At 41.5% G+C, this 130844-nt stretch overlaps 2 protein-coding genes across 6 annotated transcripts; one reads left to right on the top strand and one right to left on the bottom strand.

Moving 5' to 3' along the window:
* Positions 1-9769: 9769 nt before the first annotated feature.
* LOC137335190 (phosphatidate phosphatase LPIN2-like) lies at positions 9770-93988 on the top strand. 3 transcript variants are annotated; one of them, XM_068000385.1, is made up of 20 exons: positions 9770-9967; positions 45919-46119; positions 47383-47478; positions 50278-50576; positions 52257-52358; positions 52439-52559; positions 53240-53741; positions 61488-61587; positions 64977-65164; positions 66250-66343; positions 69528-69597; positions 75271-75360; positions 75830-75909; positions 77826-77970; positions 78964-79112; positions 81119-81205; positions 85369-85521; positions 86835-86949; positions 87497-87600; positions 90691-93988. In XM_068000385.1, exons 2-20 carry the CDS (start codon positions 45928-45930, stop codon positions 90854-90856), a joined length of 2853 nt encoding a protein of 950 aa, XP_067856486.1. In that variant the 5' UTR covers positions 9770-9967; positions 45919-45927; the 3' UTR covers positions 90857-93988. The 3 variants fall into 3 exon arrangements, with proteins under 3 accessions (XP_067856486.1, XP_067856485.1, XP_067856487.1); XM_068000384.1 differs by having other exon boundaries at positions 52254-52358; XM_068000386.1 differs by lacking the exons at positions 87497-87600; positions 90691-93988 and adding an exon at positions 87208-87261 and having other exon boundaries at positions 52254-52358.
* A 1798-nt stretch (positions 93989-95786) lies between these two features.
* Positions 95787-128327, bottom strand: LOC137335191 (EMILIN-3). 3 transcript variants are annotated; one of them, XM_068000388.1, is made up of 8 exons: positions 127805-128327; positions 127214-127339; positions 121376-121539; positions 116989-118875; positions 106045-106077; positions 100620-100751; positions 97742-98089; positions 95787-97322 (listed from the first exon to the last, which is right to left on the bottom strand). In XM_068000388.1, the coding sequence occupies exons 1-7, from the start codon at positions 127978-127980 to the stop codon at positions 97752-97754; spliced, it is 2856 nt and encodes a 951-aa protein (XP_067856489.1). In that variant the 5' UTR covers positions 127981-128327; the 3' UTR covers positions 95787-97322; positions 97742-97751. The 3 variants fall into 3 exon arrangements, with proteins under 3 accessions (XP_067856489.1, XP_067856488.1, XP_067856491.1); XM_068000387.1 differs by lacking the exon at positions 95787-97322 and having other exon boundaries at positions 97372-98089; XM_068000390.1 differs by lacking the exons at positions 95787-97322; positions 106045-106077 and having other exon boundaries at positions 97372-98089.
* Positions 128328-130844: the final 2517 nt, after the last annotated feature.

Below are 130844 nucleotides of genomic sequence, written 5' to 3'. Positions count from 1 at the left end.
TTATGATTAGAATAAAGTAAGCAAAAAATGAAATAAGTAAACTCTGTAGGTCTGCTGTGTGCATGGCCAACTGCAGACTCTTAAATATGTTTTTGCCTCCCTCCTGGTTCATGGGACTACCCTGCAACATGAATATGGCAGTTTAAGAAGCAATAGGCAGCAAATTTGTAAGCTTAGCTTGAATCTGAATACTTATCAAGGCTCAGCATAAACATGGCATTATGGTTGATGATAGAAATGGAAATGCAGTAGGGCGGATTCCTCTGATGTTGGGCTTAAGCACTGTTTTGATGCAGAATGCAAGGAGTTTTACTCTCTGTCTGAATCATGTTGCATTTAACTGGTGTCAGCTTGATGGTGAAATTGGGTCCAAAAAGTGGAAAAATGTTTAATTACCGAGCATTGACATCTGTCATCTTTCAATTTTGTACATTCAGAATAAGCACAGTTCATCTAAAAACTGTATGTTTATTGAAAAATAATTGCATTGTTTAGATTCACTAATGGGATCACAATCACCAGATATTTTCTGCAATTTGCCCTTCCCATTTTCTCTGCAAACAGGATGAGTCCACAGATGAAAGCAAATTAAATGACCCCTAATCCAGGCAACTGAGAGAGTGTGTGATTGTCCTTATAGTCAAACCTTTTGTAACTTTTTCACTTGAGATTCAGAAGTTTTAGCAGTACTTGTATTGCATTTCTTAATCTTTAGGCTGCCATTGAGGAGTTATGTCCAGAGTTATGTTGTTGTCAGGGTATGTTCTGGCTGGTAGGGCCATCAATAAGATAATTCATTCAGCAGTGATATTTCCATTTTTTGTGCCAAAGTTGATCTGATCATGTTGTAGATGCTCATATCAACCTTGACTTTTCCAGACTTAGATTGACTACAGAAAAAAATCTGTAGCCAGTTTTTAACCTCAAACGTCAATTCTGATTATGTGGATCCCATCTTAGTAGCTGTCTTTATATTGGTGTCAGTAGGATGCTTATGCCATTGGGTCCTTAGTTATGGTGTCACACAGCCGATGCAAACTTTCTGAATTCGCTAAGGCCAGCATCCAAATAGAGATAATAATTGGGAGAGAATTTTTTAAAAAAATTAAATTGAGTTTACTTTTGTTTTTTAGAGTTAATAATGCAATAGTAAGGCTGATATATGAAGAGTTATTTCTTAATTGTAATATATTTATTTGTTTCAAACTCACAGCTGTGAACTGAAAAGTTTTTAATAAATAACAGTTCAGGGACATGAATTTCCCTGAAGCTATCATAAGACAATGGTTTAAATTTAAAAATATATATAAATAAAGTGACACAATTGGAATATAATTCCATTTAAGGTCTGGAAATAATCTGAAAACATGACAGCAAAGCATTGGTATCAGTTTCAGTGTACCTTGTGATTTGCCCATTTCTTGACATTAAATGATTGCACATTCAAGCTTCCCTTCTCTGAATAAACTGAGTTTTATGTTAAAATCATCCGATTCTTCTCATTTTTTCAGTAATTACCTTGTTACATCTAAAATATGTGTCCCTTAATACTACAATCCCAAAAGACAGAGTAATGCTCTTTGATCTGGTTCAAGTTCCCAAGTTCTTAAATGAAAGAATCCCCGCATCTAATAGGAACTTATATACAGATCTGTACCCATGCAGACTGGTAAGGTACAGCATCGAGCTCCGACCCACTTCCTGAATGGATCAATTCAGAACACAAAGTCTGCTATGTGCTGGAAGTTCGGAGAGCCTGACGACACTTCAAAGACTCACTTCTCCGTGGGAGTAATTGGCTGTAACTTCGCTTCCACTGATCAACGCGGAGAGCCAAATTCCCTTCTCAATCTTTGTTACAATCCAGAATCTTTCAGTCAGCCGTAGGTTAAACTATGATGGACTATGATGAGTAATTGAAAGGGAGCGATGTTTCCACCCTTCCGGCAGCATTAGAGCAGAAACAATCAGCCGCCATCTAGGTCTCCTTGCTCTATGCGGCAGTAAACTTAATTTACAAAACCATTATATCCAGCTACATACAAATAGCATGTGTGTTTTGATACTGCAATAGTAGTGATTTGTGCTTTTAATAAAAGCGCTTTTAGAATAATAGTTCATTAGCAAAATCTTTGTAAAGCTCACAAACTGCAGCCAGTTTATAAATATTTATCAATGCGGAATTTGTACATTATGTGCAATAAAGACTTTATGTGACATTTTAGCAAGTGAATGTGTTATTTCCACAATTAATCACATCAAATTGCTACAAATCAACCTCACTACATTTTATAATAGTTGATCAACATGTTCCAGATTAAGTGCAACAAACTATATGGATTGATTGCCTATATGTTTAAAATGGAAGCATAGATTTCCCACTTAGCTCAACAGGTTTATCCAATGAGTGGTTGTATCATACAGATGAGAAAAATCTCGGTTTCCATCTCTATTCTGAATTAAGCATAAAGATCTCAGCCAGAATGTTGGCAAGGTGTGCCAACATTCTGGCCCCAGCACTCCAGGGTTAGAGAGGTAAAATCAGCACTCCCGAACGTTATCTGTTGACCTTTGCTGAATTGCACATGTGTGGAAATAGGTTGAGAACACCATCAGGTTGGTTATGATGTTCACTTGCAGTTAAGTAGGCTGCCAACACTCACCGTCAAGGCCCACATATGCATCATGGGCAATTGGGCAACATTCCAGAGGCCTCTGCAAATATACCACAGCAAGGTATCCACAGTCAGCACTTTTAGAGGAAGAGGTGAGGAAGGAGAAGCTAAAATGTAAAACTGAAGCGTTGCCACTTTCAAGGCAGCAATCAAGTATTTATTCTTAATATTTCAGTTCTTAAGAATACCATATTGGAAATGAGAATTGCATATAAAGGTAAATATTAGATGGAACTAAATGTAAATGCATATTCAGTGTTTGATAAATAAACTAATAATAATGAGTATTACACAGTGCTATCAAACATTTAGAAACAGCTCCATTGGATCCGTTGGTGTGCATTGCTAACACCCATGGACACAATGCACCTCCATTGGACCCCAGATCAGCCTGTTATTTTTTATAATATTCGTTCATGGGATATGGGCGTCGCTGACAAGGCCAGCATTTATTGCCCATTCCTAATTGCCCTTGAGAAGGTAGTGGCGAGCCGCCTTCTTGAACCGCTGCAGTCCATGTGGTGAAGGCTCTCCCACAGTGCTGTTAGGAAGGGAGTTCCAAGATTTTGACCCAGCGACGATGAAGGAATGGCGATATATTTCCAAGTCGGGATGGTGTGTGACTTGGAGGGGAACATGCAGGTGGTGTTGTTCCCATGTGCCTGCTGCCCTTGTCCCCTTTTAGGTTTGGGAGGTGCTGTCGAAGAAGCCTTGGCGAGTTGCTGCAGTGCATCCTGTGGATGGTACACACTGCAGCCACAGTGCGCCGGTGATGAAGGGAGTGAACGTCTAGGGTGGTGGATGGGGTGCCAATCAAGTGGGCTGCTTTGTCCTGGATGGTGTCGAGCTTCTTGATTATTGTTAGAGCTGCACTCATCCAGGCAAGTGGAGAGTATTCCATCACACTCCTGACTTGTGCCTTGTAGATGGTGGAAAGGCTTTGGGGAGTCAGGAGGTGAGTCACTTGCCGCAAAATAGCCAGCCTCTGACCTGCTCTTGTAGCCACAGTATTTATGTGGCTGGTCCAGTTAAGTTCCTGGTCAATGGTGACCCCCAGGATGTTGATGGTGGGGGATTCAGCAATGGTAATGCCGTTGAATGTCAAGAGGAGGTGGTTAGACTCTCTCTTGTTGGAGATGGTCATTGCCTGGCACTTGTTTGGCGCGAATGTTACTTGCCACTTATGAGCCCAAGCCTGGATGTTGTCCGGGTCTTGCTGCATGCGGGCACAGACTACTTCATTATCTGAGGGGTTGCGAATGGAACTGAACACTGTGCAATCATCAGCGAACATCCCCATTTCTGACCTTATGATGGAGGAAAGGTCATTGATGAAGCAGCTGAAGATGGTTGGGCCGAGGACACTGCCCTGAGGAACTCCTGCAGCAATGTCCTGGGGCTGAGATGATTGGCCTCCAACAACCACTACCATCTTCCTTTGTGCTAGGTATGACTCCAGCCACTGGAGAGTTTTCCCCCTGATTCCCATTGACTTCAATTTTACTAGGGCTCCTTGGTGCCACACTCGGTCAAATGCTGCCTTGATGTCAAGGGCAGTCACTCTCACCTCCCCTCTGGAATTCAGCTCATTTGTCCATGTTTGGACCAAGGCTGTAATGAGGTCTGGAGCCGAGTGGTCCTGGTGGAACCCAAACTGAGCATCGGTGAGCAGGTTATTGGTGAGTAAGTTCCGCTTGATAGCACTGTCGACGACACCTTCCATCACTTTGCTGATGATTGAGAGTAGCCTGATGGGTGGTAATTGGCTAGATTGGATTTGTCCTGCTTTTTGTGGACAGGACATACCTGGGCAATTTTCTACATTGTTGGTACGATACCAGTGTTGTAGTTGTACTGGAACAGTTTCACTAGTTCTGGAGCACAACTCTTCAGCACTACAACTGGGATGTTGTTGGGGCCCACAGCCTTTGCTGTATCCAGTGCACCCAGCCGTTTCTTGATATCACGTGGAGTGAATCGAATTGGATGAAGACTGACTTCTGTGATGGTGGGGATATCGGGAGGAGGCTGAGATGGATCATCCACTTGGCACTTCTGGCTGAAGGTGGTTTCAAACGCTTCAGCCTTGTCTTTTGCACTCACGTGCTGGACTCCGCTATCATTGAGGATGGGGATGTTTACAAAGCCTCCTCCTCCTCCTCCCGTTAGTTGTTTAATTGTCCACCACCATTCACGACTGGATGTGGCTGGACTGCAGAGCTTTGATCTGATTCGTTGGTTGTGGAATCGCTTAGCTCTGCCTGTGTACTGTTGCTTCTGCTGTTTAGCATGCATGTAGTCCTGAGTTGTAGCTTCACCAGGTTGGCACCTCATTTTTAGGTACACCTGGTGCTGCTCCTGGCATGCTCTTCTGCACTCCTCATTGAACCAGGGTTGATCCCCTGGCTTGTTGGTAATGATAGAGTGAGGAATATGCCGGGCCATGAGGTTACAGATTGTATTGGATTACAATTCTGCTGCTGCTGATGGCCCACAGCACCTCATGGATGCCCAGTTTTGAGCTGCTAGATCTGTTCTGAATCTATCCCATTCAGCACGGTGATCGTGCCACACAATACGTTGGATGGTGTCCTCAGTGCGAAGACGGGACTTCGTCTCCTCAAGGACTGTGTGGTGGTCACTCTACCATGGACAGATGCATCTGTGAGGACGAGGTCAAGTAGGTTTTTCCCTCACCACCTGCCGCAGGCCCAGTCTGGCAACTGTGTCCTTCAGGACTCGGCAAACTCGGTCAGTCCTGGTGCTACCGAGCCACTCTTGGTGATGGACATTGAAGTCCCCTCCCCAGAGTACATTCTGTGCTCCTTGCTACCCTCAGTGCTTCCTCCAAGTGTTGCTCAACATGGAGAAGGACTGATTCATCAGCTGAGGGAGGGCGGTAGGTGGTAATTAGCAGGAGGCTTCCTTGCCCATGTTTGACCTGATGCCATGAGATTTCATGGGGTCCAGAGTCAATGTTGAGGACTCACAGGGCCACTCCTTCCTGACTGTATATCACTCTACCGCCACCTCTGGTGGGTCTGTCCTGCCGGTGGGACAGGACATCCCCAAGGATGGTGATGGAAGAGTCTGGGACGTTGGCTGAAAGGTATGATTCTGTGAGTATGGCTGTGTCAGGCTGTTGCTTGACTAGTCTGTGGGACAGCTCTCCCAATTTTGGCACAAGTCCCCAGATGTTAGTGAGGAGGACTTTGCAGGGTCGACTGGGCTTGGTTTGCCTTTGTCGTGTCCGGTGCCTCGTGGTCCGTCCGGTTTTATTATTATGACTTTTCTTAGCGAGATTATACAACTGAGTGGCTTGCTAGACCATTTCTAGAAGGCAATTAAGAATCAACCACATTGCTGTGTGTCTGGAATCACATATAATCAGACCAGGTAGGGATGGCAGGTTTCCTTTCCTCAAGGGCATTGGTGAACCAGATGGGTTTTTACGACAATCCGGTCGTTTCATGGCCACTATTACTGATACTAGTTTTTTTAAATTCCAGATTTTATTTAATTAATTGAATTTAAATTCCCCATCTGCTGTAGCAGGATTTGAACTCGTGACTCTACATTATTCGTCTAGGCCTCTGGATTACTCGTCCAGTAACATAACCACTATGCTACCGTACCCATTCACGGTTCATGGTTGACTCTCCACTCCTCCTCAGCCATCTGATTCCATTGGACAACACCCACCAGTGCTCGCAGTGATACTCTGCCCCTGGATCCATAACTGATTCTTAAACTGGGCATTCATTAGCAGACACTCCAAGCTGACTCCAGGATGTATACAAGTTGACTTCATCCCACCGCAGAGCCTCAGACTTTAACTTTGAACTCTTTCATATTATCTCCTCCCTGTCTTCTTTTTATAATCAGCTCATGTCTCTCCTAATCTTTCCATGCCTATGCAAACTGAATTATCGGTGTGTCTATTCGCATGCGCATTTTGGCTGTCACTCTGGACCTGAGCCCATTATTTCTATTTCCCTTTTTTTCCCTTTTGACCTCTCTCTGGCTTTTCTCTCCTCTCCCTTCCACTTTTCATTTCTCCCCTCTCAGGTTCTTTGTCCTCGCCCCAATCCATCACTACTCCTCTGCCTTCTAACTCTCCTGCCACCATCTCAGGCTTGAATCTCCTTTGAGTAAGCCTAAAGCTAGCCCCTGTGCCTCCCTTGGCAATGCCTGAAAGGCTCATCGAGGGATCCGTCTGACTCCTTCGGAGCAGCAATCTCAACTGCTCCATTCTCCACTTTTGCTGACTTAACCAGCTGGTCCCAGCTAATTCGTGGATTAAGTTGACCCTACTTTATCTTGGCTGCAGTTTTCATCAAATATTGACATTTTATGAGACCACAATCTAGAACCACCGCAAGGTAATTTGGGAAGTCCTCATGACCTGAGTTCAGTGCCACAGAAGGGACCACTCAAGCCCTTCTGTACATGCCGTTTGCTCAAATGAAATACAGAGACAAGCGTTTTCTGAGGATTTGGATGAAGACATCACAGCTTATATTATTCCTAAAGTATTTTCAAGTCTTCTGCAAATGTGCACTCTGCTTGGGCAAACGTTATCACTTGGATGGCTATCACAAGGTCATTTGCATATCCAAAATGTCCTCGACTGGGTTGGTGCGATATTACCGATGTAAATATTAAAAAGTGATTGGGCCAAGACGGAGCCCTTTGTTCAGTAGTCAAGGTCTGCTAATCTGTTTCACGAGATATACACAGAACTTTCTATATTCACCCTGAAAAAAACTCTTTCCTCAAGTCAATTACAACTGCACTTTGAAACACCCAACTTTGGTCCATTGGCCCATTATTCACTAGGATACTCTAAAGCCATCGATTTGCTCAACAACTCCCTCACCTCCACCTTTAATGCCCTTGACCCCAGCAAAACATAGAATAATATAAAATTACATAGAATGTACAGCATAGAAACAGGCCATTCAACCCAACAGGTCTATCTCGGTGTTTATGCTCCACACAAGCCTCCTCCCTCCCAACTTCACCTAACCCTATCAGCATATCCTTCTATTCCTTTCTCCCTCATGTATTTATCCAGCTTCCCCTTAAATGCATCTATGCTGGTCACCTCAACTACTCCTTATGGTGGTGAGTTCCATATTCTAACCACTCTCTGGGTAAAGAAGTTTCTCCTGAATTCCCTATTCGATTTATTGGTGACTATCTTAAATTTATGGCCCCTAGTCCTGGTCTCCACCGCAAGTGGAAACATCTTCTCCAAGTCTACCCTATCAAACCTTTTCATAATCTTAAAGACCTCTATCAGGTCACCCCCCCAGTCTTCTCTTTTTTAGAGAGAAGAGCCCCAGCCTGCTCAATCTTTCCTGATAGATACCGTGATGTTCCCCAGGGGTTGGCATTAGGATCATTGCTCTTTTTGATATATATTAATGAGCTGAACCTGGGTATACAGGGAACAATTTCAAAGTTTGCAGATGATACAGAACTTGGGAATGTAGTAAACAATGTGGAGGGTAGTAACAGACTTCAGGAGGACATAGACAGACTGGTGAAATGGGCAGACACATGATGAAATTTAATGCAGAGAAGTGCAAAGTGATACATTTTTGTCAGAAGAATGAGGAGAGGAAATATAAATTAAATGGTCCAATTTTAAAGGGGGTACAGGAATAGAGAGACCTATGGATGTATGTACACAAATCTTTAAAGGTAGCAGGACAAGTTGAGAAGGCTGTTTAAAAAAGCATACGGGATCCTGGGCTTTATTAATAGAAGCATACAGTACTAAAGCAAGGAAGTTATGCTAAACCTTTATAAAACACTGGTTAGGCCTCAGCTGGAGTATTGTGTTCAGTTCTGGGCACCACACTTTAGGAAGGATGTCGAGGTCTTACAGAGGGTGCAAAAGAGATTTACTGGAATGGTACCAGGAATGAGGGACCTCAGTTATGTGGAGAGACTGGGTTGTTCTCCTTAGAGCAGGGAAGGTTAAGAGGAGATTTGGTAGAGGTATTCAAAATGATGAACGGTTTTGATAGAGTAAATAAGGAGAAACTGTTTCCAGTGGCAGAAAGGTCGGTAACCAGAGGACACAGGTTTAAGGTAATTGGGAAAAGAACCAGAGGCGACGTGAGGAAACATTTTTTTCACTGTCTATGATCTGGAATGCACTGCCTGAAAGGGTGATGGAAGCAGATTCAATCGTGACTTTCAAAAGAGAATTGGATAAGTACTTGAAGGGAAAAATTTACAGGGCTATGGGGAAAGAGCAGGGAGTGCTGACTTAGGCATGATGGGCTGAATGGCCTCCTTCTGTGCTATAACATACTATGATACTCTGAACATTATCTGCAAGCAGTTGTTTATCTTCTGCACCCACAATGAGAGCATCTAACATTACTTCTCTCCACCCCCCCACCCTCCCATATACTGCAATGCTGTTGCTCTATTATTTATAATATAAAAGCAGAAAATGCTGGAGAAGCTCAGTAAGTCAGGCAGCATCTGTGGAGTAAGATACAGAGTTAACGTTTCAGGTCAAAGACCTTTCGTCAGAAATGAAAGATGTTAAAGTGCTAACAGTTTTTAAGCAAGTACACAACCTGGGAGGGGAGGAGAGGAAAGAACAAGGAAAGTCTGTGATAGGGTAGAGGGCAAGAGTGATCAAATGACAAAAGGGATGATGGTGCAAGGGAAGGAGGGTGGTAATGGGACAAGTAAAGAAACAAAAGATGGGTCTAGAGGAGCTGTAAATGGCAACAGCAGAACCATTATCAGCAGCTGCAATGCCACAAAAAATGGGAGCAATGGTTATGATCTGAAATCAGTGTTGAGTCCAGGTTGTAAAGTGCCTAAAGGAAAGATGAGATGCTGTTCCTCGAACTTCCGTTGAGCTTCATTGGAACAGTGCGAGAGGTCGGAGTGGGACTGGGAATTATCTCTTCTGTAACTTGGTTGTTCCTCCTGATCACAACCATCACCATGAAGAGCTTCCCACTTTCTGCCCCTCAATGACACATCAGGGCGTGACGCTTAACCAGCGGGATGGCGTCATCGGGCGTCTTGCCGACGCTCACGCATGCGTGCTGACACGAGCGTGGTGGCCAAGAAATGTTGTTTTGAGCCCCGTCCCCGGTCGCGGACTTCGGGCTCCTGTTACCCGAGTGATTGGCGACGGTCCCCGCCGACAGCAACACTCAGAGGGGTTAACCTTCTCTCGCCACTTGCGGGCGGAAGCTCGCTGTCTGCCGCGCGGTTGAGGGAACTTTCGCTGAGGTGCCGCTCGGCCGGCGGTAAGTGTGGCTCTCCTGCTGCAACTTTGTGCCTTTCCCCAAATGTCAATAAACAAAGTGCAACAACATGGAGCCGGACAGAGTGGGGTGGGGTGGGGCGGGGTTCTGTTTGTTGGTTCCTAACAATGTGAAATGTTCATGAAGAATCTTGTCTGCTGAATTCCTGTGCACTCCATGCTGCGATCATCTGAGCTGTTGTGCCAGTTGCTGGAGCGGTTGGTGACACAGGCGCCAGTGGCCTATTGGTTGGTTGGTGACATGAATGCTGGTGGTACCCAGATCAAAATCTTGGTGCTGGTGACCTGGTTGGCCGGTGTGATGATACTGATGCTTGTGGTCTGGGTGCCGATATCTGCACCAGTGGTGATGAGTGTCGGGAGGCACAGGTAGGTTGGAATGTTGAGAGAGGAAGCTAATTGCCCAGAGACTTGGTGTCGTGATGGACGGTAGTGGTCCAGGGTCCTGGTGATCGTCTAGTTTGGCGCTTGTAGCTGTGTTTGCTGTTTTTGTTGTAATTTGTTCTCAGGATGTTGGTGACTTTGGCATGGCTGTATTTATTGCCTATCCATAGTTGACCTGAGATGGGCCTTCTCCTTGAACTGCTGCAGTCCTTGTGATGGTGTGGCCACAACGGTGTTCGGTAAGAAATTCCAGGCAATTGACCCGGTGATAATGAAGGAACGGTGATATATGTCCAAATCAGGATAGAGTGTGAATTGGAGAGGAATTTGGAGATGATGGTGTCACTGGATGACTCCTGCCCATCTTGGTGGTAGAGGTCGCAGGGATGGAGGGTGCTGTTGAAGTTGGTGAGTTCCTACAATACTTCCTGTACATGTAGCTAAAGTGCACCCGTGGTGGAGTGGGTGGATATTGAGTCCAATGTCACGGGGACTGGTCCAAACTACTCTGTCCTAGATGGTATTGGGCTCTTGAATATTGTTACAGCTGCACCCATCCAGGTGAGTGATGAGTATTCCATCACACTCCTGACTTGACCCTTGTAGATGGTGGAGAAGCTGTGAGGTGTCAGATGAGCTACTTATTGTAGAGTACCCAGCCTCTGCCCTGCTCTTGTGGCCACGGTGTTGATATGTCTGTTCCAATTAAGCTTTTGGTCAGTGGTGACCCCAAAGGTGTTGATGGGGTCTTGGCACTCAATGGTGGTGTAGTCAAATGTAAACGTTACCTGCCACTTGTCAGCCCAAGCCTAGATGTTATTCAGGTCCTGCTGTCGGCTGGCATGGCCTGCTTCATGGGGTGTGGTGATGGGTAAAGTAGTAGTCCAGTGCATTCGCGTGGTGATGAGGACACATATTTCTGTGCATTTTCAAAGTTATCATCTTTAAGCTGTACAGACTTTGCTCCTGGGTTAGATAAGGGACTATTGGCTGGTGTTCCTGCTTCTTATTGCTATACAGTGATCACTACTGGGTGAAGACAAGATCAATTTTGGTTGTGATGTCCCTGTGGTCAAATAGCCCGACAACACTCATTGTCAAGCCTCATTTGTGAATAATAACTTCTTGGATGGGTGCAAGAGTATGCCCAGCACCCATACAACTATGCCTTAGTAAGAACAACAACACAGTGCATTTATGTAGCACCTTTAAATTGGAAAACTTCACGAATGTAATTTCTCAAAAATTGATACTGAGCCAAAGAAGGAGATGTTCAGAGGGGTGACTAAAAGAGGTAGGTTTTAAGGAGAGTCTTAAAGGAAGAGAGAGAGGTTTAGGGAGGGAATTCCAGAGCTTAGGGCCGAGAAGGCTGAAGGCACGGCCGCCAGTGGTGGGAATAATACATGCATCATTTTTATTTTAGAAACAATGCCAGTAATTCTTTTGGCCTAAAGGAGAGCTAAATGGCAAAACTAAATGTCTCTCCAGATTCAGTATTGCTGTTAAATGCAAAATTTTGTGAATTATTCTTTGGCAAGAGTAATGTCCAATTCCCCCCCCAAACACAGTCTCATTTTGGTTTTAAACGCAATGTTGTCATGATTATTGGATAAAAGAACGCAAATATTTTTGAGATAAGTGATTCTGCAGTGTGTATAACCATTTTTCAGGCATAATTTTGTGATTGACTAGTTATCCTCTCCTTTCAGTCTCTTATCGTAAGACCCTTCCTTACCGCGGCTAATTTAAGATTCCCTCTGTGTCTGTTTGCATGTGCATCTTGGTTGCTGCACCTGATCGAAGCCCCCTGCTCCCGTATTCTCTTCTTGGTCATCTTGGCTTCCTCTGCTCTCTTCCCCTCTTCCTGTAGCTCAGTCATACCATCTTTGAACTCTCCCCTTCTCCGCTACCTTGGTTCTTACGATCACTTCTCCCACCCATCACTGTTCCACAGCCTATCTTCTTTCCTCCTGCCGTACCAGGCTTAAATCCATCATGAACAATCCCGTAACTTTCTTGTGAGCATATCTTGATTTTTGTCACCGTGTCCACCATGGTACATGTACCTGGCCTCCCAGAGCACTAATTCCAATCGCCTCTCCGTCTGCTCATGGCAACCATCTTGCCCAGTCTATTCCTTACGCTTAATGTTACTATCGTCCTCCCCATACTGCTTATTTCTTTCACTTCTGACCCCTCCAGATGATCACTGTGCCTCTTCATATTGCCCACCAGAATCTTTTCTTCCTCGCAAACAAAAACAAGGCTATTGATATTCATAACCTCATGTGGATGAATCTATTGACACCCTGCTACTAACAAAGACACTGAAATGTCTTAATCTGGCACTCTGCTACTTGTCCTGCCTTAACTATTGCCGTGTCATTGCCCTTATCACCAGGTCATGCCTTGGCACTTCCCCTTTTTCCTTCTTCAAGCACCATATTGCCCAATTCCACCTCACTCAAAATCCTCATCAGTTCTGCACTTTGAAGCCCCATGCTGACTTCCTCACCGAGTAGCCCTTCTTTCTCTCCTCCCTTCGCCTCTGTCATTTTGACCTAAACCAAACTCCTCTAGCCCTCTCTCCTCCTTTACTGTCTTATCCTCACTCAATCATATCCTTCATATAAATACCTACCTCCCCCATATCCTCTCTCCCCCTTAACCCCTTTATCTTTTGTGACCGTTCCCCTCTGACAAGACTATCTCTGACCACTTAGTTGTCTCCCTTACCGGCTATATTCCCAATTGTATTTCCTCACCATCCTCCTATGGGGGGGGGGGGAAAAGCCCTCTTGAGCTCCCTCACAAATTCATTGACAAACTCCCAATTCCCTCTCCTCTGGCCCTTCACCTATTATCATACCTCTTGCTGTTGTTGACCTGGTAAACCACTTTGTTGCCTCTGCCTTCAATGCCCTTGTTCCCAACAAATCAGCCACCATTTCCTGCCCCTGACATTTCCCCTGCTACAGCCCTCATCTTTTCTGCCTTAAGTCAGAGTAGTGCAAACTTGAGCATCACTGGCCTCGGCATACGTCATCAGAATTGGCATGAGGATTACCGTGTCATACAATCTTCTTCGTACTACTCTTGGAAGGCAATCCGAAGCTCCTTTTCTCCAAGACTAACTACCTGCCCAAACCCCTTTCCCCACCTGCTCCACCCTCACTTCCAATACCAAGTGCAAAGAGCTCTTGGATTTCTTTCCGAATTAGAGAAGCCGGTGAAGCCTAGATTGTGCCACAATTCTGTTTATCCTGATTATATTGGCATGTGTTAATTGGCACTGGCATGGAACCTTCTACTAAGCTGGGGCTTATTTTAAGCTTATACTTGTTCACTGTGCACAAAATCATCAGGGTATTTTAGATTTTGGATATAATCTGTCCTCTAAAATGCAGTATAGGCCACAACAATAGTGCTTTCCCACACAAGGTACTTTGAAAACTTCCAGAGCCTGTACTGCCCAACACAATGCATTACTAACATACTGTATGTAAACAAAAAATACTTAAAGAATCTTTCTGTAATCATTTGGCACTGTATTTCACAATAATTCACAATAATTGTCATTATTGTGACTCTTTCCATAAAATTTGAGAAGCATTCTGGGGCATAGCACTCCCGCTGTTTCACCAGAGCTGCTGTTTTGTACGTGATAGACTGCAGTTACACGTTCCCACCCATCTGCAACTTAACCTCATTTTCCAGGAAGAATGTGGTACAGTGACAGACCTGACAGATTCACCCGCAGGTCTGCCACTCCATCTGATCTAGAGTACATGGGACCAGCTGGATTAATTCCCAAAATGAATTGCAAAGGAAAATCTCCTGACGATTGAGAATTTATTTGTTTTACAAAAACTGCGTTAAGCTTTTTAAGAAACAAATAGTCTGAGAATCACTTCAATCTTCCAGCCAAATGCATATTTTTCATAAATGAGAATATACAAGGGGGACTTATTGCTAAGGTCAAGGTGGAGAAGACACTGCTTATGATAGAACTTATGTTTATGCTGAGACTTAAAAGCTGCTTTTATATTGGCCTTTGGCCACTAGCTCCTGTTATATAGTTCTTGTGCAATCAGAAGCCACATGAAAATAAAGCTGCTGGATTTTTAAAAAAAAAACTAGCAGTGAGGGAGACATGTTTATTACTGGTCTCCATATTATACAAAGGACACAGAGGCACTGGAGAAGGTGCAAAAAAGATTTACAAGGATGATATCAGAACTGAGAGGTTATACCTATCAGGAAAGATTGAACATGCTGGGGCTCTTTTTTTTCTCAGCTATTGAAACAGCTATTGTTGTACAGCGCATGCAGGGCTGGGGCTCTCTTTTGAAAGGAGAAGGCTGAGGGGTAACCTAATATAAGTCTTTAAAATTATGAAGGGGTTTGATCAGGTAGATGTAGAGAAGATGTTTCCACTTGTAGGGGAGTCTAAAACTAGGGGACATAAATATAAGATAGTCACTAATAAATCCGATAAGGAATTCAGGAGAAACTTCTTTACCCAAAGATTGGTTAGAATGTGGAACGCGCTATCACAAGGAGCAGCATCATTTAGGGGGAAGCTAGATAAACACACGAGGGAGAAAGGAACAGAAAGTTGGGCCGAATGGCCTGTTTCTGTGTAATTACTGTGTTTTTCTGACTGCTACTGGTCTTCCTGGGATGAGCAAACATGCTGCTCCAGCAGCAACCGCTCTCTTTGGTGATGTCATGAAGCAACATCACGACTTCACTGGGCATGCTGCCGTTCTCGCTGTCGGGACGCTGTGACGGATCATCATAGCATCATGACTCCATGCATACTCACTGTCCAAAGTGCCACGGTCAGTCTGGGCATGCGTGCAGTGAGGGGGTCTCCACAGCACAGCTGGTTTGCACATCCACGCTGCATTGTCAGCTGCACACTGTCATGCACCACTCTTTTCTCTTTTCCCCCCCCCCACCCCCCTCACCGGCCTAGTTGGAAAAGTGCTCTACAGACACGTGTTTGCATGCTTGTCCAGAGCTGCATTCTCTGGCACTTAACTCTTAATGTTATTAGAGAATGATTAGAAAGTCTGCTTCCTTCTAACATTAGAAAGATTCCACAGGAATGTTAAAAAGAGACCATAGTGCACGATTAAATGATGAGTTTTCACAAAACATTATAGAGATGAATTTAGATTATAAATTGAATTGTATTGATAGTTTTGCCAAAAAAGAATTGCAGTGGTCGTCCACATAAAATAATGACGATCAATATGGTCTTGACAGTTAAGGTATGAAAAAAAAATCTTACTAAAAGATTGTTATAAACATCAGACAATGGAATGCTTACTGTATATTACAACAGAGTACCTGTTCTTCAGCATGCGTTAAGAAAGGAGAGGATCAGTGATGTATTTTTGTTATGATGAATTTGCACCAGAGCGCATGGAATTTTTGAGGGCTGTTGCAACTTACAAGTTATTGTTAACTGTTTATTGCAAGCAGGTTCTATAGCATTTAGACACGTATTTGCTGAAAAGAGTGTTGCTGTCTTGGAAAAGCAAGGTTACAATCCTTGAAATAATATAAAGAAACAACTGCAGATGCTGGAAATCTGAAACAAAAATAGAAAATGCTGGAAACTCAGTGCCCTGACACCAGATTTAGGTTGCATTTACATTATAATTACAGCATCATAGAATCTTACAGCACAGAAGGAGGCCATTCAGCTCATCATGCCTGTGATGGCTGTTTGAAAAGAGCTATCCAATTAGTTTCACTCCTTCACGCCGTCAGTCTGAAGCAAAACTTTTGTTTTGCATCAGCACCACAGTTGTAATGTAAATTTAAGCCTTAGTTGCAATCTGAAGTCTTCAAGTGGCATCTGAGGCAAGGAAGGTCAGTTGCAAATTGTAAAGAAAGAACCAGCAAGGTGTCACAATTGTCTATGATTTATGTGTGTCCTTCTTATGAATGGGGGACAGTCATCTTGTTATCTGGTGGAATGAAAAATGTGCAGAATTGCATCTTTTGCAGCTCTGCATAGTAGTAATTCTGATTGGAAAGTGTTCTGATTTTTCCCCCACAAAGATGACTGTAGTCCTGCAGATGGCGCACTCATGTTTTTCGGTTGTTGAATTTTCCTTGTAATGGTGTCAAACCCATAACTGATAATAATAGTGCAGAACAGCACCATCTAATGGGAGCAGAATAAAATCAAGTATAAAGTAATTTAAGCTGTCAAAATATTACATCAGAAATTAAATCTAAACTGAAAGATTTATGTATTGGAAAAGATATGGTTTTGATTTCACTCTTTTTCATCTGTAATGTTGCCACCTTCCATCCTCCATAAACTTGAGCTCTTCCAAAACTCTGCTGCCTGTATCCTAACTTGCACCAAGTCCCATTCACCCATCACCCTTGTGCTTGCTGACCGACATTAGGTCTCAAATTTTGTTTGATAATGCTCTTGTGAAGCGCCTTAGGATGTTTTACTACCGTAAAGGCGCTATATAAATGGAAGTTGATGTGTTGTTGTATACCTTGCCCCCAGTACTGCTGAAATCTTCATCCATGCATTTTTTTCACCTCCAGATTTGGCCCCCTAACAGTAGCTATACCGTTGGACAGAATATTAATGAAAAAATAATAGGAGCTTGTAACAAAGGTAATGCAATAATCATGTGGGACTTTAATCTTCATATGGACTGGACAAATCAAATTGGCAAAGGCAGTCTGGAGGACAAGTTCATAGAATGCATTTGAGACAGTTTCCTGGAACAATATGTCATGGAACCAGCCAGGAAATAGGCTATTTTAGATCTTGCATTGTGTAAGGAGACAGGGTTAATTAGTAATCTCACAGGAAAGGATCCTCTGGGGAAGAGTGATCATAATATGTTAGAATTTCACATTGAGTTTGAGAGTGACGTACCTAAGTCAGAAACTAGAGACTTAAACTTAAATAAAGCCAATTACATAGGTATGAGGGGCGAGTTGGCTAAGGTAGATTGGGAAATTAAATTAAAAGGTATAACGGTAGATAAGTAATGGCAAACATTAAAAGAAAAATTTCAATATTCTCAAGGAATATACATTCCATTGAAAAATAAAAACTTCACAGGAAAAGTGATTCATCTGTGGCGAACTAAAGAGGTTAAGGATGGTATCAGATTAAAAGAAGAGGCCTATAATATGCGAAGAAGAGTAGTAAGCCTGAGGATTAGGAGAGTTCTAGAAACCAGCAAAGGATGACCAAAAAATTGATGATAAGGGAGAAAATAGAATATGAAAGTAAACTAGCAAGAAATATAAGAACAGATTGTCAGAGCTTCTACAATTATGTAAAAAGGAAGAGAGTAGCAAAAATAAACATTGGTCCCTTAGAGGCTGAGACAGGTGAAATTATAATGGACAATAAGGAAATGGCAGAGACGTTGAACAAATATTTTGTATTTGTCTTCACAGTAGAAGACACAAAAAGCATACCAGAAATAGTGGAGAACTAAGGGGCTAATGACAGAGGAACTTAAAAGTAATTAATATCAGTGGAGAAAAAGCACTTGAGAAACGAATGGGACTGAAAGCCGATTTAAAATCCCTGGACCTGATGGCCTACATTTGAGGGTTCTAAACGAGGTGGCTGCAGAGATAGTGGATACATTGGTTATGATCTTCCAAAATTGCCGAGATTCTAGAACGGTCCCAGCGGATTGGAAGGTAGCAAATGTAACCCCGCTATTCAAGAAAGGAGGGAGAGAGAAAACACGGAAGTACAGGCCAGTTAGCCTGACGTCAGTCGTTGGGAAAATGCTGGAATCCATTATGAAGGAAGTGGTAACAGGACACTTAGAAAATCATAATATGATTAGGCAGAGTCAGCACTGTTTTATGAAAGGGAAATAGAGTTTGACAAATTTATTAGAGTTTTTTGAGGATGTAACTAGCAGTGTAGATAAAGGGGAACCAGTGGATGTAGTATATTTGGATTTTCAAAAGGCATTCGATAAGGTTTTTTTTATTCGTTCATGGGATGTTGGCATCGCTGGCGAGGTCAGCATTTATTGCCCATCCCCAATTGCCCTTGAGAAGGTGGTGGTGAGTCGCCTTCTTGAACCGCTGCAGTCCGTGTGGTGACGGTTCTTCCACAGTGCTGTTAGGAAGGGAGTTCCAGGATTTAGACCCAGCGACGATGAAGGGACGGCGATATATTTCCACATCGGGATGGTGTGTGACTTGGAGGGGAACGAGCTGGAGGTAGTGTTCCCATGTGCCTGCTGCTCTTGTCCTTCTAGGTGGTAGAGGTCGTGGGTTTGGGAGGTGCTGTCAAAGAAGCCTTGGCGAGTTGCTGCAGTGCATCCTGTGGATGGTACACACTGCAGCCACAGTGCGCTGGTGATGAAGGGAGTGAATGTTTAGGGTGGTGGATGGGGTGCCAATCAAGCGGGCTGCTTTGTCCTGGATGGTGTCGAGCTTCTTAAGTGTTGTTGGAGCAGCACTCATCCAGGCAAGTGGAGAGTATTCCATCACACTCCTGACGTGTGCCTTGTAGATGGTGGAAAGGCTTTGGGGAGTCAGGAGGTGAGTCACTCGCCGCAGAATACCCAGCCTCTGACCTGCTCTCGTAGCCACAGTATTTATATGGCTGGTCCAGTTAAGTTTCTGGTCAATGGTGACCCCCTTGATGTTGATGGTGGGGGATTCGGCGATGGTAATGCCATTGAATGTCAAGGGGAGGTGGTTAGACTCTCTTGTTGGAGATGGTCATTGCCTGGCATTGTCTGGCGCGAATGTTACTTGCCACTTATGAGCCCAAGCCTGGATGTTGTCCAGGTCTTGCTGCATGCGGGCTCGGGCTGTTTCATTGTTTGAGGGGTTGCGAATGGAACTGAACACTGTGCAATCATCAGCGAACATCCCTATTTCTGACCTTATGATGGAGGGAACGTCATTGATGAAGCAGCTGAAGATGGTTGGGCCTAGGACACTGCCCTGAGGAACTTGTGCAGCAATGTCCTGGAGCTGAGATGATTGGCCTCCAACAATCACTACCATCTTCCTTTGTGCTAGGTATGACTCCAGCCACTGGAGAGTTTTCCCCATGATTCCCATTGACTTCAATTTTACTCGGGCTCCTTGTTGCCACACTCTGTCAAATGCTGCCTTGATGTCAAGGGCAGTCACTCTCACCTCACCTCTGGAATTCAGCTCTTTTGTCCATGTTTGGACCAAGGCTGTGATGATGCCTGGAGCCGAGTGGTCCTGACGGAACCCAAACTGAGCATCGGTGAGCAGGTTATTGGTGAGTAAGGGCCACTTGATAGCACTGTCGACGACACTTTCCATCACTTTGCTGATGAACGAGAGTAGACTGATGCGGTGATAATTGGCCGGATTGGATTTGTCCTGCTTTTTGTGGACAGGACATACCTGGGCAATTTTCCACATTGTCGGGTAGATGCCAGTGTTGTAGCTGTACTGGAACAGCTTGGCTAGAGGCGCAGCTAGTTCTGGAGCACAAGTCTTCAGCACTATAGCCGGGACGTTGTCGGGGTGCAACGCCTTTGCTGTATCCAGTGCACTCAGCCTTTTCTTGATATCACGTGGAGTGAATCGAATTGGCTGAAGACTGGCTTCTGCGATGGTGGGGATATCGGGAGGAGGCTGAGATGGATCATCCACTCGGCACTTCCGGCTGAAGATGGTTGCATACGCTTCAGCCTTGTCTTTTGCACTCGCGTGCTGGACTCCGCCATCATCGAGGATTGGGATGTTTACGAAGCCTTCTCCTCCCGTTAGTTGTTTAATTGTCCACCACCATTCACGACTGGATGTGGCAGGACTGCAGAGCTTTGATCTGATCCGTTGGTTGTGGAATCGCTTGGCTCTGTCTATAGCATGTTGGTTCTGCTGTTTCGCATGCATGTAGTCCTGAGTTGTAGCTTCACCAGGTTGGCACCTCATTTTTAGGTACGTCTGGTGCAGCTCCTGGCATGCTCATCTACGGTAGCATAGTGGTTATGTTACTGGGCTAGTAATCCAGAGGCCTGGACTAAAATCCAGAGTCATGAGTTCAAATCCCGCCACGGCAGCTGGCAAATTTAAATTCAATTAATTAAATAAAAATCTGGAATTAAAATACTAGTATCAGTAATGATGGCCATGAAACTACCGGATTGTCGTAAAAACCCATCTGGTTCACTAATGTCCTTTAGGGAAGGAAGCCTGCCGCCCTTACCCGGTCTGGCCCATATGTGACTCCAGACCCACAGCAATGTGGTTGATTCTTAATTGCCCTCTGAAATGGCCTAGCAAGCCACTCAGTTATAAAATCTCGCCACGAAAAGTCATAATAAGAATAAAACCGGACGGACCACCCGGCATCGGACCACTAGGCACCGGACACGACAACGGCAAAACACCAAGCCCAGTCGACCCTGCAAGGTCCTCCTTACTAACATCAGGGGACTTGTGCCAAAATTGGGAGAGCTGTCCCACAGACTAGTCAAGCAACAGCCTGACATCGCCATACTCACAGAATCATATCTTTCAGCCAACGTCCCAGACTCTTCCATCACCATCCCTGGGTATGTCCTGTCCCACCGGCAGGACAGACCCACCAGAGGTGGCGGTACAGTGATATACAGTCAGGAGGGAGTGGCCCTGGGAGTCCTCAACATTGACTCTGGACCCCATGAAATCTCATGGCATCAGGTCAAACATGGGCAAGGAAACCTCCTGCTGATTACCACCTACCGTCCTCCCTCAGCTGATGAATCAGTCCTCCTCCATGTTGAACACCACTTGGAGGAAGCACTGAGGGTAGCAAGGGCACAAAATGTACTCTGGGTGGGGGACTTCAATGTCCATCACCAAGAGTGGCTCAGTAGCACCACTACTGACCGAGCTGGCCGAGTCCTGAAGGACATAGCTGCTAGACTGGGCCTGCGGCAGGTGGTGAGCGAACCAACACGAGGGGAAAAACTTACTTGACCTCGTCCTCACCAATCTACCTGTCGCAAATGCATCTGTCCATGACAGTATTGGTAGGAGTGACCACCGCACAGTCCTCGTGGAGATGAAATCCCGTCTTCGCACTGAGGACACCATCCAACGTGTTGTGTGGCACTACCACCGTGCTAAATGGGATAGATTCAGAACAGATCTAGCAGCTCAAAACTGGGCATCCATGAGGCGCTGTGGGCCATCAGCAGCAGCAGAATTGTATTCCAGCACAATCTGTAATCTCATGGCCCGGCATATGCCTCACTCTACCATTACCAACAAGCCAGGGGATCAACCCTGGTTCAATGAGGAGTGTAGAAGAGCATGCCAGGAGCAGCACCAGGCGTACCAAAAAATGAGGTGCCAACCTGGTGAAGCTACAACTCAGGACTACATGCATGCTAAACAGCGGAAGCAACATGCTATAGACAGAGCTAAGCGATTCCACAACCAACGGATCAGATCAAAGCTCTGCAGTCCTGCAACATCCAGTCGTGAATGGTGGTGGACAATTAAACAACTAACAGGAGGAGGAGGCTCTGCAAACATCCCCATTCTCAATGATGGCGGAGTCCAGCACGTGAGTGCAAAAGACAAGGCTGAAGCGTTTGCAACCATCTTCAGCCAGAAGTGCCGAGTGGATAATCCATCTCAGCCTCCTCTCGTTATCCCCACCATCACGGAAGCCAGTCTTCGGCCAATTCGATTCACTCCACGTGATATCAAGAAACGGCTGAGTGCACTGGATACAGCAAAGGCTATGGGCCCCGACAACATCCCAGCTGTAGTGCTGAAGAATTGTGCTCCAGAACTAGTTGCGCCTCTAGCCAAGCTGTTCCAGTACAGCTACAACACTGGCATCCACCCGACAATGTGGAAAATTGCCCAGGTATGTCCTGTCCAGAAAAAGCAGGACAAATCCAATCCGGCCAATTACCGCCCCATCAGTCTACTCTCAATCATCAGCAAAGTGATGGAAGGTGTCGTCGAAAGTGCTATCAAGCGGCACTTACTCACCAATAACCTGCTCACCGATGCTCAGTTTGGGTTCCGCCAGGACCACTCGGCTCCAGACCTCATTACAGCCTTGGTCCAAACATGGACCAAAGAGCTGAATTCCAGAGGTGAGGTGAGAGTGACTGCCCTTGACATCAAGGCAGCATTTGACCGAGTGTGGCACCAAGGAGCCCGAGTAAAATTGAAGTCAATGGGAATCAGGGGGAAAACTCTCCAGTGGCTGGAGTCATACCTGGCACAAAGGAAGATGGTAGTGGTTGTTGGAGGCCAGTCATCTCAGCCCCAGGGCATTGCTGCAGGAGTTCCTCAGGGCAGTGTCCTAGGCCCAACCATCTTCAGCTGCTTCATCAATGACCTTCCCTCCATCATAAGGTCAGAAATGGGGATGTTCGCTGATGACTGCACAGTGTTCAGTTCCATTCGCAACCCCTCAGATAATGAAGCAGTCCGAGCCTGCATGCAGCAAGACCTGGACAACATCCAGGCTTGGGCTCATAAGTGACAAGTAACATTCGCGCCAGATAAGTGCCAGGCAATGACCATCTCCAACAAGAGAGAGTCTAACCACCTCCCCTTGACATTCAACGGCATTACCATCGCCGAATCCCCCACCATCAACATCCTGGGGGTCACCATTGACCAGAAACTTAACTGGACCAGCCATATAAATACTGTGGCTACGAGAGCAGGTCAGAGGCTGGGTATTCTGCGGCGAGTGACTTACCTCCTGACTCCCCAAAGCCTTTCCACTATCTACAAGGTACAAGTCAGGAGTGTGATGGAATACTCTCCACTTGCCTGGATGAGTGCAGCTCCAACAACACTCAAGAAGCTCGACACCATCCAAGATAAAGCAGCCCGCTTGATTGACACCCCATCCACCACCCTAAACATTCACTCCCTTCACCACCGGCGCACTGTGGCTGCAGTGTGCACCATCCACAGGATGCACTGCAGCAACTCGCCAAGGCTTCTTCGACAGCACCTCCCAAACCCGCGACCTCTACCACCTAGAAGGACAAGGGCAGCAGGCGCATGGGAACAACACCACCTGCACGTTCCCCTCCAAGTCACACACCATCCCGACTTGGAAATATATCGCCGTTCCTTCATTGTCGCTGGGTCAAAATCCTGGAACTCCCTTCCTAACAGCATTGTGCGAGAACCGTCACCACACGGACTGCAGCGGTTCAAGAAGGCAGCTCACCACCACCTTCTCGAGGGCAATTAGGGATGGGCAATAAATGCCGGACTTGCCAGCGACGCCCACATCCCGTGAATGAATAAAAAAAAAACACTCCTCATTGAATCAGGGTTGATCCCCTGGCTTGTTGGTAATGGTAGGTTGAGGAATATGCCGGGCTATGAGGTTACAGATTGTGCTGGAATACAATTCTGCTGCTGCTGATGGCCCGCAGCACCTCATGGATGCCCAGTTTTGAGCTGCGAGATCTGTTCTGAATCTATCCCATTTAGCACGGTGGTAGTACCACACAACACGTTGGATGGTATCCTCAGTGCGAAGACGGGACTTCGTCTTCACAAGGACTGTGCGGTGGTCACACCTACCAATATTGTAGGTATTGACAGGTGGATTGGTGAGGACGAGGCCAATTAAGTTTTTCCCTCGTTGGTTCGCTCAACACCTGCCGCAGGCCCAGTCCAGCAGCTATGTCCTTCAGGACTACGGCCAGCTCGGTCAGTGGTGGTGCTACCGAGCCACTCTTGGTGATGGACATTGACGTCCCCCATTCGGAGTACATTCTGTGCCCTTGCTACCCTCAGTGCTTCCTCCAAGTGGTGCTCAACATGGAGGAGGACTGATTCATCAGCTGAGGGAGGGCGGTAGGTGGTAATCAGCAGGAGGTTTCCTTGCCCATGTTTGACCTGATGCCATGAGATTTCATGGGGTCCAGAGTCAATGTTGAGGACTCCTAGGGCCACTCCCTCCTGACTGTATATCACTGTACCACCATTTCTGGTGGGTCTGTCCTAACCGTGGGACAGGCCATACCCAGGGATGGTGATGGAAGAGTCTGGGACATTGGCTGAAAGGTATGATTTTGTGAGTATGGCTATGTCAAGCTGATGCTTGACTAGTCTGTGGGACAGCTCTCCCAATTCACTGGATTGGCTCCTGGGATGAGAGGGTTGTCCTATGAGGAGAGATTGAGTTAAATGGGCCTATATTCTAGAGTTTGGAAGAATGAGAGGTGATTTCATTGAAACCTACAAGATTCTGAGAGGGCTTGACAGGGTAGATGCTGAGAGGTTGTTTTCCCTGGCTGGAGAGTCTAGAACTAGGGGGCATAGTCTCAGGATAAGGGGTCGGACATTTAAGACTGAGATGAGGTGGAATTTCTTCACGCAGAGGATTGTGAATCTTTGGAATTCTCGACCCCAGAGGGCTGTGGTTCCTGAGTCGTTGGGTATGTTCAAGGCTGCGATAGGTAGATTTTTGGACTCTAGGGGAATCAAGGGATATGGGGATCTGGCGGGAAAGTGGAGTCGAGGTCAAAGATCATCCATGATCTGATTGAATGGCGGAGCAGGCTTAAGGGGACGTACAGCCTATTCCTGCTCTTATTTCGTATGTTCTTATGTTTTTCAACGTTCTTCACATTCATCTCCCAAGTAGCACTGTACATAAGTTCTGCTCACTTGCCACCCTTGAACCCACTGGCTCCCCAATTCCCAAAGCACTGATTTCAAAATCTTCAACCTTGTTTACAAATTGCTCCACGTTCTCTCCCTACCCACATTTGTGACCTCCTTCATCACAGCAGGAAAGCCTGTGTCTTCTGAATCTGGGCCTTATTGTATGAATCGCAGGGCTGTCAGTGACTAGATTACAAAGTAGGTCCAGTTGCCCATTTGATCTCATTCCTCCACAAGACCAATTACTCTAACCTGTAGTCAAAATCTAAAAAATAAATTGTCATTTCTGGAGGTAGGTGGACAGGAAGAGGATTTGGGAGTGATTTTCATATAAAAGAGAAGAAAAGCAAAATAACCAAAGATGGAAGGCAAGACAATTAAAAAGTAAATGTATCTTTTCCCCCAAAATCAACATTGGAAAGAAAGTAGCGCCTGATCATATCCTTAGGATGTGCCAAAACACTTTATGAAGTGCAGTCAGTGTTGTTACATAGGCTAATGTGGCAGCCGATTTTAATCTATCAATTTTTAAAATTGAAAGACTGACAGGAGATTCGTATTCAAAGAAATGCTGCCTATAGTCACTCTTTTAGTTTGAAAGCATTCTGCAGCTTATTCCTAATTCTGAGAATTCTCATTCCTGATTTGAAGAACTTGTTTCTGGCCAGAGTTTATTGCTATTACAGTAAACAGCTGCTTCTGGACTGTCTTTTGGGGGGAATCTTTTAGGATACCGTATTTGACCCATTTCACAATCTTTAAAATAACTAGCAAAATTGCAGCTATATAAACTGGGTGTTGCTTTTTCATGTATTTTTTAAAATCCTGAGAATGAACTGTACAGGGAAAAAAAAGATATAGTTGGTAACGGCTCCAATTCTGATGTCCTGGCACTGTGTATATAATAGCTGTTGCTTAAAACTCAATTTGAAGCCTTTATTATCACCACTGTCTGAAAAGTGCATACTAATGCACTTGTATTCAAAGCTAATTTAGAAACAAATGGAAAAATTCTGAGTGGACACTTGGGTAAACTATTGCACAGTACTGTATATAAATGATGCCAATCGCACATGTTAATTGTTGTAATTTTATGGTCTGCTGTAAAATTTTTGGTTGTGATTTGGAAAAGACTGCAATTGCTAGCCGTACTGAGAAAATATGGCAATGTGGGACTGAGATTTAATTGCTACAACCCTGCTGTAAAACAGCTCTCTGTGAGAAAATCAGACAATACTGTAGATACTATACAATCATGAAATGTTGTGCTAAGCAAATCTGTTCATTTTGAAAGTGAAAGTGTGCATTAAACCTGATTTGCGTGCGTGTTGTTTAAAGAGAAGTCCGTTTGGGTGGGTGGGAGGAGGGGCTTCCTATGTGTTGTCAGTCAGGGAAAGTTGTTAGTTTACAATGTGTGTGGCACGTCCTATCCTAGTACAGGTTATGTATGGTGCTGCATAGAATGTCGTAGATGGAGGTTGTTCTGCAGATTGGTGTGTTGGTGGTAGAAATGGTAGTCGTTTTTGAAGTAGCATGACCCTTGCATCAGAAGATGCAGAGTTGTAATCAGTAACTGCAAGTAATGTCTGTGAAAAGAAATGGCCCTTCTGTTAAACAGTTTGCTCAACATCAGTTTTCTTTCAAGGCAAAAAATAATCTGTTTGTGCCATTGTCACCTTCCATTTGGGTAAGTCAAAATTTTAGATGTCTTGCAAGGAATTGAATTCATTTACTTTGACAAATATTTTATGTTTACTACATTGTAAAGTAGATAATTTTCTATTTAATCCTTCAAGCTTAAAATTCTAGAATTTTACAAGGTTGTTTGACGTTGTCTTAGCATAGCATTTAAGGAACATTTAAAAAAATATTTCTGCAGATGAATACTTTTATGCCTGAATAAAGTATAATAAGCAACATTTGATACTGAAAGATCTGACCCTTTCTTTCTATGATCTAATCTGAATACAGTCTGCTCTCCCCTCCCCATTTCATCTTTCATACCAATTTTCTCCTCCTCCCTTCTCTGCTGAAGATAGCTCTTTGTCGGGGTACGATTCCATGAGCACCAGTCTCTCTTTGGTACCTCACCCAAGTCTCCATTAGTCATGCGTGAGCTTTGGGTGGCATCACAAGTTAGCCTGAGCCTGTTCTCATCCACTGACTGTGCAAATGCAAGACCAGCAGAGATCATTAGATCATGGTCAGGAGCAGGAACCTGGTCTAATTTTCCCTTCCTTAATGTAGGGTGCTTAAGTCAAGTATGTCCCCATTGCTATAGCAGTGGGGACATACTTGACTTGGTACAGCAGAGTGTGGGAATTGAGTCTGGGACCTTATTGATCTGTGTGACTCAGCTACTTACTGGATAAACTCGCTGAACCATGAGGAAGCCCTGAATTTAACTGATGTGAGGGGGAAGAAAGGTGTAGTGAAAGTGAGCAAGCTGGGCAGCCCCTTACCTTCGGTCAAATTCATCACCGAAACACAATACACTGTTTATGTCTTGTGCGTAAGACGTGACCATAGAATGGTGTATTTTGTTGCTTTATGCCTAATATTAAGGTGAACTAATATAGGCACAGAGAATGTTTTAATACTCCATATTCTTTTATGTGAGATCCATTTCATCTCGATACTTGAAAATCCCACAGAGAGCGGATTTAAAAGGGAAGGACAATTAAAGCCCAAAACTCATTTTAATCATTTAGATCTCGAGCTCTGTGACCTTCTGTAAAATTGTAAATATTACAATCTTGGATAATGGCAGTAATGATAAAGGTCCTTTTTGACCTGCTGAATGAAGAACTGAAATCAGGAGCTTGTCCTTTTTCCTGGAAATGTTATGATTCAAGTATCTATTTCTTTAAATGTGTAATTGAAGTTCCAGTAAGTCACAGAGCTCGGAAATTAAAGTATTCCTTTCAACAGATGATGGTGCAAAATATTTTTTGGCCATACGTGGAGCTTCAGAATGGTTTGGGGAATTTTGAAGCTGTTTACAATACCAAGGTTGTCAATATAAATCTGCCTGAAGAATTATTGTTTCCTAGTTTATTATTGAACTAGCCAAATGTAAGGGCTGTTTTTGAAATTGTAACAGGCAGCATGCTGATCTAAATTTCTAAAACGTGTACAATGTATTATTCAAAATTTGAATTCCAACTCCACTGAATAAAGTGCCATGGACTCATACGTGCAGTATTGCAGTTTCAGACAGACAAAAATATATACATAACTGTGATCTTTTAGAATAATTTATCTTTCAGGGTTTTCCTTCTTCTATTTGAATGTCATATACCTGTATAGACTCCTAGCTCCATTTCTCTGGAACTCCGACCCCAAACACCTTTCCCTTTGTACTTTTCTCTCTGCCTTTAAAAACATTCTTAAAACCCACCTCTTCCACAAAGCCTTTGGTCGCCTGGCTTAACATTTCCTCAACGGTTTGGTGTCCATGCCTTTCTTCCTCTGTGCATTACCTATGGATGATTTGCTATGTTAAATGCTATAAATGCACGTTGTTGTAAATTTAATTGTAAAAGAAAATAGGATTTTCTCCATTTTTCTGTAAGGGAGCTGACATTTCATTTGTGCAGTTGGCCCATTTAGACTAAGTGACTTCCTTTGAATACAACGCAGACCACTTCCAGGTGCAATCAGACATTGCACAGTCATTATTAGTAATAATGATTATCCTTCCCTCTTAACTACAGCAAATTTTGTTATAACAGTGAGACCTAGTTACTTAAAATTTTCGACAGGTTTTAAAATTTATCTTCCTTCTTTCTCTATCTTTTTAATTTTTTTCTCTTCCCCTTTCTCTTTCACTCTGTTAATTACCTGACTGAAAGTGCAGATCCACGGCCTATAGAAGGAATAGGAAACTGGCCTGGATTGCATTCCCTTCCATTTTTTGGCCTTACGTTTATTAACGTTCCTGCTCCTGACCACTAATGATCCCTGCTGGAATTGCACGTGCAGTGTCCGTGGGTAAGGACACGCTCAGACTAATTTGTAATACCACGAACAGTCTAAATGGCCTCACACTTACCATCACTTACCATGCATGACTAATGGGGACATGAGTGAGGTACCGAAGAGAAAATGGTGCTCATGGAATTGTACCCCAGCAAAGAGACATCTTCGGCAGAGAAAGGAGGTGGAGAAAATTGGTATGAAAGATGAAATAGGGAGGGGAGGGCAGGGCAGGCTGTATTCAGATTAGACCATAATAAAAAGAAAATTTTGTCTTCAAGTGACCAAATTAAGTAGCAGTGAATGCTGCATGGCAAGTCACACATGGAACTCAATTACTCCATGGTGGGTCACCTTGATAAATAGAAAATAAACAGGGAAAGAAAAAACAGGGTGATGAAATATGTTTTTTAAAAAACTAAGTAAAAAAGGAGGAGCAGAAAAGAAATGTTGGAGAAACCTTAGTTTTTAAGAGTCTGAATTCAGTTTGCAACATTATAATCAAGCTACCTTCCTGGAGTTGTTGACTTGGCCTTTGTGTTGAAAATAATGCGTCATTTATCAGTTGATTATGTTGATATCTGACTGCAATAATTCATGATGTGGAGATGCCGGTGATGGACTGGGGTTGACAATTGCAAACAATTTTACAACACCAAGTTATAGTCCAACAAAATTTATTTTAAACTTCACAAGCTTTCGGAGGCTTCCTCCTTCCTCAGGTGAATGTTGTGGAAATGAACATTTCCACATTTCATTTCCACAACATTCACCTGAGGAAGGAGGAAGCCTCCGAAAGCTTGTGAAATTTAAAATAAATTTTGTTGGACCATAACTTGGTGTTGTAAAATTGTTTGCAATAATTCAGTTATTGCTTCACTTTCAAATGGGGAATTAGCCACTTTATGGAAGGTGATGTTGCTAGTAGAAAGGATATCTGCTTCCCTGACATTCACCAGTCATTGATAAGGACTAGGAACAATTTCCTGAGGGCCCCCTGTGCAGGTTGTAAGGTAAAATGATGACTCTGTAGGACTTTGTGGGATGCTAATTGAAGATCCTGCGGCCTGTGGCCTGGAATTTCCTGCGTATCTCTGGACGCAAATTCGCGCAATCGGTGTGCAAGGCAAATACGTGGCCTAAAAGATTGTGGAATTTTGGGTGCAAGTGAGTACGGTACGCTCAAATCTCCTCTCTCTTTTATGACCATCTGTTGACCCCTTTGCCCGATCGCATCTTCGTCCATAAAACTGGCCATGTCCCCAAGTTTCAAATTCCAATTACCTGCAGTTACGCTTGTTTGGAGGGTTTCTTCAAATTGCAATCAGATTTTCAGGCACACAGGCATCCATAGTCACCTGATGCAGGCGCAAATCAGCTGATCCAGGAAGCATTGAAGTCATAGAAACATAGAATGGTTACAGCACCGAAGGAGGCCGTTCTGCCCATTAAGTCCGTGTCGGCTCTCTGAAAGAGCAATCTAGCTAGTTCCACTCCCCCGCCCTATCCCCATAGACCTGCAAATTTTTTCCCTTCAAGTACTTATCCAATTCCCTTTTGAAAGCCACAGTTGAATCTGCCTCCACCATCCCTCAGGCAGTGCATTCCAGATCATGACCACTCGCTGTGTGAAAAAGTTTTTCCTCATGTCGCCTTTGGTTCTTTTGCCAATCACCTTAAATCTATGTCCTCTGGTTCCTGACCCTTTGGCCAATGGGAACAGTTTCTCTCTATCTACTCTGTCTAGACTCTTCATGATTTTGAATACCTCTATCAAATCTCCTCTCAACCTTCTCTGCTGTAAGGAGAACAGCCCCAGTTTTCCCAGTTTCTCCAGTCTATCCACGTAACTGAAGTCTCCCATCCCTGGAATCATTCGAGTAAATCTCCACTGCACTCTCTCTAAGGCCTTCATATCCTTCCTAAAGTGCGGTGCCCAGAACTGGACATAATACTCCTGTTGTGGCTGGACACTACTCCAGTTGTGGCCGAAACATTGTTTTATAAAGGTTCATAATAATCTCCTTGCTTTTGTACTCTATGCCTCTGTTTATAAAGCCCAGGATCCAGTATACTTAACCGCTTTCTCAACCTGCCCTGCCATCTTTAATGCTTTGTGCACATATATCCCCAGATCTCTCTGTTCCTGCACCCCTTTTAGAGTTGTATCCTTCAGTTTATATTGCCTCTCCTTGTTCTTCCTACCAAAATGCATCACAACACACTTTTCTGTGGAAAGGACGGACACGTGGCAGATGAAATTTAACACACTTTTCTGTGTTAAATTTCATCTGCCACGTGTCCGTCCTTTCCACCAGCATGTCTGTGACCTATTTTTTTTAATTTGTTCGTGGGATGTGGGCGTCGCTGGCGAGGCCAGCATTTATTGCCCGTCCCTAATTACCCTTGAGAAGGTGGTGTGAGCTGCCTTCTTGAACTGCTGCAGTCCGTGTGGTGAAGGTTCTCCCACAGTGCTGTTAGGAAGGGAGTTCCAGGATTTTGACCCAGCGACGATGTAGGAACGGCGATATATTTCCAAGTCGGGATGGTGTGTGACTTGGAGGGGAACGTACAGGTGGTGTTGTTCCCATGTGCCTGCTGCTCTTGTCCTTCTCGGTGGTAGAGGTCGTGGGTTTGGGAGGTGCTGTCGAAGAAGCCTTGGCGAGTTGCTGCAGTGCATCCTGTGGATGGTACACACTGCAGCCACTGTGCGCCGATGGTGAAAGGAGTGAATGTTTAGTGTGGTGGATGGGGTGCCAATCAAGCGGGCTGCTTTGACCTGCATGGTGTCGAGCTTCTTGAGTGTTGTTGGAGCTGCACTCATCCAGGCAAGTGGAGAGTATTCCATCACCCTCCTGACTTGTGCCTTGTAAATTGTGGAAAGGCTTTGGGGAGTCAGGAGGTGAGTCACTCGCCACAGAATACCCAGCCTCTGACCTGCTCTTGTAGCCACAGTATTTATATGGCTGGTCCAGTTAAGTTTCTGGTCAATGGTGACCCCCTTGATGTTGATGGTGGGGGATTCGGCGATGGTAATGCCGTTGAATGTCAAGGGGAGGTGGTTAGACTCTCTCTTGTTGGTGATGGTCATTGCCTGGCACTTGTCTGGCGCGAATGTTACTTGCCACTCGTGAGCCCAAGCCTGGATGTTGACCAGTCCTTGCTGTATGTGGGCTCGGACTGCTTCGTTATTTGAGGGGTTGCGAATGGAACTGAATACTGTGCAATCATCAGCGAACATCCCCATTTCTGACCATATGATGGAGGGAAGGTCATTGATGAAACAGCTGAAGATGGTTGGGCCGAAGACACTGCCCTGAGGAACTCCTGCAGCAATGTCCTGGAGCTGAGATGATTGGCCTCCAACAACCACTACCATCTTCCTTTGTGCTAGGTATGACTCCAGCCACTGGAGAGTTTTCCCCTGATTCCCATTGACTTCAATTTTACTAGGGCTCCTTGGTGCCACACTTGGTCAACTGCTGCCTTGATGTCAGGGGCAGACACTCTCACCTCACCTCTGGAATTCATGTTTGGACCAAGGCTGTAATGAGGCCTGGAGCCGAGTGGTCTTGGCGGAACCCAAACTGAGCATCGGTGAGCAGGTTATTGGTGACTAGGTGCCGCTAGATAACACTGTCGACGACACGTTCCATCACTTTGCTGATGATTGAGAGTAGACTGATGGGGCAGTAATTGGCCGGATTGGATTTGTCTTGCTAGTTGTGGACAGGACATACCTGGGCAATTTTCCACATTGTCGGGTAGATGCCAGTGTTGTAGCTGTACTGGAACAGCTTGACTAAAGGCGCAGCTAGTTCTGGAGCACAAGTCATCAGCACTACAGCTGGGATGTTGTCGGGGCCCATAACCGTTGCTGTATCCAGTGCACTCAACCGTTCCTTGATATCGCGTGGAGTGAATCGAATTGGCTGAAGACTGGCTTCTGTGATGGTGGGGATATCGGGAGGAGGCCGAGATGGATCATCCACTCAGCACTTCTGGCTGAAGATGGTTGCAAACGCTTCAGCCTTGTCATTTGCACTTACGTGCTGGACTTCGCCATCATTGAGGATGGGGCTTTTTACAGAGCCGCCTCCTCCTCCCTTTAGTTGTTTAATTGTCCACCACCATTCACGACTGGATGTGGCAGGACTGCAGAGCTTTGATCTGATCCGTTGGTTGTGGAATTGCTTAGCTCTGTCGAAAGCATGTTGGTTCCGCTGTTTAGCATGCATGTAGTCCTGAGTTGTAGCTTCCAGGTTGGCACCTCATTTTTAGGTATGCCTGGTGCTGCTCCTGACATGCTCTTCTACACTCTTCATTGAACCAGGGTTGATCCCCTGGCTTGTTGGTAATTGTAGAGTGATGAATATGCTGGGCCATGAGTTTACAGATTGTGCTGGAATACAATTCTGCTGCTGATGGCCCGCAGCACCTCATGGATGCCCAGTTTTGAGCTGCTAGATCTGTTCTGAATCTATCCCATTTAGCACGACGGTTGTGCCACACAACACGTTGGATGGTATCCTCAGTGCGAAGACGGGACTTCACGTCCACGAGGACTGTGCGGTGCAGTCTATCAATACCCTCCTCACTGTTACTTACCTTCGAAGTTTTTGTCATTTGCAAATTTTGAAATTGTGCTATGTACACCCAAATCCAAGTCATTAATATATATCAAGAAAAGCAATGGTCCTAGTACCGACCCCTGGGGAACACCACTGTATACCTCCCTCCAGTCTGAAAAACAACCGTTCACCACTACTCTCTGTTTCCTGTTAGCCAATTTTGTATCCATGCTGCCACTGCCCCCTTAATTCCATGGGCTTCAACTTCGATGACAAGCCTATTATCCGGCACTTTATCTCACGCTTTTTGGAAGTCCATATACATCACATCAACTGCATTGCCCTCATCAACCCTCTCTGTTAACTCACCAAAAAACTCAGTCATTCACACCTTTTGTTACTGCGGAAAGTCATTTTACACTCAATTTTAGAAATAAAATGTTTCTTTTGCTGGCACTACCCCTAATTTATATTATAATGGAGAAACAGGAGGAAGAGAACCAGAGACATGACGCCCGATGCGTGAAGCGGAGACCGCACCTCATACATAAGTACCTGAACCAGAGAGTGTATAAGCCTCCGCTGATGTTCCAGGAGATGTTTGAGGAGCTGACCACGACAGCTCTGCTTTGCAAAGAAGGCCATCGGCCCCCTCACCCTTGCCCCTCCACCTCTTCCTCCTGATCTCTCCCCCCCCCCCCCCCCCCCCCTCCTCCTCCACAATGACTGCCTCCCGGTGTCTTGGCTGACCTGTGGCAAGGAAAAACAGAGTATTAGAATGGATGCCCTTGCCAGTACTGAGATGCCTCTGGGGGGGGCAGGAAGTGGGTGGTGGTGAAATGAGGGTAGGAAGCCTGGGCCTCTGTCCTGTCCTGGAGCATTGTGAAATAGCAAGCGGACAGATACTCACCTGGCTCTGGACTTTTATCCCCCACAAAAAATAGAGAAAGATTAGGCTTGCAGTTGCTTGGAGTGTGTGGAACAATCGAAGGAGCTACTAGTCTGCATCTTTCTGAGGGTTTTTGCTGAAGGGTCACTGATTACCTAGTTTTACCTCAGATATTTGAGTGTGGTGACCACAGTGGGTAAGGAAGAAAGGTAGAGCATAGTGTGTGTCTTACCTTTCCTGCTCTGGCTAGATCATTGAATTTTTTTCTGTACTGCTCCACCGTTTTGACACTATGGATGTGGCACTCGGTGCCTCTGCCACTTCCACCCACACCCGCTTCCTGACTGCACGTGAGGGCTGGGATGTGGCGGAGCTGAGGAGCTGGGTCTGCAGTCTTCATCAGCTAAATTGAAAGCCCTCTTCCTGGCAACTTTCTCCAGTGGGAAGGGAAAAGTTTGGGACATTTGAGACTCTCTGCACAGCAATTTAAATGAATTAATTTAAAAATCTTGTAGTTTCCTTATTGGGTGCAAAGCTTAAGTACTGGCACGAATGGCAAAATGACAACAGATTGCTAGCTTGTTTTGCAGTGTGTGTGTGTAAATATATACATATAAAAAACATGTTTCTGCATTGTTTTATGTTGCTCTGTTTGAAAGAAAATGTGGACAGCAACTTTCTTAACTGGGATGTGGGCGTCGCTGGCAAGGCCAGCATTTATTGCCCATCCCTAATTGCCCTTGAGAAGATGGTGGTGAGCCGCTGCCTTGAACCGCTGCAGTCCGTGTGGTGAAGGTTCTCCCACAGTGCTGTTAGGAAGGGAGTTCCAGGATTTTGACCCAGCAACAATGAAGGAACGGCGATAGATTAGTGTGATATATTAGGACTGATGTAGTATAATGTGTTTAAAGGTTAAGGTATGGCTGCCAAGAAGTTGATTGAAAGATCATTCAGATTATGGAGAGCTGTGTGCTGTTTACCTTGCACGCCCCAGCCTCACTCTGAAGAAAACTTTTTTTCTGTCTCACCTTTATAACCCTCCACCCAAGCACTTTGAGGCCACATTTGTTTTGTTCCATTAACGTTTGAACCACGCAATTACGCAGATTTACACCTGTTTTACTATCGGGTGTATTCTCATGAGTGGCAAGAAATTTGAGCGTAACCTGACATAGGCAGAATTGGCATCGGCAGGATTGGACGCATTTTTGGATTGAACTACCGGGTTGCACGCACAGAGAAAATTCCAGGCCTGTATGTTTAATTTGGTGTTAGAGCCAATCTTGGCACCCCTCTCTTTCTATCCTTTCCCCACCAATCATGATATGGTAGGGAACCAATGTGATTTCTGAAGGTTTCGGGCACAGCAGCTTTCAGTCTGTGTGTCCACTTGTATGTAGTTCATCCCATCACCAGAGCAATACATTGCTGTAGCCTTTGAACGTTGTCCAGGAGAGACAGCTAGTTAAAATGTTGTACAAGTCACATAATACATGTGAAGTTTTAAAAAAAAAAGCAGGTTTTACAATTGTAGTCTATTTTGAGGCATCGCTACTCTATAAGTTTTCTGAGCTTTGCCCTTTCAATCAGTACATTATGTTTGTGGTTTTGGTTTTGAAGACATTGTTGTTGCACCAGTTATTCAAGAGATTATTTGACTGGATAATTGCTCTTGTTATCATAGGTCATATTCCAGAACACATTGGGATGAATCATAGAAACTGAAAGATATAACTGGCATGTTCCAGAAATCCCCTGTACTGTATTACATATTGTACCCTAATAGTATGTGAAGTGGCAAACAGTTGAAGTCTGGAAAGAGAACTGGAAAGAAAGCAATTGTTTTAGTAGTTTTGTTATTGGATGCAAAGCTTAAGTCTTGGAATGAATGGCAAAGAGGCACAGATTGCTGTGGTTGTTTTGGATTATTTCGATAGAAGTTTCTGCAGCGTTTTACGATACTCTAGAAGAAAATGTGGACTGCAAGTTTCTTAACTGTGAGTTGAAAAGTAGTAAAGGCACGTTTAGATTAGGAATGATGTGGTATAGTGAATTTATAGGTGGATGCATGGTTGCCAAGAGGTTGGTTGAAAAATCGTGCCAGTCTCACTGAGTAATCAATCTGAGTTTAAATCTCCTGGAGCTTGCTTGATTGCCTTGGAGAGCCACAAGAGGAATTTGCTCGAGTTGTTGCTGAATTGGTTGGAGGTTTTTTTTCCCTCTTTTTTGTTCCCTACCAGGAAGCAGTGTTGGGGGACAGTGTCGAGGGTGCACCTTGAACAGAATGGGGCAGGCTGAATGATCCTGATGGTCATTTCTTGCCCTTTTCATACATTCATTTGTAACAAATAGTCTGATTGCAGTGTTTACAAGTTTAGATTTTTTTTACGCCAAACCAACACATGGGAACATAGGAACAGGAGTAGGCCATTCAGCCCCTCGTGCCTGCTCTGCCATTTGATAAGATCGTGGCTGATCTGTGATCTAACTCCATATACCTGCCTTTGGCCCATATCCCTTAATACCTTTGGTTGCCATAAAGCTATCTATCTCAGATTTAAATTTAGCAATTGAGCTAGTATCAATTGCCGTTTGCGGAAGAGAGTTCCAAACTTCTACCATCTTTTGTGTGTAGAAATGTTTTCTAATCTCACTCCTGAAAGGTCTGGCTCTAATTTTTACACTGTGCCCCCTATTCCTAGAATCCCCAACCAGGGGAAATAGTTTCTCTCTATCCACCCTATCTGTTCCCCTTAATATCTTATAAACTTCGATCAGATCACCCCTTAACCTTTGAAACTCCAGAGAATACAACCCCAATTTGTGTAATCTCTCCTCATAACTTAACCCTTGAAGTCCGGGTATCATTCTAGTAAACCTACGCTGCACTCCCTCCAAGGCCAATATGTCCTTCCGAAGGTGCGGTGCCCAGAACTGCTCACAGTACTCCAGGTGCGGTCTAACCAGGGTTTTGTTTAGCTGCAGCATAACTTCTGCCTCCTTGTACTCTAGTCCTCTAGAAAAAAAGGCCAGCATTCCATTCGCCTTATTGATTATTTTCTGCACCTGTTCATGACACTTCAATGATCTATGTACCTGAACCCCTAAGTCCCTTTGGACATCCACTGTTTTTAACTTTTTACCATTTAGAAAGTACCCTGTTCTATCCTTTTTTGATCCAAAGTGGACGACCTCACATTTGTCTACATTGAATTCCATCTAGCATAAGCTAAATTAGTTTGATATAAGTAATGGCAGCATTTCTATGCCTCTAAACAGTATAACAAAAATTATTGTAGAGACTTGTTTTACTATCATACATAAGTTCTGAATGAGATGAGGATACAGTACAATGTATTGCAGGTTGTGAAAACCTGCAGACTTATTAATTATTGAATGGTTCCTTACTCCTTGGAACAGAGACGGTTGTGAGGAGATTTGATAGAGGTATTCAAAATCATGAAGGGTCGAGACAGAGTAGATAGAGAGAAACTGTTCCCATTGGCGGAAGGGTCAAGGACCAGAGGACATAGATTTAAGGTGATTTGCAAAAGAACCAAAGGTGACATGAGGAAAAATTTTTTTTACACAGCGAATGGTTGAGGAGTGGAACTCGCTTGATTGCTCTTGCATAGAGCCGGCGTGGACTCGATGGGGCGAATGGCCTTCTGTGTTGTAACCTTTCTATTATTCATTATATGCTGTTAGTGAACAATAAATCTATGATTGGTGTGTATTTAAATCCTTAATGTGATCATTGTGTGTAATGATGTATACTTCTGTTTTTAAGTTTTAATTAACTCTGATCCTGAATACGTTGACTTATTGTACCATTTTTCATCAGATTATTCTTGATTTTAACAATGTTTTCTGAATATAGCCTATTTTTGACAGTTTGCCGTACTTTTTAAAAAATAATTTTTTAAAAAAATTGCTTTTATGTTGCATTTTATGCTCAGGGTGCCCCACAGTACTTCCCAACCACTGGAAACATTTTTGAAGTGCAGTCACTGTTATGTAGGCAAACCACAGCAACTAATTTGTACACAGCAAGGCCCTACTATCACCTCCCAAACCTGCGACCTCCACCACCTCGAAGGTCAAGGGCAGCAGGTGCATGGGAACACCATCACCTCCAAGTCACACATCATCCCGAATTGGACAAATATTGCCAATGGGTCAAAATCCTGGAATTCCCTACCTACCAAAATTGTGGGAGCACATTCACCACACAAAGTACAGTGGTTCAAGAGGAAGGCCTACCCGCACCTTCTCAGGACAATTAAGGATTGGTAATAAATGCCTGCCTTGCCAGCGATGCCCACACCTGAGAATGAATTAAAAAGAAAACGGTATAAATTATTAGTTTGTTTTCTAAAGCCCAGCTGAAGCAAAAATCCAGTGAAGAAACTATTTAATTTTTTGGTGGCTATTAACCCCCCCCCCCCCAAAACTATGTAGAGAAACGGCTCTGACTGCAAGCCCAAGTGACACTGGACCCAATGTAAACACCTTTGATAGACTCCCGAAAGTTACTGAATTTTACTTGCACACCTCCTCGCCCTCCTTATTCTGGACCTTGTCCTCCTCGTCTTTTTCCTCGTCATCTTCGTCCCCTCCTCCAACTTGTCCTCCTCGTCCCCTCTTCCACCTGGTCATCCTCACCGCCTCCACTTCCTCATCCCCTTCTAGTCTCCTCGTCTCCCTCCTTTTTCCTCGCCCTGTTCTGATTCTCACTCTTTGTCTTCTTTCTCCCCCCTTCCCCTTCACTGTCAGCTGGAGATTAATGGTAGACTTCAAATTTGAACTATTTTTTTAAAATTGAAAACATGAATGAAGCAAGCACATTTTCTCTCTCACTCTCTTTCTGTTTAATTTACTTCTTAGAGCTTATAGAACACAAAAGGGAAGATTGAGCGGTGACCTTATCGAGGCCTTTTAAATTATCAAGGGGTTCAATAGGGTAGACGTAGAGAAGATGTTTCCACTTGTGGTGGAATCCAAAACTCGGGGCCATAAATATAAGAGAGTCTCTAATAGATCCAATAAGGAACTCAGAGAGTGGTGAGAATGTGGAACTTGCTATCGTGCCTAGATGCATTTAAGGGGAAGCTAGATAAGTAGATGAGAGAAAAAGGAATAGAAGGATATGGTGATAGGGTAAGATAGAATGGGAGGAGGCTCGTGTGGAGCATAAACATGGGCATCAACCTTTTGAGCTGAATGGCCTGTTTCTGTGCTGAAAATTCTATGTAAACAAATTAACACTATACATATATACGGGTGTGTAATCAGAACACTTTTTTCATGCTCTCACACACAAACATAATGCATACAGTCACTCTTTTTTCAAAGAAAATATTATCAATTTTACCTCAGTAAAGCTTTTTAAATGTTTCCTCTTGCTTTTCAAAATAATGTGAAGAAAACCTGCTGGGCAAAAAGTGCTGAGGGATAAAGAAAAATATCCCGTCAGTAGAGTTGACTGAACAGTACATGATGCATCCTGGGAAATTAGGTGCAGTGCACATGTTTAGACTGCACAATCTAAATTCTGCTGAGAATCACTGTTCACGCCAAGCCTCGGCTTTTAAGAGAGGCTGAGGCTTTCAACTTAAAACTTTACGAAAGGCGTTAAAAGATACAAAAATAATTCCATGGATTAAATTTAATAATGTTGAGCATGTAATATTTCTGTTCTTTTTGTTCAAACCCTTATTTTGGATATTAGAAACTTCATTTACTGAAAAGAAAAATAGCAGTGGAAGTTTTCTTTCCGAAAGTAAACCCGGGAGCTCTTTGGCCAGACATATATCGGTAATATACGTTAACTATAAAAGAGCAGCTATTGTGTGTCACACAGTGTGACAACACCTTTTATTATTGAAAATATCTATCACAGAGCCACTTTACAAGAGTAACAGTTATAAGGGTACTTATTAAGAGTTTTCACTGAGGCATGTGCCCCACATAGTGAATTTAGCACATAGTAGAAAAATAGGGTAAAAGCAAAGTGGAAACGATTCATCTGTATAAGATGTTATTGGAGTACTGTGTGTAGTTTTGAACACCCCACTATAGAAAAAGTGTAGAAAGTTGCAACTTAGATTTTCTAGAATAATATCAGGAGGAGAGGATACAGTTAAGATGAGAGGTTTGTAAAGCGAGGTCTATATTTACTCGAGCAAAGACCACCAACAACAACAACTTGCATTTACATAATGCCTTTAACGTAGTAAAACATCTCAAGGCACTTCACAGGAGCGTTATCAAACCGAGCCACATAGGAGATATTAGGACAGGTGACCAAAAGCTTAATCAAAGAGGTAGGTTTTAAGGAGTGTCTTAAAGGAGGAGAGAGAGGTAGAGGGGCGGAGAGGTTTAGGGAGAGAATTCCAGAGCTTAGGGCCTAAACAGCTCAAGGCACGGCCGCCAATGATGAAGTTAAAGGGGGTATCTAATAGAAGTGCTCAAAGCTCTGAGAAAGTAAATAGTGAACAATTATTTCCACTGGTAATGGGGGGCAAAAATTTATCATTGGTAGTAAAAGCATAGAGAGGTATCACAGCGTTTAAGACCGAATTAGATAAGCACTTGAAGAGGAAAAATGTTACGAGGTGCAGGGAAATGGGCTGCAGTGTAGAACTAACATTGGCTTAAGCATGATGGGCTGACATGACCTCCTCCTGTGCTGGAATGTCTGTGATTTTATGATTTCAAATAAGAACATTAGAAATTTTTTTTTTTATCCATTCATGGGATGTGGGCGTCGCTGGCGAGGCCAGCATTTATTGGCCATCCCTAATTGCCCTTGAGAAGGTGGTGGTGAGCCACCTTCTTCAACCGCTGCAGTCCGTGTGGTGAAGGTTCTCCCACAGTGCTGTGAGGTAGGGAGTTCCAGGATTTTACCCAGCAACGATGAAGGAAAGTCGATATATTTCCAAGTTGGGATGGTGTGTGACTTGGAGGGGAACGTGCAGGTGGTGTTGTTCCCATGTGCCTGCTGCTCTTGTCCTTCTAGGTGGTAGAGGTCGCGGGTTTGGGAGGTTCTGTCGAAGAAGCCTTGACGAGTTGCTGCAGTGCATCCTGTGGATGGTACACACTGAAGCCACGGTGTGCCGGCGATGAAGGGAGTGAGTGTTTAGGGTGGTGGATGGGATGCCAATCAAGTGGGCTGCTTTGTCCTGCATGGTGTCAAGCTTCTTGAGTGTTGTTGGAGCTGCACTCATCCAGGCAAGTGGAGAGTATTCCATCACACTCCTGACTTGTGCCTTGTAGATGGTGGAAAGGCTTTGGGGAGTCAGGAGATGAGTGACTCGCCACAGAATACCCAGCCTCTGACCTGCTCTTGTAGCCACGGTATTTATGTGGCTGGTCCAGTTAAATTTCTGGTCAATGGTGACCCCCTTGATGTTGATGGGGGAGTCACTTTTACTAGGGCTCCTTGGTGCCACACTCTGTCAAATGCTGCCTTGATGTCAGGGGCAGTCACTCTCACCTCACCCTAGTAAAATTGAAGTCCATGGGAACCAGGGGGAAAATTCTCCAGTGGCTGGAGTCATACTTAGCACAAAGGAAGATGATAGTGGTTGTTGGAGGCCAATCATCTCAGCTCCAGGACATTGCTGCACAAGTTCCTCAGGGCAGTGTCCTAGGCCCAACCATCTTCAGCTGCTTCATCAATGACCTTCCCTCCATCATAAGGTCAGAAATGGGGATGTTCGCTGATGATTGCACAGTGTTCAGTTCCATTCGCAACCCCTCAGATAACGAAGTAGTCCGTGCCCGCATGCAGCAAGACCTGGACAACATCCAGGCTTGGGCTCATAAGTGGCAAGTAATATTCGCGCCAGACAAGTGCCAGGCAATGACCATCACCAACAAGAGAGTGTCTAACCACCTCCCCTTGACATTCAACGGCATTACCATCACCGAATCCCCATCAACATCAAGGGGGTCACCATTGACCAGAAATTTAACTGGACCAGCCACATAAATACCGTGGCTACAAGAGCAGGTCAGAGGCTGGGTATTCTGTGGCGAGTCACTCATCTCCTGACTCCCCAAAGCCTTTCCACCATCTACAAGGCACAAGTCAGGAGTGTGATGGAATATGAGTGCAGCTCTTTTGTCCATGTTTGGACCAAGGCTGTAATGAGGTCTGGAGCCAAGTGGTCCAGGCGGAACCCAAACTGAGCATCGGTGAGCCTGTTATTTGTGAGTAAGTGCCGCTTGATAGCACTGTCAACGACGCCTTCCATCACTTCACTGATGATTGAGAGTAGACTGATGGGGCGGTAATTGGCCGGATTGGATTTGTCCTGCTTTTTCTGGACAGGACATATCTGGGCAATTTTCCACATTGTCATTTAGATGCCAGTGTTGTAGTTGTACTGGAACAGTTTGGCTCGAGGCATGGCTAGTTCTGGAGCACAAGTCTTCAGCACTACAGCCAGGATGTAGTCGGGGCGCATAGCCTTTGTGGTATCCAGTGCACTCGGCCGTTTCTTGATATCCACGTGAGTGAATTGAATTGGCTGAAGACTAGCTTCTGTGATGGTGGGGATATCGGGAGGAGGCCGAGATGGATCATCCACTCAGCACTTCTGGCTGAAGATGGTTGCGAACGCTTCAGCCTTGTCTTTTGCACTCGCGTGCTGGACTCCGCTATCATTAAGGATGGGGATTTTCCTGAAGCCTCCTCCTCCCGTTAGTTGTTTAATTGTCCACCACCATTCACGACTGGATGTGGCAGGACTGCAGAGCTTTGATCTGATCCGTTGGTTGTGGAATTGCTTAGCTCTGTCTATAGAATGTTGGTTCCGCTGTTTGGCATGCACGTAGTCCTGAGTTGCAGGTTCACCAGGTTGGCACCTCATTTTGAGGTATACCTGGTGCTGCTCCTGGCAAGCTCTTCTACACTCCTCATTGAACCAGGGTTGATCCCCTGGCTTGTTGGTAATGGTAGAGTGAGGCATATGCCGGGCCACGAGATTGCAGATTGTGCTGGAATACAGTTCTGCTGCTGCTGATGGCCCACAGCACCTTATGGATGCCCAGTTTTGAGCTGCTAGATCTGTTCTGAATCTATCTCATTTAGTACGGTGGTAGTGCCACACAACACATTGGATGGTGTCCTCAGTGCGAAGACGGGACTTCGTCTCCACGAGGACTGTGCAGTGGTCACTGCTACCAATACTGTCATGGACAGATGGTGAGGACGAGGACAAGTAGGTTTTTCCCTCATGTTGGTTCGCTTACCACCTGCCGCAGGCCCAGTCTGGCAGCTATGTCCTTCAGGACTCGGCCAGTTCGGTCAGTAGTGGTGCGACTGAGCCACTCTTGGTGATGGACATTGAACTCCCCTACACAGAGTGCATTCTGTGCCCTTGCTACTCTCAGTGCTTCCTCCAAGTGGTGCTCAACATGGAGGAGGACGGTAGGTGGTAATAAGCGGGAGGTTTCCTTGTCCATGTTTGACCTGATGCCATGAGATTTCATGAGGTCCGGAGTCCATGTTGAGGACTCCCAGGGCCACTCCCTCCTGACTGTATATCACTGTACCACCATCTCTGGTGGGTCTGTCCTGCCGGTGGTACAGGACATACACAGGGATGGTGATGGAAGAGTCTGGGACGTTGGCTGAAAGGTATGATTTTGTGAGCATGGCTATGTTAGGCTGTTGCTTGACTAGTCTGTGGGACAGCTCTTCCAATTTTGGTACAAGTCCCCAGATGTTAGTGAGGAGGATTTTGCAGGGTCGACTGGGCTTGGTTTGCCTTTGTCGTGTCCACTGCCTAGTGGTCCAATGCCGGGTGGTCCATCTGGTTTTATTTTGATTATGATTTTTTTTTAAGTGAGATTGTGCAACTGAGTGGCTTGCTGGACCATTAAGATTCAACCACATTGCTGTGGGTTGGAGTCACATGTCGGCCCAGACCGGGTAAGGCCAGCAGGTTTCCTTCCCTAAAGGACATTAGTGAACCAGACGAATTTTTAGGACAATCTGGTAGTTTTATGGCCACCATTACTGATACTAGTTTTTTAAATTCCAGATTTTATTTAATTAATTGAATTTAAATTCCCCAGCTGCCGTAGCAGGATTTGAACTCATGATTCTGGACTATTAGTCCAGGCCTCTGGATTACTAGTGCAGTGACACAACCACTATGCTACCGTACCCGTATGAATAGGAGCAGGAGTAGGCCATACGGCCCCTCGAGCCTGCTCCGCCATTCAATCAGATCATGGCTGATCTTCGACCTCAACTCCACTTTCCTGCCCGATCCCCTTCATCCCTTGATTCCCCTAGAGTTCAAAAATCTATCCGTCCCAGCCTTGAATATATTCAGTGACTGAACATCCACAACCCTCTGGGATGGAGAATTCCAACGATTCACAACTCTGTATGAAGAAATTCCTCCTCACCTCAGTCTTGAATGGTCGACCCCTTATTCTGCGATTATGCTCCCTAGTTCTAGACTCTCTAGCCAGGGGAAACAATCTCTCAGCATCTACCCTGTCAAGCCCCCTCATAATAAAATCACCTCTCATTCTTCTAAACTCCAAAGAGTGTAGGCCCATTCTACTCAGCCTCTCCTCATAGGATAACCCCCTCATCCCAGGAATTAATCTAGTGAACCTTCGTTGCACTCTAAGGCAAGTATATCTTTCCTTCGGTAAGGAGACCAAAACTGTACGCAGTACTCCAGGTGAGGTCTCACCTTTGCCCTGTACATCTGTAGTATGACTTCCTTACTGTTGTACTCCAACCCCCTTGCAATAAAGGCCAACATGCTATTTGCCTTCTTAATTGGTTGCTGTCCCTGCATACTAACATTTTGTGTTTCTTATCCGAGGACACCCAAGTCTCTTTTAATAGTTTCTCACCATTTCAAAAGTATGCTTTTTTTTCTATTCTTCCTACCAAGATGAATAACCTCACATTTCCCCACATTATACTCCATCTGTCACCTTCTTGCCCTTTCACTTATCCTGTCTATATCCCTTTGCAGACTCTTTGTGTCCTCCTCACAGCTTACTTTCCCACCTAGCTTTGAATCGTCAGCAAACTTGGATACATTACACTTGGTCCCTTCATCTAAGTCATTTAATACAGATTGTAAACAGCTGAGGCCCAAGCACCAATCCTTGCGGCACTCCACTCGTTACAGCCTGCCAACCTGAGAATGACCTGTTTATCCCTACTCTCTGTTTTCTGTCCTTTAACCAATCCTCCATCCATGCTAATAATATATTACCCCCAACCTCATGAGCCCTTACCTTGTGTAACAACCTTATGTGGCACCTTATCGAAACCTGACTCATTTTTGGCTAATTTATGATTGAGACCTACTTTTAATATACCATTTAATTCGCTAACCAAAAAGCAAAGCATACTGTTCAGAGAGTTCACATAATTTTCTTCTAATTTTATTGCAGTCTCAAACCATGAATTATGTGGGGCAGTTGGCTGAGCAGGTGTTTGTCACGGTGAAGGAGCTGTACAAAGGACTGAATCCAGCTACCTTGACGGGATGTATCGATGTCATAGTAGTGAGGCAACCGGATGGCTCATATCATTGTTCACCCTTTCATGTCCGGTTTGGCAAACTTGGGGTGTTGCGATCAAAAGAAAAGGTGGTAAGTTCTCTTTTATAAGCTCCATTTATTGAACTAATGTACACAGTCTGTTTTACAGGCCCCAGTTCTTGACCGAGATGCTCTCAAATATTTTTTTCTGTTTCACATTCCATAGTAAAAAAAAATCATCAATACTAATGCTAGTGATATATTTTGGTAATTCTTGTTCGAAACACTTTCTGTATTCTGCTGTTTTAATAATCCAAATGTTTTTGAATAAAGAAAATACTCACCTTTTGTGAATACTTGTGCAGAGGGTGGAAGATTCTAGTATGACAATATGTATTTGGAATTTGCTGCATACTAGTCATCGTAGTTGATGTAGTTCTATTATTTGTAGATTCTTTCTTGAGTAGGCCTGGATTTTGCCACTGTGCATTTTTCATCTGGTAAGGATTACATCTTGTTTCCAGTTGTGTGGCAGAAAATGTTGAGAATTTTCTCAAAACTCTAAGCACTTTACATGTTTTTTAATCATTGTTTTGCATGTTCAGTGTTTTGTGAAGTAATTTTTTGTCAATAGTGTATGTTGAATGCTGTATTGGAGAGTAGTAGGTATGGGTTTTGTGATGTGAAGGGGAGATATGAGGTTTGGAATGGAAGTGACATTGGCTTAGGTGAGTTAATGAGGGAACAACTGATTTAAGGTTATTCTTCTGAATCAGTGTTGTCATTGAAAACACAGAGTTTCTGACATTATTCCATTGTGGTTGAACTTTGACCGCATAATGAGCGGAAACTAGGATTCTGTACTGGTGTACAGTAATTCATCCACATGAACACCAGTGTGTATAACTTTCCCATTTTTGTGTTGAAGCTACAATGCTAGATTAAGGAAAACACAAATCTTTTGTAATGTTTTTGTCCAGCCCAGTGAGTCGGCTACAGTCTTGCAGTGAGATACATCAATGAGTGGCCATGAACTGTTGAAGCTCGTCATACATTCATGGGCAAATCTCAGGAATGGCTCCCATTTGGGCTGGAGATTTGTGTTCTTCTGTTGTAACATTCAGTGAATATAATGATAGAGACCTTAAACCATTGAAAAAGAATAGTCTTATGCTGATAGAATTCATTTTTATTGGTTGTCTCCTATATAGAAACACAGACATGCTTCTTTGCACTCTAAAATGTCCTTTGAACTAAAACATACAAAGCAGTTGCGTGCTTTTGAATGTCAGTGTACCTTTTGCCAGATCAGACTTTTGACAGGAGCAGTGAAACAGAAAAGTGCTGGCCATGTACAATGTTTCTGTTTTTCAGGTTGACATTGAAATTAATGGAGAACCAGTAGAGCTGCAGATGAAACTCGGAGATAATGGGGAGGCTTTTTTCGTGGAAGAAACTGAGAAAGATGAGGTATGCTGCTGATTTAGAAATAAGTCAGGTGACTATTGCAGTAGCTTAGACTTTGGCCTTTTATTTTTGCGATGTGGGTTCATAAACTAAAGCAGCAAAGATTTTTACTGTTCGGTGTAAGGGTCCTACATGAAGTGAGTTTGGGCAGTGGGTCCTTGTCAAATTTGTCACTAATTGTCAGTGAACTATTTGATTGATTTGCAGTTGGTTTTACCTCTTTTTAGCCCAAATTCAGGAAAAAATAAATTCTGAAAATCAGAAAGTCATTATATTAGTCAACTCCAACAAAATGTTCAAGAATAAATTGGTAGTTGAATATATGAATTGCTCTTACTTGGACGATTGGGATTGAGAACTCACTGTGTGCAGACCTGTGCTCTAATACTCCTTGGTGCAGATTATAGGAACATTAGAAACAGGAGTTAGCTGTACAGGCCCTAGAGCCTGCTCCCCTATTAAATTAGATCATGGCTGATCTGTACATCAACTCCATTTACCCGCCTTTGTTCTATATCTCTTAATACCTTTACCTAATAAAAATCTATCTGTCTCAGTCTTGAAAACTCCAATTGTCCTAGCATCCACAGCCAGTTGGGGGGGGTGGGGAAGAGTTCCAGATTTCTGCTACCCTTTGTGTGAAAAAGTGCTTCCTGATTTCGCTCGTGAATGACCTAGCTCTAATTTTCAGATTATGTCCCCTTGTTCTTGATTCCCCACCAGAGGCAGTAGTTTCTCTGTAACTACCCTCTCAAATCCTTCTAACTGTTTAACACCTCCATCAGATCACCCCTCAACCTTCTATTCTCAAGGGATTACAGCCAAATTTGTGCAACCTGTCCTCATAATTTAATTCTCTAAGCCCCAGTATCATTCTGGTGAATCTGCGCTGCACTCCCTCCCAAAACGGAATGTAGTACTCTAGATGGGGTCTGACCAAGGCTGTATACAACTGATTTGTATTCCAGCCTCCTTGATATAAAGGCCATCATTCCATTAGCCTTTTTGATTGCTTTTTGTACCTGTCTACTAGCTTTTAATAATTTGTGTACTTAAACCCTCAAATCTCTTTGCTCCTCTGCAGTTCCTAGTTTCTCACCATTCAGAAAATACTCCAATTTATCTTTCTTGGGTCCAAAGTAGATAACCTTGCACTTGCCTGCATTGAACTGCATTTGCCATAGTTTTGCCCACTCACTTAATCTGTATGTCCCTTTGCAACTTCCTGCCCCCATCTGTACTACTCACTGTCCCTCCTAACTTAGTGTCATCTGTAAACTTTGATATACAACGCACTATTCCTTCATCCAAGTCTTTAATAAATATAATGAAAACTTGAGGCCCCAGAACAGAGCCCTGGGGAACACCACTTGTCACATCCGGCCAATCAGAATACATACCTGTTAGCCACATTCTCTGTCTCCTATCTCCCAACCGATTTCCAACCCAAGTCAAAAGGTTCCCTCCAATTCCTCGTACTCTCATTTTTGCTAATAATCGCTTGTGTGGAACCTTCCGGAACCCATGTAGATAACATCCTTAGACACTCCCTTATCTAGCTTATTAGTCACTTCCTCAAAAAATTCAGCTAGATTCGTCAGACATGACTTAACAAAGCCATGCTGGCTCTCTCTCATTTGCTCGTATTTGTTTAAGTGCACAGTCACTCTATCTCTAATGACAGATTCTAGTAGCTTCCCCACAACTGACATTAAATTGACAAGCCTCTAGTCACCTGGGGCATGATTTTAGCTTGGAGCCGGGAACCCAGCCCGGGCATAGATATTCGCACGGGGAACCTGGAAGTCAAGTCAATCTGCGATCACGACTCAATTGAAGGTATGGATTTGTGCTTCGGGGTTTCCCAACGCGGCAGGCAGCCAGATTGACAGACTGGCTGCCTGTTGGAAGAGAAAGGAGCCGCAAATCTGATATGAGGGGGAGAGAGAAATAGAGATCGTGGGCCGAGGAAGAAATCGGGGGGGTGGGGAAGGAGGAAGGAAGGGGAGGGAGGTGGGGGGACGTGGACAACATTGGGTGGACCTTAGAGAAGATGCTAGGGGGGGTGGGGATCGGCTGGCCGATTGCGGGGGTCCGATCATGCCAGGTGGGCTTGTTGGGCCTGGATGAAGCACTCCTGTTCCTCCTGGCCCACAAGCAGTGCAAGAAAGAAATTCACCCCTTCTCGCCTGCTCTCATCTGACGTAAATCAGAAGCTATGGGCAACCCGAACAGGTAAGGTTAAGTTCGTTTGACGTTTCTAATACACAAAAAATTAAGTGCCTCATCTATTGCAATGAGATACATTGTCCCTTTAAATATCTGCATGCTGGCTTTAAGTGGGGACGGGACTTCTGGGTTTCTGTTGTGCATGCATCCAAACACACCTGGGTTAAACCCGGAAGTGGGCGCATTGGAGCCGGGATGCGGTCCCGCTCCAAAAATAAACTATTTTTACTGTCCTCCCACCCATTCTTGGGGATTAAAATTGCCCCCCATCCCGGCTTCTCTCTTCCACACCTCTTAATGGAGTGTTATTCGCAAATTTCCAATCTAACAGCACAATTCCCAAATCAAGAAAACTTCGAAAGTTTATGACTAACGCTTCTGCAATTTCCTCACTTACTTCTTTTAATACTCTGGGGTGTAAAACCATCAGGTCCTGGAGATTTATCTATCCTAAGTCCCATTATTTTTGTCATTACCATTATAAAGTCCTTCACAAATGGAAAGGAAACATTAATGATGTGACACCTGAGGTTGATGAAGGTACCAATTTTACTCATTTTATTTTTTTCACAGGGCATTGTCCCCACACACTTAACAACATCACCAATTCCAGTTGAAGGAGATTATTTTACAAAGGAACCAGATTTGGATAGTCCTGAATTCATTGAGAATCAGAATTTACCAAGTCCATTTAATGGCCCAGAAATTGATACCACTGTAAATAACACTTCAGCCAAAAAGAAAAGACGTCGAAGGCGGAAACACAAACCAGATAATTCAAAGAAAGATGACCAGGAGTCCTCTTCAGATGAACAAGATGTAACTGAGCTGGACATTACTTCAGAGGAACAGCTGCGATGTGTTGCTACCACGTAAGTTATTTCTCAACCTTTATAAACGTTTGCATTGACATTGTTTTTCATGCATAAGTATTAGACATAATATACTATTGATCAGACCTGTGGATTTACTGTAATAAAAACTGCCAAGTGACATCAGACTAATCCAGGAACCTAATTCACTCCTGTTTTATTTTTTCAAAAAACAAGTTCTGTTGTATATTGTGTTCATATCACATTGACACTTTGACACATTTCAATTGAGACAACATTAATGGCATTATTCTGTGAAGCTTTTAATAATTTTATATGTACAGCTGTAAAGTTTCTAATTATCATTCTGAGCATGGAGATTTTATTGTATTTATTTATAAATTCTACTATAGCCATTAATTTTTGTGTCCTAAAACCTTCTTGTGTACTTGGGTGGTATAATGCCTATTAAGGATGTATTTACACCGCAGCTGCCATTCTTATGCCAGTTTGGGTTCCAGCCAGGCAGAATTTGTTGGCTTCTGTTTGGCTGGAACTTAACTATCCTGTTAGGGAGAGAAGCTCTGTGCAATCCTGGATGCATATGTGCACAGAACTGTGTCCCAAAGAGTAGAAATTCAGATGTTTAGAGACTGGGGAGGGGAGAATCTCTAGTTTATAAACATTTCAATTCAGGGCAGGTAGGTTTACAAAGTGTCCAACTGACTTGAGCACATGACAAAGCAGGATTTGACACCATAATGGACAAATACTGCTTGCAATGTTGAACCAAATCAGTGCGAGGCTAGCCTCCTCCAGGGAATCTCCACTTTGCTTTGGAATTGGGTTGAAGTTGGATTTGCACTACTGGTTTAGCATTCATGTGAACCTGAAATTGCTGCATGGCAACAGTAAACTCGCAGTATAGATGCATCCATAGTCGGAGTTCAGGAGAACTGGAGACAGCCTTGATACTTTTGTGCGTTGAAAGAATTTAGTTGTGCTTTGCTAATAATTGATTCTGGAAGTACTTTGATTAACAGAAACATGTTCATGTATTAAATGTAACATCAAATGTATATTCAAGCAGTTCTAATAAATAAACTCTCTTTCCTAAAACTATAAAATGTGAAACAAAAAGAAGAAAATGACATGTATGTAGTGCCTTATTGCAAGTCTCAGAATTGGCTCAAAACACTTCACATGAACATGATCAATTACTTTGCAATCCAATGCCTGTGATTTTGTCGGCAAACACACATTGTGCAGACAATAAGATCCCACACACAGCGACAAAATGAATGACAAGTTAATTGGTTTTAGTGATATTAGCTGAGAAAGGGAGCTGAGGAGATTTTTTTTCACCGAGGGTGGTGGGGGTCTGGAACTCACTGCCTGAAAGGGCAGTAGAGGCAGAAATCCTCAACTTATTTAGAAAGTACTTGGATGTGCACTTGTAGGTACGAAGGTTACGGCACTTCAAGTGCTGAAAAGTGGGATTAAGCGGGATAGCTCTTTTTCGGCCTGCATGGACATGATGGGCCGAATGGCCTCCATCTGTTCCATAACTTTCTATGATACGGGGAAACTCCCTGCTCATCTTCAAATAATGCCATGGATCTTTTAATGTCAAATTTTATATAGAGGCAAAGTTTATTTCATTTGTCTAAATGAAAATTTGTCTGTAAGGTACATACAAATTAGTGTGTCATTCATAATTATTTATCTTTCATGCAGCAGTGAAATGTGCCATTTCTTTTCTGAACTACCTGATGATTCAAGCACCTTCCATTCACGAGAAATCTATCCATATTCAGACGGTGAATGGTCTTCTGTTGCAAGGTATAATTACTGAAGTTAAAGTTTTTAAGTTTGTTATCTTTGTTGCTATAATGTTATGAAACATATAACTTTTTTTTTAGCCATTCCTATGACCGACTTTCATCACCAAAAAGTGACTCTGAATTGGTTGTAAAATCACACGAAGGAGCCTTTATGGGGACGGAGTCTCGGATGCAGTGGGCTTGGGGAGGTTTTCCACAGGTACAGTATCTATTGATAAGTTTGTCAATTATTTGTACTACTTCATAATCTCAGTTCAAGGTAGTTTGTAGAAAGTTTCTGGAACTGTATAAAAATTAAGCCAGTCATTGCCCTGGAGCCTGACATTTACAAGGTGGTTCCAACTGCTCTATGATTAACCTCAGCAATTTATGAGGACTATTTAGAGCAGTGGTCTTAAGGGTTACCAGCTAAATCTCACGAACATAATGCAGATCGAAGACTATATATGAATAACACCAAGGAAGATCTGCTAGTTGATTTAAAATGTTTTTTTATTATCCATTTTTGTTAGAGCTCCAAGTGTTTTTAAATTGGCTAATTCTGTTTGCAGAAATGTTTTCAAATCATGTCTGAAAAACTAACTTCCCTCTTTAAAAAGTTTGTTTTAAGTTTCCAAGCACTTCAATATAGATCTCCAACATATTTCCAGCAAAAGGATAGCTTAAAATAAACTTTTCAGTTTTATCTTTACTAATGGAATATTGTGTTGTATTGATTTAGTGTAAATCATTTTTATTTTTTCCTTATAAAGCAATTCTCTTATTTTTGTTGATTTATAAATGTTAAAAGTTGTTCACTTATATTTCAATGCGTTTATAGTGAAAAATGTTCCAAAGCTCAGTTTAAAACTATGTAAAGAAATGGCTTTCGTCTTCTAGGTCAGTAAAATGGAAAAGTCTGAGCAACCAAGAGTAGCTACCATTACACCTTCTGAGCATACACATTTCCGAGTCATTGTGGACAACAGTTCAACAGATGCAACTGATTGTGGTTCCTCTGAAATCAACAATATCATAACCGTTTTCAAGCCTCAGCCTCGAACCCGAAGAAGTCCTGCATTGCTTGAAACGTCCATGGAACAGACTGCTCCATCCACGACGGAGCCAACTTTTCTCGAAGACGCCTCTTGGTCGTTGGAACAAACAGAAGTTGTGACGCAGAATTTAGTAACAAATATTGCAGTCCAAACATCACCATCAGAAACTACTGAAATATGTATATCAGAAGAGCCAGTTGTTGAAGTCTTTCAGTCCACTTCTCAGCCAGAAACTGAGCCAGAAACAGAAAGCCCGTCCACTTTAGAAAGCAATAATAGTCCAATGCAGCAGACATTGTACCTAGATGCCAGTGTAAAAACAGAAGAAATAGATAAAAAGAAAGGTAACTACAAACATAACTTTTGCTGTGACATTTATAGAGTTTTCAGTAAGTTATGGGTACCTTTTCTAGAAAGGTATGCTTGTGTGCAGTTTATACATTTTACCTTACACTGATTATGCAAAAGGTATATTGGTGTGATTCATATCATTTATTTTCAGGAGCATAATATGTTTAGAGCTACATTACTTTCAAAGTTATGATATTGATATTGAATTTTGTTGTAATGATGAGATACCACCATAAATGAAAACCAAAAATATTTTACTATGCCAAAATGTATACAAGATAGTGAATATCCTAGTAAAGGTGCATCATTTTTCAACAATTACAACAGCAGCAACTTGCATTTATATAGAGCCTTTAATGTAGAAAAACATCCTAGAAGCCTATCAAAAATTGACACCGATCCAAAGCTTGGTTAAAGAGGTAGGTTTTAACGAGCTCTTAAAGGAAGAGAGTTAACCGTTGAAGTTTAGGGAGGGAAATCTAGAGCATAGGGCCTAGACAGCTGAAGACACAATCATCAGCAGTGGGGCACAGTGAGTGGAGGATGCACAAAAGGCCAGAGCTGGAGGAACATAAAGTTCTTGGAGGTTGTAGGGCTAGAGTAAAATTGTGATGAAAGCAGAGCTTTTGTCCTGTGGCAGACAAAGGCCTGGGTTTTAGTTCAAATAGCATTTTAAAATAGCTTAAAATGGAAGCTGTCTTCCTTGTCAAACTTGAAAATGGAGACTGGAGCTCAGTTGTTGTTGAGACTCAGACTAAGACCAGATACTTTGCTTCATGAATTTTTCAGGGTCCAGGGTCTTCGACCTAGGTGCTAATAAAATTGTACATGGCCAAAATATTAGCCAATATGTAAATCTTGGATGAGATGTGAACAGCCGCTCCTTAGCAGGATATCATGTCCTATCCTGTTGTAGAAATTTTGGAACTTTGTTGCAAGCTCTCAAATCTTCAATTCTCACTGGAGATCTCACCTCTGAGGGGGGATTGGAAATTTGCATAACCCACATCGCAACATTGTATGACTTTCAAGCGAAATATATGCAATCATGGAATCATGGAAAGTTTACAGCGTGGAAGGAGGCTATTCGGCCCATCGAGTCCATGCTGGCTCTGTGCAAGAGCAATCCAGCTAGTCCCACTCCCCCGCCCTATCCCTGTAGCCCTTCAATTTTTTTCCTTTCAGGTACTTATCCAGTTCCCTTTTGAAAGCCACGATTGAATCTGCCTCCACCACCCCCTCAGGCAGTGTATTCCAGATCCTAACCACTCGCTGTGTGTAAAAAAAAAAGTTTTTCCTCATGTCCCTTTGGTTCTTTTGCTGATCACCTTAAATCTATGTCCTCTAGTTCTTGACCCTTCCGCCAATGGGAACAGTATCTCTTTATCTATTCTGTCTAGACCCTTCATGATTTTGAATACCTCCATCAAATTTCCTCTCAACCTTCTCTGTTCCAAGGAGAACAACCCCAGCTACTCCAGTCTATCCATGTAACTACAGTCCCTCATCCCTAGAATCGTTCGAGTAAATCTCTTCTGCACCCTCTCTAAGGCCTTCACATCTTTCCTAAAGTGCGGTGCCCAGAACAGGACAGACTACTTCAGTTGTGGCCGAACCAGTGTTTTATAAAGGTTTATCATGACTTCCTCACTTTTGTACTCTAAGTCTCTATTTATAAGGCCCAGAATCCCGTATGCTTTTTTAACCACTTTCACAACCTGCCCTGCCACCTTCAACGATTTGTGTACATATACCCCCTGATTTCTCTGTTCCTGTACCCCTTGTAGAATTGTGCCCTTTAATTTATATTGCCTCCCCTCATTCTTCCTACCAAAATGTAGCACTTGCATTTTTCTGTGTTAAATTTCATCTGCCACGTGCCCGCCCATTTCACCAGCCTGTCTATATCCTCTTGAAGTCTATCACTATCCTCCTCACTGTTCACTACACTACCAAGTTTTGTATCATCAGCAAATTTGGAAATTGTGCCCTGTACACCCAATTCCAAGTCATTAATATATATCAAGAAAAGCAGCGGTCCTAGTACCGACCCCTGGGGAAAACCACTGTACACCTCCCTCCAGTCCGACAAACAACCATTCACCACTACTCTCTTTCTTGTTACTTAGCCAAGTCTGTATCCATGATGCTACTGCCCCTTTTATTCCATGGGCTTCAGTCTTGATGACAAGCCTATTATGTGGCACTTTTATCAAACCCTTTTGAAAGACCATATACACCACATCAGCTGCATTGTCCTCATCGACCCTCTGTGTTACCTCATCAAAAAACTCTTTATCAAGTTAGTTAAACACGATTTGCCTTTAACAAATGCGTGCTGGCTTTCCCTAATCAGTCCACACTTGTCCATGTCACTGCTAATTCTGTCCCGGATTATCGTTTCTACAATTTTCCTCATCACTGAGGTTAAACTGACTGGCCTGTCGTTGCTGGATTTATCCTTACACCCTTTTTTGAACAAGGGTGTAACATTTGCAATTCTCCAGTGCTCTGCCACCACCCCCGTATCTAACGATGATTGGAAGATTATGTCCAGTACCTCTGCAATTTCCACCCTTACTTCCCTCAGCAACCTAGGATGCATCCCATCTGGACTGGGTGACTTATCTACTTAAATACAGCTAGCCTTTCTATTACCTCCTCTTTATCAATTTTTAGCCCATCCAGTATCTGTTACATCTTCCTTTACTGAGACTCTGGCAGCATCTTCTTCCTTGGTAAAGATAGATGCAAAGTATGCCCTCTGCCTCCATGAATAGATCTCCTTTTTGGTCCCTAATCAGTCCCACCCCTCCTCTTACTGCCCGTTTACTGTTTACATGCCTCTAGAAAACTTTTAGATTCCCTTTTATGTTGGCCGCCAGTCTATTCTCATGCTCTCTCTTTGCCCCTCATATTTCCTTTTTCACTTCCCCTCTGAACTTTCTATATTCTGCCTGGCTCTCACTTGTGTTATCAACCTGACATCTTTCATACGCCCCTTTTTTCTGCTTCATCTTACTCTCTATCTCTTTTGTCATCCAGGGAGCTCTGGTTTTAGATGCCCTACCTTTCTCCCTCGCGGGATTGTAGCTAGACGATGCCCGAATCATCTCCTTAAAGGCCGCCCACTGTTCAGTTACGGTTTTGCCTGCCAATCTTTGATTGCAATTTACCCGTGCCAGATCTGTTCTCATCCCACTGAAATCGGCCCTCCTCCAATTGTGTATTTTTACTTTAGAGTGGTCCATCTCCTTTTTCATAGCTATTCTAAACCTTATGATACTATGATCGCTGCTCCCTAAATGTTCCCGCACTGACACTTGCTCCACTTGGCCCGCATCATTTCCAGAACCAAATCCAGCAATGCCTTCTCCCACATTGGGCTGGTCAAGAAAGTTTTCCTGAACACACTTCAAAAATTCTTCAAAAATGCCCCTTATATTATCACTATCCCAGTCTATGTTAAGATAGTTGATGACATCATATTCCCATGTGGCTATTTACGCCTGCAGCTCATCAACCTTGTCCGGTTGATTATCAAGTGGTGTAAGATGTACATTCTAAAAAGGGTATTTTAACCCTTGTGGAGTGAAGCTATCTTCTAAATAGTGTACTCTCTATATCTTGTGTCTCACTGCTTCTGTGTATTATTCTACATGTAAATTAATCTGACTGTTAGTTTAAGCTTGTACTCATTGGTGTGACAGCTTGGTATCTTCCACCTTTTTTGAGAAAAAAAGAGCACGGACTGGACATTCCAAGTGATCTCCCTAATTGATACCATGATTTCCAGGTAATTATTAATCCAGTGGCACATTACCCCACCCATTGCATGTGTAAGGGAGCAGGGTTCGGTACATAGATGACTGTCTGCATATGGAAGCTGTCTTTCTGTGTGAGCACAAACTGTTGGGAGAAAGCTTGAACTGCTGCCACGCTTTCCTGTCTTAGTCAGTGTGCATTTTTTTGCTTTGTTTTTCAAAACATTTTCTCCCTTTGCATGAAAATCTGTATCACAGAACTCTGCAGCCATTATTTGCTCAAGTGGAGGTAAATCGAAGACATGGACTGGTTGGGATGAACGGCCTGTTTCATATTATAACATCTATGTATTTCTATGTAACTGATGGCAGTTATCCCAGTCTTAAAGAATCAATTGGAAAAATTTAAAGTAGGAACACAAAAATGAAAATGGGGCAAGACTGTATATTGAGAGCTGGGAAGAGCTTCTCTGGTGGCCTTGTGAGTAAAGGTACCCGGCTTGATTTTTGGTCTGTGCTGAATTAGGTGGTTTCAGCTAGGGTGCTACAATTGGCCTCATCTTTCTTGGGCTTGGGAAAAGGATTCCTGTTTTTAACTGCTATGCAGCGACCCTTGCTGGAATGTATGTGGACATTTGGTGAGAACAGAATTGGGTTCGGGTATGAGACATGCCACAGTCAAATAGCCTGCCACACTCACTGTTCAGACTGATGCATGATGACTAAAGGCTGCAGGCACTTGTCCAACCATAACCCAACAAGAGTGGACACATTCAAGAGAGGGGGAACGGAAATGGGGCAGGGGGTGGATGGAAGAACTGGGAGCGCATTGTGTATTGTAAAATCACTTGTGCTTTATCGTTGTTCAAACTACTCAATTTTGTGATTGCTACCATAAATTCTCATCTATAAAAGTATTGTATAAAGCTGTAAAGTGTGGCAATTTTTTAAAAAAAACAACTGTTATGAGTTTCATGATAATGCAAACTTTCATTTCATTGGTGCCACCAGGTAGAGCCCTTCAGGGAGCAGTTGACTAGTGCACATCTGGTTGATGTCAGGTTGTTGGAGTCTCGTATGTATCTGTCAAACACAAGAGTTACAGATGCAGGATAATTTTTTTTAGAAAAATGGGAAAGCAAACCAGTACTGCTCCTGCATCTTGAAAATTACAAGCAATTTACTGACCTCTAGTTGATCTCAGCTACAGTTAGACAGAAGCAGCTACAATTACATGGATTCCTTAACTCTTCCTCCTATCATATTTTAGAGATGAACAGAAGGCTTGGCAGTACCTGGCAGTCGTAAAATAAAATTGAAAATTGCAATAACTAAACTCCAAAAGAAAGTGACATTGAGAAATATGTTTAAAGGTGTTGGACAGAATCCCCCAAGATTCAGAAGACTGTAAATGGCTCAAGTTTCATGCCACATTATCTCCCAAATGTGTAACATACTCCCGATCATTTTATATGTGACTGAATAAACAATGATCATTTTTTGACCGTACAATATTGGATTTCCTGTGGTGCTGTTCAGTGGTATCACAGGTCTGGAGTATGATTGTAATAATTGGTTGGTTGCTAACCTGGCCTGTTTCTTTTGATATTTACAAACCACGATGATAGATGGGGTGATAATGGACTCGGCTGACCTGAAGAGGGTATTTAAGAGAGAGTGGTTATATTTAGAGATATGACAAATCTGTACATAATGTGTTGAAATAAAGAACCCACAAGAAGAGAGACTCACTATAACTTTGGATGTACTTATGCTGCCACTTTTGCATCACTGTAAAGCAGAACAAAAAAGATGGTCAGGTACTGATCTGACTCTGGAACGTTGAGTATTAGATCACCATTAGGCTGTCTTATGACACTTGGGTTTGACACCATATAGAATGTAACCAGTGTGGTTAGGGTCACCTACCCTAACTTCCCCCCCCCCCCCCCTATTTACTCCTGCTTGGATATGTCCGTATCTGAAGCACCTTTGGAAGTTTCACTATGTTAAAGGTATTTATGAATGTAAGTTCTTTTTGAGAGTGCTGTGCGCAGCCATAAAAATACAAAAAGCTTTTATTTCATCTGTCCTTTTGTGTTGTTATTCAATGGCTGCTCCATTTTATCATCAAATAGTTTGCTGTTTCCTTTCCATCAGCAGCTACATTCTTTCAGCCATTACACACCTGCCCTGTGGAACTCCTTTCCTTCAGCATCTCCAGTTTGTTACCTCTCTTGTCTTCAAAAGTATTCTAAGACCTAGCTCTTGGACAGTGTTTTGGCCCCTCCTAAACCTTCTTTCCTTTCTCCCTCCTGCTCAAAAGCCACTGATTCCCCTGTAAGGTACTCTGATGCAACTTTCTGTATGTGAAGAGTGCTCCAGATATGTAACTTTATTTTTTAATCTTCTTTCCCCTGTTTTTAAGTATCCTTGTGCTATGTGCCATTTTTAACAGTACAGCCAGGTGATCTGCCCCCAGGTCCTTGAGAACCATGGGTTGACTTGCCCTGCATTCTCTGCCCCCTCTTTCCCCCCCAACCATATGTGGGAAATGCCACTCTCAGTAGACTGATTGAAATCAATGTTTTAAGAATCAAAGACACAACTATCTGTCCTACTACTTTGAGGTGCAGTATGCTCATATATTAATGCATTGTCTCAAGATTGTTTTATATAAATGTGTTGAATATTGGCACTGCACTGCAGCTTAAAAGGTTATCTTCACTCTGCTAATTTGGAACTAGAACTGATCAGACTTATATTTATATATTCAAAAAGATTTTCAAGTGTAGCTGGTACAGAGTAAGAAGTCGTGAGAGGTAACAGAACATTAGTGTTAGCAAACAGTGCACTACAGCACATTATGCTCCTGGTTTATTTTAATGCGAGGCATAGGAAGTAAGAGAAGCATGTATGTTTCCAGACTGTTTTCTTGCTATACATCCTGACCTCAGTACAAGTCTTTCTCTTACCATATTCCTCTGCCCTTATGTGTCATGTGCATTCCTTTCAACTTCTGTTGTCAACCAGCAACCCGAAACTCAGGGTGGATATTGGATATGCTTGCAGGATTGCTTCGACCAATGTGTCTTTCAGCCCCCTGTTGACTCCAATCTCTATCTCTGTGTTCCCCCCCCCCCACCCCCATTGATCCTACTACAAAATGCTTCAGAGATCCTGATTGTATCAGCCCACTTACTTTCTTTGTCCCAGTCAACAAATTTGGAAGGAAAACAGATGGCAGATTTGATTTCCATCAGAAGTTTCTTGTTTTTTTTTACTTATTTTGATCATTTATCATTTTCTTTTCTGAACTCTGTCTATAATTGCAACTCCTATTTCTGGAAATTGGTAGTAGAGACAGATTGAAGTCTTAGGTAATATGTCAAAAGATGAGTCAGTGGCTTCAGCTGAGACCCTGTCAACTACAAATAAATGAAGTAATAAAGTATGGTAGTCCCAGAATCCAAGCAGAGAGCAAAAAGCTGAACCAGCTCACTAAGTCTGCATTCATATTACAAAATAGTTCAGAGTTCTTGGTTGGAATAAAAAATGTTATCACATGAACAGTATATTGACTGCACTGAAACAAAATAGCCCTTTGCATTTGGTAGATCTTTTCCAAGATGACTTTAAAAATGGGGTTTTGGACAAAGTAATTGTGTTTTGAATTGATGTGATCCATGCATCCAGTTAAAATTAATTTAAACTAGTCCCAAAAAATTTATATATAGACGAATAGGCAGCTGTTGTATTTCAAACTTCAATACTGAATATTATCCAATTTTAATATCAACACCTCATTCTAAATTAATACGTATAACTATTTTTCAAGCAAATACATGGCAGGTACTAAATCTGGAATGCAGTAATCACTTAGGTTCTAATTTTAGCTATTTATATTTTTCAAAAGTGGCAGATGCAAAGAATATAAGTGAACGCTAATGTTACATTTTCTGTGTTCTGGGATAGGTGGAGCTAAAAGAAGCCAGCATCTGGGTCCTTGTGATATCTATTTGGATGACCTACAAAAGTTGGATCCTAATGTTGCGGCTCTGTATTTCCCAAAGAGGTACTGTAATCAAAATGTACAGACAAAAGGAAGTCAGCAAAATGATTCAACAGACCGATAATAGCTGCGTTTTCATTTACTCTGTTACTTCTAACCGTAAAAGCTGCTCTGCACAGGAAATTTTTATTTGACATTTATTCAACTGTGACGTGCCTTCTTATGTTCAATGTTGTTGGTGTAGAAGATGTTATTTTTGTGCATAATTCTTTCGAATTGTGTTGACTAAACAAAATGGTACTGATATGGTGAGTAATCTGATTACTTAGGGTTACTCTGATTCGCAGTGTGGTGTAAAGAACAATATGATGAGCTATGAGGCCCTAAACATTATGTTAAACATCAAGCCTCAGTTTCTTACTGATAGTTGTAATGAGAGGCTAAGAGGAAATGGACGAAAGCTGATTAAAGGGATAGGGGAGATGGAAGAGGAGATGAAATGTAGAAGCCAACAAGTACAAAACTAAATGGAAAATGTGAAGTATGAGACTCGAAGAGTTGGGAGCTGTGGCAGTCAGAAGTAACTGTGAAGCGGATGGCTGGAAGAAACTAGGATTATTAAACTATTCACGATAAGGTTTAAGATTTTGAAAAATCTAACCTAATTTGTTTTTGGATAAATTAATTTTGTTGCATATCCTTTTGATGTACAGTGTACTGACAATTTAGATGACCAGACAAGAGATACCCTTTTGGTTTCCTAAATTGCCACCTGCGAAGACAATTAGATTTCTTTTGAAGAACTAACTGGCTCAGAAATGGACAACTTATAAAAGACGCAAAGAAGAGCAAACAACACTGAGATAGTTTGAGAGTGTGAATGAGATAGTTTGAGAGTGTGAATGATGTACAAAGAAAAATAGGGAGTGGAAGAATTTATTGAGTCTGCAGTTGGAAGTTGCAAATGACCAAAATTGTCTTATCGTTTTAGCAAAGCTCACATAGTTATTGGGTCTTCTATATTTGTCACTCTTTTTCCATAAATTATTATTATGCAGAAGTGGTACAATAAAGAACTGGAAAAAAATTCAAAATACAAACTATAAAGTAGGGAGATAAACTATAAGTCAAAAGTGTCAAGGGTCATAGATATGAATTGTACATGCTTTAACCATTCAGTCGCCTTGGGGTCAGCATTGTGAAGTCTGGAAAGTCCTCCTGAGAGACCTACGTGAAATGAGCATTCATTCAATGTATGTATAGTGTCCTCAACTGCACCGCAGTCTCCCCATTTTGCTATAGTCACTTGAAGCCTGGAGACTGTTAGAGGTAAATCATTTGTAAATATGTTAAAAAGAGTTGGAACAAGAACAGATCCCAGAGGGAGCCCATTCATCTGGATCCTCCATGTGCTCAGCTTACTGCATAACACCACCTGGAATTGTTTGTCTCGACGCATCAACTCTGTAGTTGTACTATCCCATCGAGGTAAAATTATTAGCGTCTTGACCAGTAGGCCAGTGTGTCAGACACTGGTGCTGTCAAGTCAAGAAACACAGCCCCTGTCTTCTCCTTCTGTTGGAAACCATTTTCTAAAAGGATGGTAACAGCAAGAATTTGGTCACAAGTGCTCTTATTTGATCTGAAGCCTGCTTGGTTACCCTTTAGAGCTGTGTCTACTATGGGGATAATTTTTTGACGCACCAGAGGTTTGTAAGCACAGCTCAGAGGTGAGAAAGGAGGGAGTGGTTCTTCCCTGGTTTTGTTGTAGACATATCATCCTTGCTTTCTGCCATATCTTAGGCATCTTACTCTCTTTGATGACCTGGAATTATTAAGATTTTCAGCCATTTTATGCTCTTCTTTCTTGGGTGCAGTAGCCTTAATGGCGAAATCTTGTTCTGCTCTCTCCACTTCCTCAGTGGAGAATGGCTGGAAGATGTCTTCCTCGCTCTGAGGTAGGACCAGTCTGCATCCGCACCATTTCCACTTTACTGATTCTTCAAAGAGCTCATCTCTGTTGGCTTTGTTACTCAGGTGTGTGGTGATACTGTTCAGGGAGACCTTACACTGACATATGGGTGGTGGTTTTTGTGCTGCTCCAAGCTTCTTTATGAATGACCATGCTTTTCTGCTCGGCCTTGTCCTGTCCATATCTGATGTAGTTTCTTCCCAACGTTGCAACAGACATTGAGGCTGTCAGTGAGGTGGTTTGCTATCTTCGAGTCAGTAGATTCTTCACACTGTTTCAGAAGTTCTGTACATTCCCCATCTAAACAGGGTATATAAGCCTTTTGACAACCGTGTGGGATGGATTTAATAGCTGCTTTGAAGATTGCTTTGAAGAAGTGAGTGTTTTTTACAGGAGTATTATGTTGTCTGCACACAATATACATGTCAGTCAGCTCTAAGTATTTTTTCCAGTCTGCTTTTCTGTAGTTACACCATAATCTTGTAATGGTAGTTATTATGGGATTATCACTCCTATCTGAGTAAGAATGGTGCGTTGTTGTTCCAAGAACTCCAGAGGAGGCTGGCAATAGATGTCTCCCACTACCCCTGCTGAGGTGACCCAGCTGAGGTCAGGAAAGTAGCCTTGCCTCCTTCATGCATATATGAATATGACTGGCTGTATAAGATCATGCAAGAGATATAAATCATTTATAGAAGCCCAGGCTGCAAGATCCAGTCCATTTCTGTCATATTCTCTGTAGCTGCATGAGGTGTGGTAGCTGTTGAAGTCCCCAACATAAATGGATGGATATTGAAATTTTGGTAAAATTGGGCATTCCAGGCTTCATCAGGAGGTTTATAAACATTAGCAACTTTAAATTGGTCACAGTGAAACAAAATAGTTGGTAAGATCTTCATGTTCACAATAACATATATCATATGAGTAGCTCTTCCATGTTTTCCATGAAGATTGTAACAGACAATGTCATAGCCTCTTAATGTAAGCCGACTAGGAAAGAAGGAGTCTACATGTGTTTCTTGGAAATGGATAATATCAACTTTATGATGAACCACGAGGTTCTGTATTACTGAGCGCTTTGCAGCTGACAGCCCCTCGTCACTGAGTTGAAGAATGAAAAGTGAAGAGCCAATGCAAACTCATCCAATACCACCGTAACCGGGATCTGGGTTATCCAGGTTTAGTTTGCTGTTTTCTGCTTTGGTTTTCCTTGAAGGATAATCACAGGATGCACGATGAGAACATAGCAGTATTGCACCTCATTTATAATATGTGGCTCCTATCTTTTGTCTTTTGATGATGTTGACACTACAGGTACAGGATGTATGTAATCAAGTCGCCACACTCTATGCATTACTATTAAATGCTTTGTGATTAATTTTGCTGATTGATGTTTAATGTATCATTTCAGCAAAATAACTAAATTTAATTTAATTATTTTGTCTGCCACTGGACTTAACTGCTCTTGCTTCCTTTTCAGTGAACAAGATTCGGGTTCTAAGCAATTGAATGAATCTGGTACACATTCAGAGTCCCAATCTCCACAGTCAGTAGGAAGTGCAGCTGCAGATAGTGGTACTGAATATCTGTCTGATTCGGCTAGTGAACTACCCGATGTAAATCTCTCTCTGTGTGGTGGTCTCAGTGATAACAATGAGATTTCTCAAGGTACAGTGAATTGGAGTACAGAGGCTTAAATGATCATTATCCAACATTTATTTGACTGCTGATTTCTGTAGTCTGTAATTGCAGAATGCTAATATTATTTTGGATTGCTCTGGTAACAGTTCTGCCTGGCTATTGATCACTCAGAATATTGTTTTCTTTTCATTGCTCTTTTAAAAATATTTTTGCTGTGTCTTCGACATGTCGGTGCTTAAATATTCTTTGTGTTGCTTTTAGCTAACATGTGGAAATTCTTCCAAACCTGATGCAACTCTTATTCCAAATCTATTTATGTGAATTTGGATTTTCTGCTTTATTTAAGTCAATTTCTTTTTTTTAAAAAAAGTACAGATACAGATGTGTTTTGCATTGGTGCAATTCTATTTTCATTTGCAATTTACACAAAAGACTTCTAAGCTGCCAGGTTTGAAAGCTTTCTCGCTTCATTAACTGGTAGGGAATTGCAACGGGCGATGCACCGATGATTCAATAGTACTTGGTCCACAACTTTTCTTTATCATTTGTAGGGGAAAAAATGTAAAGATCGGACCAAGAGATGGTTACTTTTGCCACCAACATAGTCAACCTGGATTCATTAAACACAATATTAAACACTGGATTTTGTTAAAAACAAACTAATTGCAGTATACAAACTCATATTTGTGTTGTCAATCTGCAAAATACATTAAAAAAATTACTTCACAAATGCACTGTGCACCCAATGTTCAACTGTTCCCAGAGAGTGTGCATAGTCACCTAAACACAATTTAAATTTGAACGTGAGGGAATATAATGTTTTGCCTCCAATATGTTTACCGACAGGAAGGCAACAATAAATGGACAAGCATCACCAAAAGAATAAAGAAAAAAAATAACATTTTTCCTTTCTTGGAACCATGTTGGTTGATTTTGTTGCACGATTTGTGCATTCTGTGATCAGCAGGTCCAAGTTCTGGTTGGTCATTTAGCTTTGTGTTTTTTGTTAAGAATTTGAGATGTAAATAACAAATTCTTTGCATGCATGGTAGAGTCTTTCTCAGCTGAGATATGTACAATATAATGACTCTTGAAATTATTAACTGCCACAGGAAAATTTGTGCAGCACATGGTTACATACCAGGAGCTGGTTGAAAATCCTGGAATTATTGATGATCCAAATTTGGTTATTGGAATCAACAAAAAGTAAGTTCATAAACTTCATAACAATGCATACTGTTATAGTGAGTGCTTGAGGCAGCTTTTTGTATTATTATACAGTCGCTTAAATTTCTGTTCACAAAATAGTAGTTTGCAATCTGGTATAAAATGTTGAATTCTCAGAAATGTGTGAAAATTGGTTAAAATAATCAAATGCATATGCAAATTTTATATAAGTAACATTGTGTTTATCCTGATTTAATATTGGTGAAATAGAAATAAAAAACCCCTGCAAACTCTGAAAATAGGAAACAAAAACAGAAAATGCTGGAAGTACACAGACAGCCAGTCAACTTGTTGAGAGAAAAATGTTAATCTGTCTTTTCTCTTTGCAGGTGCTGAATGACCTGCTGTATATTTCCAGTATTTCTTGTTTTTATTTTAGGGTGGTTAGAAGTTTGGAACTCTCTTTAGCAAATGGCAGTTGATGCTAGCTGAATTGATAATTTTAAATCTGAGATTGATAGATTTTTGTTAGCCCCGTATCCTTTATTACCTTGGGTTAAGGCGGGTATATGGAGTTAGGTCACAGATTAATCATGATCTCATGGAATAGCGGAACAGGCTCGAGAGGCTAAATGGCTTCCTCCTGTTCCTATAATAGTACAGCTATTCTGATTGTTTGTTTGTAGGTGTGTTTTTCAACAACTTTCTTTGTTCCATCCTGATTTCTTCACTCCTGTACATTTGAACTTTTCCAATCATTAATTATGTTCTGAGATTCTTAGTTTTTAGTAAGCTTCATTTATTTATTTGTATACCTGTATGTGGATTTTGGACTAATTCTGGGTAACACTAAATGGAAGCCAGCGATCCCATAAAGATTCATCATTACATGTAGCATTCTGAACAATGTTCAAAATTGTGTCCTGAACACAATAATCAGGACACAAGGTGCTGATAATCTAATTTTGATTCCAAATTGTCACCACAAAAAGGCTTGAATTCTTAAAATGGCTGTTTAGTAATGTAAATAATTTAAAATAGCTGACTGAGTTTCCTGTTGGAGAATGCTTTTTCTACCTCTAAAACCTGCTCTCTTAACCTCTGCCTCCAATTCCAAGCCTTGATGAGAGAGTGCTAGTTTAATATCATAAAAAACGGAGCCTTGTCAACCGTAGCTTGGGTGTAAACTAGCATGTAGAATGGTTTTCCTAGCTTTAAGTGGATTGGGAAAGCTGTGTCTGGCAGGAAGGAAGGAAGTGGATAACTTGCTTTATATAGGGCCTTAAAATGTTTAAAGTGTTTCATACTATCAATTAATTTTGAAGTGGAGTGAAAGCAAAATTTGTTCTTGTTCATAAAGAATATAATTGTCATATTTTTAACTTGATATAACTGGCAATTACATTATTGCAAATTGGAGGTTATAGTTTTTTTTCATTCGCTCATGGGATGTGGGCGTCGCTGGCAAGGCCAGCATTTATCACCCACCCCTAATCGCCCTTGAGAAGGTGGTGGTGAGCGGTGTTCTTGAACCACTGCAGTCGTGTGGTGAAGGTTCTCCCACAGTGCTGTTAAGTAGGGAGTTCCATGATTTTGACCCAGCAACGATGAAGGAATGGCGATATGTTTCCAAGTCAGGATGGTGCGTGACTTGGAGGGGAATGTGCAGGTGCTGTTGTTCCCATGTGCCTGCTGCCCTTGTCCTTCTAGGTGGTAGAGGTCGCGGGTTTGGAGGTGCTGTCAAAAGAAGCCTTGGCAAGTTGCTGCAGTGCATCCTGTTGATGGCACACACTGCAGCCACGGTGCGCAGGTGGTGAAGGGAGTGAATGTTTCGGGTGGTGGATGGGGTGCCAATCAAGCGAGCTGATTTGTCCTGGATAGTGTTGAGCTTCTTGCGTGTTGTTCGAGCTGCCCTCATCCAGGCAAGTGGAGAGTATTCCATCACACTCCTGACTTGTGCCTTGTAGATGGTGGAAAGGCTTTGGGGAGTCAGGAGGTGAGTGACTCGCCACAGAATACCCAGGCTCTGACCTGCTCTTGTAGCACAGTATTTATGTGGCTGGTCCAGTTAAGTTTCTGGTCAATGGTGACCCCCAGAATGTTGATGGTGGGGGATTTGGCGATGGTAATGCCCTTGAATGCCAAGGGGAGGTGGTTAGAATCTCTCTTGTTGGAGATGATCATTGCCTGGCACTTGTCTGGCGCGAATGTTACTTGCCACTTATGAGCCCAAGCCTGGATGTTGTCCAGGTCTTGCTGCATGTGGGCATGGACTACTTCATTATCTGAGGGATTGCAAATAGAATTGAACACTTTGCAATCATCAGCGAACATCCCCATTTCAGACCTTATGATGGAGAGAAGGTCATTGAAGCTGCTGAATATGGTTGGGCCTAGGACACTGCCCTGAGGAACTCCTGCAGCAATGCCTTGGGGCTGAGATGATTGGCCTCCAACAACCACTACCATCTTCCTTTGTGGTAGGTGTGACTCCAGCCGCTGGAGAGTTTTTCCCCTGTTTCCCATTGACTTCAATTTTACTAGGGCTCCTTGGTGCCACATGGTGAGCAGGTTATTGGTGAGTAAGTGCCGCTTGATAGCACTGTTGACGACACCTTCCATCACTTTGCTGAAGATTGAGAGTAGACTGATGGGGCGGTAATTGGCCGGATTGGATTTGTCCTGCTTTTTGTGGACAGGACATACCTGGGCAATTTTCCACATTGTCGGGTAGATGCCAGTGTTGTAGCTGTACTGGAACAGCTTGGCCAGAGGCGCAGCTCGTTCTGGAGCACAATTCTTCAGCACTACAGCTGGGATGTTGTCGGGGCCCATAGCCATTGTTGTATCTAGTGCACTCAGCCGTTTCTTGATATCACGTGGAATGAATCGAATTGGCTGAAGACTGGCTTCTGTGATGGTGGGGATATCGGGAGGAGGCTGACATGGATCATCCACTCGGCATTTCTGGCTGAAGATGGTTGCAAACGCTTCAGCCTTGTCTTTTGCACTCACGTGCTGGACTCTGCCATCATTGAGGATGGGATGTTCACGGAGCCTCCTCCTCCCGTTAGTTGTTTAATTGTCCACCACCATTCACGTGGATGTGGCAGGACTGCAGAGCTTTGATCAGATCCGTTGGTTGTGGAGTACTAAATTACATATTTTAAAAATAAATTTCTTTATACTGGTATAAATACCCTGGACTTTTTGTTTTTTATAGGTATTACAACTGGGCAGTCGCTGCTCCCATGATTCTCTGCATTCAAGCTTTTCAGAAGAACTTACCCAAGGTAGAAATTATACATTTGGCAAGGTGTTCTGATTCAGCAAAGGGGTTGTGCATACTTATATACTTAGAAATTACAAGGTGAATTATATATTTTTTTTATCAATAATCATTAGTCAAATTTACACTTCTTGGTGTAATTTTCCAGAACCGTAAAAGCACATGACACTGCCACCCAAGTAAAATAATTATTTCTCGTCCCTCCACTTCTGAAGACAGCAACTAATGCTAAAATATGGTTCTTTGGGTGCTGGAAGCTCTTCAATATCTTGCTGAATCGACTATTCTTTATGTGTGAGTTTGGATAATGACGATTGGTGGGCTATTTGATTATGGCATGTATTGCTGTATATTTTCCCTCACTTGCTGTTCACATCTGCAGTACCAACAGTGGCCATTAGGTAATGATTGGGAACCATAGCTGTTTTTTTCTTCCGTCTCTCCTCCTTTACTCAGAGAACAATGAGGTCAGTTGTTATACCATTACTGTCACATTGGCTGAGATCAGCTACTTCAGCATAGATCAGAGATCATTCCTGGGGCTTTCCTGGTCTGTATGACTCAGCAGTGAATCACTTGATGAATTCTGTATGGGCCAATAATGCATCTCATGGTGCAATTACCCATTGAGCAATGGGGCAACTCAGAATATAACCTTAAGGTAGAATGGGCGCTAAATTGGGCCGTGTAGTGCCATTGTTTCGGCGTTACACGGCCCCTCCGACATCCAAGATGGCGTCTTGGATGCGCACACACGTTTCCTGCTTGACATGCGTCAGACGCCATCTTGGTCTAGGAACCCCGAACACTGGAAGCATGTAAAGTAGGGAGAAATTGGCTGCAATCATTGTGCAATGCTGATTTAAAACGATACACATAATTTTGGACCTTAACACTCAACTCAACGCACAGTCTTTTGCCCGACCATCTAAACGTTTCTAACAGTGCCCGAAGGACCCTCCCACCGGCGCCATTTGAAGGGCCATGCAGGTGTTGCAGGTTAGTTGCTGGATTATTGCTTCTGGCTGCTGGAGGAGTAGGAAGTGTTTTTTGAAGATCCCTATTCTTCAGAGGTTCTACACTACTTTTTGAGAGTGCTTTGGCAGGTATTGCTTTACGGGTCGGGAAACTACAACCCTAGTGGAATAACATTCCTGACAACCATGGGCGGTCTGCTAGGGCTCACGTTGGGCATTGAGTGTTACTGGGAGCATGCAGAGAGCCCACGCCTAGCGGGTCAAGCTGCGAGGAGACGGAGGACGAGGAGGCGCAGGACACTGAGCAGGAGGCCCTACCCAATGAGGGCCTTCAGGGATCAATTCTCTTACCTCGACATGACCGAGGAGGATTGCATCCGACGCCTGAGGTTCACCAAGGAAGCCGTTACCGAGATCTGTCAACTGGTGCGGCCACAACTGCAGCCTCGGAGCAGGGCGAGGACAGCATTGCCTGTGGCTGTGAAGGTCACCGTGGCGCTGAATTTCTACGGCTCAGGAGCATTTCAGGCCTCTGCTGGCGACATGTGCAACATCTCGCAGTATGCAGTGCACTGTTGCATAAGGGAAGTCACAGACGCCCTGTACCACATGAGGAACAGGTTCATCACCTTCCCTCTCGACAGAGACAATCAGAACGAGCGAGCACGGGGGTTCGCCCACATTGCTGGCTTCCCCATGGTTCAGGGTGCCATGGACTGCACACATATTGCCCTGCGTGCCCTGCACATCAACTCGGCTGTCTTCGTCAACCGAAAGGGCTTCCACTGCCTCAACGTGCAGCTGTGCAACCACACGCATCGCATCTTGGAGGTCGATGCCCGCTACCCTGGGAGTAGTCACGACGCCTTCGTCATGTGGCAGTCCAACATGCCAGCTATCTTTCATCCGACTCGACAAGTCAAAGGCTGGCTAGTGGGCGACAAGGGCTATCCCCTCACGACGTGGCTCATGACACTGGTCAGGAATCCATGCAGACATGCACAGCAGGCCAATAATGAGAGCCATGCTGCCACACACAACATCGTGGAGCACACCATAGGCCTCCTCAAACAACGCTTCCGCTGCCTGGACTGGTCTGGAGGAGCCCTGCAGTACTCCCCTGAGCGGTTGGGCAGATTTGTGGTGGTCTGCTGCATGCTGCACAACCTCGCCATCATGGGAGACCAGCCTTTGCCACCAATGACTGCAGAAGATCCTGAGCCAGAGGCTGTGGAGCAGGAAGAGGAGGTGGAGGAGGACGCAAGGGTGCAGCAGGAACCACACGCCTTGTCTGCAAGGACTGTGCGTGCTCGCCTGATCCGTGCCCGGTATCAATAATTGGAACTACATCCCCCAACTCACCAACAGTCCGACATTCCCCACCTTTCCCCTCTCACAAGACAATCAAATCGCCCTCCATCACATTACACATTGGTGTCCCTCTCAGCTCAGTACATGAATAAAAACCACCACCAAATGCAAAATCAAGCTCTCACTTATGGATTAATAAATGAATATTTGCAAGCATAACAGAACTATTCACCCTTGTGCATTCCCTGAGTGCCTGTTGTCCGCATGCCCTTACCTCTCCTCATGCTCCTACGAGGTGCTTCCCCAGTGGCTGGAGCATGGGTGGTGGAAGGCTGCTGGCTTTCAATGGAGGAACGTCCAGATGGCCTTGGAGGATGACTTCGAGCAGCTCTGGGCTTGGAGGGCTCGGCTTCAGACTGCACAATCTCAGCACGGGCTGCAGCAGTCTGGCCTGGCTGGCCGACAGGCAACGACAGGGGCATTGGTGGAGTGGCAGGGGTGGGATCAGGAATGCTGTCGTCCTGAGAGAGGACAGCAGGTCCGACTGCCATGGCGCCACTGCCACTCTCCTGAGGCGGCGCCTCAGCACTCCTGGAGAGCGGATTGCTGGAGTGCTGTGATGCCCTGGAAGCCCTGTTCCACAGTGGTCCCCAGAACCATGATAGCAGCAGTCTGAGCTGCAAATGCAGCAGTCAGACCTTGGATGGCAGATGTTGTGCTGCAATGGATGCTGTGACATCAGTCATCAGACGCTGCATCATGGTGGGTTCCACAACTGTGCTGATGGAGGTGACCACCCATGGAAGGGATGGGCTCCGAGCACTGCGCAAAGCCCTGCGCCAAGTTGGAGCTGGACTCCTCTATGCCCCTTCTCATTATGCGCAGGCTTTCTGGCAGGCTTTCCAGTGCTCCAAGCATTTGTTGGTGTATGCTCATCAGCCGTCTTCTGTAGCCTGGCCCATCGAAGTCCTCATCTGACTCCTCTGCAGCAGAACTAGTGAGCGACCTCGCCCTCCGGCGAGTTGGGTCCTGTGGTATCCGCTCCCTCCGCCCCGGCTCTTGTGCACTTGTGCTCGGTGTCTCACCACGTACAGATCCCTCCTCTAACCTAACCTCTAAAGGACACGCAGTGTCAGCCTCTGAGCTGGTGGAAACAAGTGTCAGATCGAGTGACGGTATGGCTTCAGTGTCCTCCTCCTCTGGTGCCGCCATGTGTTCTTGGGTATCTGCAATGACAAAGGGAAACAGGTTGAGTTGTGGAGTGGGGAGAGGAGCAAGTAAGAGGTGCGTGCTGGCAGCATGTGCAGAAAAGATTATGGGAGGAGGGACATGTGGAAAAGGAGAAGGATCATTAGATATGCAGAGACCCCCCTTGACCGGGACCTCCAGCGCGGCATGTTGTAACGGCTGCAGCGACTGCCCGCCCAATGATCCTGAGCACCATCTCCTCTAGGGGGGTGAGGACGTGTAGATGGCCCGTCCAGCCTCCGGTCCCTCCTGCTGGCTGGTGCTATACACCACCTTCTCCTGCAAGACAGAGAACAGCGTGTCAGTGAGTGTCCTTTAAGATGTGTGGGTGATGTGCCTGTCATGGTCGAATAGTTGTCAGTTTGTGTGACTTGAGTGGTGGTTGTGTGGCCTGCAAGTGTGTAGTGTTATGTGCGTGAGAGATGCAGCATTGCGTATGGATGGGCAGGGTTTGTTGATGGGTAGGTGACGGGAGGTGTCGTGCATGGAGTATTGGTGCAGTTGCTAGGATGTGCAACTTGACACTTGCATTCACTCACCTTGACCACCCGTGTCAAGTCATTAAATTTCTTGCAGCGCTGCACCCACGTGCGTGCTGCAGTGCTCCTCGCATTCACCTCCTGTGCCAATGCCTACGCAGCTGTAATCTAGACGGTCTCCGGCCACCCTGCGGGTACAATGCTGCCCTCCTCTGGTCCATGCCTTCCGCCAGGGCCTCCAGAGCGTCATCCGAGAATCTTGGTGCCCGCTCTCTTGCTGGTGCAGCTACTCGTGATGCCATTTTCCCTTCTCCTCCTTGGCTGTGTATCTGCCATTAGAAATGTGCCTGCACCTTTAAGTAGTGCAGGCAGCTGATGATGTGCGCTGGCCACGCCCCATTTTCAACTTCCTCATTCTCCGTGCAGCCTCTCAGCAGCGAGGGCTGCGCTTGCTGCACGGAGATTTCAGGATAAGTAGCAGGCAGCACGAATTTCACGTGCTGCCTGCGGAGGTTCCGTTCAGTGGAGTGCGCTACCATCGCTCAGAACGGACCCTTGTCCAATTTTTCCCCCAATGTATTTATGTGATTGTCTGAGCTTTCTTTCTTTACTACTTTTCCTTTCCTACGCAAACCCTGTCCCAATATTTTAAACAAAAAACTACAGATGCTGAAAACCTGGAAACAAAAAGAAAATGCCGGAAACACTCAGCAGGTCAGGCAGCATCTGTGGAGAGAACAAACAAGTTGATGTTTCAGGTGTGGATTGGTCATCAAATATTTTTAAACCCGCTAACCAGATGAACTGAAAAACCAACAGTATTGTCTAGTATTGTTAGTGTCCATTTTATAAACCATTGAGTATTTGTACAGTGTGTCTTCAGATGGAATTCTCTAGATAGCTTAACTGACACTTAAGAAAAACATACTTCTCTTTTCCTTGAGAAAATTTCCCTAACATGTATATAAATGTGCTCTTAAATGGCACATATAATAACATTTCAAATTATTCTTTTTAATTAGAAAATAGAGTTGCAAAAGCTTATGCAAGAAGTAGCATTTCATTAATCTTCGGACAGGCATAAATGGACTTTGTGCATAATGATTAGTAATTTTTTTAAAATTGGAAAGTACATATGCTGCAGTTTAAGAATATTTACTGTCACGTTATCCATGCCCTAGTTTTCTGTGTTTTGCGTTGTCCAACTTATGTGTTCATAAATTGGAATAATGCCTATGTTGTTTTAATAGTTAATTCCTATATCTATTTTCAAAGATGAATTATTCTCACCGTCAGTTAGTTTGCCTTGCTCAACAGTAATCCCTCTACCTCCTGTAGAGAGTGGTTAGGTGCCTCCATATATTCCCAGTTAAATTTTGCCTGCAGTTAGCTTCTGGGGGGTCCTTCAAATATTGTCACAATTGAAGCAAATGAATTTGAGAAAGGCATCTCTTTGACTCAGACTCACAACTTCTTGGCTGGAAATTAAATATTCAGCTCAATAGTATTAATTCCTGTTATAATAAACTATTGAGGCGTCATCAGATTAGAACAATATGTATTTAGGAGTAGAAATTTAGAAGCTTAATGTGCATTGATTTTGGGATGCATAACTGCATTCTTGCTACTTGATCCCTTAGTGGTTATTCCTATTCATTGCAGGCTACTATTGATAAGCTGGTAAAGGAAAAGATGCCAAAAAAGACTGTTGGGTGGTGGTTCTCTTGGCGCAGGAAAAATTCTGCAAAAGAGGTATGCTTTCTTTTTTCTGTCTTTGTTTTACCATTTAAGTTATTATCTTTTAATGAAATAGTAAATGAACCAAGAACAAACCAGACAACAGCAACATAGTTAATGATAGGGGGAGTGGTACTCTATGGGAATCTGCTTGTAAATCTGCAACGAGTTTGTAATGACATAAAATTTATGCATGATTTACATTGATTCTGAGTCAGCACACATCATTTGGACAGCTAATAGTGACAAATGGAGATTAGATTTCAGTTCATTTCAGAATTAATCTGACTTCTGCAACTGTAAACACAATATGAGATCTTTTGAATAAAAATGCAGTACATATTGTTTGGATTTCATTTTTCTGATGCATTTAAGGTACAGACTGAGTAATTCAGCCAGAGACACTGCCTCTGTAATGGTTATCTTATTGCATGGCTTAGCTTCGTGCATGTACACAACATTGACGCAGTGTCTTTATTTTTAGCCAGAATCCAGTATCAAAAAAGGTGAAGATCAGAATGAAACAAGTGAAACTAAACAAGCCACCTTACTCGAGGGTTGCAGGTAATATTCAAGCATCAACTTTTCTTTTACAACCTTTACAAAAGTTAAGTTTGATAGTTATATGTGGCAACTGATTTTGTTTTGAAGTGTTAAAATAAACCTGACCATGTCTAATATTTACTAAATCATTTGTTGTTAAATACCAATGACCACAAAATATACTGGAAGTTATGTCGAACAGGAAGAAGCATTGAGATTTTACCGTCATTTACAGTATATAGATAAAATCACACCAATGTACAAGTGGCACCAGCAACGTTAAAACATATTTTGTTCTTGGGAGTTTACTGCCCATCCCTACTTGCCCTGATAATGGTGGTGGGCCTTCTCCTTAAACTGCTGCATTCTTTGTGTTGATGGTGTTTCCATCATGTTGTTAGGTCGGGAATTCCAGGATTTTGACCTTGGTACAGTGAAGGAATAGCAATTAATGTCCATGTTAAGATAGTGCATGGCTTGGAGGGAAATGGTGTTCCCATAATATTGCTGCTCTTGCCCTTCTTCGTGGTAGAGGATAATGGGCTGAGAGGTGCTGTTGAAGTAAGCTTGGCAGTTTGCTGCAGTGCATCCTGTCGATAGTACACACTGCAGCTGCAGTGTGCCCAAGTAGGTGGATACCATCGCAGGGGCGCTCATCATGCAGATGTTCCATCCTGGATGGTATCAAGCTTCTTGAGTGTTGTTGCAACTGCACCTATCCAAGTGATGTGAGTATTGTAGATTGTGGAGAGGCTTTGAGGGGTCAGGAGGTGAGCCACTTATTCCAGACCAACTTTGCAGGATGACCACTTGGTAAAAACTCATTTACAGCAGTGCATAAATTGCATCCAAAAACTGCACATGGTATCTGGGCAAGTTAGGATCAATGATTGAGAACTGTCAATTTAAAGTACGGATACAAGATAAGTTGGAAATAACTAGCTGCAGTATATTGATCCTGAGATCTTCATTTTTTATGGAATGGCTGGATGGACCAGGGGTCTGTACTGGGGCCTCAGCTTTTCACCATATTTATTAATGACTTGGATGAAGGAAGAGAGAGTTGTATATCCAAGTTTGCAAATGACATTAAGTTAGGATGTAGAGTAAATTGTGTGGATGAGAGCAGCAAGTTGTCTCGGCCTTGGAAGGGGTACAGCACAGCTTCACCAGAAAGGTTTAAATTATGAGGACAGGTTGTCGAAACTTGGCTTGTATTCTCATGAATTTAAAAGGTTGAAGGGTGAACTAATTGAGTTGTTTAAACCGATAAAAAGATTCAATAGGGTAGATACAGAGAAACTATTTCCTCCGGTGGTGGAATCCAGAATAAGAGGGCATAACCTTAAAATTAGACCTCGGCCATTTTGGAGTGAAACCTGGAACTCGCTCCCCCAAAAGGCTGTGGATGCTCGGTCAATTGAAATTTTGAAAACTGAGATCGATAAATTTTTGATAGGTAAGGGTATCAAGCATATGGAACAAAGGCTGGTGAATGGAGTTGAGTTACGGATCAGCCATGATCTAATTGAATGGCAGAACAGGCACGAGAGGCTGTTTTTAACCTCTAAATACCCAGAAGATCCTTCATGATTTTTATGTAAATCAGAACGCTCATAACATTTTTACATCTTTGAGCAGTTCCCTGTAGTTTTCCTTCAGCTACAAAATTATCGAATGTAGTGGTCCTATTTCTGTTTATACAAACTGATGTTTTGTGTTTTGAGATATGGGTTAAAGTCAGCAGGTGTTTTGTTCATTTTCAATATACAATGTGTAATCTATGTAATGCACTTACTAATTTAGACTTTATTTTTCTATTAACATTCTAATCAATTGTAATATATAATAAGGAAACCTGGGTATGACTGCTTTAATATATCAAATGTTGCCATTTGATTAACTTTTTAATACTTTATTATTTATTTATGGAACAGGCCTAAAGAAGAGTTAACTTCTAGTGATGATGACTTTAGTACCATCAAAGATCGTGCAAAGCCAGGTTCTAAATGGCGAGATTCACCTTGTCAGAGCAGTACAGCTACATACAAAAAATCCCTGAGACTGTCCACAGAAAAACTGGTAGGCAAATAGTTCTTAAATCTCTGCTTCAGCCATATAATTCGAATCATGAAATAAATTATTGATCCATTTTCATATTTAACACTTGCTGTAGCCTCGAAAGTTTACATGAAAAAGTCACTGCGTTGGGTGAATAAAGAAAGAACTTGTATTTATATCATACATTTCATGACTTCAGGATCAGCTGCTTTCTGGGAAAAATCTGATTGGCCTAGATACATTTCAAAAATAGTCATATTTCTAGAAGTGTGTGTGTATGTGATGGGAGGGAGAATGTATCCTTGTGTTTAATTATTTTTTGATCCACTATAATTACAAACTGCAGTTGAAAGTGGTGTATATTTCTATTTGCTGCCTATTTTAAACACTCAAAGTATTGGGCTTTTACTCGTACACCATTCTAATTTTATGCTGTTGCTGGCAGATCTCCTGTAGCATTGTTTACAGTTGTCCATGGCCTGGTGCGAAGTTCTGGTGCTAATCCAGAATGCCCCTTAAGGCCATTGCTCTAAATGCTGAAATCGAGTTATTGTAGTTACTTATAAACTGCTGAGGTCAATCAGAACTGTAAGTGCTTCTGAACGTGAGGTTCCAGATCAGTGACTGGCTTTCTCTTCCCACCGTGCCCCCTCCCCCCCCCCCCCCCCCCCCCCCAACCTCCAAGATTGTTTTGCACCTGTATCAAATTGTGATGTCTGATGTGAGATGGACAAGCACTAGATGCAAGACTTTTTGACATGGTATTTTAAAAATATAGATGGGCATGAAATTTGTGCACAGGTTTACATTGAGTTACCAATATAGTAAGTTAATGAATTCATAAATATCACTGTCTTGAAAAAAGTAATGTGGACAAGATGTACTTCTTCATGATTGAAGATGATGCAATTCTGTTTTGCAGCTGAAGCTTCATTGTTTGGAGCGAACCAGCAGTATCTCATTTTATAGTGTTGAATTATTCTCAATACATATTTGTTTCTTTATGCCTTTCAGAGCAGTCTGAATCTGAAAGATGGCCCAAATAATGCAGTGTTCAGTGTGACAACTCAATATCAGGGAACCTGTCGATGTGAAGGTACCATTTACCTTTGGAACTGGGATGATAAGGTTATTATATCCGATATTGATGGGACAATAACAAAGTAAGTGTGCCTATAGCCATAGTTATTTTTTGCTGAAGTCTGCGTTCATTAAACTAAATTTATAACTTAATAGAAATCCACATCTAATTTTATAATTGAATCTCACATTTTGCTTTTGATGGTAATGTGAATTAAGCCTGCCTCTTTCCATGCTGAGAAAAAGGATGAACAGTTCTTGAATTATACTCTTAACATTTGCAAAAAATAGTCACTTATTTGTATCAACTGAGAAATTTAGTGAAGCCCTCATAAATCCACATTTGGGTTAATTACACATTTCTTTAGAGTCCTGATTCTTTTGTCTTTTACTAAATGTTAAGTATTCTGGTTAAATGCACACTGGTTTAAAGCATATGCTATTTAAGAGCGCAGATTTTCATAGCTTTTGATGGATCATTCACTCACCTAAATTTACAGATTCTAATTTCATCAGCCCAATGTCTCATGAAGAGAAAATAACTTGTAGCTGCATTACTTTGTATTAAAAGATGAGCCTGCCCGAGGTATTGATAACTCTGCTTAAGAGTGCAGAGAGATGCATCAATTGTGATACTTCTGAGGAGTTGCTTGAGAAATTGGTACTCACAGCAGCAGTCAGTTTTAAGAGTAGACCATGTTAAATTCAAAAGCATTTTTACATTGGTGTTTATTTAGTTAAGATTCCAGATATGTCTGAGCTGGCTCCCCATGTTTTCACTGCTAAAACCCTTATCCCTCTTTAAATTCCAATCAGTCAAGCTATTCTTCAAGTTCTGTTAACTTCATAGCTGCGATGCACTTTACTTTTTTCTTTCTCTTCATATCAAACCTGCTCGAGCCAGGTGATCTGACTGTTGCTTGTTTTTTCTTTCATTTGTTGTTTTAATTGGTTGTTTCTGCTGTTTTAATAGAGCACCAAGTGTTGTTCTGAATGAAGGTAACAACTCATTTGCTTTATCAAAAGGAGTCTCTGACTGTTCCTGTTTTTTTATATATATTGTTGTGCTTGTCTTTTTTTTAAGAAAATAAGGAACGTTGGTTTACTTCCTTTGTGACCTCTATGTAAATTTTGCTCTGAATATTAAAAAAAAATCTGGTTTCACATGACTTATGCTTGTAGACATTCACTCAGTGAAACCTTGATTTATTCACTTTGATTTAATGCAAGATTCCAATGGAAGAGCAACACCAGCGCAGTTTAGTGCACAGGTTTTTCTGCAAAAAAACAAAATGTATTTTTAAGAAGGCTTCATAGGAAATTATTAATCCAATGGCAGGTGATTTATTCCATTTTTTACCATTATGTTACTGAATTACTTTGGTTCCCACTTTTTTTGCAATGGAATTGGACAGATTCAAAAATTCTGATGTACACATTCCTTTAAAATGCAGCTTGTAGCAGTTAATTATAAGGACACAGTCTCTAGCAGCATGTGGTGAGTGACATGCACGTGCTTCAGTGCACTTTGTTGTGGAATAATGACTCCCGATACAGTAAGTTCTTCATTTCAGCTGTGCTGGATTAAAGATACAGCAGGTTAGAGGTTTTGTAATTTTTCACTGGTAAAGCTAGAGAATTGGATGAGATGGCCCGATTCTACTTACAGGTGCACTTGTGTTAAGCATTTAAAAAGTGGCACTGATGCCCAGGGCACAAGTCTAGACCCACGTTTCTAGCTGAGCAGTGGTGCACACCGCAAGGAAGAAGATTGGAGGACAGAAATATACAAAGTACCCCAGTCAAACAACAAAATCATTAATTGGTTCTTCAGCATGACAGTAAAAGAGAGCATGATTTTCCTACAAACAACAGCTAAGAGCGATGCTGCTGCAAACTATTTTTAACCTGTGTAAAGTAGCAATAAATCCCCATTTGACCACCTTGGAGAAAATTCTGCCTCAAACTCCATCCAGACAATTTGCGCTTTGGTCCACTTGTGTTATGAACATGGATGCCCTTGAACCATGTTTCAGTGAAATACTGAATGTACATGTTTAATACCAATGATTCTTTTGTGTGTTTCCAGATCTGATGCTTTAGGCCATATTTTGCCACAACTGGGAAAGGATTGGACCCACCAGGGCATTGCAAAACTCTACCATAAAATACACCAGTATGTATTTACATCTGTTCAACATCATTCAACAGAAAGTAGTAAATTAGAAATTACTACTTTTGTTTCCCCCTTCAATTTTTTCCCATTAAACAGCAGTTCTTGCTGAAGTGTAGTTTCATAAGTGGTGTTGCTGCATTAGTACAACATGGAAACCATACTCAAGTGTTTGAATACCCAATTTTTTATTGGGTCTTAGTAAATATGGTTGCATTGCTTTCCATTTTCAAGCATGGTATACTTTACAACATTATTATCTGAAATAATAAATAGAAAGGAAAATCAGCAAATAAAGGGGTTAGTTTTAACCCCTCCTGTTTGGCAGAAACCAGGCTTGGGGAGTTAAAATGGAGTGGGGGTCTTGCCCACTCCTTTTCCACCCCAATTTGGCTGTCTGCAATTTTAAACTGTTGGCAGCAAAGACACACGCCCCAAGCCAGTGGGGTCCTCTTTAAATACGCAGATTGGGCTCTGGTGACTCATTCGGTGACTGATCTTCTATTTTAACCTGAGACCTGAGCAGGGAGCAGTGATGGCTTCCCCGCCTGGCAAAACCTGCCAGGAACAGCAGCCAGGGTCAGAAAAGGCCCAATAAGGTAAGTTTTTCAAAAAAAAATTAAAATGTTAGTTTCTTAAAATGGCAATCGGGTTCGATGACATCAATTGCACCCTGATTGCCATTTTAGGTAGGAACTGGTCAGTGTACAGTATAGGCTCTGATCAGTTCCATGGGCTTGCTTTGCCGTGTTCCCGCCCAGGAGTTAAATTCGATCTTAAAGCAGTAATCGCTGGACACACACTGGGGGGCAGGGGTGGGGGGGGGGGGGGTGATAGCCTATTTGAAATACGATAATGATAATGAAATTTCCAAATGAATTGAATGAAAAATCCAGAACGACAAAAATGACCATTTCATTCTGTATAAAGCAAATATTTCTACATGACCACAAACAGTAGTGTGTAGTTGAAGCCAGTTCGCTCAAGGCAGTGATAGATGCCAAAATATCTACAATTTCCATTACGCAAACTTTCCATCAGTGATTTTAAATTCATTTTGGAATTGGTTACTCTCATGTTTATAATTACATCTCCATTACCTGTCAGCAGATATGGGAGTAGTATTAGAAGGTTTACTTTTTTTAAATCATTAAATACTTGAGTGACAAAATTTGGTGGAAACTCAGACCTTAGTTTAAAAAAAAAATCAACCATCTTGTTACCTAACTAGGAGGCCTGGTAACTGTACAGGTGTTAATTTAGTTCATTCACCGATAACTTTAAGATGGCACCCACGTGTAGTTGAATTTTATAAAAGCTGATTGAAAGTGAGCAATGAGATAAATTTTGTGCATAATGTGTATTTTTCAAATTGCATCCACCAGGTGGTGCTGCAGTATTGTTTCAAATGATTTAAGAAAATTTCAGTTTAGACTCTTTTGTATATAGCTTCTGCTAACTGGTTTGCTGCATTTTGCCATATGGGTTCCGGATGCATTTAACTGTTCATAATTTTGATCATTAATTTGGCTGCTGGTGTATTATTTTGAAGTTATGTTTATTTCTTGTCTTAACAAGATATTTTGTTGCTTCTATATTTTTATGTGAAGTTGAAGGGCTAGATTTTCCACTCACTCAGTCAATGGGCAGAAAATTTAGTATAGAATGTCTATAAACACACATTATGTGGAACATCAGTAATGATCTACAGTCTAGTGTTAATTTAAAGTTGTTTTCTTGTGCTAAAAAATGAATTATTCAGTAATTAGATTTAAGAAATTGGAATAAAATAGTACTGGAAGCTCTTTTAGTTAAATTCAAAATCAAGTTATCCAGTAGTTTAACTGAATTAACAGGATAGACTATGTTTACTTGATTTATCTTCAAGATAGTTTCTAGTCTGGTTTGCTGAAGTAATACAGCCTAAGTGTAATCTTATCTGTTTGGATTACAATTTCTCAGCTTATGTATGCTGATATGTAATTTACACTGCTTTTTTAAAAAATATATTTGCTATTTCAGTGAATATGTGAAGTGAAGTTGAATGACTTTATCCTATAAATTTCAATAGGTAACACGTGTGAAATCTTCAAACCTGAACAATACTTGGGTTGATGGTGACTCAAATACTATCTGTGCCTGTCATGTCTAAGGTCATGCTGACATTTAGGAAGCATTGAAACTATTGCAATGAATTATTTTAAATTTGTCATGAATGTGATGAATGTTTATAGGCAACCTGTTTCCATTTGATTTTCTCTTGCTTACATGAGTTGTGCTTTTGCACTGGTCCTACATGAGGGAGAAATCTTGTCTAGCTTCATCTCCATTTTTGGCCTGCAACATTTTTAGCTCTCAGTTTCTTTTGATCCTGGAACAGTAAGTTAGATTTCTGCCATTTGATGTTCAAGCAATTATGTGAGCTATAGTTAGGTATTTCCTGGCACAGGTCACCATTGGGCCTTTTTGCGGACTGTAACTTCACAGCTGGTGAATTTTACAATTATTTCTAGGGGAAAAGTTGAAAAGTTAGTGGAACTGATAAAAGCACTGAACGCTGCCATGTTGTGTCCATCAAATTCTCGATTCTGATCGCTTTTTCCCCTTCTCCCCATCTGGGGGAAAAATCTTTCAAGAGTGTGGTTCTACATGTTTGTTAAAGTAATTAAAGCCCATCCTATGTAATGGAGGCATTGACAAATGTTTCTGCTTAGAAGAGTAGTAAGGTTTGTCAGTGTTGGGAAATGAGACATTTTCAATGCAGAGTCAACATCAATCAATTCCAGGTCAGTCGTAAAGTGACCAGAACAAAGATTTGTAAACACCGTCCAGCAATTAACCCCTACCTCGGAAGAGCTTTTATACCAGTCATTGTTTTGCCTTCCCTGGTTGAGAGACCCATTTTGTACCAGTAATTGGCCATCCTTTTGGCCTCAGTTAGATGGCCAATTTTATATCAAACTGGATAGTTTTCTGTTGTGGAATAGCTGAGTTTCAACTGAGTTGAAATTCCCAAATTCATTCCACATCGCTTCTGATAGAGACAGAGAGAGGGAGATGACTTTCATTCTATCACTGTAGGTGGAGTTGACTTTCATTCCATCACTCGAAATGGAGTTGACCTTCATGCTGCGGTGGAAAGACAGTGTGCTAACACTTCTCAGCATTCGTTCTGTCTAATGTATCCATCCTTGAAATGAATGAAATATGTATCATTGAACAGTACAGGACAGAAATAGGCCATTAGGCCAATCAAGTCTGCATAGATGTTTTTCTCCATATAAACTACCTAGTCAAATCCCACATTCCCACTTGCTTCCCATACCCTGTTAAAACCTTCACAAATTGATCAGCGTCCACAAGAAAGTTCCTGAAGTTTGAAGCAGCAAACATTTGTTACCAGTGAAAATTTCTTATCCTTCTTTACCATTCCCTTTGTCTTTGCTGGGTTCCATATGTAACTTTATTCAGTGGGTTGGTTGGCAAAGCAGTGTCGTGCACAACTCTCAATGTCAAGAATTTGGAGTGTTTTTTTTAAAAACTGATTTTCTATTTGGTGGATTAATGAATTCAAATATCTATAGGGAGAGACTGCAGAAGCTGGGGTTGTTCTCCTTAGAACAGAGAAGGCTAAGGGGAGATTTGATAGAGGTGTTCAAAATCATGCACGGCTTTGATAATAGTAAACAAGGAGAAACTGTTTCCAGTGGCAGAAGGGTCAGTAACTAGAGGACACAGATTTAAGATGATCGGCAAAAGAGCCAGAGGTGACATGAGGAAACTTTTTTTTGATATGGCGAGTTGTAATGATCTGGAATGCATTGCCTGAAAGGGTGGTGGAAGCAGATGCAATCGTAACTTTCAAAAGGGAATTGAATAAATACTTGAAGGGAAAAAATTTACAGGATATGGGGAAAGAGCAGGGGAATGGGGCTAATTGGATAGCTCTTTCAAAGAGCCAGCATAGACACGATGGGCCAAATGGCCTCCTGTGCTATACCTACTTTGATATCCTGAGGCTTGATGTACTGGTACACTTACTGAAATCATGGCATATTTTATTATGTGCCTAATCCACATAAAGTAAATTGTATTTATGGCAATTATGCAAGACCCAGGTGGAGAATACCATTATCACTGATAGTATTATTTGACTTTCTATACAGGAATGGCTACAAATTTCTTTACTGCTCTGCCCGTGCAATAGGAATGGCAGATATAACCAGAGGATACTTACACTGGGTTAATGACAGAGGAACTGTACTTCCCAGAGGACCCCTCCTGTTGGCTCCCAGTAGTTTGATTTCAGCATTACACAGGTGATGATTCTTTTCAGTATTTATATACTTTGTGAATAGCAAAGTTGCCATCATTTATCTATGCCTGCAATACTAATTGTGTTTTAAGCAACACTGCTTCATGGTGCACATACATTTAAAGGAGAAAATTCCTCCATGTGTTTACACTTTAAAATCTGTTCTTCCTTTTATAGTCTCACAGGAGACTTTGAAAAATCTGCCTATTTGGCAAATTCTCTAGTACTTGTAGCGGGGGAAATCTTGACACATGCCAACTGATGTCAGCCACAGACTATGTTAACAAACACCCCTATTGATTCAACCAGGGTGTATCTACTTATCTCTACAGCTTTCCAAAGATCTCTGTCATTAAATAACCACACTGGCCGACAGAGTTGTTTCATGATAACTAGGGGTCTCCACATGCGTATAGCATCATGCTGGTAATTTTTACCTGCAGGTAGTAAAACTAGTTTTTCCCTTTTTGCCCTTTCAGAAATGCAATTTTCAATCTTTTTTTAAAATAAAATCAAATAAAAACTGTATGGAAATTGCAATACTTGCATCCTCTTGATTTTTGCATGAAAATGATTTTACATGTTACTGACTACGCTGCTAGGAATTCCAGTGACATGCCGTTTCCAGTGCCTTTTAATTCTAAACAATAAAAGTTATTCTATAACTCTACACTATCTCGTGAGGATTAAATTGGGCTGCATATCACCCATTTTTCAGGTGCTACAAGGCCTCCTAAGGCCTCAAAATGGCAGGCAGGAAGCGTGCACACATCCGACCGGAAGTGCGTCACCTGCCATATTGGGTAAGGACAAACAAGAGGAGTACTTTACCCATGCCTGAAGCAGGCATTAGGCTGTTTGCAAATGCAAATAAGGGGCCTAATGCCTGCTTCAGGTCCCCAATTCAACATTGGTTTGCCCTGAGGCAGCCAGCACTGGTGCTGGTTGCCTCAGGAAAAGCGAACCATAAACGTCGCCTACATAACAAAAGTTAAGTACTTACCAAACCGCCATCCTGATCTCTGCTGCTCTCGATCCTGAGATTCCCTGACCCCCGATTGCTCCCTCCCCCCGAGGCTCGATCTTCCCCGATCCCAACCCAAAGCAAACTGTTCATTTGGTATGTATAAAACTTATAGCATGTTACAGAAAGTGTTCCTTGGTTAATGTGTTTCTTGAATAATGTTTTTAAAATGTAGTAATGGACCATTTTCATTGGCACAGTCTATTTTGCACACATTTATTGGGAAAGTAGAAGAAACTTATAGTAATACAGTTTGATAAAATACCAAAAAGTTGTTTTTTTCTGTTTTTTAGGGAAGTAATTGAGAAGAAACCAGAAGTGTTCAAAATTCATTGCTTGAATGACATCAGGAATCTATTTAATCCACATAGGTGTCCATTTTATGCTGCTTTTGGAAACAGGACTAATGTAAGTGAAGTATCTTTTGAAGTAAGAGTTGGATGCATAAGTAAATTACCTTACTATTAAACACCATTTTAATACTATTGCGCCATTCTCTGTGCCCATCTACCCTATGCATATACCACTCATCGCAGTAAAAACTTCTGGTGACCCCCTTATCCGTTCTGTGGGTTTCTCAGTGGACATTGGTGTCCTATGAGCAGTTGACAGGAAATGCTTGCAGCAGTAGGAAATGGACAGTGTTGGTTATTCTATTTCTTCTAGGTGGAATGTTCATTCCGCACTTGCTAAGAGTTGATAAAACATCACATTTGAAGCCAGCAAATTTCATGCATCAGGCAAGTCTGAGGCTTGGATTTGTATAATTTTAACAGTATAGTTAGCACTGTTTTTGCTAACCTGCCTGGCCAGTGTGATTCAAAAGATCATTTTTGAAAGCTTTTCTTTGTGACTGATGGATCATGAATAAAGCTAAAATTCTTTGCATTTCTTTAAATCTGATGTAATTGCTTGAAACATTTGTGGTGACTTTTTTGTTGATATTCAACTGCAGGACGCTTATGCATATAAAGAAGTCAAAGTCCAAGAAAGCAGAATCTTCATAGTGAATCCCAAAGGAGAATTAATTCAGGAACAAACCAAGAGCAACAAGTCATCGTAAGTAGCCAGCAATGTTAACCAAAATAAAATCAGTTCATTCTTAGTAAGTGAGGATAGGTTTTAAAATACTTTTTTGATGGGCATTGCAGTATCTAAAAGTAAATAGCAACTATAGTGGAATGCACAATCTTGGGATTGTAACTAAATGAATCGGGCCCACCTGTCCGGTTGGCCCTGGAGCATGCGGTGCCCACCCATGCGCTTGAGGCCTTCCTCGACCGTTGGGCACTGCAAGGAATAGAATATCTTATAGACACTAACGGTACTATGGTTTAGTTTTATAAGTTTCCTTTTGTTTTGTTGAAAGTACGTTTTATGGTTACGTTCCTTTATTACTTGTGCCCCTTTAAAGGTAAGTACTTACCACAACCGCCATCCCGATCGCTAATGCTCTCGGTCCCGAAATTCCCTGACCCCAATCGCTCCCTCCCCCCGAGGCCCAATATTCTCTTTCCCTCGCCCCCATCCCATCCCATCCCAACCCAAAGCAAACTGTTCATTTAGTATGTATAAAACTTATTATAGCACATTACAGAAAGTGATCCTTGGTTAATGCCTTCTTGAATAATGTTTTTAAAATGCAGTAATGGACCATTTTCATTCACACACATGTAAATTTGTTTGTTCTATTGATGACACTGGGGCAGCCCAGTTACTGTTGAAGGGGTAGTGAGCTCTGCTAGTACAAAATTAATTTCTTTGGGGTTCTGGGGTATTACCCCCCACCCCCCCGGCCCAAAAGAGAGATTTAGATTTTTGACCTTTTTTTTAAAATTCGTTCACGGGATGTGGGCGTCGCTGGCAAGGCCGGCATTTATTGCCCATCCCTAATTGCCCTCGAGAAGGCAATTTTGTATGTTTTCCAGCATTTTGAAGCCCCTTGAGTCTGTTCTGCCATTCAATTTGATCTTGGATGATTGTTACCTCAGCTCCATTTACCTACCTTTGTTCCATATCCCTTGATGCCCAATAGAAATCTATTGATCTCAGTCTTGTAAATTTCAATTGACCCAGCATCCACAGCCTTTTTGGGGGAGCGTGTTCCAGATTTCCACTACCCTTTGTGTGAAAAAGTGTTTCCTGCCTTCACTCCTGAATGGCCTAGTTCTAATTTTAAGATTATGCCCTCTTGTTCTGGATTCCCCCATTAGAGGAAATTGTTTCTCTGTATCTATCCTATTGAATCCCTTTTTCATTTGAAACACTCAATTAGATGATCCCTCAACCTTCTAAATTCAGGTGTACTGTGATACAGTATTTGAAGCCAAAAATAATTTATTCTGCAATGGCGTAAAAATTACTGCTGCAAAGGAATTGGCTGTGGCTACTTAATATTATGGGTTTCTTCCTTTTTCTCAGTAACTGCTATGAAGATAATGAGCTTTCTGTGTGTAGCAAATAATTTGGCAAATAGACTGTGGAAAAGCTAGGTAAAAAGAGCTTTGAGATAGAAACCTAATTGGAGATAAGAGAGCTAGAGTAGAACTGCACTGTTAGCTGTTGTACCTCGATGGTAGTTTGTTTGTAATAGTGCGTAACATGATTTTCGTGTTTGCAAACAATCTGAATATTGATGGTGTAGTGAGTTAATCTTGTGTTTTCAAGGTGTTGATTCCACTACAGGCATGTAAACTGCTTGAAAATGATCATAGTTTCTCTGCATTTCATACATTATCTTGTGACTAAGGATGGAGTTGGAAAAATATTTATTATTTTATGTTGTGGCTAAAGGACTCCACTCCAAGCATAGTAATTTAATTTTTTGCATATAACCTCGAGGATAAAACCATCATTTATGTACTGCTGTTATCTACAATCAAAATGCACATTTAACATCTGTCTTCATAAAGGATAGCAGAGCAGTGATGAAGTTATCACATTCAAGGAGTACTTCAGGACACTCTTGTAATGGCTTCATCTTCAAGTTGTTTGTTTGAAAAATATAGCTTTTTTTTTTAGAAAGTGACCAACTGATCTTATAATTTCAAAGCTTTCCTCCCAGCAGTTCCCACTACATGCTTCCTACTGTTTGTTGCTTTTACTCTTGTATCAGTTTTGGGGGGCATGAGGAGAAGAAAATGCTGGCCTTGCCATCGACGCCCACATCCCATGAACGAATAAAAAAAATCTGGAAATTGAGGATAAGTAATAGAAAACAGTTTAAGCAATGGTTAAATCGCAGCTCACTTCTGAAACGTTGTGCATGTGCAGAAGTGATGAATCACAGTGGATCGTGGAGTGATTTCAGCCAGCAGCTGATTTCCCAACCCTCAAGAATTGAGGCTGAAAAAGCTGACTATCCATGTAAAAAGCAGAAGGTTGACAACTGTATACTGGTGATAGTTCCTGTGTTTGGAATAGCCATCTAAAAAGGAAAACTCTGCAAACAAAAAGGTTTTTTTTTTAAACATTCATCTGTCCACCGTAGAAAGTGTTTCAGCAGCAATATGCTGTCATGAGTTCTGTCCAGACTTGTTCTTTTTTAAATAAGATTTTTTGTAAATCTTGAATTCAAATTCTCAAACTGCCATGGGATTTAAACTCATGTTCTTCAGAATATTAGTCCAGGCCTCTGGATTACCAGTCCGGTAACATAACCACCACACTACAATATCAGACTTGTTAATATGATGCTGAACTGGACAGTGACATGGTAAGCGACTTCTCAGCCAACCCACTGTTGCAGTGTTTAATTTAGGATTGATATGCTAAGCAGCACCGATGATGCAACTTGATGCCGCAAAGTGTCCCTATAAGCCACAGATTGTGGGGCTATTTGTAACCTAACATTATGACAATTACAATGGCATGCCCTAACTCTGGCCTGTTTCTGGCCTACCATAGTGTTTGACTGCGTGATTGGAATTGTCATGTAAAAATTAAAAGGAAATTGGAATAAGTGGTTTACGTGCCCAGTACCAATATGGCACAGATAGATTTCATTTGTGAATCTGTCAATTACTAGGGCTCTCGTGAGATGTCTTCTGTGTCTCAAGGATGACTTTGTGACATGTTTTATATGTCTGTGATGTACAGTATGGAAGAATGTTTCGCAGATCTTTATCAAAATGTTTCTTTCCCCCTCAGGTATCCACGGTTGGGTGAGCTAGTGGAACATGTATTTCCACTGATAGCACAAGAAAGAAGCTCAGCTTTTCTTTACCCTGAATACAGCCATTTTGCATTTTGGCGGGAACCACTTCCTGAACTTGATCTGGATGAGCTCAATGAACTTAAAATCACAAAAGAATAATGATATGACATTGTAAGAACTGTGAGCAACATGTGGGCCTATTGTTGCCTTCAGTTGTGTTATAGTACATTGTGATCTGTAACTTCTGATTTGAAGTCCATTGAGGTGGAGAATCTATAACCTGGTTAAAATACTAGTTATAAGTATTAATCTGAACGAACTCAAGTGGGGGTTTCAGTAGGTACCACTTGTGACCAGTCTCGCATTACTGTTTACCCATCTAGCTGCAATCGGGAAGTTCAGATTACAGGTAAAGCACTTCGCACGCTGACAGTTTTAGGAAGACTAAGACACAAATGAAGATACACTACAGACTACAAATACCACTTGCTGGTGTCTGTGATCAGGTACTGGTAGGGTATGATTGATTTGAAATTCTGAATTGATTTTGGAAAGCCATTGTCCTTAAGGTACAGCACTTTCATCTCTGGGAGAATTCCCATATTTTATTGTATTCCTGATGGGGATACAGATGACAGTAATCTCTTATTTCCTAATTTATAGAATTTCCAGTCCCCATCAAAACTGGAAATTTGATGCAATTCTCATGCATAACACTTGCTTCCAGGCAACTGATTCTCTTCTTCATTGCTTCACATGTCACTATATCGGGCCATTCTAGTGCAATGGAGACTTTCTGTGATGCATGGGAGTCTGGATAAGTTGCACCCACAAGGTAGCATCAAAGAAGCTGCCTTATATGGATGGGAGTGGGAAGGGCTCAGCAAAACAAAACAAGACATAGACAAAAAGTATTAGAAAGGAGTTGTCTGCCATAGAAATCAAATACTGGAATACTGAGAAGGGACTTTGATTTATTTCTTTGTTGAACTGAACAGAAGCCTGGAAACTGGAGGTCTAGCCACAGAGAAGTAAGGGGAACTGGAGTTGAGGTAATTAGAGGCTTGGCCATGAACAGGGAGAGGATGCTGGAGTGAGGTAGTTAGAGACCTAAACCCCAGAGATATAGCTGGAAGCCAGGCCAGAATGGGCGTTTTGAGTGAGAATGTCAAATACCTAACTACAGACTGGAATCTGGTGGTATTTCCCTGTTGCATAAGTGTAGCACAAAGCAAAGAAGAAAATGAATAGAAAAGAAAGCAAATCAACAGCAGAGGGGAAGCAAAAAAGCACATGAAACAAGCTTATGTTTCGCTAACCTTTTAAATAGTTTTGCAGGGCCTACCTAGGATTTGGTTCCTCTTGGTGTGCCTCTTAAAAAGGAGTACAGAATAATTATAGGAAATTTAAAACTGCACAGCATTGTTGGCACATTTTTTAAAAAATACTATTTTCTTCATTCCTTTTTAGAACTCGAGCAAGTAGAGCGAAAGTCCTGATATATCTCATGAAAACTACGTAGAGAGGAGGCACATGTTAAATTTACTATTCCAATTTATCTGCGAGAACTTGTGCCAGTGTAGACTGCAATTTTAGAAAATTCTGCATAAACAAAGCTTTGTTCATCACTTTTTTTCTAAATGTACCATTTACAGCAACAAATGGGATCCAAATTAGCCAGCTGTTTTTGTTGGTTTGTTCCCATTTGCTGTTATAAGTGAGATACAACTCCAATTAGGGAAGTGTAGTAACAGCAGAGAACAACTTCCATGACAAATTTGACCTCAATGCGTACTGCAGCATTTTTACCCGACAAGGTTTACTCTGGTGTGGAAGTAATGGTGAAATTACGTGCAAATGGATCCTGGTCTTAAGGGCTAGTGCAAATGAGCAGAATAAGCCATAAAGACCTTTTAATGTAATAAATTTACAGCAATTTAGATCAAAATGTCTAATGAACATGCTGACCCATGATTTGATTACAGTGGGATCCCAGTCCAAAGATGCTTTGACAGAAATGCTACTGAGATATGTGCGTTAGGCTGGTAGTTTAAGCTAATGAGCACACAACTGCCAAGCATAAGGATTGTGAATTTAATTCCTTGAACTGACTAGCCACCATTGAGTTGACTATGCTTGGATGAGCTATGAGATGGAGTGTCATGTGAAAAGGAATTTAATCTTGAGAACAACAAAAAAAATCCTGATTTTCCTGCCCAAATCATGACTCCCCTTTTGGCTTTGTTTACAGCTAGTGATTTTCCAGACATTAAGACCATCGTTCAGTCCTTGTTGGAGATAGGTGCATGATGTTGAGAAGTCTGTAAGAGGGAAGTAGCAAATCTTACAACTAAAAAAGTTGCATTGCATTATGGAACAGTTATTAGACAATATGAGGTTTTAAAGACTGGTATTTTTTTTCTTTGTTATTCCACTCTATATAAATGCAAAACTTTGTTAGGTTGCATTTTGGTCTGAATGTAGGAATTATATTGTTACCATTCAGCAAGTACTGATTGGACATTAATAGAACAGAGCATTTGAAATGTATGTTCTTTCTGTGAAAGTTCAAACATTTGCAAAGAATGACTTTTTAGCTCACTTTTCTATTTTAACTACGCCGCATGTGCTCCCTGTGTGAGATGAGCTGATTTTTTTAAGGGTTTGCTTTTTTTTAGTAAGGCACAAATTGCACAGCAGATGTTCACTTGATATAGCACTCCTGCTCTGGTTCAAGGTCGAAGCACAGTGTAGCATAGAAAGCAAATGCCAACAAGTAAGAGTTCTCCTAATTGGCCTGGAAAATATTTGGCTTCTTGAACAGTAATGCAAGATATTTATTAAACCATCAGTTCTGTGGGAGTTTTTTTTTTGCAGTTATGAATGTTGGTTAAAATAGATATGATCTTTAAGTGGTAAGTATCCTACATGCTCAATTTTCATATTCGTGATCCAAGGGAAGCTTGTTGTTCCAGGTTGTGCTAAAATAAGTCTTAAGGGCAAAGCCAGAAAATTACTCCATAATCAACCTGTAACATGGTGTGGAAAAGGTAGCAGAATTTCCAAATGTATTTGGTTTACTACATTGAAGTTATTATAATTTATATAATTGTTAAAGTGAATGTGTTTCAAAGACTGCTGTTGAATATTTCTTAAACATAACTAGAGTAATTAAAGAAATGAACTTAATTAGTGATGATATGTCTGATGTGTTATTTTTATAGTAAAATGTTTGCTTATCGGTCGAATACTGTTAAGTAACCTAGCCAAGTAATAAAAAATGTAGTATTATTTGTATTTGCTAAATTTTGTGCTCATTAAGGATTTTACTACTGGAGAAAGGATTATTTTCTGCTTTTGACAATGACAACGTCAAAGACTCTCAATTTAGGTATAAACTGGTCCAGATTCAGAGCAAAGATCTGTCCACTGTGCCCCAAAAAGTATCCCTTAATCTCAACCTCAGAAGACCACTAAATTTCAACAAACTTTTACGTTTAAAAGGGAACTCAGGATATTTAAAAATCTTATTTTAAAAAAAAAGTCAAACTTTTACTGGACCTGTCCTTAATTTCAAACATCTCTGGGCAGAGTTAGTTTGTCCTGAACTGTTGCAGAGCTATTTCACCCCATGCATAATTCTCGCCATATCTTTGTTTTGCAACCGATGGCAGCAGTTATATTTTTGGATCAAAGCATCAAACTCCTTGTGGAGCTTATAGTAGAACTTTTTAGCTCAGTAGTCTCCCAGTCATTCCCTAATTTCCTAGATCATAGAAATGGACCAAGAGTAGACAGCTAACTTTGTGGTGATTCCAGTAGACTTGGGTGTAATTTATAGTTTCTGCTGATATCTCATTGCTGAATAGTGCTTCCTTTGCAGAATGGAATCTCTCTGCTTTAAGTATCTTTGACTCTGATTTGATGAAACCAGTCAGAGACTATTTGGAGTATAAAATAACTAGATCTTTGAACTGTGTAGTTGACACTTCAGTGTTTTTCAAATGCTATGATGTAAGTCCATGAACAGGAAACCTGCTGGCAACAAGGCATATCAAACAGGCCAGAATTTAACCTGTTCTGTTTGGACATATGCCAGGTATGTTAATACAAGATTACTCTCTTGGCACAGCATGTAATAGAAAAACAGAGTATGTCCGTAAATGCCCTAGGCAGGAACAATGTGCACTTTCACATTGGACCTTTCAGCACTAGTCAGCAGATGGGATTGTGCATCTGATAGCCATCTTTTAATACAGAGAAGTGGGATGTATTTTGTTGCCACCTTTCAGAACAGGAAGTCAGAATCAGTTTTGTTGCTGGACTCAGGACTGCTCTGCTGCATTGCTCAAAGGAGTCTTTCTTTCTTAACCAGGGAATGTTACTCAGTTCATTCCTGAACTCTCTCTGGTTTAGCTACAGTTGTGCTGCATGTTTTGCATCGGTGCAGCACCTAAATCACTTTGCAGCAATGCAAAATGTGCAATTGTCCCATCAGAATTAGAGTTGCCATCTTTTGCCAAGTCCAAAACCACCTGGGTTGGATCTGAGAAATGGTCAGTGTACAGCTTGCATATTTTCACATTCTGCTTCTAAACAACAATAACTTCGGTTTTCTGATCCATTCTTTTTACATAGCCTAGAAAGCAATTTACATTTTTCCCCAAACACTGGCTCCAAAGAAAACCCTTTCCTTGCATTAATGTTGCTCAACATTGCAGTACAGAAATTTACAACAAAAATTCCCAAGAATATTCCATCCCATGAAAAGTACTGAACTTCCTTATGCTTTTATTACCAAAGCAGAGACACGCTGGTGCAATTGTAGAGCACTTTTTACAGGCATCTGTCATACGGCAGTGATTGAAATCTGAGGTTGCTGAGGCCTGTATACAGTGCCTTATTGCAACCCCATAAGCAATCGCATTACTTAGGATAAAACATAGATTGAACTTGTGACCGTCGTCATCTCTTGGGCTCTGTATTGCACTATAAGATGTTCTTACTCTCTAAACTATCAAGGACGCTCTGCATGTTGGAAATTTAAATCTAAAAAATTTGATTCTCTTAGAATGTGTATTCAGCATAATTTCAAACCATATGTTTATTGCAAACATTAAATTAAACAGTAGAAAATGTGTATTTAATTTACAGAAAATAGCACCATAACTTGCTTGTTCACAAAGTTTAGTTCCATATGTTCAAAGATGTACACTAATATACAAAACAAGAGGACTTCAAGTTCATATTTATGTTGAACAATTCTTCAATATCTGTTACAAAAAGTGACTGAATTGCAATGTAACGCTAGCATTTATTACTAAAGAAGATAAACAATTATACTTTTTCTGATTTTAATACATTTTTGGACAAAATGTTTTAAATTACTGCAAATGTTCTGGCAGTTTGATGCTTTATCTTGGTCAACTGTCGCCTTTCCCATAATAGAGGCACTTGATTAAAAATGTGGTAGGTTGTTTTCACCTGTTCAAAATTTGCATTTGAAAGTTCTTTTTTCTTAACACAGCTAATTTCAGTTAAATACACTCATCCACAAAGCAGTCCTTGACCTTTCACAACCATTCATTAACATTTTAAATCAACATGGAAGATCTAATTTTTAGTTTCTGCCACAGAATTGTTACTGAATTTTTATAGATCCAATAAAGCACCAGTTTACCAAATGGGAATGCAAAAATATTTATAGACCCATAACATTCAAACCTTGGAAGCACATGAGGAGTTGGCAACTGGTAAAAATTTATGTAAAGACTATTCATCCTGATAAAATGTTGAGTATCATTTCATTGTTAAAGACAACTGAACCAGTGGACCATGGTTAGTAAACTAGCTGAATTTTTGTAATTCTTGAACACACATTCATACAGATGCACACACACGTGCGTTCTCCCCCCGCCCCCCCTCTCATTTCTCAAAATGCGATTTATATTTGCTAGTGCTGAGCCTAGGTAATTGCTTTTCATCTCTGTACATTTGCTGTCTGAATCTTTGGATATTTAAATGAGTGGAAAAAATGCATTGACAAATGCACACAAGATTTCATGCATTGTTTCATGTGAAAACATGAGTGTTGGCACAGATTATGTACAATAGCCAGTATTTAGGATGAAGGTCAACCGACAGATTTTCATAGAAAAGAATTAATTTAAAGTTTAAAAAGAATCTGGCATCTGTATGGATGTTTTAGGCCACCTGAGTCAACATTTTTGCTATTATGAATAAAAAACCTGTTCTGATTTTATTAGCTAATGTAATGTTTAACTGGCTTACATCCTGATAAACAGACTGCAGAGCAGTGATGGTGCCAGTTTAATACAGATCATCTGTAACCAATGCAGGATATTTTTGAGCTCCAAATGTTGAGATTTGCCCCAGCAGTTGTCTTGCGTCAGGTCGTACTTGTTGCTGTTCAGTATCATGCATTTTATTATTTTATGCGGCACTTTCTTTTGAGGAAAAAATTCTTGTGGTTAAATGCCACTGATTGGAACATTTCTTTTAAGATCCTGTATAAAAGCCTCAGTCTTTTAATCCTTTGAGCACTGAGACTTTAAGCTTGAAAAGTACGTGTCTTTTTGCATGATCTATATAAAACTGGAAATTTCTGAAAATAAGTATTATAAAATAGAATTATATATATGTACAAAACCAAAGAACATTTCTTAATTCAGAGTGTTCCTAGAATAAAAATTGGTATCTTGTAATTATTTTGCAGAAATGTTACCGTAGTTCTCAAAGGGTTAATACAAGCATATCATGGGCAGTGACATAAAGCCCTTGTTTTCTGAAGATGTAACCATATTTAATTTGAATAGGCAGCAAACCAGTTGGTGTTTTGCTTAGTGGTTCTTGATTTAAAAATATAGATTGGCCACAGACAATTATTGATTCTAGTATGGTTCAGTCTACCAAATGTTTACATTTGAAATGAATAATTCCAGTTAGTTCACCGTTAGACCTACAGGAAACATTTTTAATTAGATGATAGCCAATTCCTTCGGTTCTAGCTGCTCTTGTCATTACCTGGGTTTTGTCAGCTGTGCATTGGTGAATCGTTCAGCAGAACACCACTGAATGTAGAGTACAACTCCTCTGTTCCCACGTAAGCCAATTTTCCTGACATGACAACAACACTCACTTCGTCACCAGTTTTCAGACCGAGAATTAGGCTGAACACAGCAAGGCCACCTCCAGGATGATTCTCAATTTTATCCATGGCAATTTCTAATAGTTCAGTCCTGTAGCCAGCTGTGTCCACTTGTGCAACACTCACATTGGATACAGTCAGCACTGCCTCAATGCGCTCATTTCTCTGCGGAGTCAGTACAGCGCTAATGAGGTACTGTCCACTGTATGGAACGGTAAATATACCTGCAAAACAAATGAATTATAAACATTTATAACCTCATGAGCATGCAGTAATGGAAAAAATGTTGAAAGAATCTAGCATAACAACAACAACTTGCATTTATATAGTGCCTTTAGCATAGTAAAACATTCCAAGGTGCTTCAAAGGAGCATTATCAAACAAAATTTGATAGTGAGCCACATAAAGAGATATTAGGACAGGTGACCAAAAGGTTGGTCAAAGAGGTAGGTTTTAAGGAATGTTTTAAAGGAGGAGAGGTTTTGGGAGGGAATTCCAGAACTTAGGGCCGAAGCAGCTGAAGGAACGGCCACCAGTGGTAACGGGATGGAAATCGGGATGCACAAGACGGCAGAATTGGAGGAGTGCAATGATCCCGGAGGATCATAGGGCTGGAGGAAGTGACAGAGATGGGGAGGGGCGAGGCCATGGAGGGATTTGAACACAAAGATGAGAATTTTAAATTCGAGGTGTTGCTGGACCAATCCTCATTAGTAGAACATTTTAGTTCTATGGTACTAAAGGTTCTTTTAGTACCTAATAAATGGTGCAATGATTATATTCACTAGATTTCTTTTTTCAATTTGCAGAAAGGCATTTGTCAAGAATCACTTAGGGGCTTTAGATGAGCAGTTGAAAACATCGTAGTTGCTTGGACAGTGGAGAACGTCTTGTCACCAAGTATGAGATGACTGACTAATTCCAAGTAGACATTTCATCAATGCCTGATTTTCAATCAATCACTTGTCAGGCAATGGAAGTGATTGTGACTCAAACAAGTTGTGCTGTATTATTTTGGCAAAGAAACAGCAATTATTGACTAGGAAACAAAATCTTGCAGGGAAAGGAAGCAATATAGGAATTGTTATGGGCCACCATAGCAAAAGGATAGAATCAATGTGGAATTGTTTGAGCAGATAAGGAGTGAAATGGCATGATGAATTGCAATTACCTGGAACTGTGTTGGATTGAAGATGGAGACTATCCAGAAGAAGGAGGTAAATTCATGGAGCTAATGCAGAACAGATGTTTCCCTCTTGTCTGCCTGAGGCAATGACTCAAAATGAAGTGGACCTATTCCCCTCTGCACAGAGACTGAAGTGGTTCAGTATTACTCACCTGCACAGAACTTCCCCATTGATTTCTGAAGTCATGGGAGCCAAAGTAAAATTTTTTAAACTTTTGTAAAACTGCACATGCACAAGCCTCTGCTTTTTCCAGATGGGCAATTTCAAAATTACTCTTCAAAATAACTATTTGGCTTCCATAACCTCCCCAATGGCTTGGTTTTGGTGAATGATACTGACACCTCTTCACTCCCTGTATGAGGAGAGCTGCTGTGCTTTGGCCATTCAGTGTGGCAACAAACATGGTTCTTGCTACCCCTTCTGACTCACTAATTGGTTTAAAAACTACCTCCACATATCAATAAATGATGATTTTACTGCTGCAAGGTTGGAAGTGGAATCAATAAAACCATGCATTTTAAAATAAGTGAGTTATCACTGATCACTAGGGAGTAGCAGAACAGATTATTAAATGTAGGGATGAGAAAAGTTGCCACACCTGATTCAGTATTTGTGAGCCAGAGATGGTAGATAATCTGGAGGTAGGGAAGGACTAAGTCCCAGCAATCTTTGTATCAGATTTCTGCTTAAATTTCTATATTTACCTCTGTGGCTTGAAAACTTTCAGCCATGCCCTCCTTCTACCTACATGAACTGGAGAAGACTGTGTTTATGTTGTGGTTTAGGAACTGCAGGTTAGGTATATACTGTGGCAGCACCAGTGTAACCACTGAGATTGTGGACCTCAATCTCTGTTTATACATCAACTTCAGTATCACAGTGTGGCATGAACCACTTTGCTGTGCCACTGAAGCTTTGTGTGAATGCACCACTTTCCCTGGATCTTAGAACTGTGGAACTCTTTGAAGGTTTTTAAATCTTAGCTTGGTCACCTAACTCGTTACAGCTTGATTTTTCTCATCTGACTATTCTTGTCAACCGTCATAGTCTACTACGCTAAGGACTTGATATTATTACACAAGACAAGCTAAATTTTTAAATGTTAAAGATGTAAAAGAAGGAATTGGATTAATCAGATAAAAGCAATTGAATTTTTCAGTTGCAATTTACTGTGCAGAAATGGAAACATGCCACACCTTCCTCCACCAGCTGGTAGCAAGTGGGAAAAGAAATAATTAGCAAATGAATACTCAGAAGTGGGTTTGGGAGTGTAATTTCTGCAACCAGTAAGTTTCTGATCCCAGCTGTGCTCACAAGGAGGAATGGATAATTAGAGGGTGTGCTATCCAAGTCCACACTCCCAGTTGCCTGTCAGATGGCCACGGCATGGGAGCAAGCCACCTGGATGCTGTGGATTGATGTGTAGCATGCACAATCTCAGACAAGTCATATTAGTGCAGCTCAATTGCTTTGTTTCTGCGACCTGCAAAGTGGCTTACACTGTTCTGAAATCATGAAAAGCATTGTACCATTAAAACAACTGCAACTGTGCCAGACAACATCATACCTGTGTGGGGTTCATAGTGACCTCCATCATTGATGAGAATCTTGTTGAATCTTACAACACCATTATCCGCAGTAAAGGGCTTTTCAGTCAGACCCACAGAAAATGCAACACGTTTTGCAAAGGCCTCGTTTCCTGGAAATAAAACTTATAATCAATGAACACATTTTTAAAAATATGCACTGCAATGAAAAAACTTGGAATTGGTTGATTTTACCAATTTAATTGAAAATCCACATGAAGACCCATGACATAATTCATTACTAAACATTGACAGCAGTGTTCAATAATGGAAAACATTCATGCATATTGAATCTATTTAGTGAAAGTAGTCTCGGATAAATAAAAGCTGCTGATTTTTATCAAGAAAAAAAACTTGGCCAGCTGGTTACTGCCAGTACAGGAAATGTTTGTGATGGAAAGAATCTGTTGAAGGCACTTTTTATGTTGGGAACAGTAAACAAAACTATTAAATGATTTTAACTTTTGGAATTCTATGCTTTACTTAATTGAATATAAATCAATATTATAATGTTAAGTGACCTTTTGGGTTATTTGTATTTGAAATTAGGAATAGATGTGCTTTATTTTTTACATTTTAAAGTTGAATAATATATTCCAATGCTCTAAAATTAATATGGATGTGTAATTAATGCCAAATTAACCCAAATAAAGGTCCATGGGATATCGTTGACATAAGGATTTAAAACACCATCCTTTGACCCTGTGAGGTGGACTTGAACCTAGCATAGACAAATGGAATGAACATCTCTTGATTAGTGCAGTTAAGAGGACCTAAGTTTATACCATTCTCAATTCCAGATGGATATAAGTGTATAGCACAAAACTGAAGTGAAACTTGGCACAACTGGCGAGGAAAATATTCCCCAGCTCTGTCATTACTCACATTAAACTCCAATACATGCAGAGAATCCAAAAGCTAGAACGAAGTTCAAAAGCAAACACCTCTGATGCATTCAATATGGTTCCTACAGAAGTGTTGCTGTTGATCTACCATACGCACACTGGCCCTCGTGTAGTTCTCCTAATATGACTACAGCATGTGATGCACATTGTGACTGGGGTTTTCTGCTTCTGCACTTGCCAGCCCACAATTTTCCTCCCAATCATTGTAATGGGGATAATATTTTGGGCTGGTGATTGCAGAAGCAGAAAGCCACGGCCAGAATATCATTTCCTAATTAAGAAAACTGGACGCTCTGTGGTAAGCTACTGAATACAAAATCTTGCCAACTGGGAGGAGTGCTATAGTTTTGAAGGTTTTAGTGTCATCTTCTCCCAACTGTTTCATACTTATATTTCTGAACAGATATTTACTTCTGATCTATAAAGCTCCCTTTTATACCATGCCTTAGTGGCGGTGCATTCTCGAGAGCAAATGAACACCTCACTTGCAGTAATCTGCTTACTTAATTTCATGTAATTTTGCACCATGCTACTAGTCTTTTTGAAATAGTGATTATACAGAAAAGATTTATAGACTAAAGCAATTAATAACAAGTAGCCAATTGAAGCGCAATAACTGTCAGATACAAGAAGTACAATATATGTAAATTCAATGACAAAGGCTGAAATGGATTAATTACCCTTGATAATAAGGGCTTCTGCTTTAGTTCATGTATTTCTGCCAATAGATGAACAAAGTTGCTGCTTCTGCACTTGAGTTCAGCCTTGTTTTGATAACTGAGTTCAAAAGAAATCTGTTTCAAAACCTCTAAGCTTGTGTGAAATATAACTCCTTGTTTGTTCTTATAGTGCATAAATGCATCTAATTAAAAATAGGAGAATTACCTTAAAAACAAAAAGAGCAGATATACAACAACTTGCATTTATATAGTGCCTCTTAACATGGAAAAGGTCCCAAGGCGCTTCATAAAGGTGTAATCAGACACAAGTGGATACCAAGCCAAAGAAGGAGATAGTAGAAGTGCTGACCGAAAACGAGGCCATGAAGGGATTTAAATGGGATATACAGCATATCAACTGTTACATATTAACAATGATGTGGAGACATCGTTCACCTGAGGAAGGAGGAAGCCTCCGAAAGCTTGTGAATTTAAAATAAAATTGCTGGACTATAACTTGGTGTTGTAAAATTGTTTACACATATTAACAATTCACACATCTATATCGAAAACACAAACTTTCACAATGGAACAAAGCAGTTTTTTTAAATCAAAGGAACCATCTGCTAATTAAATCAATGAACCAATCTGATCTGTAGCTGAAATAAACAAGCTGCTGTTTAAATCAAAGAAACAAGTAATTCAGGTTTTCCCCCAGGGATAGTGATGGCAGAGGCATAAGTCTACGTTCTACACACAAGTGCAGTAAATTCAAAATATAAAAACTTGGGCAGAGTTTTATTATAGCTCAATTTGATTTGACTGTACATATGGAATACACTTAAATATGTCCTGTGTCTTTATGAAAGGGGGCTTTCACATCATCTTTAGATTTTTTTCTACCATTATGAACTTGCCATTAGCTGAGAACATGAAATATGAGCAGGTGCACCCTAACAGTATATTTAATGACCTGTTATGAAACTAGTTTAAATGTCCAGTTCTTTTACCTTCTAACATACAATATTAACAAGAATATAAATATTCTTCCATCAACAGTCATGCTAACTGCTGGTTATTCCTGACTGGCAATTTTAAATATTTGTATTCAGAGATGCAAATATTCAACCCTGGTTCAATGAGGAGTGCAGAAGAGCATGCCAGGAGCAGCACCAGGCGTATCTAAAAATGAGGTGCCAACCTGGTGAAGCTACAACTCAGGACTACATGCATGCTAAACAGCGGAAGCAACATGCCATAGACAGAGCTAAGCGATTCCACAACCAACGGATCAGATCAAAGCTCTGCAGTCCTGCCACATCCAGTCGTGAATGGTGGTGGACAATTAAACAACTAACGGGAGGAGGAGGCTCTGTAAACATCCCCATCCTCAATGATGGCGGAGTCCAGCACGTGAGTGCAAAAGACAAGGCTGAAGCGTTTACAACCATCTTCAGCCAGAAGTGCCGAGTGGATGATCCATCTCGGCCTCCTCCCGATATCCCCACCATCACAGAAGCCAGTCTTCGGCCAATTCGATTCACTCCACGTGATATCAAGAAACGGCTGAGTGCACTGGATACAGCAAAGGCTATGGGCCCCGACAACATCCCAGCTGTAGTACTGAAGACTTGTGCTCCAGAACGAGCTGCGCATCTGGCCAAGCTGTTCCAGTACAGCTACAACACTGGCATCTACCCGACAATGTGGAAAATTGCCCAGGTATGTCCTGTCCACAAAAAGCAGGACAATCCGGCCAATTACCGCCCCATCAGTCTACTCTCAATCTTCAGCAAAGTGATGGAAGGTGTCATCGACAGTGCTATCAAGCGGCACTTACTCACCAATAACCTGCTCACCGATGCTCAGTTTGGGTTCCGCCAGGACCACTTGGCTCCAGACCTCATTACAGCGTTGGTCCAAACATGGACAAAAGAGCTGAATTCCAGAGGTGAGGTGAGAGTGACTGCCCTTGACATCAAGGCAGCATTTGACCGAGTGTGGCACCAAGGAGCCCTAGTAAAATTGAAGTCAATGGGAATCAGGGGGAAAACTCTCCAGTGGCTGGAGTCATACCTAGCACAAAGGAAGATGGTAGTGGTTGTTGGAGGCCAATCATCTCAGCCCCAGGACATTGCAGCAGGAGTTCCTCAGGGCAGTGTCCTAGGCCCAACCATCTTCAGCTGCTTCATCAATGACCTTCCCTTCATCATAAGGTCAGAAATGGGGATGTTCGCTGATGACTGCACAGTGTTCAGTTCCATTCGCAACCCCTCAAATAATGAAGCAGTCCGAGCCCGCATGCAGCAAGACCTGGACAACATCCAGGCTTGGGCTCATAAGTGGCAAGTTATATTCGCGCCAGATAAGTGCCAGGCAATGACCATCTCCAACAAGAGAGAGTCTAACCACCTCCCCCTGACATTCAACGGCATTACCATCACCGAATCCCCCACCATCAACATCCTGGGGGTCACCATTGACCAGAAACTTAACTGGACCAGCCATATAAATACTGTGGCTACGAGAGCAGGTCAGAGGCTGGGTATTCTGCGGCGAGTGACTCACCTGACTCCCCAAAGCCTTTCCACCATCTACAAGGCACAAGTCAGGAGTGTGATGGAATACTCTCCACTTGCTTGGATGAGTGCTGCTCCAACAACACTCAAGAAGCTCGACACCATCCAAGATAAAGCAGCCCGCTTGATTGGCACCCCATCCACCACACTAAACATTCACTCCCTTCACCACCGGCGCACTGTGGCTGTAGTGTGTACCATCCACAGGATGCACTGCAGCAACTCGCCAAGGCTTCTTCAACAGCACCTACTAAACCCGCGACCTCTACCACCTAGAAGGACAAGAGCAGCAGGCACATGAGAACAACACCACCTGCACGTTCCCCTCCAAGTCACACACCATCCCGACTTGGAAATATATCGCCGTTCCTTCATTGTCGCTGGGTCAAAATCCTGGAACTCGCTTCCTAACAGCACTGTGGGAGAACCGTCACCACACGGACTGCAGCGGTTCAAGAAGGCGGCTCACCACCACCTTCTCGAGGGCAATTAGGGATGGGCAATAAATGCTGGCCTCGCCAGCGACGCCCACATCCCGTGAACAAATTTTTTTTTAAAATTCAATTCTATGACAATTGACTGAAATGTACTGTTTTTGAAAAATTAATTAAAAGTGTTAAAAACGAAATCTACTCTGAAAATCATTAAAATTTGGGAATGTATCTGCAAATGTGGAACCAAAATCTTTTGTTATGGTCTGCACTACCAGTATTTTTAACATAAATAAAATACTGACGGGAAAATAATTGATACGAGTAGTTTAAAAATATTTTTCTTATACTTTACTAGAATGATTCCAGGGATGAGGGGCTTTAGTTACGTGGACAGACAGGAGAAGTTGGGGTTGTTCTCCTTGGAACAGAGACGGTTGCGAGGAGATTTGATAGAGGTATTCAAAATCATGAAGGATCTAGACAGAGTAGATAGAGAGAAACTGTTCCCATTGGCAGGAGAGTCAGGAACCAGAGGACATAGATTTAAGGTGATTGGCAAAAGAACCAAAGGTGACATGAGGAAAAACTTTTTTACACAGTGAGCGGTTAGGATCTGGAATGCACCACCCGAGGGGGTGGTGGAGGCAGATTCAATCATTGCCTTCAAAAGGGAACTGGGTAAGTACTTGAAAGAAAAAAAATTGCAGGGCTACAGGGAATGGGTGGGGGAGTGGGACTAGCTGGATTGCTCTTGCATTGAGCCAACATGGACTCGATGGGCTGAAAGGCCTCCTTCCGAGCTATAACCTTTCTATGATTCTAATTATACCTGATGATCCTGGACCTATGGCACCTTGTAGACCTGAAATTCAAAATAACACAATTAGATTTTGGAACTCTGCCACTGTATTTAAATAGTTTGGAATTGAATTCCATCTATTTTTATATTGGCATTTTTCATTTAATAAGAAGTCTTGCCTAGATGTGGAAGTAATTTCCTTTGACAGAATATAAAAATATCAATAATGAGAACTGTTATTGGCTAGCTATTGTACAAATAAACTTTAATTACTGATTGTATATGAAATTAAGGCAGTGTATGCGTGCATCTGTTTAATTTTTAACCAGATAATGCAAAATAGGCCACCTGGAAGTCCAAGTGAAATATCTGAACCAGGAACACTAGAAGGTCCAGGGGAAGCTGGTAGACTTAGTTGTGACAAAATTATTTTTCCTTTAATAAAAGAAAATATTAATTTGATTCTGTAATCCAAAAGGAGGAATTAATCTTGCTAATTATCTGGGAATAAAAAAAACTCAAGACCCTTATCCTAATAGGCATGACCTATTTTTATCACCAAGCTCCACGTGCTAGCTCTGCTTCAATACCTGTATTGTTACTACCTCATAGTTTTCTGTCTTTGTTATATATAGTGTAGCTTCATGTACTGTGGCAGTGTAATGGATCAGTTAAAGAGAGCCTCTGGCATCTACTTAATCCAAACCAGCTAAATTCTGATCACAACAGATTGTCTAATAATTTCATATGATTTGGTTGTTCTTTTCTGACCTGAAGTACTCTTTCGAAATCACTACCAATGCATTAAAGAATTGGGCAAATATTCAATATAAGCTAAGAATGGATTCTTAAACCCACCACCTGATTCTCTGTTTACCCTCTTTGAACAAGGAAAGCAAAGATCAGTTGTCTAATTCCTACTGAAATAATGAAAAGTTAAGAAGTAAGAGAGTTTGAAATTGTCTTTCATTAAATATTCAAAATAAGCATGCAGCATGATGGGCTAAGTGGCCTCCTTCTGTGATGTATGATTCTATGAAATTTTGCAGCTTCACTCACATTTAACCAGTCTAGATCCAAAATAGGAGACAAAACAGTTATTATGAATTGAGCTGTGTGAAATACCTAGTTCTAACTTAAAAACCATATAGCAAACCAAAAGCAATTTACTCCAGAAACATGATTTTTTTTATAAATACATCCTATTACAGAAATGTCCTGTGGGATGGTTGCTATATATTCTTTACTAACACTTAAAATAACACAGACTAATAAATAGTACCATCTGTTACAATCATCTCTGCATTTAACAGTACTGATTGTTTTGAGGCAATTACAAAAATTACAAGACAAATTCAATCCAGCAGTTCTGATGAGAGCCTAAAGAGTTGTGTGAACAAAAGCAGAATCTCTAATATTAGATAACTGCCTTAAATTCATTGCCAAGTATTTGTTCTTTATAATAAGCCGTTACATTATTTTACAACAGGCTTAATAGAAATCGCATGATGGACTTCAGTGTAATAAAGATGAAGAGCGAATTACAGCGCTCTGTAATTCAACTGAACGTTTTAGATGACATCACAAACTGTAAGAGCAAAGTGTTTTTAGTGGTTTGTGAACAATTAGACCCCAAAGTGTACGCTTACGTTTGTGTTATTTTATACAGTAGTCATTTTTAAAAGTGCCTCATTTTTTGGCATTGAGACACAAATATTCAGCTGGCACATTATTAAGGCACTATGATGTAGGGCCTCGAATATTACAGTTGATTATGATATTTTCAACCTCAGAATGAGCAGCATACCATGAAAGGACCCATATTAAAACATCTTACCAATTCAAAAACTACAAAAGCAGATATTACAGTATTCCTTATCTAAATTTAAAACTCCAATTTAATATTGTCACATGTCAAGTCCTTGGCAATTTCTTTAGTTTCAAACCACAAAAACAGGTCCAAGTCTTACATTTCGGGTACAATACAGAAAAGAAAATTTGGAGTACGTTTCTTGGTGTTCAGTTGCAACCAATGATTGCAGTAGGATTACAGATGTTAAAATACCATTTACTGTTGTGTTACAATTTGGCACTGTCTAAATACTGCTGCTGATAACAAAAGTCCCATTCATGTCTTAAGCCTTCCCTCTTCCTCTTATCCTTGTCCCCCATCCAAAGTAGGATGTTTCATAGTATTTTTTGAATAGAATACTTAATATAATTGTTTCCTGTGGGTACAATCATACTGTAGTTTTGTTCAGGTCCTAAATTACTGGGTGGCCTTTGTGATTGGCACCAGAAATTACACAATGACCATAATGCTGATTAGTGGCTTTTGCTCACTAGAGTTGAGTTGAGGTTCTTTTAAATATCAAAAGTATTTCAGCAATGTATTTTGTGGTCTCACTTTTTTAGGGTATGAGTTTTTGTAATTTTAGAACTAAGATTTAATATTCAGACTGACCTCATGCATTCAAAGGCTAGTTCTAAACATTAGGGGATAGATTTTGGTCTGGGCACAAAAGTGTAAGTACTTGAACACGCAATGATTGTTCAGTGCAATAACAGCTCTAAAGGTGCTGTGTAAGATGCTGAAAACTCCGATGGTCCCAATATTAGTGTATTTAAGCTTCCATTGTAAGAAAGGAGATAAATCTGAAGAAGTGCACATGTGCAGGGTTGGCTGAATCTAAATCCACATTCTCAACATTAGTTTCCATTGTGCTGAATCACAGCTTTGAATTCAAATCACATTGTCATTGTCTTTGTCGTGTAACTTGAGAGCTGCAGTTTCTGTGTCTAAAAACTTGAAACTGTAGGAGTCAGAAGGTTGTGAGTTCAAACCCTATTGCAGGACCTGAGCATATAATCTAGGCTGAAAATCAGTACTGTATTGAGGGAGTAATGCACTGTCAAAGTTGTTGTCTTTCAGACAAGATGCAAACCAAGGCCCCATCTGACTGTTTAGAAGGACGTTAAAGATTCTATGGCACTGTTCAAAAAAATACAAGGAGTTCTGCTGTCCTGACCAACATTCCTGCCTCAACCAACAAAACCAAAAAATATTAACTGCATAGTTATCCAATTTGCTGTTTGGGGATCTTGCTGTGTACAAATTGGCTGCCGTGTTTAACTACAAAACAACAGTGACTATACATCAAAAGTAATGAATTGGTTGTAAAGCATTTTGGGCATCCTAAGGACATGAAAGGTGTTATAACTTGCATTAATATTTTAACTGGATCGTGGCATTTGGTTGAAACGGAGAAATTTTTTTTAAAATGTGAAGTAGCACTGTTCAGAAAGAACTTTGGAACCCGTCCCGGGGACTTTGCCATATATTTCGACTGATCAGCGTAGTTGGACACACTATAAATAATAAAATGTTCTTTTAATCTTTACAAGCTAAACAGTGGTGCTAGTCACTGCTTTTAATGGAGTCCCAGCTAATACAGTTTAACAGACAAGTCTTTATGTCACAACCTCAACAAACAAACCTCAATCTTCTCATTAAAACTATTTGAATTTGATGAGACTGTGACAGTGAAGATGTGCTGAAAATAGAGAACAATTTGCCTCCCAGAAAGACTTATGAATGGAGGCCAAGTGATATTCACAAGGTTAATTGCAACATTTCAATTAACTATAAATACCAGAAAACAACAAACCACGTGTTTCAGAATTCTGTACAGTAGTATCCTGCACAATAATTTGCTTTCAGATTAAAAATGCGTTTTTATAAATTAATTGGATTTCCTGTAGATAGCCAGTAATTATTATTTTTAAAATCACATGTAGTAATTTAACCAAGTCTGCTTAGCCACAAAATTGTGTGGAAAATCAACATGTTGGTCAAGCTGTATCTGTGGGTGTCATCTGTTGTGAATCATCCATCAGGATGAAAGAAAATCATCACAAACAGGCTTTATAATAGACTAAAATTGCAACAGCGACACAAGTTTGTAGGATTATTGATAAGGTGACCTCAAACTTAAGTCATCAAATTCAAAATGAACATTGTTTATCAGAAAAAAATGTGCAAAGGTTTAAGGCGTTGACGGCCTGTTGCTCATAGTACCCTTGGTTCAATTCCAAAGAACAGTTTTAAAATGGTCTCCAATTCATTCCTTCTCCTTCTGAAAGCTCTGACTTATGCTGGGGTACAATTCTACTGGCCGCAGCGACCCTACTTGCGCAATTGATCAGTTTTTCATGTGTTAGTTTGGAGGGTGAGCGTCAGGAGGCTACGTGACCACGGAGCGCATCACAGTGAGGTCTTATCCTGACCTAGCCCGACACCCATAGACATGCACTTTCCAGCAAGATAATTGGATAGCAATATAGGAAGTAAGAACCCTGATTGATTCTCCTCTGATTTCCTCTCCTCGACCAGGGATACCAATTATAGGGCCCCTACTGCCACCCTAGTTGAAACTCAGCACAAACATTCCATTTTCCTGATCCATTTGGCTCAGTTCCACATTGGGTAGCACCTTGAAAAAACTGAGCCATGTGAGTTAATGATAAAGAATATGAGGGTAAAATATTTCTTCCCCCTTCTACCCACTCCAATCATCAAATAGTCATCTTTATATATCTAGAGGGTACTTCTTAATCAATAATCCATTATCTAGTTATTTTCATAAAAGATCACTTTACTTGTTGCAGCATTAGCTGCTGTATTGTTTTTACTACAAGGTGTGTTTTAAAATCTCACATTAAAGATTAATTGCTTGTAGCTGAACTATTGTATGCTGTCATCTAAAAGAGGAAGGGCAGTGCTGAGGTATATTAAAAGCAGAAACAAAGTGGGCAGGCAGCCACACACATTTAGATGAGATCTGAGATCTGGTATTCATTTTAAATGGGAATTAAAGATTGGATTTTAAGATTCGTAGCCAAGACCACAAAGGAAACTTCTAAACCTCAGCCCAGTAGAAGCATCATGTTACCTTATTGTTCCTTCAATATACAAATATTAAATAACAGTTTATACAGTAAAGATCCTGCAAACTAAAATGCTAATAAAGCTTTAGAAATTGAAGAAATTGAGAGAAAAATGGAGGATCAAGGTTAGAAGATAGCTAGATGATAAAAGTATGAAGCAGGATAGAAGAACCATAAAGAGCAGCTTATTTACATGCACTTAAAACTGAATAATCTCTGCGGCATTTTCATCAATGAAGGTACAGATAAGGTGAATATTCCTTCCCAATAAAGCTTGACTCTTAAGTACTCCCCTTTGAATTTGAAAAGAGCAGATTGAACAATTTCATAGAATCATAGAAGTTTACAACATGGAAACAGGCCCTTCGGCCCAACATGTCCATGTCGCCCAGTTTATACCACTACGCTAGTCCCAGTTGCCTGCACTTGGCCCATATCCCGATATACCCATCTTACCCATGTAACTGTCCAAATGCTTTTTAAAAGACAAAATTGTACCCGCCTCTACTACTGCCTCTGGCAGCTCGTTCCAGACACTCACCACCCTTTGAGTGAAAAAATTGCCCCTCGGGACCCTTTTGTATCTCTCCCCTCTCACCTTAAATCTATGCCCCCTCGTTATAGACTCCCCTACCTTTGGGAAAAGATTTTGACTATCTACCTTATCTATGCCCCTCATTATTTTATAGACTTCTATAAGATCACCCCGAAACCTCCTACTCTCCAGGGAAAAATGTCTCAGTCTGTCTAACCTCTCCCTATAAGTCAAACCATCAAGTCCCGGTAGCATCCTAGTAAATCTTTTCTGCACTCTTTCTAGTTTAATAATATCCTTTCTATAGTAGGGTGACCAGAACTGTACACAGTATTCCAAGTGTGGCCTTACTAATGTCTTGTACAACTTCAACAAGACATCCCAACTCCTGTATTCAATGTTCTGACCAATGAAACCAAGCATGCTGAATGCCTTCTTCTCCACCCTATCCACCTGTGACTCCACTTTCAAGGAGCTATGAACCTGTACCCCTAGATCTCTTTGTTCTATAACTCTCCCCAACGCCCTACCATTAATGGAGTAGGTCCTGGCCTGATTTGATCTACCAAAATGCATCACCTCACATTTATCTAAATTAAACTCCATCTGCCATTCGTCGGTCCACTGGCCCAATTTATCAAGATCCCGTTGCAATCCTAGATAACCTTCTTCACTGTCCACAATGCCACCAATCTTGGTGTCATCTGCAAACTTACTAACCATGCCTCCTAAATTCTCATCCAAATCATTAATATAAATAACAAATAACAGCGGACCCAGCACCGATCCCTGAGGCACACCGCTGGTCACAGGCCTCCAGTTTGAAAAACAGCCCTCTACAACCACCCTCTGTCTTCTGCCGTCAATCCAATTTTGTATCCAATTGGCTACCTCACCTTGGATCCCATGAGATCTAACCTTATGGAACAACCTGCCATGCGGTACCTTGTCAAAGGCTTTGCTAAAGTCCATGTAGACCACGTCTACTGCACAGCCCTCATCTATCTTCTTCGTTACCCCTTCAAAAAACTCAATCAAATTTGTGAGACATGATTTTCCTCTCACAAAACCATGCTGACTGTTCCTAATCAGTCCCTGCCTCTCCAAATGCCCGTAGATCCTGTCTCTCAGAATACCTTCTAACAACTTACCCACTACAGATGTCAGGCTCACCGGTCTGTAGTTGTCCAGGCTTTTCCCTGCCGCCCTTCTTAAACAAAGGCACAACATTTGCTACCCTCCAATCTTCAGGCATCTCACCTGTAGCTGTCGATGATTCAAATATCTCTGCTAGGGGACCTGCAATTTCCTCCCTAACCTCCCATAATGTCCTGGGATACATTTCATCAGGTCCCGGAGATTTATCTACCTTGATGCGCGTTAAGACTTCCAGCACCTCCCTCTCTGTAATATGTACACTCCTCAAGACATCACTATTTATTTCCCCAAGTTCCCTAACATCCATGCCTTTCTCAACCGTAAATACCGATGCGAAGTATTCATTTAGGATCTCACCCATCTCTTGTGGTTCCGCACATAAATGACCTTGTTGATCCTTAAGAGGCCCTACTCTCTCCCTGGTTACTCTTTTGCCCTTTATGTATTTGTAGAAGCTCTTTGGATTCACCTTTGCCTTATCTGCCAAAGCAATCTCATGTCCCCCTTTTGCCCTCCTGATTTCTCTCTTAACTCTACTCCGGCAATCACTATACTCTTCAAGGGATCCGCTTGATCCCAGCTGTCTATGCATGTCATATGCCTCCTTCTTCTTCCTGACTAGGGCCTCAATCTCCCGAGTCATCCAAGGTTCCCTAATTCTACCAGCCTTGCCCTTCACTTTATAAGGAATGTTGCATTCTTTATTAAAGTCTATGTGTGATACTGTTGTATAATTTATATTGGTGAAAGAAGCATTTCCTCTGCCAGCAACTGACAGATGGGGGCAGTGTGTCCCGAGGACTGCTCTATGATTGGTGGCACAAGATGCATTTCAAAATGTAACTCCTTTAGTCAATGAGGACTGAAAAAATGAACTCACCTAGACAAGGAAGCTTGAATGTCAGGCAGCCCTAGGATTTGAACTTGTTATAAATGCAAGTTCTTTGTTTTCTTTCTCTATTTTCCGGTTGAGTGTCATGCAATGAACCACTTTAGCTAACAAGGTTAGCTCTTACCCCATCCCCTCCCACAGCAGTAGCCTTTATAGTAACGTAATGCAGAAATATTTTATAGCCTGGTTAAGGCTAAAATTTATAATCTTTTTTGTATCAACTTGAAGAAAAATCTTTTAAGACTGAGTGTCCACTGCCCCAATGTGGGGTAGACTGAAGTAACATTTGACTCCATGACTACAGCCAAGTAGGATACATCCCTACATTGGCTTTGGGGAGGCTACCTTTTTCTTCTACAAGATGGTATGGTCCCCTTAGTTCTTTATCCTGCTACAGGTCTAGGTATATTTTTGATGGAAATATTGCTTTTATCCTGCAGAATTCTCCAATGTAATACATTTCCAAAGCTGTATAACTGCCCAATACAACATATTGCACTTCCCCATTAATTCCACAGCTTCCCTCTGTATAACAGGCGCTCATCTAGTTTCAGTGGTATCTGGGGTTTTTGTCTTCTGGGGTTGAATAGGTTCATACCATGGAGCCTCAGGTCATCATGTATAAAATTGAAACCCATATTCTGAGTAACTTGCATAAATCTTAAGTTGCTGATCAACAGATCTTGGTGTACCGATTTCTGATCCACCAATGAGGCAACAGTGCTAGAAACAGCTCTTTCCAAACAACCAGGCCGTCAAAATTAAAAAGGGACAAACCATCGAGTAAGAAACATAAGTGCAAGTAAGACTGAGTTGTTTGAACTATGAGGGCTGGATTGTCAGGGCTTTGAGACCACATATGGCCCATGGGCCACTGTTAGGATTTGAACACTGCTGAGAGTTGTTGAGCTTTTCTGTGTGATGCAGTGCTTACACCACAGATTCAACATCAAGGTACAGATGTAATGGGGAGAGGGGGAATTGTATGACACACTGTACTCAAGCTAATATTGGAGGGACAGCGTGAAGCATCTCTGCTCCCCAACTCCAACTAACAGCATGTCAAAGATCACTGTGTGGAGAACTGTCCTCCACGCTTCAATTTTTAAAAAATATTTAAATAATTCTTTTTTGTTTCCCTTTTTTCCTACTTGCTGTATAGTAGAAGTGTACATGGTACATATACTACATAGTTCGTTCTGGTTTGTTAAAATGTTACAAGCAAAATCTTACCTTAGCTATGCTCCAGCAAGTGTTATCTAAACCTACTGTGAAAAAGCTTTCAAATTGCAGTGGGAATGAACTGGCCCAGCCTCTCTACTGATGTACCAGACTGCAGATTTTCAACAATGCCTATATGTGGACATCAAATAGGCACTGCTGGGAGATTTCAATTTGCCTTTGTTTATGTGTTAGGTAATTAACTATTTGAAGTTTGTGATGGTAATTGGAATTGCTGTAATTTTGTGTTATAACATATATCCCATGCCAGAAAAATCCTGTCTATTCTTTAAATAATGTCTGTGTCAAAATATAATTTAATGCTGTTCTTGAAGTAAATGATATGTGAGGTGGGGATACAGCATTCTTCACTAATGAGCCACTAAATTTGTGCCATTTTACACCTAAAACAGAAATGAGAAATTTTCCTCCTCCTGTGAAGTAAATCGCATTCCAAAGTTATTGAAGTGATTGGAGTCTCCTGTTGCTGCGTAAATTGTTCACATAAATGAAATTTAAAATTTAGCTTGACATTTGCAGGACAACAAAATATAAGAGTTTGGTGTTTAATTTTACAATAACCTGATGATCGCTGTCCAAAATGTGAAATGATTTATTATAATTTAGCATTCAGTAATGGGATGTTGATGATTTGTACAGCATCTGCATAATTTCAATTGTTTGAGGAAAGTAATTAGTACTTGTTGTACTGAAGGTAATTTTGAAAGTTCCAAATGGAAACAAAACAATATTTTGATTTCTGTTCTTACGGACAGAAGTTTTTATGCATTGAAAAAGTTTGTTTTCCCCCTGAATTCGATGATTTTGACTTCACTTGAGATATTGAGGACTATTTCCACTGAATCAAAGAAGGCTATGAGAAGATTTAAGAGCTGTTTAAAATGATGACATGTTGATACAGGGAAAGACTATTTGCTTTGGCTGGGGAGTTAGTGACCAGGAGTCATCAGTGTAAAATTTTAACAGAGTGTGAGGAGAGATGTTAGGAGAAATTTCTTTACGCACACAGTTGTTAGAGCACACCACAGGGAATAGTTGAGGCGAAGACTATTTGCATCTTTTAAGGGAAAAGTGGATAAACATTTGAACCAGAGAAAGATACAGGGCTATGGGGAGGCAGCAGGGCAATGGGATTTGTTTTGAGCTGTTCTAGCAAAAAGCAAGCACAGGCAAGATTGGTTAAACATCCTCTTTCTGTGCTTTAAACTTCTCTGGTTCTATGTTGTTTTAAGTAGGCGTGTGAATTTGGCAAACTAAAACCATCACAAATCCCACATGCTTGCTTGTAAAAAGACCACACATCATACTAACATAGCAAATGAAAGAAAGAAAAGGAATACACTAAGTGTTGCACTGTTTTTTTAAAATGCAATTTAACTAGAGAATGACATTGGATTGTAATGTACATTTTCCTCTCAAATTCAGTTATGTAATTAAAATAAAAATGGTTCAATTTATGTGACCAGTAATTTCACTGTTAGGGGAATTTTCCTTTTACACATGTCTGTAATCCTGGTACAGCACTCATGGGCTGAATCCAAACTGATGCCTCTCGTATTAAATAAACAATAGGTGCAGGACCAGTAGCCTCACTTCAATTTGTTTTGGAGCTGGTTTCAGTCTTAACACCTGATCTTCACTACATTAGCATTGGAGCAAAGATTAAACTGCTTCGCACCAATGCTAAACTTGCAGTGAAAATTTACTTTAAAGTAATACTCCAGGTTAAGGGTACCACACAGAATCTTTGATTATTGAGTATTCATAGGGGTTCAACTTTTTTTTTTAAAAAGTTAATATTTTGTTCTTAAAACTCGTGTAAATAGTTATGTATTGGAAACCAAATCCTTGCAAGTGGATTTAAGGCAGTAGTCTAATTACAGAATTCAACTGACAATCAGACAAACTGAATTTCACCGTTGTGGTTTATGATGCTGTCTGAACCCCATTCTCTGGATTACTACCTTATAATTAACATACAGCATAAATGCTGTGTGTAATGAATAATTGTCTCTCTATGTTTTTTCATTACATTGTGCACTCTTACTTCACAATAAAGATAGTAAGAATGTTGAGATCTGATAGGACTTGTTCCAATTCCTAAAAAGGACTATATAAGGTTTTTGAATTGGATATTCTATCCTATTTGTAAATCTAGTATTAATAGCTGTGGTGAAGGTACAGCATTTATGATGCTTACCATCTAATGTCCGATCTCCAATGCTGTCAGAAATGTCTGTAATCCTGGTACGGCATTCATGGGCTGAATCTTTCAGACCAATGATGTCTTGACTGTGTATCACAAGGGTTCCGTTCATTTGGTCTAAGTAACTCCACAGATCACCAGCATGATTATCCAAACCATCCTTAATATAATCCAGACTGCTTGATACTGCACTTAGTTTACTGCACACACTTTCCATTTCAGCTACCCGTCTGTCAACTTGTGACACTTCCTTCTGGATATCTTGAGCATTGTGCTTGCAGTTATGAAGATCTGACATTATCCTGTTGTTAATTCGTTGCAGATCTCCTTTGAGTTCGTGGACACGCTTGTCATTAAACACGAGCTGGGAACCTTGGCTGGTCACTACCTGTTGGATCAGATGGACTTCATCTGTCATTTTGCGCTCATGTTCATCCCAGGTTGAATTGGCAAATGCAAACTCATCAGCATATCTGCTAACAGTATCTTTGATCCCTTTTAGTGTTCTGTTAACAGAGTTAATGTTGATCTTTAGTAAAGTAATTTCTCCCCGCACTGCACTGGATTCTTCTTCGTCTTTAATTTTTCTATGTATTTCAAACATAGAGTAGTTAAGTTTCTTAAGTAGACCAGAGTTCTGGTCTAGTTTAGTCACTATATCTTGGCAGTTTTTCTGGCAATCATCGATATCTGTTCTGAGAGTTTCAATGTCACTAATGATTGAGGTACAACCTGCAGTACACAGATTCTCCAAAGCTACTAGTCTTCCCCCCAAATCATCTAGACCTTCATTAGTTTGCTTTTTAATAGTGGCAAGCTCCGTTTCCAGCATTGGGATTACTTGTCCCTCTATGTTGGCAGGTACAGTTACATTGCTTAATTCCTCAACGATAATGGTAACCCGGCCCTCGATATCCTTTAGCTTATCATGCAGGAGAGTTTTCATACCATCCATCTCAGTGCCAAGAAGTCCCTTCATGTTGTTTTCTATGGACAGACAGTTTTCTTCCAAGGTCCTCTCTGTTGCATTGATTTTAGCTTCAATGTCTTCCAGCCTACTATCATAAACATTTTCCACATGAACAGTGGAGAATTGTGGCAGCTCAGTCTCAAATCGGGTTGTAAATGACCTTTGATAGTCTGAGATTTCTTGAAGGTTCTGTTCCAGGGCATTGATTCTTTCTGACAGGTACTTAACAGTATCACAGCAATTTTCAATTGCAGGCAATCCATCAATTTGAGTTTGTAAGTTATGAATTTCCTTTTTTAGGTCAGATTCTTTCCCATCTATCGTTTCTTGAAGTCTTTGGTTTATGCTCTTCTGCTCCTCACACTGCTGTTGGACTAGCTTTACCTTATAATCACAGACAGCTTGTACATCTGTGAATTTGTTTTCGAAGCCATCTAGAAGGTCCGCTCTGAACTTGGTGAGCTTGTTTTCTATGTAACTATCAAGGACATCCACAGTTGCCAAAGGTGAAGGTGGTCGACTGGCCTCCAGAAGTTGCCTGAGTTGGCCATCGTGGCCAATGACCATCCCATGAACTTCATCAAGCAAGTCACTCTTTGTTTTCAAGACATCCTTAACCTCCGTCACTTTGGCTACTAAGTCTCCCATTGCTGGTGGGTACGTTGCTTCTCCTTTACCTAAGCTTTCCAGGCCATCAGTTATATATCCAAAGCCTACTGCGGCATCTGGGTATTTTAGATTATTCAGCAATGATACAATCATTTTATTGGTGTCTTCCTGAATTGATAGCCTGAGACTGTCACTGATCCCACTCACCATGGATTGGAGTCTCTCAAATGATTGTGACACACGTCGCATTTCATCTTCCAAACGGTCTATTCGTTCTCCATATATATCCGGAGCCTTGGGACCTAGGAAGAACAAATATTACAAAATTAATGGATTAGACAGAGAAAGTCTAAAGGAGGATCAAAAAGTTATTAAATAATTGTATCTCTATTTAATATTCACTCTCTGTAAAGTCAGTAATACAAGGATCCATGGTTTATATGCCATGTTCCATAAAGTTTAGATCTTATACTCTAAACCAAGCTAAGCGACATAAATGAAGGATGCTATTGTAAGTATTAAGGTGATTTCACATGGTGTTGCTCAGGGGTGATTTGGAAGACAATTATGATGAGCTGCTAACTGGCATGTCCCTTTCAGGCCATTATTAAGCCAAGGAGGGATCCAAATAGGTCCTGAGGTCAGTCAATCACTGTTAGTTGAGGAAAGTTTTTAAATTGCCAGGTGCTTGTAAATTTTCAGCTGAGTCAGAAAAAAAAAGTACTCTTTTTCCTCTTTCTTTATATTTTGACACTTTGAAGAGTGATGACTGATCTCAAAAACTTTTATATAGGTAACTCCAGGTAAGAAAGTAAACGAGTTGGGACCTTTTATTATAACAAACATCAAATTAGAAAGTATCTGTTTTACATAGCTGTTTTTTACAAAAATCCCAAATATTCTTTGTAACAGCTTAACCTGGCAGTAGAGAACATCCTTTCTACATTCCAAACTTATAATCAGACATTAGAACTTTTGGTTCTGATTATTTGTTTGGATATGGAAATTAAATCATGGTGTCGGATGAACTGGCAATGGAATTGTAAAAATCTTGTTACTGCAGGGCAGATTCTTCCATAAATGAGTTTACACACATGGCCTTCATAGCAATGAATATATTATCGATTTGAACTTTTGGGTGGCTTGTGTTCAGTGCTTAATCCTTCATAATTGTGAGATCCCCCACATGGCTTACCATAACACAACTATAAGTGAAAACATTTTTCTATTAAAAAATGTTGCAATAAAAAATTTAACCCGGAAAGAAATTGGTCTTGGGCGGTAGAGCAAAACGGCCGAGAGCGGATCGGCAGCCCACCCGATTATTTTTCCATGTCCCTATTGCTCAAGACCAATTTCACCCCTCAAATCTCCATTATTGCTTCCCAAGTGCACTTAAGTTCTGCAGAACAAAAATCAAATAGAATTAAATCAGATTGATAGAATCAGATTGTTTCTCCATCTGCAGCATTTTTTTGAGGGGGAAACTGCCGAAGAACTCGGGATACATCTATGAACAGTCAAGTACATCTATTCTTTATTAATGTTCTATCCAATTAAAGCAGAATTGTCCAAGCTTTTTGTCTTATTGGATTCCTTAGTGCATAATGTCTAGCACTACACATAATGGCCCAGAATTTCCTTAAAACTTGCACAAAAACAATGGCGTAAGTATGCCGTAATGCTGATTTTCAGTGTTATATTTGGGCGTGTGGTTTAAGCACGTTCTTACGCTATGCCTGTGTTTCTTCGATCTATTGCACCGATTCAGAAAAACCTCTGCCAAAAACTTCTGCCACTCATTAATGCTGCTCTGCCCCATCATACAAAAGATTGGAGAATCCAAGTTTCCTGCATTTATGCCAATTCCAAACGGGCTGTAAATTTGTGCTTAAAATTTTAGGAGCAGCAGGACCCAAAGTCATATTTCTTGTGTTTAATTATTTTTTTCAGCAATTTTTTCAATTTCTCATCACTGAGACCTGAACTGTGTTTTCTGTACCTTTGAATGCATTTTTATGGCATCAGAATGAGTTACATAACAAATTTAAAAACTTTTGCGATTGTATTTTGTTAAACATGCTAATTAATGTGCCTAATATACATAAAGGATGGTTTGATGACCTTAATCTTTAATTTTCATACGTAGAGTAGGACCTATAGAAAGAATATAGCGTAAGTTACGCACTTTCCTCAGGCCTCAATTAACCCTGATTTCCATTTGTTTTATGCTGTTTTTTACGTTCCAGCGTATTCTAATCGGATTCTCAGGCAAGATCGGCGTAGATTTTAGCAGAGATTTTGGTCGAACTTGCCTGTTGCGCCATTATAGGAAATTCCAGGCCAATGTTTAAATGAATTCTCCCATTAATTTGTAAATATCCATGCTTTGGATACTAGATCTGCAGACCTTGGTGTTCTGATTCTGGATTTATCCACCACTGAGGAAACAATATCAAAAAGAGCGCTTTTCAAACCTCCAAGCCCAACAAAATTCAAACTAATGAGTAAGACATACAAATAGAAAGTAGCCTGGGCTAAATAGGCTGGATTGTCCACGGTAGTAGTTTAGACACTCCTGAATTGAAGGACCAAATCTCAGTTGCTACTTTATATGTTGGCAAGGTTGTCTTGCTTTAAGATTATTCCAAATGAATGAAAAAGTATTATTTTACAGTCAGAAAATATCTGATTGTTCTGGCTCCTTACTAGTTTCAACTAGCCTCAGGGCCTAAACATATTTATAAAGCACTACCTCTATCAAACACAGAGACAAAAATCCCTGATTAAATTAAAACTTACCATAATAACCTTTTCTGGGGCCAGGGTGTGATGGTACAAGTTCAGGCAGTCCTGTAGGACCGTCCTGGCATGCATCACCAGAGTATCCTGGACAACATCTCCATTCTAACTCTGTAACAGTCTTGTATCCAATTTTATATTTAGGTTTGAAAAAGGTCCGATACCTATGTGAAGAAATGATTATTTTTCGATCAATAAACAGTTATTTACAATCTGAAAGTTAAGAAAGATCGTTAAAACAAACCATGCATCTTCCAATATGGCAGTAGTTTATAATGGTGTGAAACAAAGTGAAAAAGTTACGTGGTCCTGATTTCTTAATTCAGTCATTTACTTTGTACAAAGCTTACTGGCTGAGGCAAAGCTGTAGATATGCAAGATGTCAAGAGTATTTTTTATTTCCTGAACCTGGGTTTGATAGAGTCTAGATTAAGAAGATGAAGGTTTCTTTTCTTGAGGGTTTGGAGCCAAATTGAATGTGATCTCAATGGGCTATGTACTGAAAGCTATTCCTGGGTTCAAATTCACAGGTTGAGTTCTTTAATTCAATCAGCCTCAATACTCGATTACAGTAATAAATCACCCTTTTTGCTACTCTTTAAACTGTTGCCTTGTTTTTTTTTGCAGTTTTCAAATTTAGCTTCTGGATTCATAGTGCAACAAAGCACTTTCGTGTAGAAAGGCGTGATTGGTTGATGCCCTTGCACATGTATCTTGTGTCTTTAATGTGTCCTTAATGTGTTCTTAAGAGTGTCCTTAATCGACTTTGAACACAACTCTGTATTTTCAAATACTGTTATTAAATCTAAATTAAATGACAGCTGGGAAGTAGATTTCAGCATTCGATTGAGGTTCAAAGTCTCACAGGCTACTCAGCTGCCTGCAAATTGATTCTAACAACTAAAAATAGCTAGTTAAATCAAGCAATCTGTTTTTCATTAAAATTAGCATTTACTGTGGTAGTAACAGAACGCACAAAAGGGAACAGATGAGAGCCAAATTATGTTACACATTCGGCCTGCACCTGACTTTCCATGTTGTTTCTGATTGAGTATCTTCTATTTACATTTGTTTTGTTTTAACATTCATAATCCAGTGTGTAGTCTGATATTTACATAATGCATGTCAAAATATTGTTCTTAATACAATAGATCTGTGCCACTCTTTTGGCAATCATTTCAACTTCAATCAGATGACATAAAAATATTTTGAGAATTTTTTTCAGCCGTTTAGATTTGGCAGTAAGTGATTATGTTGATGAGGCACATTTACAAGTTGTGGGTACTTTTTATAATGGTATATTTTATGATAGTGAGACTTTGCATTGAATAATAGTGGTTGAATCTTGGGGTGTTTTAAAGCTATGGTATTCTAGCCTTTCATACAGAAATATGACTTTCACATTATTCTTCCATCCTTAAGCAATTAGCAACCAATCAAGTCCCACATTTTCTTTTCAACTCAGTTGTAAGTGAAGCCACAGTAAGAAAGAATTTGCATTTATATAGTGCCTTTCACATCCTCACCATATCGCAATGCACTTTACAACTAATGAATTACTTCTGAAGTGCAATCACTGTTGTTATATACCAAAATACAGCAGCCAATTTGTGCAAATCAAGGTCCCACAAACAGTAAGTAAATCAATGACCTGTTACCCAATTTTTAATGGTGTTGGTTGAGGGAGGAATCACCCTAAAATAACTCTGCTCTTCAAATAGTGTCCTGGGATCTTTTACATCCATCTGAACAGACAGACAGGATCTTCCTTTAACGTCTCAGCACTGCAATGAAGTGGCAGCCTAACTTCAATAATCACTAGTGTCTGGAATAGCTAAAGTTTTCTTTCTGGAAGAATTCTTTAAAGTTAGTAGACCCATTGGTACATCTCTTTGGTTAAACCTTTAGGAAGGTTTCTGAAGACCCATAATTGTGGAACAAAAGTGAGCAACATACGAACATACGAATTAAGAGCAGAAGTAGGCCACTCGGCCCCTCGAGCCTGCTCTGCCATTTGATAAGATCGTGGCTGATCTGATTGTTACCTCAACCCTACTTTCCTGTCTACCTACTATAACCTTTGACTCCCTTGTTAATCAGGAATCTATCTCACTCAGCCTTAAAAATATTCAATGACCCTGCCTCCACTGCTTTCTGGGGAAGGGAGTTCCACAGACTCACGACCCTCTGAGAGAAAGAAATTCTCCTCATCTCTGTCTTAAATGGGAGATCCCTTATTTATTAAACTGTGGCCCCTAGTTCTAGTCTCTCCCACAAGGGGAAACATCCTCTCAGCATCCACCCCTTCTAGTCCCCTCAGGATCTTATATGTATCAGTAAGATCACCTCTCATTCTTCTAAACTCCAGTGTATACAGGCCCAACTTGTCCAACCTTTCCTCATAAGATAACCCCCTCATCCCAGGAATCAGTCGAGTGAATCTTGTCTGAACCGCCTCCAAAGCAATTATGTCCTTTCTTAAATAAGGAGACCAAAACTGCACACAGTATTCTTGATGTGGTCTCACCAATGCCCTGTACAACTGTAGCAAAACATTTCTACTTTTATATTCCATTCCCCTTGCAATAAATGACAACATTCCATTTGCCTTCCTAATCACTTGCTGCACCTGCATACTAACTTTTTGTGATTCATGTACTAGGACACCCAGATCCCTCTGTACCTCAGAGTTCTGCAATCTCTCAACATTTAAATTAAATACTGCTTTTCTATTCCTCCTGCCAAAGTGGACAAGTTCACATTATCCCAAATTATACTCCACCTGCCAAATGGTTGCCCACTCACTTAACCTATCTATATCCCTTTGCAGACTCCTTATGTCCTCTTCGCAACTTACTTTCCTACCTACCTTTGTGTCATCAGCAAATTTAGCAACCATACATTTGGACCCTTCATCCAAGTCATTGATATAGATTGTAAATCAGTGCCCACGCACTGATCTCTGTGGCACTCCACTCTACTCAAGTAGTTACTTTGGATGTTCTTATGCTGATGTTGAGGTTCAAAGGGACACAGTTTCTTGGAAAGGTTACCAACAATCTAATGCTGTGGTTACTTCTGCTCAGATTGTTATTTTTTTGAAGACAGAATGGAGTCCTAATGCAGTGCTGTTGCTATGACAATCCAAACATTCCTACTTAGCCAGAGTAAAAGAGGCAATAAAATCAGAAATACTGTGTTGCAAATTGGTATCTCTTTCCAATGATTAGTCTACGCTTAACTGATGCTGTGCTGAATTATAATCGTTTTCCCATCTCTGTTTATCAGTCAGAGAAGCCTGCTTCTGATATCCTATTGTTTTCTTTTATAAGTTTATATTTTCTCTCTCTGCTAGTTCCAGTTTTTTTGCCAACTTTAGGCAAGGGGGCAGGTGACTGACCTGTTCCTAGACCTTTACCAGTGCTGTGCCAAGGAAGTGACCCGATGACGTCTCTACTCAAGACATGAAAATATTCCATTCCTTATTTAATCAGATTTAAAGATATTTAACTTCAGATAATCAATTTTGACTGCAAAGAATGATACAAGTGGCACGCAGTTTTTGGAGTTACACAACTGACCACTTCTCTTTGCTGCCAGTTACTGCATTAACATCAGCAGAGTAACTGCACCACACACACATTACCAATAATCAACATCTGCTGCAAAAAAATAAAGAACTGCAAAAGTAAGATGTAAATGGTAGCACGAGGAACAAAGCTTTTCCCATAAGCAGACTTCTCTGGCTGATATCAAGACATGGAAAAACGATTATAAGCGACTATAACTTTGATTGATACCATCACCATGGTAGATGCTATTGTTTAGTATAAAGAGAAATATGAAATGACTCCTATTAAGACATATGTTATTACATTGTTGACGGCATCTGACATGACTAATTTTTTGTTTTCATTATAGTTTAAGTAATAAAAGCCTTTAAACTAGAAAACACATTGAACAAGTTTATGCAACAGCAGATGTAACATCTGCAGCACAACTTTCACTGGTGGCTAACCTGCTTTTGAACAGCAGCTGCCCTTCATTTTTTGGGGGTTTTGGAAGAAGCTTTTCCAGCAACAGAACCTGGCCAAAGCGATGACCTAATATGTAACACTTCCCCCAACCCAAAGACACATTTGTTTCTAATGCTGTGTATTTAATTCAGTGGTTGCTTTGATACCTGGCAACTCTTCAATTGTTTTTCTCCTGGAACCAGTCTAAGCTCTCCAGCATAGGCATTACTGTTACCTTTCAGCTGGAAATTCTGTGGCATTGACAGATTGGAAGGGCACCAATATAATGACACTGTCACCATGCTGGTGTCCTTTATTACCTATAGACATGTATGTGAAGTCAAAAGTGCCCTCTTGTATCAAACCATGGAGTCATAGAATCTTGCTGCACAGGAGGCCATTCAGCCCATCGTGTCTTTGAAAGAGCTTTCCAATTAGTCTCACTTCCCCACCTCCCCCCACTTTCCCGATAGCCCTGCAAATTTTTCCTTTTCAAGTATATATCCAATTCCCTTTTGAAAGTTGCTACTGAATCTTCAATGCATTCCAGATCTTAACAACTCACTGCATAAAAGTATTCTTGTCATCTCCCCTCTGATTCATTTGCCAATTATCTTAAATGTGTGTTCTCTAGTTACCAACTCACCTGCCAGTGGAAATAGTTTCTCCTTATTCACTCTAGGAAAACCCCCCTCACAATTTTGAACACCTCCATTAAATCTCCCCTTAACCTTCTCTGCTCTGAGGAGAACAATCCCAGCTTCTCTCCTGTCTCTGCCATGTACCCAATTAAACCACACCATTAGAAAACTCCACATTTTTCAATCAAAAGAATGCTTTTGACTACTTTAGTGGATTTAAAATGATTCTGTGCCAAGTTGCACCATTTACTCTTTGAAGTTCAGCCTTGAGTGGAGTTTTTGTTAAATTAAATCTGTAGCATCTTAACAAGATGATACAAATTAAATCTAATCAAAATTTAATTAGGGTAATTGTGGTACTAAATCATATTAATATCATGAAAGGTAGTTTCCAATGAAGAATATGTGGCATCTTTTTTGAGTGGGTGTTGGATGTTAGGGCGCGTGATGTTCCTTTCCTTGCCACGAGAGGGCACAGCAGCGCCACTGTTCAGTTGCAGAAAGTTCCTCACCGTTTACTCAAAAATAAATGACCCGAAGCAGCGCAGTACAGTTAGTTGCTCGGTTCAGAATCTTATTTCAGTTTATTTTTGTGAACTTCGGGCAACTATCTCAGATGTGTGCATCATCGTAGGTAAACATTTCGGTTATTTAAAATAGTTCAATTTATTAATTTCCACAGAATGTGAAAACACAATAATATTAAAGCAAATACATTCAACCATCAAATTTTAATCAGCTCAACCCATTCGGCTCAATCTTCCATTGAACGCTGCACAAACGCATTCATTTAAGCTTGTCTTCTTTTGTGCACGTGAAGCGATTCTAAGTTTATTTTAAACCATAAAAATCACTTGTGAATTTGAATTTGAAGGCGACATGCACTTTAAAAAGTCAGCCAATATGCTATCCTCCGCCCCCTCCCCCTCTTAATTATTTGACCTGGATTAAAACATGTTCCTTATTTCCTGATGGATGGAGGGTCTCGTCAAAATAAATCTGCACAGTACATTTTACTGTGACAGGGTCTTGAAAAGTCTATTGTGTTCGGGGCACCACTAGACTGGAAACAAATATACAGAAACCCCAGCTGTAATTGCAAATTAGCAGCCGATTTCCTCTCGGGCTCCTCCTGTATTACTTATGCGGTATTGTGCAGGGTTTGAGATAGTGAGACTTACATGACCACTCCCGGACACTTCAATTGGCCCCAAGCACACTGGTGATACTCGGCTTTCACATAGGTGTCTGTGCCGTCCTGCATCGTGCACGTGATATTCTTTTTCACAATATAGGCACAATAGTTCCTAAAAAAAAACAAATCAGGAGTACAATTTTTGCATTGGAGCATTTACAGGAGCAGTACTGCATTCAACTCGGTGCCAAAACTCCTTTGTACCTTGCAGAAATAAAACCTCCATTAACAAATAGAATAATATATACGATTACCGACTGGGGTTTTTTTGTCAGAAACAAATCCATTGAATTTATTTTTTGAAAAGGTGTAAAATGTCGATCTATCGTTAAGTGTTTCATCAAGAACTATTTTACTTGAGATAGAAGCTTTGCCAATTTTCAGAGAAGCTGAAAAAAAATCACAAGCACATCTGTATTAACTTTGTCCCGTATGTTTTCGTCGCGTTTAGTTTTGCAAAAAAACAAATACGTTATTAAATTACACCAAACGTCTGGAGGCGTAGGCTTAAAACTGCAGACAGTTTGAATAATAATTGAGGTTTTTTTAAATTTCTAAGTCAAATAAAGGAACTCACTTGTGCCGGCCGGTGACTCGTCCTGCTCCTTTCAGACTGGGGCTTGATCCTGAGGTAAAGAGGTTATATCTGTAAGGAGCGTAAAAACTGCCCTTCGCATCGATGAGTGTGAGGATGGTCAACACCAACAGACAAGATAGGATCACAGGGGAAGACCCCGCTGTGCTTTCCAACATCGTGACAGCTTTTTTTTTACCTCCAAGTGAAAACGGCAAAACGATCTCGAACCCGTCTCTTGCCTGACCGAGGAGGGTGTAAATCGTCGGATCCCTGGTTTGCAAAAAAAAAATCAGTGAACGTGACTGGCCAGTTACAGTAAAACCTCAGTGTCACTGTGCCAGCTTGAAAGTGGGGGGGGGGAAACCCCAGAGTATTCTCCTCTGGTGTTTTACAAGAGAAAAAAAGATACAACACGCCAGATCAGAGCTGAGATGTTGGAGGCTGATGGTCAAGAGGCGATTAATGAGCCATTCGCTCTGGATCTGGGTCTATATGTCACTACTGATCGCCTTTACCTCCACCTCCACTACCGGACTCGTGCAAGTGGGCGTTCCGTTGATATTAGCATAACACCAACTCCCCCTTTCCGCAGCAAACAACGGCGCTGCCAATGAAGGAGCGGGGACCCTACCTCCCATCTTTAATATACACCAAACCCTCCGTCGCGAGCAACGTTCACTACCGTGCAGGCAGAAGCCAATCCTTTAATCTTTTGATCTTTAATAATCACATATTCATTTCAAGCCACAGGTCCCAGTTAGAAGGGGGAAACGCCTGCTTTCCCCCACGTATTGTTGCACCGACCACACGGCTCTACCACTCACCGGGCTACTGCAGTGCAAGAATCCTATTTAATTTGGTGATTATTAAAGGGGAGAGAAACTGCAGACAAATGTGTTTGTAGAATTATAATCCAACTAAGTGAAACAGTCAAAAGTTTTGCCAAAACAGTCTTCCTCCACGAAACAATGGCATCACTCAAGATGTTTGTGAAGCTGTTATTCCGGGACGAATGTCTTTTTTTCACGGGCTGAGCTCGGGTTGTGGTGTGCGTGTTTTTTTTATTTATGTTGAAGGGTTTTTAATGACATTGGCTGCAGGTTTTCTGGAAAGAGAAAAAAAATGGAAAGTGATTTAAAAAAAAAACGCAGGGCTTGATATCACGCCAGTCAAAAAAAAAACCCAAATGCCATTCAAGAGTTAAGAGTGCAGCGGTTCGGGAGGCAGGATTCGGCGGGGGGGCTGAGCATCAGAGTGCGGACAGGTCAGTGAGTCTGTGCCGCGCAGTCACCGCGCCACTGACCGGCTCCCCGCCCTGTGTGACAGGAATGCGCCTGATTATAGTCCGCACGGCTAATTCTCCACTCTCCAACCAAGCTGCAGGTTTGGTTCAGTTTGGAACCTTAACGTGTCGCACTAAGGAGGTCATGGGCAAACAAAAATATTGGGGGAATTTAATTTTTGGGGGAAGAGGGCTAACATTATCCAGGCTATAATTGGAATCAATCACTTTGGAATACACTGAGTATAAATCAGCAGTTGTTTAAATTGTGTGAAATTTTTCCCCTGGTTGTTGCAATAAAAAACATCAAAATCTGCGACCTGCTTTAATCCCTGGTTACAATTCACTTTGAATAAGGTTGGATTGTTTATGTTTTATTCTCTAAAATGGGGAGGGGGTGCTATAAATTAATAATCCCCCTCATAACAGAAGCTAAAGGGACTCTGTCAATCTGTCTGCTTCTGGCTTGTGTTCTGTCAGTGCCTTTGCCGAGCCGTTAGACGGGGAAACGTTTCATACACAGCTCTGAGGCTCTGTGTACTTTGGATTTCGTGCAATTTTACTGAAATTTGAGTGTCGCGCGCGGTGATTGTATGATTAATGAATCTGAGTCAAACTTCAAAAGTTACAGAAGTTGAGCGGGTAGAAAGGCATCTCTGAACATTAAACCAGGAAATCTGCCATGTGATTATAAATCAAACATACTCTCCCCAGAGTGATAGAAACCCCATCTTCATCACTTTGTTAGGTCAGATCAGCTCAGCTGTACCTACCTTAAAGTGGCCCTAAGCCTGTTACGGACCCCTACAATCTCAACACAAACACAGGTCAATTTTTACTTTGTGTATAAAAAGAGTTGATTTGCAAACAGGTGTGTTTAAAAAAAATCATTCTTGGGATATGGGCGTCACCTGCAAGGCCAACATTTATTGCCCATCCCTAATTGCCATTGAGAAGGTGGTGGTGAGCCACCTTGTTGAACCGCTGCAGTCCATGTGGTGAAGGTACTCCCATGGTGCTCTTAGGTAGGCAGTTCCAGGATTTCACCCAGCGACAATGAAGGAACAGCGATATATGTTCAAGTCAGGATGTTGTGGGACTTGGAGGGGAACTTGGAGGTGGTGGTGTTCTCATGCGCCTGCTGCCCTTGTCCTACTAGGTGGCAAATGTTGCGAGTTTGGGAGCTGCCGTTGAAGAAGGGAACCAGTATAGAAATCACTGGATGGAAATGTTCTGGGGGAAAAAGTACATACACTCAGAATCCTTTATTAAATAACTGGTCTAACAACACACTTGCAATTTGCATCCTCAATCTCGTAATGCACGTGACCAAGCATCAAAGATGTTGTTTCCCTGAAATTTCATAACAAAATGAAAATTAATGTTTGTTTAAAAAAAAACAATCCTTGAGCTTCTAAGGAAGAGTGTTCAGGGTTATTTGGTTGATAACACCTTACCCAGAATGCCAGTAATGCAAACAAAGCACATAAGTGGAATGGAAAGGACAAACAAGCATCTCTCGGGCTATCCCAAAAATAAAAAGGCTTTAGGGCAGAGGACATATTCTGAAATGAAAAATGATCAGTAACTCATGGGAGTTTCGTGTTTCATGGTTGGTGTTTAAGGCTGCGGTTTATATTGTAGCTACCGATCTTGCAGCTGGCAGCTGTGAATTTATACTGTCTGGCTGCGAATCTAATTCCTCTGGCCAGGAGAGAGCTCAATGTTTGTGGGTCTACATGCACATGCAGAACTCTG

Source organism: Heptranchias perlo, chromosome 19 (genome assembly GCF_035084215.1).
Source record: "Heptranchias perlo isolate sHepPer1 chromosome 19, sHepPer1.hap1, whole genome shotgun sequence".
NCBI classification, from domain to species: domain Eukaryota; kingdom Metazoa; phylum Chordata; class Chondrichthyes; order Hexanchiformes; family Hexanchidae; genus Heptranchias; species Heptranchias perlo.
Note: the sequence above shows the minus strand (reverse complement) of the source record. Positions and strands in the feature narration are given on the sequence as shown.

What these genes read in the sequence shown, in the direction of transcription:
- LOC137335190 (XM_068000384.1), top strand. Translation starts at nt 45,928, where the DNA reads ATGAATTATGTGGGGCAGTTGGCTGAGCAGGTGTTTGTCACGGTGAAG. An exon ending in CTGCGATGTGTTGCTACCAC is followed by an intron (nt 50,577 to 52,253) that starts GTAAGTTATTTC and finishes TCTTTCATGCAG; the next exon opens with CAGTGAAATGTGCCATTTCT. An exon ending in ATTGATGGGACAATAACAAA is followed by an intron (nt 79,113 to 81,118) that starts GTAAGTGTGCCT and finishes GTGTGTTTCCAG; the next exon opens with ATCTGATGCTTTAGGCCATA.
- LOC137335191 (XM_068000388.1), bottom strand. Translation starts at nt 127,980, where the DNA reads ATGTTGGAAAGCACAGCGGGGTCTTCCCCTGTGATCCTATCTTGTCTG. An exon ending in AAGTGTCCGGGAGTGGTCAT is followed by an intron (nt 121,540 to 127,213) that starts GTAAGTCTCACT and finishes TTCTTCACATAG; the next exon opens with GTATCGGACCTTTTTCAAAC. An exon ending in CATAGGTCCAGGATCATCAG is followed by an intron (nt 100,752 to 106,044) that starts GTATAATTAGAA and finishes TTTTATTTCCAG; the next exon opens with GAAACGAGGCCTTTGCAAAA.